At 39.2% G+C, this 113,882-nt stretch overlaps 1 protein-coding gene across 1 annotated transcript; it reads left to right on the top strand.

Moving 5' to 3' along the window:
• Nucleotides 1-21,149: 21,149 nt before the first annotated feature.
• Nucleotides 21,150-103,403, top strand: MIA2 (MIA SH3 domain ER export factor 2). The gene is given in 32 exon segments (XM_049766957.1): nucleotides 21,150-21,335; nucleotides 24,266-24,399; nucleotides 27,729-27,815; nucleotides 30,257-31,385; nucleotides 34,281-34,466; nucleotides 34,772-34,872; nucleotides 49,961-50,092; nucleotides 51,327-51,348; nucleotides 51,619-51,707; nucleotides 53,239-53,307; nucleotides 54,983-55,051; nucleotides 55,053-55,100; nucleotides 56,095-56,124; nucleotides 56,126-56,167; nucleotides 56,916-57,020; nucleotides 57,741-57,863; nucleotides 60,947-61,055; nucleotides 63,776-63,822; nucleotides 65,672-65,762; nucleotides 70,524-70,662; nucleotides 75,201-75,302; nucleotides 77,749-77,809; nucleotides 79,008-79,043; nucleotides 83,602-83,669; nucleotides 85,526-85,608; nucleotides 88,013-88,141; nucleotides 92,350-92,505; nucleotides 94,651-94,773; nucleotides 97,030-97,088; nucleotides 101,352-101,586; nucleotides 103,312-103,328; nucleotides 103,330-103,403. Coding segments are annotated over 32 exon segments (4,002 nt in total). The 5' UTR covers nucleotides 21,150-21,220; the 3' UTR covers nucleotides 103,396-103,403.
• Nucleotides 103,404-113,882: the final 10,479 nt, after the last annotated feature.

Genomic DNA, 113,882 nt, shown 5'->3' with positions numbered 1-113,882 from the left:
ATATGGGACGCTGGGATTTGAACCGATGACCTTCTGCATGAAAGGCAAACGCCTTACCTCCATGCTATCTCTCCGGCCCCAAGGATGATCACAAATTTAAGGTAGCCCATAAAACAAAATTTTGTAGCAGTATTCTACAGATAAATTTTATTCACTACTCATTGTATACCATAGGGTATGATTCATAGAAAGCTCTGAACTATGAGTATGTTAGCTAAATTGATCTAGTATGCATAAAAATTAACATTGTTCATACTTTAGATTCTTTTTTTTTTAATTGAGACCATTGTAAATTATAGTTGTATTTCAGGCATACAGTGCCAGTGAATTAGGGCCATTCCCACCACCATTGTTGACCTCCCTCCACCAGAGTTCCAAGCATGTACCTCATATCTCCACTTTTAGCCCTGTTTACCAGTGTAACAGGTCCATTTTGTGTTTAGATTATCAGTTTGTGTCTCTAGATTCTATTGTCCTTGACTTGGGCTTGGGTATTTAGTTCTGATCATTTTTCCTCACCCAATGCACCTGAAACCACTTGGCCCTGGGCCCCATCCACTTTATTTTTTCTCTTTTCAGTTTATAGAAAGATGTAGAAATAGGAGGTAAGCAAAATGATCATGTCCCAAGGGTCTATGCAAAAGGCAGGAGACCCTATATAGAAGATATAAAATAAAATGTTAAAAAAAGTGAAGGGCAAGTATGGTGGGTTTTGTTTGTTTGCATAGTTGCTATAAACGTTGGGGAAATTAGAAAGGAAATACTGTTGGCCTAAAAAAAAAAAAACCAGAGTGTTAACCCATGAAGCATACTGTCAAGACCAACTACAGGCTCCAGGCATACTAATTTTCCCAACCTCAAGGTCTTCCTTCATGGCCTGAGGAAAAGTTCCACAGTCTTGGTTGTCACAGTCTTCTGTAATTAGAGTAGAGATCTTTGTTTTTGCACAGAACTTTAGGTTCCATTTTAATTTTACTTGTGTACAAGGAGTCAAGACCAGAGTTCACATATTCAAGGTACTCAGTTGCTGAGGTATATCCTTGACCTTTTTAATTTTGGGAGGGGTGCTTTGGAGTCTTTTCTGGCTCTGCTCTCAGAAATTACTTTTGGCAGTCTCGGGACCCTATGAGATGCTAGGGATCAAACCCAGACCAGCCATATGCGAGGCAAACTTCCTATTTGGTGTCCTATCACTCCAGCCTCAGGAAAACATTTTTTTGAAGGTAGTACCATATGTATGGGGTGTTCCTAGGTGGGTGTTTGGAGTTTGTTCCTAGCCATTGCTGGAGGATCGTGGTTGCTGTGGATCAAAGTGTAGTTCATTAGTCTCAACATGAAGACCCTGGTTGCTGTGAGCTCATCAGTCACAAATGTGGTATTTCCTACAAAATTGATCATTAGGGGCAGGAGTACAGCAAATAAGTCATTTGCCTTGCATGTGGTTGACCTAGATTTGATCCTCAGTACCTCATCTGATCCCCTGAGCACTGGTAAAAGTAATCCCTGATTACTGCTGATATTTGACCTACACTGCTTCTCAGGCATACAAATTCAGTTTGAACTATACCATTGATTCCATTGGGTCTTAATTTCTCATGCAGCTATTCGGTCTTTTTTTTTTTTTTTTTTTTGGCCACACCCGTTTGATGCTCAGGGGTTACTCCTGGCTAAGCGCTTAGAAATGGCCCCTGGGTTGGGGGGGGGGGCATATGGGACGCCGGGGGATCGAACCGAGGTCTTTCCTTGGCTAGTGCTTGCAAGGCAGACACCTTACCTCTAGCGCCACCTCGCCGGCCCCTATTCGGTCTTTTTTTTTTTTTTTTTTCTTTTTCATTGAGAAGAGGGTGTTCACATTCAGAGATGCTCAGGGGTCACTGGAATTACTCCTTGAAGTTCTCTAGGACCATATCAGATGCTGGGGATCAAACCTGTGTTGGCTAGATGCAAGGCAAGTTCAGTACCCTTTTTTTTTCTTTTTTGGGGGAATGCCACACCCAGTGGTGCTCAGGGATGACTTCGCTCAGAAATCGCTCCTGGCAGGCTCTGGGGACCATATGGGATGCTGGGAATCAAACCCAGATCTGTCCCAGGTCCGCTACGTGCAAGACAAATGCCCTACCACTATGCTATTGCTCTGCCCCCCAAGTTCAGTATACCTTCTGTGCTATTACTGCAGTCCCGGACTTTTTAACCAACTTTTTTCTATCATTTCTGTCTGTGTCTGTCTTTATCTCTCTCTCCATTTAGTTGTTTTTCTCTGGAGAAGCCTTAATATTAACAATTTTCTTTGATATTCTTTGATTTGAATATTCTATATTCAAGATATAAGGTATGAGGGATAATATGTTGCTTCCTTATCCTGCCTAGTGTAGCCACTAGAAGGACATTGAGAAAGGGGTGGCCAATTTGTGTGTGTGTTTGTATGTTTTAGTTCACCCCTGAGATTGATAAAGCTTCCTGAGCATAAAAGAACTTACCTTCCTAGAGGCAAGTGCCCCTTTTGAGAACCTTGATGTTAGAGAAATATTACCTCTGTGTCAGAGACAATTTTATAAAATCTTCCTGGGCAGGAAAATTTCCCCATTTTCTCTCTCCTATTTGCAGATAGGAGGAGCCATGATTTATTTCTGACTATGCCTGTTCCATGCCTGTAGCATCAAGTGTACTAAGGCTCTCTTTACCTGTCACCATGGAAATCTTGTTCCAGGTAGTATAGCTACCAGACCATAGGTGCAACTGTTCTGGAGTGTGTAGGTATGGTTTAACTGCCTTAATATATTTAAAAGTAGACAGTGCTATGAGCAAGAAATAAACTTTTATTGGTAAATCATTGAAATCTGTTGGTTGTTTACTGCCCTAACTAATGAGTTACCCTGAAAAGCTGTGCAGATATTTTATTATTTTCTGCTTTGTGTAATCTCATACTTCAATGTTCTTTGGCATTACAGGTCTGCTTTATCCTAATAACTGCTTGCAGATTTCAGCGCATCATATTTCATTCATAGCTCCTTTCTGTTGTCAACAAAATACACAATATAACTTGCGTACCATTGCTAGTAGGACAGATTAATAGAAAAACAGCTTATCTAATTTACAAAGAATCAAACTCTTCAGAAATCCCACTGTATGAACAACTGTGAAGGGTTTGTTGGTTGGTTTTGGTTTTGGTTTTGGGGCCACACCCAGTGGTGCTCAAGAGTTACACTCAGAAATCACTCACTCCTGGCAGGCTTGGGGGACTATATGGGATGCTGGCGATCCAACCTGGGTCCATCCTGGATTGGGCGCAATCAAGGCAAATGCCCTACCACTGTACTATCTCTCCAGCCCCTGGAGGGCTTTTTTGTTGGTGGTTTTTTATTTTGTTTTTGTGTCATCCCCAGTGATGCTCAGGGGTTACTCCTGGCTCTACATTCAGGAATCACTCCTGATGATTCTTGGAGAACATATGAGCTGCCAGGGATGGAACCTGGATTGGCTGCATGCAAGTGCCTTACACATTATACTATTGCTTCAGCCTAAATTTGGAAACTTTTCAACTCATTACTTAACATTATATCAACATTAATAGTTCAATATTCATGTAATTTATCCTCCATTGTCCTAAATTCTCACTTTTATTTGAATGGTGTACTAACTCCACACAGCTCCCTGATAACACAAAGATATCTCTTCTCATCAAAAATGTATATCATTTTTCTGCATATACATTTGTTTTGGAGCCATATCCAGTTGTGTTCTAAGCTTAATTCTGGCTCTGTTTTTAGGGTTCATTGGTGGTGCTTCGGGAGCCATATGCATGCTGGGTATTGGACAGGTGGTTGGTCATATGCAATGCAAGTTCTTCACCCAATGTACCCAAAAATTCCAAATCATTGAACTAAATGGATGGTCAAAGAGAAGAGGAATCCTTTAAAATTGGGGCCGTGTAGTGAGGCTCAGCAGTAGAGGACTTTCTTTGCAGGTGGAAAACCTTGGTTCAAGGTCCCTGGCACCAAAAAAAGAAGAAAAGGCCGTGCCTTTTGACCAAAGGTGCAATGACCAAAGGTGGTTGTTTGAATCTCGGTGTCCCCGTGCCTGCCAGGAGCTATTTCTGAGCAGACAGCCAGGAGTAACCCCTGAGCACCACCGGGTGTAGCCCAAAAACCAAAAAAAAAAAAAAAAGAAGAAGAAAAGACCAAAGTTCCTAAAGTGGAAAGGAGGGCCTGAGAGATACCGTATTTTCTGGCATTAAAACAACTTTTGAAACAAAAAAAAGTCAACCGAAAATCGGGGATCGTCTTATACCCCGAGTATATCCCAAAAAATGTTTCAATATGCCACTAAATGAAAATTGTCTGAATATTGCCACACAACGAATTTTCCAACTCGATCCTGCACCAATCACTGCCAGGCTGCTCAGACCGCCTCTCTAACTCAGCCAATGCAAGCAGGCTTTTTTTGCATGCAAATTAGACAATGTTCTGGACCTGAATCTACACTGTAAAAAGCCTGCTCAGATTGGCCAGAGTCAGAGAGGACGTCTATTACAGTATAACTTTTGAACCTTTGCTTGTTGTGATTGGCTCACTATGGAAAATACAGTTGCAGCATAGGAACATTCTGTCTTATACAGCAAATATAGGCCTAAACCTGTGTTTTAACTGTAAAATTAGGGGGTCGTCTTATACGCCGGAAAATATGGTAGTATAATAGGTAACCCAGGGGCCGGAAAGATAGCATGGAGGTAGGGCATTTGCCTTGATGCAGAAGCATGGTGGCTCAAATCCTGGCATCCCATATGATCCCCGAGCCTGCCAGGAGCGATTTCTGAGCATAGAGCCAGGATTAATCCCTGAGCACTGCCTGTTGTGACCCAAAACCCAAAACCCAAATAAAACAAATATATATATATATATATATACTGAAAATAATTTTTTTTAGAAAAAAATAGGTAACCCAACTCAGGTTTGATCGTTAGCTCTACATAGGCTTTCCTAAGCACCTCCAGGAAGTGTCCCCTAAATACAGCCAGAAGTAAGTCTTTAGCAAAACTGACCACGGTCCAAACGAGGTAAGAAAAAAAAGTGGAAAGGAAGATGTGACTAGGAAAAAGTCATGAGGTGCAGATCCAGCAGCTTTAACGAAAAAGAAAGATTCCTTTAGGAAACTAGAAAATGAAACAGGTTCTCTGCTAGAGCTTCCAGAAAAAAATGAAGCTCTGTGATACTTTGATTTTTTTCCCAGTGAGATCTTATGTTGAACTGTTCTAAAAATAATTAATTAATTTTCATTACAATTTTATTTGTGATAATTTGTTCAATTATAGAAAATATAAATAAATGAAGACATTTTAGATATTGAATAAAATACACTCAAAGATAATTCCACCTGTTTATTTTGATCTTATTTTGGGAGAAGGGAAACTCACTAGTGCTTAGGTATCCTTGAGCCACTAGAGATTGATAAGACCTGGGAGCCAATAAAGCTCTATACTGGAGATGCTGGGAAAGTAAGCTATGTGATCAAACCATGGTCTCACACAGGCCTTTTGCTAACTTGACCACTAGAGCCCTCTTGTAATCTTTTTTAATGTGGCTATTAGTATATATCACTCCTTTTTATTTTATTTGGTTTGGTTTTGGTTTTTGATCCATTCTTGATGTTGCTTAGGGATTACTATTGGGTTTGCCTCAGAAATTATTCCTGGAAGGCTCAAGGGACCATATGGGATGCCAGGAATTGAACTTGGGTCAGTTGCATGCAAGGCAAACTGCCCTATTCATTGTCCAGCCCTACCTACTTTTTATGGACAATGCTGATTTAGACTATATGGCTTGATTATTCTGTGTTGGTGCAAATGCAAATGTGTGTGTGGGGGGGGGGTTAGGGGATAATTCTCAGGAGTTACTCCAGGTTGTGCACTCAAAAATTACTCCAGGGGGCTGAAGTGATAGCACAGTGGTAGGGCATTTGTTTTGCATACAGACGAACAGGACGGACCCAGGTTCAATTCCCAGTATCCCATATGGTCCCCCATGCCTGCCAGGAGTGATTTCTGAGTGCAGAGCCAGGAGTAGCCCCTGAGCACTGCTGGGTGTGACAAAAAAAATTACTCCTGGCAGTGCTTGGAGGACTATATGGGTGGACAGGGATCAAGCCTGGATTTCCTGCTAAGACAAGTGTCCTATCCTCTGTACTATTTCTCTGGCCTCTCATATTTATTTTGTAATAAACATGCATTTTAACTATAGATAAAAGTTAACTTTATTATTGAAGATGACTTTTTATTGTTAGTTTTCTGAGCACCCAATGGTGCTCAGGAGTTATATCTTACTCTGCACTCAGGAATCACTCCTACAAGCTCAAGGGACCATATGAGATGCCAAGGATTGAATCTAGGTCAGCAGTATGCAGAGCAAATACCCTATCTGCTTTATTATCACACAGGTCCCAGAAACTTATTTTAAAAATCTATAATATACTCTTTTTTTTTGGGGGGGGGTCACACCAGCAGTGCTCAGCGGTTACTACCTGGCTCTACACTCAGAAATCACTCCTGGCAGAGGTTCAGGGGACCTTATGGGATGCCGGAATTCGAACCACCATCCTTCTGCATGTAAGGCAAACAGTACAAAACAATGAGGCTATTCTTTTCTTCTTTTTTGAGGCTATTCTTTAAATATATATTTGAATAAAAACTTCTATATATTGAGTGGGAGACTTGGGCCCACATCTAACAGGTGTCAGGGCTTACTCCTGTGCTCAGAGATCACTCCTGGTAGATGCTCAGGGAACTATATAGTGTCTGAAGTCAAACCCATACCCACTGCATGCAAAGTGCCTTCATCCCTGTACTAACTTTTTAGACCATAGACAATGTTTTGTTTTGTTTTGCTTTGCAAGAGAGCAGCTGCAGAGCTCTGACCTCCATGGTATCCAGGTTTCCATGTAATGATAGCAGTAAACCAATCAGGGTAGGCAATATATCTTTTTGTTTGTTTGTTTTTTGGGCCACACCCAGCGTTCTCAGGGGTTACTCTCGGCTGTCTGCTCAGAAATAGCTCCTGGCAGGCACGGGGGGGACCATATAGAGACACCGGGATTCGAACCAACCACCTTTGGTCCTGGATCGGCTGCTTGCAAGGCAAACACCATTGTGCTATCTCTCAGGGCCCTGACAAATATCTTAACTCTTTAATACCCCTCTGCCCCCTCCTTTTTATAGTTTTATCATTCAGTTAAAGTGAGAAATGACAGTTTGTAATTCTAAATTTATGTCAAGGCTACATATGTCAAGGTTCACAAAGTTTAAGTTGTAGTTTCTTGAAGAGGGAAGCAGAATAAAGATAAAAGGAGAATAAAGACCATGAAAAACTGGAGTGATTCATTATTCTTCCCTGAGTTTAGATGAATATCTCTGTACTTTATCTTATTGAACTGAGTCACAGAATCATATAACTTATAGAGGGACTAATGACAATGACATCATCTTCCTTTGCATTGTTTCTTTTTGTTTTTGTTTTTGGGTCACATCCAGCAGCACTCAGGGGTTACTCCTGACTCTATGCTCAGAAATCACTCCTGATAGGCTCAGGGGACCATATGGGATGCCGGGATTTGAACCACTGACCTTCTGCATGCAAGTCAAATGCCTTACCTCCATCCTATCTCTCTGGCCCCTTTTGCATTATTTCTAATTATGCAATTACTCAAGGGCAAGGAGACTAAACACCAGGGATTTGGGGGGGGGGTGCACACCCAGTGGCGCTCAGGGGTTACTTTTGGCCTGTGCTCAGAAATAGATTCTGAAAGGTTCAGGAGACCATATGGGATGCCAGGAATCGAACCTGGGTCGGTCCCAGGTGTGCTGTGTGCAAGAAAAATGTCCTACTGCTGTGCTATCACTTAGGCCCTCACTCAAGGGATTTTAATACTGAAAAAAGCAAGATTTCTTTTTGTGGATGGAATATTTACAAGTCCTAATAATGAAATCTTGAGAAATATTAGAAGTTATTGTTGAGAATATAGCTCAGTGGTAGAATGAATTAGAGGCCTTGAATTTTGAGTTTAGTCGTAGTTTTTAATGACTGTAACTATTTACCTTTTTGATTATTTGTGAGACATACAATCCTAGAGAATTATGTGAAATAGTAAACACATTAGTGCTTGCCTTGCATGTAATTAACTCTAGTTTGATTTCTACACCTCATAATTTTCCCCAGACACCACTAGGAGTGATCCCTGAGCACAGAACTGCTCAATTGCCCTGAGAATTATTGGGTGTGGCCCCAAATTCTGCCCCCTAAAGGAATAAATTCAACTATTAATTAATGGAAATAGTATTTTTATTCAAAATATAAAAAGGAATTTTTATTCATGCAGTAAAAAGTTGAGTGGAGGCAGAGCAATAACAGAGTGGATAATGTAAGGTGACACTCAGCTATTATTCCAACAACGGCATTCTCCTATCTTTGTCTTTTCTTTAAACTTAATCTTTGATATATAAAAGCCCACAGGGATCACTTGATTCTCCCCTGCCAGGTGGATTCTGTACTGGGATAATAAAGAAAGGTCATTTTGGCTTGGAGCTCAAAAAGACCATGAGGGAGAAGCCACTGACTCCATTACTCTCTCCTGTGTGGCTTGGTTTATTAATTCACATCTTGCCTACATTCTTCTCAGACCCATCCACCTTGGATTAGAAGCATGGCATGTAGGGTGATTTCACAACATGGAGTTTTATTTTACAACAGGCACTCAAACAGTGACCAAGGACCTGAGAAGACCACAGTGATAGTGAGCTATTTGACCCTCTGGCTTCTTCAAGCTGGACTGAGTGTGCAGTGCTCTTTACAGGAACATCAGTGCACATGGCTCCTGTTCCGAATGTAGCAGAGGCCCCCTCAGGACAGAAGCAGGTAGTGAAGAGGAGAGAGCTGAAGACTCTAAGCAGTGTCAGAGGCCGAGGCCCAATGCCTTTCTTCAACCAAAGGTGCTTTGTATGAGGACTTTGTTCCCCTAATCTACAGCAGTTTATCAAAGTCACTGAGTGGGCAGAAGCCAAAACAAAAGCCCCATTGGAAGGGTACCAATAGTAGGGAGACGAGCGGGTTCCCTCACCCAGATTCCAGTCCAGGTACCAAAGGCCTTTCTGAACCAGGGGACCCCAGCAGTCTATTACAGAAAGCAGAAATAGAGAAGATGGAGAATCCGAGCCCAGCCAAAGCCCACTGAGGTGAAGCTGTATTTTGAATCATCTGCAACTTTCTTGTAAGTTAATCTCTCGATCATATTTGCATCGGTTACTATATTGCGGTTAAACTGTGTGTCCTACCTATATAGATCTTACTAGCTACTCGTTTTGTTCTATACCCCACTGCAAACAGATAATTATGTATTCAACTTTAATGGTTTAATAGTAGTTTGCACAGTTCTGGGGAAATACGTGATGTTGTTAGATTTCTTTTTTTGTTTGTTTGTTTTGTTTGTTTGTTTTGTTTTTGGGCCACACCCAGCGGTGCTCAGGGGTTACTCCTGGCTGTCTGCTCAGAAATAGCTCCTGGCAGGCACGGGGGACCATATGGGACACCGGGATTCGAACCAACCACCTTTGGTCCTGGATTGTCTGCTTGCAAGGCAAACACTGCTGCGCTATCTCTTCGGGCCCTTTGTTAGATTTCTAATGGTTCTCAGCTAGCCTAGTGAATGTTTCCCAGTTGAGTGATGCTTGATTGTATATATTATATTAAGTAGCAACTTATTCTCAAATTATGTCTACAAAAATACTCTAATGTCTTTATCCACAGAAGTCGATGGAGGGGCCAGAGCGGTGGCACAAGTTGTAGGATGTTTGCCTTGCATGGGGCTGAACCAGGACTGACTGCAGTTCGATCCCCCAGCATCCCATATGATCCCTCAAGCCAGGAGCGATTTCTAAGTGCATAGCCAGGAGTAACCCCTGAGCATCACTGGGTGTGGCCCAAAAAAACAAAACAAAAATAAAAACAAACAAAACCCCCCAAAATTTCAAATCAAGTATATCTGCAGAAATGTTCTAATGTTTAAGTTTCATAAAAGTCTATGAAAAAAACTTGTGATATGTATAAAACAAGCATATGGAAAATGCTGATTGTTTTGAGAATGACGTAATCTAACTTTTGACGCTTTTACAGCCAACTTTTACTGTGCCTATGCAAAATAAAGACCACTTTTATAAGTTCTGATCTGGGGTTCCTGCCTCTGGCAGAGAGCAGTAAAACAAAAACTTTTATAGCCTTTCTCAAATTTTTTGTTTTGAACAGAAAGGGTGAAATTTTAAAATGACACTTAGCTATTAACCCAAAACAAAGGCATCTGCTCATCTTCCTCTTTCTTTTAAACCTATCACTTTGATATGTAAAAGCCCACAGGGATCACTAGACCCTTCTCTGCTTGGTGGATTTTGTACTAGGATAATAAAGAAAGATCAGTTTGGCTCGAAGCTCAGAGAGACCACAAGGAGAAGCCACTGACTCCATGACTCTCTCCTGACTGGCTTAGTTTATTAATTCTTCATGGCTACTCTACCCATCTTCAGACCTGTCTGCCCGGGGTGATTTCAAAATGTAGGAATATATTTTGCAGGTAAGGCATTTGCCTTGCATGCAGCTGACCTGGGTTCAAAGCCAGCATCCCATATGGTCCCCTGAGCCTGCCAGGAGCGATTTCTGAGCATAGCACCAGAAATAACCCCTGAGCACTGCCAGGTGTGACCTAAAAACAAACATACAAAAACAAACAAAAACGAGAAATTATATGAAAAAGTACAAATAATGTCATTTAATTCCTTAAAATCTTCTCTCTCTCTCTCTCTCTCTCTCTTTTTTTTTTTTTTTTTTTTTGGTTTTTGGGCCACACTCGGCGTTGCTCAGGGGTTACTCCTGGCTGTCTGCTCAGAAATAGCTCCTGGCAGGCATGGGGGACCATATGGGACACCAGGATTCGAACCAACCACCTTTGGTCCTGGATCGGCTGTTTGCAAGGCAAACACCGCTGTGCTATCTCTCCGGGCCCTCCTTAAAATCTTTTAAGGCTTTCCACTGAGTTTAAAATAAAACTGATTCTTTTTTTAAAAATATTTTTATCTATTTAAACATCTTGATTACAAATATGATTGTGATTAGGTTTCAGTCATGTAAAGAACACCCCCATCTCCAGTGCAACATTCCCACTACCAATGTCCCAAATCTCCCTCCATCCCACCCCCCCTCACCTGTACTCTAGACAGGTTTTTCAGTTCCCTCATTCATTTTTTTAAATATATTTTTCAAGTAACATGATCTTATTTGGGTTAGTCATAACCAGAAGACCTCCCTTCACCAGTGTAACATTACCCCCCTTCCCCCCTTCCCATCCCGCCTGTATTCAAGACAGGCATTCTATTACAATTGTTTTTAAGTTCAGTAAGTTGTATTTTTTTTTCTTAAAGAATAAAAGTAAAAAAAAAGTAAAGGTGTGATAGTAGCAAGAGCCATTGTTTGCATAGGTCCAGAAAAATGGGGGAAAATCCTTGACCTGATTACTAAAAAGGCCTCACCTCAGTTTATTGGCATAAGATAGACTCTGGGTTCCAGGCAAACCAGTCCATCCAACTCCAGTCATTCTCAAGGTCCACACTTTAGCTGTTGTTGGTATCAGATTCTTATATTTAAAGACTCTGGATTCTGTGCATTTCTTTTATTGATGTCAGGCTGATGTGGAGCATCCTCTAGTTTCAGCAAACCATTAAATGCGGAGCAGACTGTTGCTGAGTCGTCTGGGTGTTGGGAGCACTCTGGAGTAAGTCACTGCCAAAGCAGTGATAGGTCTTCCCTGGTAGAGGCTTGAATCCTGGTAATGTTGAAGACAATTGTGGTTGATTCCATAGATGGTATCCATTGTTAAGGTGTATATGGGTGATGCCCATTCTTCTGAGGCCTGAGCCAAATCATTATGCCAATAAAACTGATTCTTTACTGTAGCTGAAAGTCCCTGTATGACTGGACTTCTGATTTCATCTCCTAACACTCTCCAACTGCCTTAATGATTCTTGTTTATTTCTGCCAAATTTATTTCTGTCTTCAAACCTGGTTTCTGACATACCAGAATTTATTAATGACTCCTTTGTTTCTTTTTAAATATTTGACAATAAAACTACTGATAATGGAGCATGACTTACTAATTATTTTTCCTTATGCACAGTTGTCTTATTTATTTAAATTCAAATGCCATTCTCCAGAAATGCCTTCTCTGACAATTTTCTAAAAGTAGACCATTTTCTCCATAATAACTTATCACTTCCTGCTATTATCTTGTTTGTTCATTTGTTTCCCTGCCTGTCTCCCTTCACTAGCATGCAAAGTCCATCAGAGCAAGGACTTTGTCATGATCATTCATAGATCTCCAGTTTCTGGGATAGTGTGAGAACACATCATGGACTTTCCATAAGTCATTTCTATCTTGGAAGATAAGACTTGTCTGCATAATATTAATCCCATGGTTACAAAGTTGGCATTCCTCAAACAAAAAGCATGGAAGGAAGGAAGAAAGACAGCAGAGAGAGAGAGAGAGAAAAAGAGAGAGAGAGAAAGAAGAAAGACAGAAAGAAGAAAGAAAGAAAGAAAGAAAAAAAGAAAGAAAGAAAGAAAGAAAGAAAAAGAAAGAAAAGGGAGAAAGGAATGAAGGAAGAAAGAAAAAGGAAAGAAGGAAAGAAAGAAGAAAGGAAAGAAGAAGAAAGGAAGGAAAAATAAAAGAAGACTAAAAGGAATAAAGAAGGAAAGAAAAAAGAAGGAAAGAAAGGAATGAAAGAAGAAAGTAAAAAGAAATAAAAAAGAAAGGAGGAAGAAAAAGAGAGGAAAGAAAAAAGAAAGGGAAAGAAAGGAATGAAAGAAGAAAGAAAGAAAGAAAGAAAGAAGAAAGTAAAAAAGAAAGAAAGGAGGAAGAAAAGAGGAAAGAAAGGAAGAAAGAAAAAGAAAAAAGAAAGGAGAAAGGAAGGAAGAAAAAGGAAGGAAAAATAAAGGAAGAAAGAAGGAAAGAAAAAAGGAAGGGAAAGAAAGGAATGAAAGAAGAAAGAAAGAAAGAAAGAAAGAAAGAAAGAAAGAAAGAAAGAAAGAAAGAAAGAAAGAAAGAAAGAAAAAGAAAGAAAGAAGAAAGAAAAAAGAAAGGAACGGAGAGATAGCACAGCGGCGTTTGCCTTGCAAGCAGCCAATCCAGAACCAAAGGTGGTTGTTTCAAATCCCGGTGTCCCATATGGTCCCCCTTGCCTGCCTGGAACTATTTCTGAGCAGACAGCCAGGAGTAACCCCTGAGCACCGCTGGGTGTGGCCCAAAAACAAAAACAAACAAAAAAAAACGGAGGAAGAAAAAGAAGAAAGAAAGAAAGAAAGAAAGAAAGAAAGAAAGAAAGAAAGAAAGAAAGAAAGAAAGAAAGAAAGAAAGAAAGAAAGAAAGAAAGAAAGAAAGAAAGAAAGAAAGAAAGAAAGAAAGAAAGAAAGAAGAAAGAAAGAAAGAAAGAAAAAGGAAGGAAGGAAGGAAGGAAGAGAAAGAAAGAAAGAGGAAGAGAGAGAAAGAAAGAGAAAGGAAGGAAGGAAGGAAGGAAGAAAGAGAGAAAGAAAGAGGAGAAAGAAATCAACCCTTGAGGAGTTGTCACCTTTCAAAACATTTCCTTCAAGAACTCCGACATAAAATAAGAAAACGTGATCAGAGTTTAAACAACCTCCAATAACTCAAAAACAAGAGGGTCTATGGAGTGGGAACACAAAGGACTGAAATGTGTATGCCCTGCCATCTCCTCTTCTGTATTTCTGAATCAGTCTTCTAAGGAGGGTCCTCTAGAAACAGATGCTGAGATAGAATTTGGGAACCAACTACAAGAGAAAGGAAAAATTATGATTGTTCAGAGAAGGTCAAGCAAATGCATTCTCCAAAAATCTTGGATTTACAGGCATCTCTGGAATGAGAATGATCTGTATTTGTGTGTGTGTGTGTGTGTGTGTTTGTGTGGTTTTGGGGTTACACCCGGCAGTGCTCAGGGGTTATTCCTGGCTCCATGCTCAGAAATTACTCCTGGCAGGCATGGGGGACCATATGGGACACTGGGATTCGAACCAATGACCTTCTGCATGAAAGGCAAATGCCTTACCTCCATGCTATCTCTTGGCTCCAACGATCTGTATTTTTTGTTTTTGTTTTTGTTTTTGGGCCACACCCGGTGACGCTCAGGGGTTACTCCTGTCTATGCGCTCAGAAGTCGCTCCTGGCTTGGGGGACCATATGGGACGCTGGGGGATCGAACCGCGGTCCGTCCAAGGATAGCGCAGGCAAGGCAGGCACCTTACCTCTAGCGCCACCGCCCGGCCCCAACGATCTGTATTTTTAACGTGTGTGTGTGTGAGTGTGAGTGTGTGTGTGTGTTGTGTTGTGTGTTTTTAAACTTTAATTGTATTTTTATGGAAAAAAATGAAGCCATACCTGGCAATGCTCAAGGTTTTTTTCTGGTTCTTTGATCACAGATCATTCCTGGTAGGATGGGGGACCATATATAAGTAATACTGGGGCTCAAAGCTGGGTCAGGGGGCCAGGGAGATAGTACAGTGGATGGAGTATTTGCCTTGTATATGGTTGACCTAGGTTGGACCACAAACATCCTATATAGTTCCCAAGCCTGTTAGAGTGACTCATGGACAAAGAGTCAGGAATTACCCTTGAGCACCACTTTGTCCTAAAAACAGAACGAAACAAAACAAAAAGTTGGGAGGCTGTGTCAAAGCAAATACCTTATCATCTGTACTAAAATTCCAGCCCCTTAATTTAGAAAAGCTGGGACCCGCGCTATTGCGCAGCTGTAGGGCGTTTTCTTTGCACGCGGCTGACCCAGTACAGACCTGGCTTTGATCTCCGGCGTCCCATATGGTCCACCGACCCAGGAGTGGTTTCTGAGCGCATAGTCAGGAGTAACCCGAGTATCACCGGGTGTGGCCCAAAAACAAAAAAAAAAAAAAAAAAAAAAAAGAAGAAGCTGGAGGAGGAGGAGGATGAGGTAGAGGAAGAAGAAGAAGAAGAAGAAGAAGAAGAAGAAGAAGAAGAAGAAGAAGAAGAAGAAGAAGAAGAAGAAGAAGAAGAAGAAGAAAAGGAAGGAAAGAAAGAAAGAAAGAAAGAAAGAAAGAAAGAAAGAAAGAAAGAAAGAAAGAAAGAAAGAAAGAAAGAAAGAAAGAAAGAAAGAAAGAAAGAAAGAAGAAAGAAAGAAAGAAAGAAAGAAATCTGGATTGGGCATGGGTTTGGGGTCACATCCATGATTCTCAGGGTTTACTCCTGGCTCAGCTCAGAATTCACTTCTAGTGGGGCTCCTGGGATCATATGGCATTTCAGGGCTGGAACCCTGGTTGACTGCATGCAAATCAAGAAGAGTCCTACCTACTTACTATCACTCAGGCCCCAATTAAATTAAAAAATGAATAAATTACATCATTAGTTAATGCCTTGATATATTATAAATCATGCAAGTAATCATGTGCCAACTTTTGAAGCTCTTAAAGAGCTTCTTTAATTTCTTTGACAATGTATTTACCAATTTTATTTATTTATTTATTTTGTGTTTTTTTTGGGGGGTCACACCTGGTGATGCTCAGGGGTTACTCCTGGCTATGTGCTCAGAAATCGCTCCTGGCTTGGGGGATCATATGGGAAGCTGGGGATTGAACCCAGGTCCATCCTGTGTCAACAGTGTGCAAGGCAAATGCACTACCACTGCACTATCATGCTGGCCCCAGTTTATCAACTTTTGAAACTGTTAAGGAAACAAAATCTGTGTTTTTTGTATGTATATGGAGAGAAGTATAGTATCTAATTGTACCAGTCAAATAATTTCCTACTACAGTTTTTTAAGAATACAAGATATTTGTTCCTAAAAGAGGCTTTCTAATAGTTATTATTTTGGAAAACAAACAAATCACATACATCCTTTGTTCAGGAGCAGGAAAGCTTGATATATGCTTTGCTTATATCCATCACTAGGGGGAGTGTTGGGCTCTAAAACACTACGTTCTGCAACATTAACAGACAGGCATGCCGGAATCTGAAAGAAGTTATGCAAAGAATAGATTTAGAAATATACTTTCTCCATATTCAAATAACAGTAGCTGCAGATAATACTTACTTCTAACAGTATTCTCTGCAACTAGACAGAAAAAAAATTTTCTTGAAGAGGAATGTTGGGAGACTAGCTCCATGCTTTCTATGTCGGGTTGAATCTGTCTTTCTTGCATACTCCTATCTATCATGGAAACAATTTCCAAAGACCTTTTTTTTGGGGGGGGGGCCACACCCATTTGATGCTCAGGGGTTACTCCTGGCTAAGCACTCAGAAATTGCCCCTGGCTTGGGGGGGACCATATGGGACGCCAGGGGATCGAACTGTGGTCCTTCCTTGGCTAGCGCTTGCAAGGCAGATACCTTACCTCTAGCGCCACCTTGCCGGCCCCCCAAAGACTTTTCTAGTGCTGTCCTCTTAGTGAAAAATATTCCATTATCCAAAGTCTTTTCCAATAAAGTATCTGGATTTAGGTAGCATCACCATTCTACTGAGACATAGTGTTTCACTCTAAAACTCCTTGTATAGTGTTTGGATAACTTTTAAGCAATGTTGACATTCAACAAACTTGATTTTCATAACCTCATTATCATTTAAAAATAATATACATGGGCCAGAGCAGGTAGGGTACTTGTCTTATACACAGCCAACCTGGATTTGATTCTCAGTATCTTTTTTTTTTTAAACTTTATTTATTGATTGGTTGTTGGGCCACACCCAGCAGTGTTCAGGGGTTACTCCTGGCTCTGCACTCAGAAATCATGCCTGGCAGGCTGGGGGATCATATGGGTGCTGGGAATCGAACCAGGTCCCTCCCGGTCAGCCATATGCAAGGTAAATGCCCCACGCTGTGCTATCTCTCAGCCCCAGATTTTCAGTATCTCATATGGTCCTTCTGAGCACTGCCAGGAGTGTTTCCTGAGTGTAGAGCCTGGAATAACCTCTGGGCATTAATAGATGTGGCCCCAAAACAGAAACAAATAATACAAAAAATTCTTAGTGATTTTAAAAAAGGAAAGCCAAGCAATATGGATAAATGCAAAGAAGAAAATGAATACAACCCCAAATCACATGTTGCATTCCCACTGATTAGAAGGTTCTTTCAGATATCTTGTATTTCTGGCCACTTATAAAAACATACACATAATTTAAATACATTTAAATAAATTAAAATATTTAAATAATTTTAAATACATTGAGTCAAGTACATCCTATATGATTCCCCGAGCCTGCCAGGAGTGATTCCTGAGTGCAGAGCCAGGAAAGTAACCCTTGAGCACCGCTGGATGTGGCCCCTAAACCAAACCCCACCCCCAACTTTTTAAAATACAAGGAATGGTTCTGAGCTTTTTTCCTGGCATGTATTGTTGCAGATAGAGAAGACACCTTTCTGTGAAATATGATTTGATTCTGTGTGAATAGTGGGAAATAAAGAGCTTAGGTTGCAATTTCTTTTTTTTTTTCTTTTTCTTTTTTTTGGTTTTTGGGCCACACCCGGTAACGCTCAGGGGTTACTCCTGGCTATGTGCTCAGAAGTTGCTCCTGGCTTGGGGGACCATATGGGACACCGGGGGATCGAACCGCGGTTCGTCCAAGGCTAGCGCAGGCAAGGCAGGCACCTTACCTTTAGCGCCACCGCCCAGCCCCTGGGTTGCAATTTCTTTTCCACATACAACATACATGTGAGTTAACCTACCTCAGTTTTTTCAAATGCAAAAATGGAGATAGGCAATATTGTCTAGCTTAGAATGTTGTTCTTTTTTTGAGGGGGGTCACACCTGCTAAGGGGTTACTCCTGGATCTGCACTCAGAAATCTCTCCTGGCAGGAGAATGTTGTTCTGAGGATTAAATTGAATCATATGGTTAATATGATCTAATACACAGAGGCCTCGGAGCTAATACAAAGGACAGAGAGTTCACTTTTCCTGTGAGAGATCTAGATTTTATCCCCAACATCACATAGTCTTTTGAACACTACTAGGAAAAATCTTGCGCAGTGAGTTGGCAGTAGCCTGTGAACACCAATTACAGTGGTCAAACAGACAAACAAAAATAGTACCCAGAACGTAACATGTATATTCTGCTTTAATTTTTTCCTTAACAGTTTTAGAGGTACCAGGGTTTACAATGCTGTTTTGTTGTTGTTGTTGTTGTTGGGTTTTGGGTCACACCCGGTAGTGCTCAGGGGTTACTCCTGGCTCTATGCTCAGAAATCGCTCCTGGCAGGCTCGGGGGACCATATGAGATGCTGGGATTCGAACTACCGACCTTCTGCATGAAAGGCAAACTCCATGCTATCTCTCTGGCCCTGATTTACAATACTGTAAATTACACTTTTTATGCACACATCATTTCAACACCACACCTATCACCAGAGTGCCTGCTCCTTTCACCATTGTCTCAAGGTCCCCTTCCCCTAGTCTTCTTTCCCTGCCTCCATATATATATATACTCCATTCTGTGGAAAAAATCTCTAGTTCTAATGACTCTGGCCACTTATTGTTTCCCTACTTTTTTTTTGAGCCATATTCAGCAGTGGTGCTCAGGGGTTACTCCTGGCTCTGTGCTCAGATATCACTCCTGGCAGGCTTGTGGGGCCATATGGGATGCTAGGGATTGAACCCAAGTCTGCTGTGTTCAAGGCAAACACCCTAACCACTGTACTATTGCTTCGGTTCCCTAGTATTTTTTTTTTATATCTGACATATGACAGATTTATCTCTAAAAAAATTAATTGCCCTGTGGTAGCCAGAGTGATAGTACAGTGGATAGGGCATTTCCCATGCACTTGGACAATCTGTATTTTCCAATCCCCTACCATAAAATATGGTTCCTCAAGCACCTCCAGGAGTAATTCTTTTTTTGTTTTTGTTTTTGGGCCACACCCATTGACACTCAGGGATTACTCCTGGTTATGAACTCAGAAATTTCTCCTGATTTGGGGGACCATATGGGACACCAGGGGATCGAAACGTGGTCCGTCCTAGGCTAGCATGGGCAAGGCAGACGCCTTACTGCTTGCACCACTGCTCCAGCCCCTCCAGGAGTAATTTTTGAGTGCAGAGTTAGGAGTTATTACTTAGCACTGCTGGCTATAGTCCCAAAACAAAACAAAACAAACAAAAAAGATGTTTTTAGACTAAAAAAAAAAGAATATTTGCTTTATGTTAACTATTCTTGGGGAACTTTAACTATTAACTTTAATTTTACTATTAACTAACTATTCTTGGGTAACATTTTTTTTTTTTTTGGTTTTTGGGTCACACCCGGCATTGCTCAGGGGTTACTCCTGGCTGTCTGCTCAGAAATAGCTCCTGGCAGGCACGGGGGACCGTATGGGACACCGGGATTCGAACCAACCACCTTTGGTTCTGGATTGGCTGCTTGCAAGGCAAACACCACTGTGCTTTCTCTCCGGGCCCCTTGGGGAACATTTATTTTTGTTTGTTTAGCTTTTGGTGTTTTGCTTATGTGTGTGTGTGTGTGTGTGTGTGTGTGTGTGTGTGTGTGTGTTTTACTATACCTGTCCAGGTTTACACTCTTGTCTGCACTCAATGTTCATTCCTGAAGGGCTGGGTGCACTGAAACCATATGTGATGCTGGGTATGGAACCCAAGTCAGTTATGTGCAAGTCAAACAACTGCCAAATGTGCTAACATTCTGGATCTCATATAATTCTTATGTTTGTTTTTGTATGTTTGTTTGTTTATGGACACATTCAGAATTGCTCAGGGTTTACTTCTGGCCTTGAGCTCTGGGGTCACTCCTAGAGGGGGGGCATAGGATGTCAGGGGATCAAACTCGAGTAGGCCCTTTATCTAGTTGTCCACATGTAAGTCAGCTCTACCTGCTGCACTATTATTTTTTCTGGCTGACCCCCATATTATTTTTTGGGGTGGGGCCACACCCAGTGGCACCCAGGGGTGTGCTCTTGGCTCTGTGCTTAGGCTTGGGGGACCATATTGGATGCTGGAGATCGAACCCAGTTTCGTCCCGGGTTGGCTGTGTACAAGGCAAATGCCCTACTGTTGTGCTGTCACTCCAATCTCCGTATTATTCTTCAATAAAAACAAGTGTTAATTTTATAGTGGTACTGAAGATTTTTAAAATATCAAAGTATTTTCAATAATTCTGATTAATAGTTAATATTTCAAAATCATATTGTTAACATGATTGTAATTGCTTCTACACATATTTATTTATTTTTGATTACTTTATTTAAACACTACAGTTACAAGATTGTTCATAATACAGTTGTTTCTTCAGCGACAAAGTTGTGCATAATTGAGTTTCAGATATTTATATTTTTATATACTTTAATAAACTGGTATTTATAAACAGGAAATTCTCAGTTTTTAATTACTGATGTATCCACAGAAGATATGCAGTGTCTTTCTGAGAAAGCCTGTTTAAGAGTTGTTCGATAGTACAAGGGTTAAAGCACTTGCCTTGCACATGGCTGACCCTGGTTTGATCAGGGAAACACATATAGTCCCACTGTCTGATCTGACTCATGAACACAAAGTCAGTAATTAACCCAGAGAACTTCTGGGTGTGATCCAAAAACAAAATCAGAAAGAATTGTCCTACCTGGCTAGAGAAATAGCTTAAAGGACTGGAGTGTGTGCCTTGCATGTGTTAGTCCCTGAGCTTGGTCCCAGCACTTCATGTTTCCAGTGTAGCCCTTGGTGGCTTCCAGCACTACTGGGTCTGAGCACTTCTGATCACCACCCAACCATTAAAACACAAGGCAATGGAGCCTTGCCAGGATCCACTGAGCACTTCTTTAGAAGCAAAATTTTAAAAGTGTTTTCTAGTTAAGCATAAGGCTCCTTTAAGCAAGACAGTTTTACAAAAGGCCACCTTTGTAAGACATGAGTTGGACTAAAAAATCCCTGTTAATTATTAAGCTCTTATGTATTATCTGTTACCTGACACTGCAGATTGAGAGCAGAGAGAGTTTGTCCCTCAAGCTAAGCCTACATGGCGCTAGAAAAATGTAGTTGTCAAGAAATGAAAAAACAAGCCTCTTTCTCTTATATTTACTGAAGGACTGGGGGTGACTTCTGTTTTGGGTGATAAATCTACAGCCTAAATAATTTTCCATCGTGAAATTTTTGCTTGTTTTTAACATGGCGGAGCTTGGACTTCATGGACTCCTCCTTTTGATGATTTCTCTGACCAAATATCTGGAGGGCACAAAGCTGTTGGCAGGCTTCAAAAAATGTGGTGACTTGGAATGTGAAAGTAAGTTTGCTTTTCTTTTGTATTTTTTTAATACAAAATTACTTAAAATGTTATTGTGGAGATGCTTAATACAATGAGCATTATATCATAGATAAATATTTGCAGTTGTATAGTTTATAAATAGGAAATACTGAAAGCAAAGAATGTTGTGATAGTATTTAATGTAAATATACAAAACAACAAATATCAACCTGATATGTAAGTCTAAATAAAACACAAAATTAATTATTCAAACCAAACTAATCAGTACTTTTACTAAGTTTAAAATAAATATAATTAATTTGATTTAAAAGATGACAAATAATGCAGCTGTTAATGTTGACTTACATTTAGTTTCTAATTCATATCAGTAAGTCTAATACTATTCTTCTAAAATTGTTTTTATTTTAAACCAATATAATTTACTCTGTCCAAATTTTATAAAGCTTTAATAATTCATGTGTCCACTTATTGTAAAAAACTATAGTTAATATTGAGGGTATATAATTTTGTTCATAGTCTGTATATTCAACTTCTTTATCTTATACAAAGAGAAATTTATTTTATTTTTTGATAGGTGCTTAATTTTTTTCTTTTATTAGTACTTTGGTGCAAAATAGGTTACATACAATGTAATTAAATTGTTATAAATAAATTTTTAACTCTCTGGCAATTGCAAATTATTTCCAATTTATAACATGTGAATAAAAATGCAGAACATTATTAGTCTAAACATAAATGAATTATATGTAAGCTTTTAATGAATAAACATTTATTCTAATCATTTGAACAAGTAACTCAATGTATTGAGATTTATTATAAGGGATTATATTATTAAAATAAATTTTTCATCTTTGCAAAATAATTTGATTTTTAGGGCCAGGTAAAGAGCAGGGATAGGGACCATTCAATTGTCTAGTAATTTATTTTGAATATAATGCATGCATTAAATTGCTGCATATATACTGTATAGTAATTATTCTGGTATATATACATATATATTACTTTCTGTGTTGGAGGGTTAAATCTAGCATATGTAGTTATGATCATTGTTGAAGTCTATTGTATTTGCTGGGCTTTAGGGGATGACTGAGTAAATATCTAAGAGGAACAAAAATGTAAATAAGTTTCTTGGTCTCTGGATTTTCATTCTAGTGAATGATGACAATATCTATCATTACAAAACAGTAAACTAGTGATTCCAAATATGAACATAGATAGTAGTAAAGTTCAGAAAAGAGGCAAGGTAGATTGGAGATGTCTTGTAGAGGGAAGCAAGACTTCTAGCTTTGGTAAAAAGCAAAAAGTGGGGTACAGAGAGATAGCACAGCGGCGTTTGCCTTGCAAGCAGCCGATCCAGGACCAAAGGTAGTTGGTTCGAATCCCGGTGTCCCATATGGTCCCCCGTGCCTGCCAGAAGCTATTTCTGAGCAGACAGCCAGGAGTCACCCCTGAGCACCGCTGGGTGTGGCCAAAAAAAAAAAAAAAGCAAAAAGTGGGGATCAGAGAGATAGCATGGAGGTATGGCATTTGCCTTGCATGCAGAAGGACGATGGTTTGAATCTTGGCTTCCTGAGCCTGCCAGGAGCAATTTCTGAGTGTAGAGCCAGGAGTTACTCCTGAGCGCTGCTGGGTGTGACCCAAAAACCAAAAAAAAAAAAAAAAAAGGCAAAAAGTGATGGCATAGTGTAAAGATCTAGCTTCAATGTTTATCATGTGGTCAATTCTAAGAAGCTTAAGATCTCTAAGACTAACTTAAAGGCCCCTTTGTTAAACTACAATCATTTACTCATAGTTTGTTTTAATAAACAAAGATATGAAAGAGCTTATAATATTTTGGAATACATACATATATATTCAGGAAGAAGACTATTTATTTTTCTAATCCCTACTGACTGGAAAATGATAATGATAATGTGTCTATAAAGAAATGAGAGGAAGTGATTTTTAGGAGCAGGGCTACTCCTGACAGTGATCAGGATATTCTCCTGGCTCTGCACTCAGAGATCACTCCTGGTAGTGCTCAGGATGTGGGGCTGGGGACAGAAAGTGGGTCAGTCTCCTGCAAGGCATGTGCCCTATCCACAATCTCTCTGGTCCTAAGGAAGTTATTTTATTTAATTAATTATTTAATACATTTTTGTATGTTTTGGGCCATACCAGTGATGCTCAGAGCTTACTCCTGCCTCTGCACTCAAGGATTACACCTGAAGGGCTCTGAGGACCAAATGAGAAGATGCCAGGAATTAAACCCAGGTTGGCCACATACAAGGCAGGTTTCCTCACCAATGTACTATGACTCCATTCCCAACAAAGTGATTGGGAAAGGGCAATCTTAGATCTTATCTTATATTTCAAACCTTATGATTGATTTTGTGAGAACCAAAGAGACATCACAAGGGGTTAAGCTCTTTGCCTTGTATGCAGACAATGCAGATTCAATTCTCAGCACCATACTGATTTTGTGGATATGTCTGTGTTGTTTTTTGAGGCTATAAACATTATAAGGAGCAGGAATGTGGCTTAAGTCATAAACCACATGCCTGGCATATATGAGGTCCTGGGTTTTATCCCTGGCACTACATGGCCCCTTAAGACACAACTAACAAAAAATTCAGTAAGTCATGAAGAAGTTAACATTTACAAATACAGACCCAGAGAGATAGCACAGTGGCATTTGCCTTGCAAGCAGCTGATCCAGGACCAAAGGTGGTTGGTTCGAATCCTGGTGTCCCATATGGTCCCCCGTGCCTGCCACGAGCTATTTCTGAGCAGACAGCCAGGAGTAACCCCTGAGCACCGCCGGGTGTGGCCCAAAAACAAAAAATCAAAACAAACAAACAAAAAAAAACATTTACAAATACATAGGATGGATTGGAAGAAGGCAGGATAGAAGGGGATAATAACATTTTAACTTAAATTTGTGGATTTTTCTTCATATGTTTTTGTAGCTTTAATAAGTAGAGCCTTCGCTGTGACAAATTACAGAGGTCCTGACTGCCGATTCCTGAACTTCACTGAGGGAGATGAAATATCTGTTTATGTGAAGCTTACAGGAGAAAGGGAAGACTTATGGGCAGGAAGTGTAAGTATCTAGTCTTAGTAATGTTACAGGATAAATGAAAAATGTATATGAAATGCATATTTCCATCTCTAAAGAAGCAGCATCTAAGAGTTTTGTTTTGTTTTTGTTTTATTTTTCTTTTGATTTTGGTTCACAGAGGATTGCTCTTGGTTCTGTGCTTAGGCATCCTGCAGGTGGTGCTTAATTGACCATATACATGCATAGTTTTAAACATTAAATTTATTTTATAATATTTTATATATTTTATAATATTTTACTGGGGGCACATAGTGCTCAGCTGCTCCACCTAACATTGTCAGGAGATGTATCATTTGGTGACACAGCTGCATGTAAGACAAGTGCTTTTGTGGTTGTTTTTTGGGGGCCACATCCAGTGGTTCTCAGAGGTTACTCCTGGCTCTATACTCAGGAATTACTCCTGGTGGGCTTGGGGGACCAAATGGGATGCCTAGGATTGAACCTGGGTTGGCTGTAAGCTAATCAAAGGCCCTTCCTGCTGTACTATCACCTAGGTCCATTCAAGTTCTTGCTTTTGTTTTTATTTCTGGGCCACACCCTGCAGAGCTAAGGGTTACTGCAACCAGGAATCACACCAGGTGTGGGGAACCATTTGGGTTGCATGGAATTGAACCCAGATTAGCCATGTGCAAGACAAATGCCCTAGCTGCTGTGTTATTGGTCTAGTCTAGTGCCAGAGTAGCAGAATCTATTAGGATTCATCATCTTTTATTTATTTATTTATTTATTTATTTATTTATTTATTTATTTATTTATTTATTTAATGGGCCACACCGGTGGTGCTCAGGTGTTACTCCTGGCTCTGTGCTCAGAAATCTCCCCTGTCAGGCTTGGGGGTCTAGATGGGATGCCAGGGATCAAACCCAGATCTGTCCCAGGTTGGCTGCGTGCAAAGACAAACTCCATGCCACTGTGCTGTCACTTCAGCCCTTCATCGGCCTTTTTACAGTTAATCACTGCGTGACCAAAACTCTGGATGTCACTGGCTAGAAACTTTTGACTGGCCCCAAGCTTGTTTCTAGACTTTTTTTTTCTTTTTTCTTGAGAAGGACAGAATTTGGAGCATACTTGCACACACCCGTGTTTTCAAGTTTTACTCTCAGTTCTGTGTTCAAGGAAAACTCCTAGTAGTGCTTGGGGGGACCATATCTGGGTCCAGGGAATGAATTGGGGATAAAACAAGTGACTTATGCCCTGGAATATCTCTCTAGCCTTGGGACCAGAGCAATAGTACAGCAGGTAGGGCATTTGACTTGGATGCTGCCTACCTGGCATCTCATATGGTCCCCTGAGTCAGCCATGACAGTCAGTGCCTAGAGCAGGGGTCTCAAACTCAAACTCCTGGGGGCCGCAGGAGGCAAAGTCGGGGTGAGGAAGGGCCGCACAAGGAATTTCGCTTACCGAATATTTGCAATAAAAAATCGCATTAGTAAGAAAAAAAATCGAAAAAAAACGACATTAAACATTTGCATACCCCGAACGGTATTTGATAAGCAAATAATCGCGAATACTGAGATATTTGAAGGCCAGTCACGGGCCACAAAATGTTGTACGCAGGGCCGCAAATGGCCCGCGGGCCGCGAGTTTGAGACCCCTGGCCTAGAGTATTAGTTGGTGTGGCCCAGAAATAAAAAATAACAACAACAACAGCAAACTTCTCTAATCCTTTCTTACTCTTGTTTTGGGGCCATATCCTGTATGGCTCTGTACTCAGGATCACTCCTGGTGGGTGATTCCTCAGGGAATCATATAGGCACCAAAGGTGGGTAACCTACATGCAATGCAGGTGCAATGTCCCCTATAACTATATCTCTAGTTTTTCCCTTACTCTTTTAAAATTAAAATTATTATTTATTTTAAATTTGAACCACAGCCAGCAGTGCTCAGAAGTTACTCTAGCCTCCTTTCAGGAGCTGTCTCCAGCAGTGCGTAGGTTTCATGTAGTGTCAAAGATTGAACCCAGGTCTCCTGCATGCAAAGCATGTGCTTTAGTCAATTGAACTTCTCTCCAGCCTTTTTTCTCTCTTATGCTGCCTTAAACATATCGTGTGCCTTGAATTTATTGAAGGCATATAATGAAGCTGTAAGAAAAACATTTCATTAGATATGTTATCATGCTACCAGTATATGTAAACTAGTTTTCCACAAAGCAGCAATAATTTATGATGCCAGAGGGAAGACTTGAGCACACTTGCTTTAGGACATTATTAGTTGTTTAGTTTATGCAGTTAGCAGCTAGCTATTTAGGGAACCACATTGTAAAGTTTGAAATATACTGTCAGTTTTTTTTTAAATATCTACTATATTGATGAATACAATATAGTATTTCAAAATCATCTTACTTGATTTTAATAAATTGAAATGCTGAATATATCATAGATCCATCTAGTATGGCTACTACACCATTCTCTATTAAACAATGGGTAGGGCATTTGCCTTGTATCCGGGTTTGATTCCTGACATTCCAAATGTTCCCTGAGTCCATCAGAAGTAATTCCTTAGTGCAGAGTCAGGAGTAACCTCTGAATACTGCAGGATGTGTCCCCAAAACAAAACCCAAATAAACAAACAAACAAACAAAACACACAAAAAGGGGAAGAAAATTAAGATGTAAGATAGTTTTCTCTCTACAGTTAGAAAAATGGACATTCTGGGGCCTGGAGAGATAGCACAGCGGTGTTTACCTTGCAAGCAGTCGATCCAGGACCAAAGGTGGTTGGTTCGAATCCCGGTGTCCCATATGGTCCCCCATGCCTGCCAGGAGCTATTTCTGAGCAGACAGCCAGGAGTAACCCCTGAGCAACGCCGAGTGTGGCCCAAAAACCAAAAAAAAAAAAAAAAAAAAAAAAAAAAAAAAAAAAAAAAAGGACATTCTGGGGCAGGAGCAATAGCACAATGGTAGGATGTTTACCTTGCATGGGGCCAACCTGGAACAGACCCGGGTTTGATTCCCAGCATCTCTTCTGGTCATCTCTCCTCCCCAACCCTCCCCACCTTGCCTGCCGGGAGCGATTTCTGAGCTAAGAGCCAGGAGTAACCCCTGAGCGCCACCTGGTGTGGCCCAAAAACCAACCCCCTCCAAAAAAAAAAAAAAAGGACATTTTTCAGCTTAGATCTGTTTCCTCAGAATAATATTGTTCTTTCGAATAAAAATTAAAAATGATTTACTTATTTTCTTTTAGGTGTCAAAGAGTCAATTATTGCTTATGGTTTGAAGCAGATAAAAATTGAGGAAAAGATGCAAAGATAGCTTTAATTTTGTTATTGCTTTGTTACTCTTCCTTGCTAATTTTTGTTCTTCATTTTGATAGAAAGGAAAGGACTTCGGATATTTTCCCAAAGATGCAGTCAGAGTTGAAGAGGTGTTCATACACAAGGAAGTTGAAATATCAACTAAAGTAAGTGAACTCATTCTTCGTTATTATTTGACTTTGAAACATCTTGTCCAAGTGGCACAATAATAAGGCAAATAAGGTGCTTGTGGTCAATTCTGATACAATTTGGTCCCTTGAGCCCAGACATGGGGCTAATTTCTTTCCTTCCCAGCACTGGGAGTGGTGAAATGTGTGTGGCTCAAACTGGATCCTCTTCCAAATATGTCTAAGAATGTGAAATCCATGAAAGTACCCATTAACAGGGGCCGGAGAGATAGCATGGAGGTAAGGAATTTGCCTTGCATGCAGAATGTTGGTGATTCGCATCCCGGCATCCCATATGGTCCTCTGAGACTGCCAGAAGCGATTTCTGAGCATAGAGCCAGAAGTAACCCCTGAGCGCTGCCGGGTGTGACCCAAAAACTAAAAACAACAACAACAAAAAACAAACAAAAACCAAAAAACCCATTACAGACAACTGGACAAAGAAATATTTAAATGCATTGGAGGTATCTAACACAGCTGTGATATTCAATGAAATACTACTCTATTAACTTAAAAAGATAAAATTGTGCATTTTGCACAAAATAATTGATTATTTATATGCCATACTTACTCATGCTTAGAACTTAATCGTTGCTCCAGGATTACAAATCTGTTCAGGCGGACTCAAGATCAAACCAGGGTCCACTGCCTTGCTTCTTAGTACATGGCTATCTCTCCAGTTCCTTAAAATGGATCTTGAGGTGATTATGTTAAATGGAACAAGTGAGGAAATGAAAGACAATTACCAGTAGGTTTCATCCATTTTTAGAATTTCAGTAACTAAAGCAAGTGATTGCCAGCAAATAATGAAAGTAACTCTGATGTGGTGAAAATCAAGTGATTATTGGAGAAGAAAGACAAGGGACTGGATGATTGGTCTTTTAGTAGTGAAAGAGCACTGGAGATTTGGTGGGGATTTTGTTGAATGTTATATATAAATAAAAGTGTGAACTTGACTCCCTGAATTTTCATATGAAAAATTAATAATTAAAATTTCTTGTTTGTCACGGACTAGCTCTTGCAAATGCATTAGAGGGCTTCTTTGAGTCCTTTTGAGGAGAGTGAATGCATGGGTGGCAAAATATGAAGAAATGAGAGCACACACAAGTGTGTGTGAGACAGCTTTCAAAGTTTATTATCCAGATTGAAGGTATTTTTATAAGGGTTACATTGCCAGTCACAAGGAAAAAAAAGAATGCTCACATTATTTTCTATGCAAAGTAAACAGAAACTTATCAGTGTACATTGTTTGATCTTTAAAACAACATACACGGCTCTAGTTGTTGGTACCCTTAGAATAGAACACAGTTCAGTTAGAAGCCCAGAGGATAAAAGGAAGGTGAATTTCAACATCTCAAAGTAGTTCCTCTTGGGCCAGGTTCTCGGTGTTATACAGATATAAATTAAGATATTAGCAAGAAATAAGATTTCCTATATCAAATTTCCTTTACTTAAGAGAACAGGTTTCTAACACTAGGGGCTAAGACTAACTTCCTAAGGTCTGGTTTTGAAAGAGATAAACTTATATGAAAGGGGTACAGAATCTATACATAGTAAAATTCAATAGCCCAATACTATTCTGGCCAAACCTTTTAGGAGTGTAGATTAGTTAGCAGGTATTCAAAGTATCTAGGTGAAGTTCCTGAAACAAAGCAATCCTTTCTGTTACAAACTGCTATGGCATTCAAAGACAAGGAGAAAAGAAATTGTTTTTTGATGCTGAATCTTCCAAGTAAAGAGAAATTTAATTGAGGCTATATTTTTGCCTCTAATTATGCACAGCAGAAGGGAGAATTAATTTTGGTGTATATATAATATTTATAGTATATATAAATAATATTTGATGTACCCCTATACCCCAAATAATAAAATGCTCTTTCCTAGCAAAAATTGTGGGATCAATAGGCAGAGAGATAGTACTGTGGATAAGACACTTGCCTTGCACCTGGTCAGCCGGGTCCTATTCCTGCAACCGCATATGGTCCATCAGATACTACTAGGAGTGATCCCTACATGTGCTATGAAATTTCTCTCTTTTAAATCATTATTTAGATGTAAATATTAAACTAACTGCACTCTTTGAAGGAACAAAGCATTGTATATATAAGATTTTGTACATGTCTTTTCTCATTAGAGTCTAGCTGAAAAATATACTTAGAATAATTGACTTTACTTTAAAATTCTTCAACTATTTTATGATAAAAAGATTAGTGAAAAGAATTTTCATTTATATAGATATATTGTTAACTCTAAGAAGTTAGTAGTAATACAAATATTTGAAATGATATTTTATTTTAGTTTTTGTTCTACTGTTTAATTAATTTTGTGGTCTTGGGAAATCAATCATACATTTAAAATGGCTAAAGGGGAAACAAAGCATTTTAATATATACATGTAATCACAATTTTTTTTTCTTTTAGGAATCTGACTTTTTTTGTCTTCTTGAAAAAAGCTATATATTTGGTAATGAAGAAAACGAACAAAATACTGATAGTGGTGAAAACATATTTCCATATAAAGAAGATGAAGACCAAAGCATGAGTATATATGAAAGTGATTTTCAGATAGAATCTGGATATGATCAAACTTCTAAAAGTACTTTGTTTGAAGATCAGTTTCCACCATCAGAAGCTCCTGAAGATATCAGAAGAACCAGTACATCAAAAGACTGGGAAGGAGTAGAAATTGAAAATGTGGAACAGAATTCTGTTCCAGAAAAGGATCATAAGACACAATTCTCATCTGTGCCTGAAGGAAAACAATGGTTTGAATTCAAAAGGGAACAAACTAAAGGACTGACTTTTGAAGCAGTTACTAAACTTCCACAAGAAATTTCATTTCAAAGTAGAAAAATGGCTGTAGGTAGTGAGAGTGATGCAGGGGAATTAAATATTGGTGATTCTCAAATGGAACATATCCAAGAACCAGAACCAGAATTTGATTTAATGACAAAGAAACAGTCTGAACTGGAGTCTGAGAAGATTTTAGAACCTCAAACTACTCATTGGTTTGATGGTGGATTTAAAACTTATTTAGGTTTTGGAAGTGAGGATACAGAATTTGAACTACCCTCTCAAGAAAGAAATCCACCTCTAGAAGATGTTCCTAATTCTGTACCATCTGATGAAGAAGCTACAGTTCCATGTACAGAAATCAAAACAGAGACAGAGAAAAAAGACTCACTCGCTAATGGTAGCTCAATTTTCAAGCCAAGTTGGCTTGATTTTGGTTTTGGTATGCTAGCTTTTGCATATGCTAATGAAGATAAGAGTATATCAGATGCTGGAAAAAATAAAGAAGGTGGTGAAGGAGATAAACATGAACATCTTCCAAATGAATTAGACCTTGATAAAGAACAAGAAGAAAAAATAATAAAAACCATAGAAACTGATGATCAAACAGTTAATGAAATAGACTTAAACAAAGCAGATGATTCTGATGCCATGGCATATTTTCAGAAGATTTTTAATAATTTTGACAATCCTTGGAACTTCCAGAACAATCCAAATGAAATTGAATTGCCTTTTCCTGAACTCATACAGGATGAAGGTAATGTAGCTGAAAATGATAAACAAAAATTTTTTTCAGTTGAAAATAATCTCAAAGAGGGGACTAGGGAGATAGTAAAGTCAGTGGGTAAGGCATTTGTCTTGCATGTAGCAAACTTGGGCTCGGCCTCCAGCATCCCATATAATTTCCCAAACAACTTCAGGACTGATTCTTGAATGCACAACGAGGAGTAACCTCTGAGCATGACTGGAAGATTAACAAATAAACAAACAAAAAATATCTCACAGATAATATATAAATGGTATGATGTTGAAAAGCAGATAGAGCAGTCACATGGTCATAAAACATCTATATTTTATGAGGCCAGAGCAATAGTATAGCAGTAGGGCGTTTGCCTTGCACTCAGCCGATCTGGAATGAACCGGGTTCAATCCTCATCATCCCATATAGTCCTCTGAGCAGGACTATTAACCCCTAAGCGCCACCAGGTGTGCATCCCACCCCAAAACAAAACCAACAATAAACAAACATCTATTTTAAAAATTTAAAAACATTATTCATTTTTCAAGTTAAAATACATTAAAATTCCCAGTAATCTATATGTCTTAAAATACTCAAATGAGGGGCCAGAGAGATAGCATGGAGGTAAGGCGTTTGCCTTTCATGCAGGAGGTCATCGGTTCAAATCCCTGCGCCCCATATGGTCCCCTGTGCTTGCCAGGAGCAATTTCTGAGCCTGGAGCCAGGAATAACCCCTGAGCACTGCCGGGTGTGACCCAAAAACCACACACACACACAAAAAACCCAAAAACCAAAACAAAAAAATACCCTCAAATGAAAACTAGCAGGCCAGTGAGAAAGCTCAATTAAGCTAAAGCACATGTTGTGCAAGTTAGCAATCACTCTACTTCATTGCTAGATCACTAGCACGACCTGGGTTGTGTTGAGATTGAAGGAGACAGGCAGTGCCCTGTGTGGTTCCAAAACAATAAAAAAATCAAACCCCACAAATCACCTATAACTTTATTAACTACTTTATTTTTTTTTACCAGTATCTGATTTATTCTGCAATTAAAATAAATCATTAAAGCAGAAAGAGTAATTTGAGATGTAAAAATATTCCCAAAAGATATTTAATTAGTTAATCAATTTTGCTTTGGAACCACAACCAGTGATGGCTCAGGAGTTTTTCCTCGCTCTGTGCTCAGAAGTGATCCCTGGCCATGCTTGATGGAACATATAGGGATTAAACTGAGATTAGCCACATTCAAGGAAAGGGCCTTATCATCTGTGTTACCTCTCTGGCTCTATGAAAATTTATTTATTTAGGTTTTTTTGGGCCACACCCAGCAGTTCTCAGGGGTTATTCCTGGCTCTGTACCCAGGAATCACTTGTGGCGGTCTCAGGGGACCATATGGGATGTCAGTGATCCTATCCTAGTAGGTTGCCTGCAAGGCAAATGCCCTATTCATTGTACTTTTATTCTAGACCTTATTTTATTAATTATTCATTTGTGTTTGGACCACACATGTTTAGAGGCTACTCCTGGCTCTGCACTCAGAAATTATTCATGGCCAGCTCAGGGAACATATGGGATGCTGGGGAGCCAATCTGGGTAGGCCATGTACAAGGCATATGCCCTACCTTCAGAGCTATCACTCCGGTTCTACTTTTTATCAATTTTTAAGGCTAAGTCTTTAAATTCTTTTTGTATTTATATTTATTTTCAAAATCAAGTCTTAAAACTGTTGTGTTTTGTTCATCTATTTTGCATAATTTCAATTAACTTTCTATTCTTGTGAATAATACTTTATTTTTAACATACACTCACTTTTTTGTTCCACTACACTTTCTGTATTTGCATCCTATGTATAAGAATGATTTTCTTAGAAATCTAAGCTAGTGATGAGTGCAGTTGGAGAGATGACTACACTGAAAACTATCATAACAATGTGAATGAATGAGGGAAGTAGAAAGCCTGTCTCGAGTACAGGTGTGGGGGTGGGGTGGGGAGGAGGGAGATCTGGGAAATTGGTGGTGGGAATGTTGCACTGGTGAAGGGAGTGTTCTTTACATGACTGTAATCATACAACTATAATCATATTTGTAATCACGGTGTTTAAATAAAGATAATTATAAAAAAATAAAAATGGAAAAGAAAAGAAATCTAAGCTAATGGGGCCGGAGAGATAGCATGGAGGTAGGGCGTTTGCCTTGCATGCAGAAGAATGGTGGTTTGAATCCTGGCATCCCATATGGTCCCCTGAGCCTGCCAGGAGCGATTTCTGAGCATAGAGCCAGGAATAACCCCTGAATGATGCTAGGTGTGACCCAAGCCCCCCCAAAAAATAAAAACAAACAAAAAAAACCAAAAAAGAAATCTAAGCTAGTGGAAGCTTCAGCAATTCAAAATAGTCTTAACGGGGGCTAATAGCAGGTAAGGTGCTTGCTTTTAACATAGCCAGTTAGGGTTCAATCCCCAGCATTCCATATGGTTCCCAGAGCCCACCAGGAATGATTTCTTAGTGCAATGCAAAGACAGGAGTATCTGCTGAGCACAACTGGGTGTGGCCCTCCAAATTAAATAAAAAAGATAATTAAAATAGTCTTATTACTAAATTATACTTTACTGTAGGTTTGTAACCTGGCCTTCCCAAGAATTACTGCATTTTGGGGAGGTGATTTGGGCCACAACCAGTGGTGCTCAGGTCTAACTCTGTGCTCAGGAATGGATCACTTCTAGGAGTGCTTAGGGGATCATACGTGGTGCAGGAATTGAACCCAGGTTGGTTGCATGCAATGTAAATGCCCTAACCACTATGTACTATGTAGCTCTTTGGCCTGTAGAGAAAAAAAATACACAAAAGAGCCAGAGGAGAAAAAGTAAAATAAATAACCAGGTACTACAAAAAGAAATAATACTTTATTTGCAGACCAAGTTTCTAAAAGAGAATTGCCTAAGAAAATTAATGAAGACATGCATTTCAAAAATTATGATGAAAAATCAAAAATATTAGATTATGAGGATATCTCTGAGTTGGAAACAGACATATTAGTGGAAAATGCCCTATTAAACAGTGAGTTGTTTTCGACTGGTAACTCCTTGTCTTCTCATAAAGGTAAGAAATAAGTCACTACAGTTTTTTTTATTTATTTTATTTTATTTTTTATTTTTTGGTTTTTGGGCCACACCCATTTGACGCTCAGGGGTTACTCCTGGCTATGCACTCAGAAGTCGCTCCTGGCTTGGGGGACCATATGGGACGCCGGGGGATCGAACCGCGGTCCGTCCTAGGCTAGCGCAGGCAAGGCAGGCACCTTACCTCCAGCGCCACCGCCCGGCCCCGTCACTACAGTTTTAAGGGTTAGATTTGAAAGTTACATAACAGCAAATATTAACATATTTTTATTTATAAACCAACAGAAGATACTTCTGAGTATCAGATTCTGAAATATTTATTTCAATTTGATGTTTATGGTATTGTGAGTTCTGCCTTTTCACCAATTGGAATGCTTATAGAAATGGTAAGTAAATCTTTAATTAATACTTATATAATAATTTGACTAAATATAGGAATAGCTCAGTGACTACTCCCTATGTAATCACTATATAATGTTTTTCTTTCTGTAGTATTTTACTTGAAAGTTATCTCCTTACATAAATGAAAGAATGTAATTCAAAATATTTTCCCTCATTTTTTTTAAGATGCCAGCAATCAAAACTAGGGCCTCACACATATAAGGCACATGCTCTACTGCTGAGCTACAACCCTAGGCCTATTAAGGAATTATCTAACAAAATTATCTAAGTAAGTTTTGATTTTGGGGCCACACCCATCAATGCTCAGGGTTACTACTGGATTTGCACCCAGGAATTTCTCAAAGTAATGCTTGGGAGACCATATGGAATGATCAGGCTGAGTGCAAGGCAAGCACTCTCTCTGCTTGCTGTATTATTGCTCCAGTTCTATAAGGAATTTTTAAAATTTGTTTTGGTTTTTGGGTCACACCCGGCAGTGCTCCTGGCTCTATGCTCAGAAGTCGCTCCCAGCAGGCACTGGGACCATATGGGATGCTGGGATTCAAACCGGGGTCCCTCCTGTGTTGGCCACGTGCAAGATAAACACCTTACTGCTGTGCTATCGCTCTGCCTCCCCTCCTTTTTTTTAAAGCAGGAAAAACTATACTAACTGCACTCATTTTGAAATAATAAGAATTAAAAGTGAGTTGTGAGCAGATGATTTGTATCTGAATTACAGCCATTATCTCACATGGAAAACTGCAAGAACTTTACAAAAGTCACTAATATCTGAAAACTTAACCAAAACATAATTAAATTTTAAAGTATGTTTCCTTTTTAAAATTATAAATCCTATCTATAAATTATATGAGATGTTTGTAAAGGACTTTGTTTGCAATACTTGGCACATAGGCAGTCTATTACAAATGTCAGTTCCTTTTGACATCTCTTGCAATAATTAAGAAAGGCCTCATTTTCTTTTAATTTATGCAAGATAATTTTTAAAAGCGGTGCCTTCAAAGACCTCAGTCTACTTTGAGAACACAGCTCAGAAAAGCAACTATTATCATAAAGTGTTGGGAAAATCACTGAATGCTGTTGAGAGATAAATTGGTCTTCCAGTAAACTAATTGGAAGCATTAAAGAGGAAACAGAAGGTTTCTCAGACTGAGATCATATTTCTGTTGTTCTTAAAGGAAGAGTCGAAATTAAAGAAAGAACGAGCATTGTAGCTTATGAGAGATTTTTTACAAGTATGGAGCCAAGAGAAAGAGTTGATGGAACATAGGGTGAGACTAAAATAATATACAATAATAATATATACAAGGAATAAGTCAACAATAGCAGAATAGAAGAAGTAGTACCTTTTTTTTTTTTTTTGGCCATACCCGGCGGTCCTCAGGAGTTACTTCAGGGCTCAGAAATTGCTCCTGGCAGGCTCGGGGGACCATTTGGGATGCCAGGGATCGAATCCTGGTCCATCCCAGGTCAGCTGCAAACGACCTACCGCTATACTATCGCTCTGGTCCCGCAAAGATTTTTGAATGTTATAAAAAGTTAAATTTGAAGAATAGAGAGTAGAGCTGGTAAGGCATTTGTACAGTTTAAAAGTCGGTGTCAGGGGCCGGAGAGATAGCATGGAGAAAAGGCATTTGCCTTGCACGCAGAAGGATGGTGGTTCGAATCCCAGCACCCTATATAGTCCCCCGAGCCTGCCAGGAGCGATTTCTGAGCATGGAGCCAGAAGTAACCCTTGAGCACTGCCGGGTGTGACCCAAAAACAAAACAAAACAAAACAAAAACAAAAACAAAACTCGGTGCCATATATACTCTCTGGAGCACAGATGGAAATGATCCCTGAGTGTTATAAGACCAAGACAGGAACCTAGTCAATAAATGGTTGCATTAGCTCAGGGGAAAAATGGTGACATTTTATTCCAAGGATTATCAACTTAAAGGCTGAGAAGCATGAGAAGGAGAGCTATTGTCAGCTGGAGAGTGCTGATGTAACTTTCACTGAGATCTTTTCATTTTATTGGTCACACCCGGCAGTGCTCAGGCAGGGGTCTCAAACTCAATTTACCTGGGGGCCGCAGGAGGCAAAGTCGGGGTGATCCTTGAGTGCAAAGTCAGTAGTAAGCCTTGAACATTGGGGATTGTGACCCAAACAACTAAAACAAAACAAAACAAAAAAAGATTCCTTTAGGGCAGGGCCACAAAATGTTGTACGGAGGGCCCATTGGGCCTGCGGGCTGCGAGTTTGAGACCCCTGCCGCGTACGCTCAGAAATCGCTCCTGGCAGGCTCGGGGGACCATATGGGACTCGAACCACCATCCTTCTGCATTCAAAGCAAACACCCTACCTCCATGCTATCTCTCCAGCCTCTCACTGAGGTCTTTTAATTAATTTATTTTTAAAATCAATTAGTGCCTCAAGCAAGAAAGAATTTGAGGCAAGATAAGTACAGAGATGAACAGTGTTTCAAAGTGTAAGTGCAAAGTGACTGAATTGGGCCTGTCTGGAGGAGAGCCACACCATAGTGGGCTGGGGGACTAGGCTTATTCGGTGTAATATACATGATTAAGCTAGTCTATACTAGGAATAGACATTCTAAGAATCTGGATGCCATCATTTTTTTCCCCCTTTTTATTTTTAGCTTATGTGGTAGTTTGAGAGGTTATGGTGATTTGGGGAGTCATCAGGAAGCAAAACCACAATGCTAATTGTATTTATAAGTCTTATATAATGAGCTAAAAAGCTTTATGCCATTAAGTTAGATTCTTAATGCTCAGGCACAAGTTCAGGGAAAGTCTGTTGACTGAAGAGAAGGAAGCAGTAGTCTGAATTTCTACATATGTAAAGGTGACAAAGTGGTGCTGGAGAGATATAAAGCAGATAGGGCACTGACCTCACAAGTGACCAACTGTGTTTGATTCCAGGCACTGTTTATGCTCCCCAAGCCTCCATTAGGAATGATTCCTGAGCGCAGAGCCAGGAATAAGCCCTGAGTACCTCTAGTTGTGATCTGACACCCCTCTTTCCTCAAAAAAAATGCTAATTTGGCACATGGGATTGGGGGGTTTTCTGTGTGTATGTGCTTCAGACAGGCTCCCTTATCCCACTTATGTATTAAGAGCTCCTACCAGATCTAGAGTTCTTATTTCGGTGGTGGGAGAGAAGAGTCCACATCTGGCATTGTTCAGGGCTTACTCCTGGCTCTCCACTCAGAAACTTCACCAATCTATGCTTGGGGAAACCTTATAGGATGCCCTATATATGCTTTCTTTGAATTATTTCAGAAATAGTATAGGAATAGTAATCAAGACCATGTTTGTATTGTTTTTGTCTTAGATTAATAGCCACCCATTTCTTTTCCAAGAAGGGGAATTACCAGGTATTACCTGGCAATGTCCGGGGGGTGGAACTCTAGGGAGCCATATAAAGCCAAGGACCACACTTGAGGTCTTGAACATGCAAGGCAAGCTCTAACACTTGGAACTATTTCCCTGGCCCAGAAGACTTTTTTTCTTTATTTGAATGTTCAGGACGGTCTTTACGTTCCAATATTTATATCTTTTTAACTAAAGTCTTCATTTATATGTGATACTATTATATGTAGAATAAGTAATCTTACCCAGCTCTTGTATAACAGGTAGCTCTTGATTATATTCTGAGAACAATTACATCACTAGTACCGAGAATGACAATGTCTAAACATGTTTGGTTTCCTTCTGATGGACTTCATTCTATTGCCAGTGACAATGTCTATTTAATTTGTGTGAGCAACTAGTACTTATAGTTTTGCAAAGGGCCCTTCCAAAGGGAAATCAATTTATAAATTGTGGGCTCCTTTAACATCTTTGCAGTGTTCTTGGTTGCTTTCAAGTATGTTACCAATAGTTGATAGCATTTGTTCTCTGGTTCTTCGGGTGGTGAACAAGCTTTGAAAATATTTTCATGTTAAGTCATGTATTCTATTTGAATAGACGGAATAAAACATTCCTTTTAATTTTTATCAGTTACCAAATCCAGGATTTCTTTTAGTTTTTTAAGGTACTGCAAATAGATACATTAAAATATCTATTATATAGAGACTGGAGAGATAGCACAGCGGTAAGGTGTTTGCCTTTCATGCAGGAGGACGGTGGTTTGAATCCCGGCATCCCATATGGTCCCCCAAGCCTGCCAGGAGCGATTTCTGAGCATAGAACCAGGAGGAACCCCTGAGCGCTGTTGCTGACCCAAAAACCAAATATATATATATATATATATATATATATATATATATATATATATATATATATATATATATACAAGGAGTGATGTCCATGAAATTATCTCTTGGGTCGGTAGTCACAGCACCACCTATCCTACCCCTTTACCCACATGAGTGTCAAAACAGGTTCAGAGTGTAGAAACTGAAGAGGGCCGGATATATTAGAATCTGAAATCTTTTCCAGGATATGAGGTGCTTGGTAGACTTTAATTTTCATGTTAGGGGAGTGGAACATGAACTTTTAAAAAAATGGAATTGAAAGAGGAAGAGGTAAGTTATTATGACTCGTGTACAGGAATTACATGTGAAATGGCTCTGGCTTTGTTTTACTGTTTTTGGTTAGGGGAAACAGATTTAAAAAAGTATTTTATTTGTTTTATTTCTTCTGTTTTAATATTTGGAATGGGAATTATTGAATTGGAAAGTAAATGATGTAAAAATAGGATATATTATTTATAATTTTAATATTTATAAACAAGTCCTAAAAGCAAAGTCTCTGCAATTCCATGAAAATATTCAGGCTTAATGAAGAATATTTATTGAGTAGAACAAAGGAAGGTAAGTCTCTTAAATTCTAGAGATATTTTATTATGATTTTAGTAAATATTCAATTTAATTTAATGTGAATGAAGGCTAACATGTATGAAGGCTGTATAATACCTAAGGTTTTGTTTGGGGGGGGGGGCAAATCCTGCTGTATCTGTTGGTGCTCAGGGGTTATTCCTGGTTCTGCATTTAGGAATCACTCCTGGGAAGTTCTGGGGACAATCTGGGGTACTGGGGATTGAACCAGAATCAAATTTTCCGCATGGAAGGCAAACAAACGCCTACCAGTGCTTTCACTCCAGCCCCTTGTAAAGTACCTACAAAGGGAGAAATATTAAGCAATTTATGCTCCTCTCTGAAAGTTAGTGAAACTTCTTAGGCAGATGTGGCAAATGGTGACAGTACTTTAGTCCTGAAAAACTAGGCCACATTTTGCCTGTGAAGATCACCTGCTGTGAACTCGGGTTATTTTTCTTTCTTTCTTTTTGGCATTGCTCCTAGAACTTGTCCACGTGGAGCAGTTGCTATAGATTTCAGAATTGATTCATAGATAATCAGCTTGGCAGAGGAGTCCAGTCCATTTCCAAGTAGGAAAGACCTAGACCGGGCTTCCCCCCCCCCCCTTTTTTTTTTAACACCTGTGTCAGCTGAAACCCGCTGCTTAGGGCCAGCTCAGCCGGGCTGGGCTCTCCTCCCCAGCGCTCCTAAATATAGGGTCCTGACTTTGGAGGACGAGACACCCCTTCTGGCTCTGGCTGGCAGAGGAGAACGCATGCGCCCAGGCCAGCAAGGTCCAGGTGGTGGCTCTCGGACACTTAAGTAAGTCAAATCTAACTGAATGAGTGGCCAGGCAGGTCCCCCGGGTCCGAGGAAGGCCCTCCGCTAGCCAGCAGACCCCAATCAACGACGCTCTTGCACAGGGCATGTTAAAGCTTGCCCAGCCCGCAGCTGACCCCAGACACCTAGTTAGGCCTTAGGTCCAAGTCCTAAGTTCAGACGCGCTGCTTGGACGCATGGGAGCGAGGACTCTCGATGGAAAGACGACAAGGGATTCCCAAATTTTTGTTGGGATGCCGATCGCAGGTTCGTGCTGGCCTTGGGCGGGTACCAGGCTGCCAGCGCGGCCTCTGAGCTGTCAGAGGGTGATGGCAGGGCGGTGCTGCAGGGTTTTCGCTCAAGCCCAGAGCCCAGGCCGGTGCGCAGAGCTGAGCCGGAGGCCGAAGCCCGCTCGTCTCGATCCCGGATCGTTTCCCCGGCGACGCCAAGGCGAGCGCCGGGCCCTTTAACAATCCGCGCCCCGGACACGTCGACGGACTGCGCGTCACGTCCCCGCCGGGTCCAGGCCGAAACCAAGCCCGGGGGTGGGGCGGGAGGCGCGGGTGGGCGCGCCCCGGCTCCCGGCGCCGGCGGGGTGCAGGTGCGCTGCGTCGGGACGGGAAGCAAGAGCGAGTCCGGAGCGAAGCGTGCCCGGCCGGCCGCGCGGACTTGCAGGCGCCATGGAGCCGCGCTCTGCGCCCACCCCTGCGGTCGGCTTGGCGAGTGGTTCGCTCCGATCGCGGCTGCGGGCCTGGGGTTCCGGGCGGAACGCTGCGTGGCCGCGGCGGCTTGTCGTTTCCCGGGGAGGCCGCGGCTGCTGCCGGGGCTGCGGCGGCCTGGGGCGGCCTGGGCGCCATGGAAGGGCCCGGGACGGCCCCTCTTTCGTACCTGGGGCCCGTCCTGGAAGAGCTGCGGAGGGTGCGTCCGCGCGATCGGGGTGACGGGGAGCGGGGGTCGCGGGAGAGGGGGAAGGATTGTGCCGGCTTGGGCTTTGGGGGGGGTCTGGGTGGCAGTTGTTGAGTGTGAGAGCCGGAGCCGGCGTGTGTGTGTGTGTGTGTGTGTGTGTGTGTGTGTTAGGGGTGCAGGAAGAGGTGTTTGTGTGTTAGAAGGCTGAGGTTAGGTTTGTAGGAAAGTGTGTGTGTGTGTGTGTGTGTGTGTGTGTGTGTGTGTGTATCTTTGTTCAACTGGACTTTTTTTTTTGCAGGGTATTAGTTGTTGCCCGTTTCCTTCACCTTTTAGTCTTGTTTTTTTTTTTTTTTTTTTTTGTGAACTGTGTCAGTGACACTTGGTTCCCACGCCTGTGAGAAGGTTGGTAACTCTCAAATGAGCTCCTTGGAGTGATGAGTCTTCTTGTCTAGAAAAGCATCGTTGGCATTCTGCCCCTATATTTGTAGTAGTAAGGAATTACCTTGAAATGCTTTGATAAGTGGTGTGCCCTTTCTTCCTTCCTTCCTTCCTTCCTTCCTTCCTTCCTTCCTTCCTTCCTTCCTTCCTTCCTTCCTTCTTCCTTCCTTTTCTTAGGTCGTGGTAATATGTAATCTGGACACATTTAACTCTTTGGGTCCAACATTTGTTTTTAGGTCCAGTTTATTATTAGGTTGCAGAGATATTTTTCTCTTAAGTTTATACGTGTTTAGTGTCATTCTTAGGAGCACTTATGTTACTGTGCTTATAAGCCGCAATAGTTAATCAGCTATTAGCATTAGAATTAAATACCTATTAGTTTCATGTTGCATATATTAAGAAATGTTGTAGGCCAGAGATCTGGGTAAAGTACTTAGTGCTGCCCTTAGCCAGTTGTAGTCCTCAAACCCCAGAAACAAAGAAACTAAAGTCTGTTGCAATGTCTTGTTTCATATATGCATGTGTGTATATGCATGTATGAATGAATGATAGTTCTATGTGGATCAGGTTTAGATTACTGATACTCTCTGTGGTGCCAGGGGTTTACTCCATGGCCTCATATAGGCAAGGCAAGTGTTCTGCTAAGTCACATCCCCATCCTGGTGTCATTTTATTAAGAGAGAAATGGAAGATTGTCCTCCTTATTCCCAGTATATGGACAATCCTTCCTTCTGTCTCTCTTTATTGGCAGTACTATAAACACTAAGTTTGGATTATTGCTGGTTTGGTGAAAATGGAAATATGTGAAATCACAAATAGTTTCTCTTACAGCATAAAACCTTCTTTGTTAATCTGTTGCTATAGTCAGAAACCTGTGTGTGATTCTAAAGTTCTGAACTGTTCTCATTCTTCATTCTGTTAATATAGTTCTTTTTATTTTCTACTAAGTATTTTCTCATTCAGTAGTAGCCTCTTTTCCTCCTTGACTAATGTTATCTCTCCATTACACCTTGTCTCTAGCTTTCTTTTTTTTTTTTTTTGTTTTTTTGGGCCACACCCGGTGACGTTCAGGAGTTACTCCTGCCTATGCGCTCAGAAATCGCTCCTGGCTTGAGGGACCATATGAGACGCTGGGGGATCGAACCATGGTCTGTCCTGGGCTAGCACTTACCACTTGCGCCACCACTCCGGCCCCTTCTCTAGTTTTTTTTTTCTTTTTCTTTTTCTTTCTTTCTTTCTTTTTTTTTTGTTGTTGTTGGTATTTGGGCCACAAGGCTTACTCCTAGTTCTATGTTCAGGGACTACTCCTTATATGGTGCCAAGGATTAAACCAGGGTCATCACATACAAGGCAAGTTCCTTAACCTCTGCACTTTTCTTTATATATAATCTATTTATTTATTTATTTATTTTTTTGAGGGGTCACACCCGGCAGCACTCAGGGGTTACTCCTGGCTCCATGCTCAGAAATTGCTCCTGGCAGGCTCAGGGGACCATATGGTACACCGGGATTCGAACCAATGGCCTTCTGCATGAAAGGCAAACGCCTTACCTCCATGCTATCTCTCTGGACCCTATAATCTATTTATTATTTGTTTGCTTATTATGTTTTGGATTGCAGGGATTACTCCTGGCTCTGCTCTCAAGGGTCACTCCTGGCAGGCCTCAGGGACCATATGTGGTGTCTGGGATCGAATCAGCAACAGCCACATGTAAGGGAAGCACCTTACCCTCTGGACTATTTCTCTGGGCTATAAGCTACATCCATTTAAATAAAAAGTCTATAGACACTGCAATTCTTAGATCTCTTGAGCACACAGCACTTAAAAGACCACTTTAGGGCCCGGAGAGATAGCACAGCTGCGATCCAGGATCAAAGGTGGTTGGTTCGAATCCCGAATCCTGGTGTCCCATATGGTCCCCCATGCCTGCCAGGAGCTATTTCTGAGTAGACAGCCAGGAGTAACCCCTGAGCACCACTGGGTGTGGCCCAAAAACCAAACAAACAAACAAACAAAAACAAAACAAACAAACAAAAAACCACTTTAGCCTCCAGCCAGCATTACTGCACAGCACTCCCACTTTACCCTCCAGCTCTACTGCTCCAAGTAGATTGCACATACCATGCTGTTTCAGCTTAAGCTATTCACTTTGTTGGAAAATGATATCCTAACACTCAAGAAAATGTAATTTTGTCCACTCTTCGATATTCTAGAACTGTAAACAGTATCTTCACTGGGATGATTTATGGTGCTGGCTGGGAGCTAGAGTGGTGCATCACTGTCTTATTATTTTTTTTGGGTGGGGGAGAAAGCCATACGTAGCAGCACACGGGTGTATTGAGACCATGCAAAGAAAAGAACATCCTACAAGGGCCAGTCCTGAGGCCGTCCAGGTATCCCTGGTACTGTAGGGACCCAACAGCTGGGTCTGCGCTCAGAAATCATTCTTGGCAGGCTTTCGAGACCATATGGGATGCTGGGGATCAAACCTGGGTTGACCACATACAAGGCAAATGCTCTACCCACTGTGCTATCTCTCTATCCTCCATTAATTTCTTAATTTTTTGACTTCTTCCAGTGATGCTATGGGCCTATGTAGTACTAGGGATTGAACCTAAGTAGGGCTCCTGAAAGCTAAGCATGTGCTTCAACCTGTTGAACCTCTAGCCCCCAGTTTTGTGATTATTTTTTTTTTTGGGGCCACACTCTACAGTGCTTGGGGGATACTCCTGGCAGTGCTTGAGGGCCCAAATGGGATGCTGAGGATCGAACACAGGTCTGCTGTGTGCAGGGCAAGCACCAATTTGCTGTACTATTGCTCTGGTCCTTTTAATGTTCACTATGTTGTTATATTGTCACCACAATTTGAAAACATCTATCCCCGAGAGCAGCTCTGCACTTCTAGTGGTTGTCATTTGTTCTTTTATTCCCTCATTCCTCAATAACCGTAATGTAGTTCCAAATGTATTGTCTACCCTCAACAGTTAATATAAATGGAATCATACAATATGTGACTCATTGTGATATATCTATATCTATATCTATATATCTATAGATATCTGTATATATATCTCATTGGTTCAGCACAGGCCTTGAGGATGCAATGCTGCTGGGTCCCTGTAGTGCCAGGGATACCTGAGCCACCTCAGTGACGCTGAGAATGGAGCCCATTGTCCTGGTCCCTTGTAGGATGCTCTTTTCTTTGCCTGGTCTCAGTTCCATCCACATAGGGCATAATTGTACTTCAAGAAGTCTTTCTTATCAAAAATATTCCATTATATGGATGTGTACCGCATTTTATAGTTTATAGTTCATGAATTTTTACTTTTTAGTTATTGTGAATAATGTTTTATTTATTGTGAATAATGTTGATCTGAATGTTTGCATACAGAATTTTTTTTCTCCTGATTTTTGGACTGCACTCAGCTGTGCGTAGTACTGGCTGTTCACTTAGGAATAACTTCTGGCCAGACTGGGGGTCTACATGGGGCACAGCAGGTCAAATTCAAATAGACTACATTTCAAGACCAGCACCTAACTGCTGTACTGTCACTCTGACTCCAATATATTCTTTATTGAATGTTTTTAGTTCTCTTGGGTATATTCCTGGCACAGAATTTGTGATTTATACTTTCTACATTTTAAATTTTTTGAGACACTGCCAAAAATTTTCCACAGAGGCGGTACCATTTTACACACCTACAAGCAATTTGAGCATTCTAATTTTTCATATCTTCAACAATTATAAAAACAAAAAAACAGCCTATTTGGTGAGAAGTGGTTTTTCTGTGAATTTGATTTGTTTTCTCCTAAAGATAACTTTTATGTGTTTATTCGCCATTTAAGTGTCTTTGTAGTTGGAGAAATATCTTTTGCCCAATCCAAAATTGTATTTTGACTATTAATCATTAGACTTCCCTCCTCTTTCACCATACCTTTAACAGACAGATTTGTGAATAATTTCTTCTATTATTCTAGTGGGCTGTCATTTTACTATCTTATAGTTTCCTTGAAGCACCAAGATTTAAAATTTTGATTGAACCAATTTTTTTTTTTTTGGTTTTTGGCCCATGGCTCTGTGCTCAAAAATCTCTCCTGGAGGCTCAGGGGACCATATGGGATGCTGGGGATCAAACCCAGCAAGCGTCCTACTGCTGTGCTATCACTCTGGCCCTGAATCTATTTATTATGAAGATTGTACCTTAATATACTTCATGTATTCTATTTAAGAGACATCTGTTTTAGATAAGGTCACAAAATCTATGCATAGGCCTATTTCTAAGAGTTTTAGCTTTATTTTATTTTTACTTATTTCTTTTTACCCCACCCCAAATTTTAGCTTTATTTTATTTATTTATTTATTTATTTATTTATTTATTTATTTATTTGGCCACACAAAGCAGTTCTCAGGGGTTATTCTGGCTCTACAGTCTGGAATCATTTCTGCCAGAGCAAGGGGAACCATTTGGGATGTCAGGAAAACTTGGGTCAGCCAAAACAAGGCAAGAGCCCTATCTGCTGTATTACTGCTCTGGCCGAGAGTTTTAGCTTTTAAAGGTGTATGATCCATTTTAAAATTTTACATATGATATAAAAAAATGGGTCAGGATTAATTTTCTTTGCAGGTAGATACTTACTAAGTCTAATCATATATTGAAAAGACGTCTTTTCTCTATTGATTTGTTTTGGTACTATTGTTGAAAATTAGTTGACCATAAATATTATAGTTTATTTTTAGGTATTCATTTATTTTCTCTTGGACCATATGTTTTCAGGCCATTGCCAAACTGTATTGATTATTGTAGTTTATAGTAAGCTTCAAAATAGGGCAGGTGTGAGTTCCTAACATTGCACTTCATTTTCAATATTACTTTGGTGATTTTGGTTCTGTAGCATTCAGTTTTTGCATGAGATAGTGGGAATTTTGATAGGCTTACACTGATTTGTAATTCATTTTGGAGAATTTTCATTTTGACAATATCAAGTTTCCACTCTAACCAAGGGATATCATTGATTTTGTGTGTGTTTTTTTTTTTTTTTTTTTTTTTTTTTTTGTGGTTTTTGGGTCACACCCGGCAGTGCTCAGGGGTTATTCCTGGCTCCAGGCTCAGAAATTGCTCCTGGCAGGCACAGGGGACCATATGGGACGCCGGGATTCGAACCAATGACCTCCTGCATGAAAGGCAAACGCCTTACCTCCATGCTATCTCTCCGGCCCCTGATTTTGTGTGTTTATGGGCCACATGTGGTGATGCTAGGGCTCTGCACTCAAAGCTCACTTCTGACAGGGTTTGGGGGACCCTAGGGGGTGCTGGGGATTGAATCCAAGTTGATTTTCTGCAAAAGGCGATCACTCTATCCATTGTCCTATCATTGCATTTTTCTTTATCATTATAGTTTAAAAAAGATCTCTAGCCAGAGTGGTGGCGCTAGAGGTAAGGTGTCTGCCTTGCCAGCGCTAGCCTAGGACGGACCGCGGTTCCATCTCACGGTGTCCCATGTGGTCCCCCAAGCCAGGAGCGACTTCTGAGCGCATAGCCAGGAGTAACCCCTGAGTGTCACTGGGTATGGCCCAAAAACTAAAAAAAAAAAAAAAAAGATCTCTAATTTCTTTCCACAATCTTTTGTAGTTGTCAGGTTAGAGAGTTTGGGGCCATTCCTGACAGTTCTAGAGGATACCCTGGCTTTGTAATTTTTTTTTTTTTTTTAGTGCTCAGGGGTTAATCCTGGCTGTCTGCTCAGAAATAAGCTCCTGGCAGGCACGGGGGACCATATGGGACACCGGGATTCGAACCAACCACCTTTGGTCCTGGATCGGCTGCTTGCAAGGCAAAAGCCACTGTGCTATCTCTCCGGGCCCCAATTTTTTTTTTCTTTAATTGTTCAATCAGGCTCTTAGGAGATAACTCAGAGGACTACCAGTGTATGCTTTGCATGTTGGGCCCTTGAATTCGATCCTCTATATTGCATAGTCCCCGGAGCAACACTGAATGTAGCTCAGAAACAAACAACAAAGAAAACTGTAAGTTGAGGGAAGAAAATGTGGCTCAGCTGTAGAGCTGTTGCTTGCCTTGCTTGCATGAGGCCCTAGGTTCAATCTTGGTTACTGAAATAATTGAAGATCTGAATAAAACTTGTATTCATGGAATAAATTCTGCATGGTCATTGCATGTAATTCTTTTTTGTTTTTTTTTTTGTTTTTGTTTTTGGGCCACACCCTGTGACGCTCAGGGGTTACTCCTGGCTATGCGCTCAGAAGTTGCTCCTGGCTTCTTGGGGAACCATATGGGACGCCGGGGGATCGAACCGCGGTCCGTCCTAGGCTAGCGCAGGCAAGGCAGGCACCTTACCTCCAGCGCCACCGCCCGGCCCCTGCATGTAATTCTTTTATCTGCTACTTGATCTGATATGTTATCGTGGAGAATTTATAACATATATGTGGTTTTCTTCTTTTGTTTGTTTTTGTTTTTGAGTCACACCCAGTGTCACTCGGATTTCTCTTGGGTCTGCACTCAAAAATCACTCCTAACAAATTCAGGGACCATATGGGATTGGATTCCAAGGATCAAAACTGGGTCAGCCAATGCAAGGCAAACGCCCCACCTGCTGTGCTATTGCTCCAGCCCTATATGTGTTTTTCAATGTGATTTATTTGTTTGGATGTCATAGCAGCTAATATTGACTCCAGTGTAAGTTATGATGAGCTCCCCTAGCTTTGTATTTTGGCAGAATTAAAAATGGTTAGTGAGAATTCTTCTATAGATTTCCCCACCACCACCTCATTTGGCAGTGCACGGGGCCTATTATGGCTCTGCTCAACGATCATACCTGGCAAGCTGGTAGAGTATAGAGTGCTAGGGATCAAACCTGGGTTGGAAGCATGTAAGGTAAGCATTTTAACTTTTGCATTATATCTCCCTGGTCCCACAGGAATACTTTCTTTTGAGAAATATAATGAGGTTTATTTAATACAAACTAATGAACTATCAATAGCGGTATGAAAGGAGTACATATCAGGTCCAAGTTATAAAAAACACTTTGGGCATAGTAGACCTAAATAATTTTTTCTATGTAAAATGGATCTAATAGGGGAAGATTTTCTATAGCAGTTTTGAGTTGAACTCTGGAAAGTGTCAAACCTGATCCTGCAGGTTGTTCTTTAAAGGGTGCCCCCTCCTCTTTTACCTTTTTTTTCTGTGTAATTGAGTAATATCTGGGACCTGGTAACAATGAGAATAACACTTGTAGGTGACAGTGTATAAGGAATGGAAGGAACTGCAGAAAGAGGAAATTAGAAGCAACTGTAAAAGACTTAGTTTTTGGTGTTAAGCCATTTTAGGGAGAATATGGAAAGCCACAGTTAAAGGTCATGCCTTTGGAGGATGAATAATAGAAATTGTTTTACTGAGTCCTGCATCTCAAAGAATATATTCCCTTTAGAGGCAGAGAGAAGAAAGTTGTAATACCAGGGTATAGGGATTCATAATTTAAGCGTGTGTGTGTGTGTGTGTGTGTGTGTGTGCATTCTTAGCAATGTTCAGGGTTCACTCCTGGCTCTACACTTAGGAATCATTCCTGGTGAAGTTGGGGGACCATTTGGGTTGCGAGGGATTGAACAAGTGTTGGCTATATGCAAAACAAGACCTTTTCCACTGTACTATCTCTCCAGCCTCTCAGAGATTTTTTTTAATCCGGTTTTCTATCCATTACCTCCAGTTCACCTCTTCTCACTCCCTCCCTTTTTTTCCTTCCCTAATCTTCTCATTTCTATAAAGTAGGATCAAGCATAATCTTGGTGTCTCCTGTTTAAATCCTTTTATTTGCTCATATACTACAGGTAATGAGATCATCTAGTATTTGTTCTCCTTTATCTGAATTACTTCACTTAACATGGTAACCTTCAGTTCCATCCAAGTTGCAGTGAATTTTATGATTTCATCATTCCTTTGGTGTTGCATAAGTTTGTAAAAAATATATATATTTTAAACTTAACCTCTTACCAAATGTATCTGCAGATATTTCCTCCCAGTTGCTTTTATAGTTTTTTGATTGATTCCATTGCTGTACCCAGAGTATTGTTTCAATAGGTTAATTTTCTTTGTTTTCAAGGTTGTGGCAACATTGCCTGAAGATATGAGACCGGGCCCTAATCTTTATGGTTTTCCATGGGACTTGGTGATATGTGTAGCTATTATTGGAATATTTGCTGTTCTCTTACTTTTGTGGAGAAGTTTTCGATCAGTAAGTAATCAATATTATATTCCAACAAAATGTTCATTCTATCCTTGACTTGAATCAGCAATATCTTTTATAGTTTTGGTAACATGACTGCAATAACATTAGAATTGATGGTATTGATGTATAAAGTCACCTCATCCACTGGCCCATCACGAGACCTTTTGTGGATTTGGGGACCAAATCAGGTAAAGTTAGCACTTTACCAGCTGTATTAACTCTCTGGCCCCTCTAGAATTGCAACACTCATGTGGTTTCCCAAGACCTGCCAAGAGTGACCCCTGACCATAGAATGAGGAATAGACCCTAAGCACTGCCAGGTGCTGCCTGGTGTCACCCCAAATTAAATTTTCTGTTATATTTTGTGATAATCCCTCAATCATATGCTTTATTTCTAACATTCTCCTACTAGCTTATATTAAATTAGTCCTAAACCTGATTTCCCCTCTATGTGGATTATTTTCTCCTTATTATAGAGCACGAGCACTTTACTATTTGTACTGGCTCCTTGGCCGGTTTCTGTGTGATTTTTTTTTTTTAAAGAATGTGTATTCTTCCCTCCCCTCCTTTTATGTCCCCTCCTTTATTTCTTTCCCATTTCTCTCTTTACCCTCCTCTTCCTTTCTTACTTCTTAGTCTCTACCTAGTGGTGCTCTGGGACTGCTGTTGGCTAGGTGCTAGTAGTGCTGGGTATCTTACCTGGGGTTCTCTTGCATGCAGAGCATGTACTCTAGCTCCTTGAGGTACCTCTTTGTTCCCCTTTTCTTTATAAAATGTTAAATATGTGTTTCCACTTATTTTGTGAGGTAATTTATATAATATGCTCTATGTTTTACAAGTAAGAGGTAGTAGATCTTCAAATGTATATTATTATGAATACCATGCCCTCTGATCCTTTCTCCTCTGGTCATATTGCTCACCCTGTTACTTTTAATATTAGTACTAGAAAAGATAATACTTGAGAAATCCTGAAATGTCTTGTTTAGGGGTCAGAAATTATTTATTCATAGTGGGTAAAATGAAATTAAAGAGGTATCTTATGGTGAAGTTATTTTAGAGTCATTTTAATATGCTTATAGTCATGTGAAATTTCAGCAGGGAGACTTTTATATATACAGTATATGTATATTTTTTCTTTTTTTCTCTATGGAAGTAAAACCCTTAAATTGACAGTAGAAGTTAAATAAATTAGATTTACTTAAATATATGTTTGTGACATAATTTTTGTTAAATATTTCAGGTTAGAAGCCGACTTTATTTGGGTAAGTTCTTTGTCTTATTTTTGCTTATTTCTGTTTTGGGATCATACCTGGCAGTGCTCAGGGCTTACTTCTGGCTTTGCACTCAGGGATTACTACTGGTGGACTCAGGGAACAGGTGGGGCCATGTGCTAAGTTGGTTATATGCTAGGCAAGCACTCTACCCTCTTTACTATGAATCCAGCCCCAAGTTCTTTATTTTAGTTCTCATCATTATTTGTAGTTTAAAAATTAAAAAATTTATGTTTGATAATATATACCTCCTTTTTTTAGCAAGAGAGAAAAAGCTTGCTGTAGAACTTTCTTCACAAATTGAAAAAAAATGTAACCTACTTGAAAAAGTGAGCCTTCTTCGAAAAGAGGTAAGTGTCAAAATGTTTTTTGTTGGTTGGTTTGTTTATGGGTCACACCTGGTGGCAGCGCTCAGGGGTTTCTCCTGGCTCTGTGCTCAGAAATCGCTCCTGATAGGCTCAGGGCTATATGGGATGCTGGGAATCGAACCCAGGTCTGTCCCAACCCAGGTCTGTCCCACATCGTCAAATGCCCTACCGTTGAACTATCGGACTCTATTTTGATAGCTTTTGGAGGCCCTCAGATGAATCCTGTTTTTGTCTTTTCAGAGGGGATTGCAGGGAGGAGGGTATGGTAGTGTTGAGGATTGAACTCAAGGCTCTTATATGTATATAATAGATGTATGTAATATAAAGCACGTACTCTAATTTTTTGAACCATTTCCCTAGCCTCTCCCCCCCCTTTTTTATTTTTTTGGTTTTTGGACCACACCCGGTGATGCTCAAGGGTTACTCCTGGCTATGTGTTCAGAAATCACTCCTGGCTTGGGGAACCATATGGAATGCTGGGGGATTGAACCGAGTCCATCCTAATCAGCTGTATGCAAGGCAAATGCCCTACCACTGCTCCAACGCTATTATTTTAATATTCTCTACCAACTCTTCTTGTTCTTAGCACGAAAGATAGATGATCTAAAACAAGCTAATCTCTAATGTAATTACTTTTCATTTTATTTTATTTTTAATTTTTGGTCCATACCTGGTGGCACTTGGATTACTCCTGACTCTGCACTCAGAAATCACTCTTGGCAGGCATGGGAGACCATATGGGATGCCAAGAATTAAACACGGGTTGGCTGCTTGCAAGGCAATAAGGCAAACACCCTACCCACCAGTGATGGCTAACCTTTTTGAGCATGAGTGCCCAAACTGCAGCACAATGCTTGGTCCTTCCAATGGCCTGTCCGGCCCTGTTGCCAAGTGAGCTGCAAAGCAGACACCGGCACACTTGCCTCCCACTGTGCCCTGCTGCATGTCTTAATTGCAGACTTTCCCATGTGCCAGCTGCAAGGCCTTAGTGTGCCATAGGTTCACAATTGAAGCACTATGCTATAGCTCTGGCTCCATAATCACTTTTTTTTTTAAAGCTTCAAAAAAGTGCTTTTGCTAATTTTTTTTGTAGCGTTATACATTTTATTATCTTGATTTTTGATCCTCTTTCCTCCCTCTGTAAGACCTACTGCTCTTGTTGGTTTTCCTTTTAAAGATTTATATATATTCCCCTCTTTTTGTTGCTATCAGTTGAATTTGATGGCCAGTTAGTACAAACTTAATAAATGCTCAAGTTTCAAGAGTAAGTTTCTTAGTCTTCAGGGTGAAGATTTGTTATTTGTTGTTAGGTGTTGCCTAACAAAGGTAGGTATTGCCTCTATGAACTGCCTTGGCTGGTTTGTTGTGCTAGTAGTGATTGTACTTGAAATACTTTATAAGGAAATTTAATGTACATGTGAAAGTGCTTTCTGCCTGCATCTTAGAAACTTAGATGGATAAAATTGGAAACCAAGTTTATAGAGTTTACTTAGATTATTGATGTATTTTCCAGTATGAAGGTTTAGAGCCATCATTAAAGGATGCCAGCCTTGAGGAGTCAGCAGAAGCACAGAGCTTGGAGGTAAAAACAATAATATAATCATAGAAGCTGGGGAGAGTCGTTTTAAATAAGAAACTTTAAAATATCTTCTCAAAACTTTTTTATTGTTGGGCTGAAGTGGTGGCACAAGTGGTAGGGCATCTACCTTGCTTGCGCTAACCCTAGGACGGACCTCGGTTCAATCCCCTGGCATCCCATATGGTCCCTCAGCCAGGAGCGATTCTGAATGCATAGCCAGGAGTAATCCCTGACCGTCACGGGTGTGGCCCCAAAAAACCAAACTGAACAAATGAAAACCTTCTTTGTGTGTCGTTGTTTGGCTTTTGGGACACGCCCGGCCACATTTAGGGGCTATTCCTGGCTTTGTGCCTCTGGGGACCACATTCTACCGGGGGTTGACCGGGATCATGGCAAGTGTCTTAATCAGGGTACTAGCTCCTCTAATCTTTCTCAAAAGACCTCTTTCTAAATGACAGGGTTAAAGAGTATATGGATTTTATAATTTGACATTTAAATTTAACTTAAATGTTTAAAAGTGTTCAAACTTAATGTTAACTTAAATGTTTAAAAATGGAAATAGAATGATAGTTGACAACATTTTAGAAAATTGACCTGTTATTGGGTCTGGAGTGATAGCTAGAATAGGTAGAGTATAAAGCCACACATTGGATCTCTGAACTTTATGGACTCACCCCTCACTCACCCTCCTCCCAGCACTGCTAGGTGTAGCCCAGGATCTCTGGGTAGTGCCTGGAGTCACTTTAGTGTATCTCAGCACCAGAAAACCCGGTAGTGTTGCGGCTTTGTCATTCTCAGCATTGAATTGCCAAGTCCACACATACTGCCTGGCAGAGTATTGCCAGGAGCAGCTTCTGAGGCATGTGAATTTCTGAACACAAAACCCTGATCATAGCCAGGTGTGGCCCAAAAACCCAAAGACCCCCCCCCCCAAAAAATACAAATATTATTCTATTAAAAAATCACAGGTATCAGAAGTATGTTACTACAATATTTAAAATCCAATTTGAATTACAAAATAATCAATTTTTAATTTAAAAGTCATAGAAATATTGTATGAAGTATCTTTTATTTTTCTTTTTGGGGCCACACCTGGTGATGCTCAGGGGTTATTCCTGTCTATGTGCTCAAAAATCGCTCCTGGCTTGGGGGGACCATATGGGATGCCAAGGATTGTCCTAGGTTAGAGCATGCAAGGCAAATGCCCTATCACTTGCGCCCTCCGCTCTGGGACCTATGAAGGTATCCTTATTTGATTTGTTTTTTCAATATGATTTTTTTTATATTACGTTGGAGTTTGCATGGTTTTCATTTATAATGATTGAAGGATTTGTCAAACACTTTAATCTATGTTTTCTATCTGTTTTTGTAAATAATTTTATTGGACCAGAGCTCTGCTCATTGATTTATGTCTTACGTGACTTTCACACCCCCACAGGACATATCTGAGTACTTAGGACAGAGACTAGTGGCTATAAGCCTAGAAAAACTCTCTTTGACTCTTTTATTAAAAAATGCAGGACAGACCTCTAGAACTGCTATTATTTTAATGCCATTAAATGTGAAAATATATACCAAATTTATGTAACACACAATTTATGTATTTGATTATACTTATATATTTACCCCATAGCCCAAAATTTCTGTCTCTTAATAACTTTGATGACTTCCTTTTTAGGAAATGTATGAAAAGTTGAACAGGACCTTAAATCTGAAACTTGAGGAGGAAATACTGTCTCTAGAAGAACCAGTTAAAAGAAAGAGAAATCCAAACATTTCTGAAACAAGATGAATTGGTAAGACTTTTCTAACTTAAGAGGACATAGGAAAAAGCAATATATTGGTTTTTAAAAATAGGATATTAGTTGAAGTATTACATGCACTGTAACAGATTTAAAGATTACAGTATAATACCACAAAACTGGCAAGTGCGAGAGTAAAAAAATCTCCATGTTTACTATTTTTCACTTTTAAGTGGTTACTTTTATTCATGTTAAGTTTCTTTTTTTTTTTTCTTTCTTTTTTTCTTTTATTTCTCTTCATGTTAAGTTTCTTATATGCATTATGGCATCTAGACTTTTCCTTTGCATTATGAAAGAGGCACTGTAATTTAAGTTGAATAATTATATGTACAGAGATATTTTCTATTTCCCAAGTATGCTAAGTATACAGTTTATGCCTTGCTTAATCCTGGCATTCTCCAAATAAATTAAAAGTTGTGTTCATCTTAATTTTAAAATTTGGCCTAAGAACAATCTTGTTTTAAGTGGGTAAAATTATTTAGCAAGATACAATATTAGTGAACTTACCTTGGGTGTATATAATTTAAATGTTGTGAAACATTGAAGAAAAAAATGCAGTTGCATAACTTTCTTTCATATAGAATTCCCTGAAAAGTAAATATTTTTGTCTTTTTTGGGGGAGTGTTTTTCAGGAGGGCCCAGAAGCTACTCCCAGGAATTCTCAGCTAATCCTGCTGGTGATTCATCTCAGGACCCAAGAATGCATATAGCTTGGACCCTGTAGTGACTGGGAATTAATTACTCACATCACTCCAGCTGTGATTGTAGGCCTCTTGAACTGCAGTCTAGGATTGAACCAATGTCTGCTGTATGCAAGGCACATGTATACCTTAACCCCTGAACTTTCTGTTTTAGGCATACAGTTCTAATTTGAACTGTCACTTTTGGATTAAAATATTGGATTAATAGTCTTAGCTAATAGATATAGTAGCATTTTGACACTCAGAAGGATTTAATAAATGTTCGATGATTGATGCTTGTCTTCTAGATGGTGGATATCTCTAATAAGATTCAGTCCTTTAGAAGATGAATCAAAACTCTCAAATCAACAAGTAGCTGAAGTAAGTTGAATTAGTCTGATTGATTTGTTGTTTTGAAATCTTTTTTAATTTTACTATTGACTTGTAGCTAAAGGATTAAGATACAATATTAGATTTTGAGGTAGATTGGTTAATTAAGTGGGTTTTTTTAATACAAAATGCCTTGAAGAATTGTTTAATGTTTGACACTTAAAATTATACTGGTAAAATAGAAAAGTTATCATGGAGCTTGCATTGGATTTGGAGACTGATTATCAATAAATATTAGCACTGTTTTCTTATGAGTACTACTAACAATTTTTTTGGTGGGGGGCCTCTTTGGGTCACACTCAGCAGCGCTCAGGGGTTACTCCTGACTCTATGCTCAGAAATCGACTCCCTGGCAGGCTCGGGGGACCATATGGGGATGCCGGGATTCTAACCAACGACCTTCTGCATGAAAGGCAAACACCTTACCTCCATGCTATCTCTCCCGGCCCTAGAGTACAATAACATTTTTAAGTGGTTTAGCCACTTGTCCAAGGCTACTTGGCATGTTAGTGTCAGAATCCTGGACTTAATCTTAATTCTTGGTCAGCCCATTTTTCTGCTATCCCTCCACTACTCTTCTGCTACTAAAGTCAAATGTTTGTTTTTTTTTAATTTGCTTAATTATTTTTCATTTGCTTATTTATTTGCTTTTAGGTTTTTTTATATATATATATATATATGTATAATGTAAGTACATTTAATTATTAGAAACTTGAAACATCATATTTTATTTACTTAGACCAAAACAACCTTCAAAATATTTCAAATGAATGAAGAAAGACTTAAGAATTCTATAAAAGATGCTGTGAGTGAAAATTCCCAACTTCTGGAAAGCCAAAAACAGGTTTGTATTGATGGAGACTTCGTTTGTGTTTAATTATAAATGACTGAAACACAGGAGGGGTAAGAGTAGGCTTTCCTGAAGAGCACAAGAACAGGATAATCTCTTCTGTTTATTTTGCTATCTTTTATAGAAGGTTGAAAAATGAATACTTAGAGCTGAAACAAGAGTACAGTGGGTAGGATGCTTTCCTTGCATGTGGCCTCATGCAAGGCAAATGCCCTACTGCTGTGTTATCACTCTGGCCCCGATTAAAAATTATTTAAAATGGTAAGGAGTGATAAAATATGAGTGTTTCAAAAACCTCTTATATACATTTTTTTATTAAAAAAGTTGAAGAGAGGGGTGGGGAAAATCAACTGAAGAATGCTTAAGTGTTTTAATTTTATGTTATACCTCTTTTTTCATTTGGGTGGTGTCTTTGGGTCCCCACCCTTTGTTCTCAGAATCACGTGGTACCAAGAGGCATCAAGTCCAGACTCCTGCTTGCAAAGTGCTTATTCTGTTCTTTGTGAACTCTTCTCTTGGGTGATTCCCTCTGCCCTCACATTACCATTTAAAAACTGGCACCTTTCCATCTTACCCTCTCACTTTCCTCCACCCCATCCTAATAATACATTGTGTTGTATATAGTAATATTATACCTAAGTATGTAAGTTCTCTGCATATAAGTATAATAAGATAATGAAGCTATTTTTTTTTTCGGTGGGGTTCGGATTCTAGCTTTTTCAAGAAGTTGAAACATGGAAGGAACAAGTAAATGAACTGGATAAACAGAAAAAAATATTTGAAGCCTCCAAAGTGGATACAGAAAAAGTTCATATAGACAAAGAAAATCAGATCAAGGTAAATGACCCTGTTAGTTTAGTAGTGAGTCAGTTAGAGTTTTTAACAATTCTGAGATTTGAAAGTTTTTGTTTTTAGCAGCATTTTTTTCACTTATATTGAAGTTGCCATCCTTAATGCAAAGTTCTCTTGAAAACATAGATTTATGTGTGTATATGTATTAATAATTTTTGTGTCCTTTTCCCCCTTTTGCTTCCCCACCTTTTTATATTTCAGCTTATATATACAATATAAATAAGTTTTCCTTATTGTCTTTAGACTATCATCTTTTTATTTTGATGAGCGGTTATAAGAATTTTAGGAATTAAGCAGATGAAGTTATATTGTTGACTGGATGTCTTTAGTGCCTAGAATTCCAGTGTATATATTTTCACAGATAATACTTTCGTTTTGCCTTTTTTTTTTGTGGTTTTTGGGTCACACCCAGCAGTGCTCAGGGGAAATTCCTGTCTCCATGCTCAGACATTGCTCCAGGCAGGCAAGGGGGACCATATGGGAAGCCGGATTCGAACTGATGACCTTCTGCATGAAAGGCAAATGCCTTACCTCCATACTATCTCTCTGGCCCTCGATAATACTTTTTAAAATATAAAAGGAATTGATATTTGATTTGACACAAATAAATAAAATGATTGATATTATTGTTAGGATTTATTGACTTTTTCCTACTCTTTTCCCCCTATCCTTAACTTCATGCCTGCTCTTTTACATTTATGCTTTCAAACTTCAGGCACTCCTATAGGAGTTGCAAATGAGATGTATAATTATTGTCTGTAATCTACACAGTGTCATGAATTTTGGGTTTATGGTTTCACCTTCAATTTTATATATTAAAGCTACTTATGTTGTTACCTAGAATGCTTGCAGAATTCCAGATTTAGTAGTTGTGTTCAGAAGTTTGCAAATTATTTTTTCCCCCAAACTTGTTTTATTAAAAGACTTTGTATTTTCCTGAAACAGAGCAGAATGAAATGCTAATCTCAAGCTCTACTTAAAGCTGTAGGTCATATTTGTGCCTGAACATCACAAGAGGGAGTTGAAAGGGTGGAAATCCTAGAGCAGAAAGGATTTTTAGGGCCCAGAGAGATAGCACAGCGGCGTTTGCCTTGCAAGCAGCTGATCCAGGACCAAAGGTGGTTGGTTCGAATCCCGGTGTCCCATATGGTCCCCCCGTGCCTGCCAGGATGATTTCTGAGCAGACAGCCAGGAGTAACCCCTGAGCACTGCCGGGTGTGGCCCAAAAACAAAAAAAAAAAAAAAAAAAAAAAAAAAAAAAGAAAGGATTTTTAGGTGGGCCTTTCCACAGAAATTCATGGCACAGCCATTTTATTAGACAGTTTTCCTTATTCAAGAAAATGTAATTATTTAAAAAAAATTAACTACCTCACGTTCAAATTGAGTTTTCTTATTTTCTTTTGTCATTTGAGTAATTGTTTTCTTGAATAAGTAAGATCTGTGATTTCTGTCTCTCTTTCTTTCTTTCTTTTCTTTCTTTCTTTCTTTCTTTCTTTCTTTCTTTCTTTCTTTCTTTCTTTCTTTCTTTCTTTCTTTCTTTCTTTCTTTCTTTCTTTTCTTTCTTTCTTTCTTTCTTTCTTCTTTCTTTCTTTCTTTCTTTCTTTTCTTTCTTTTTCTTTCTTTCTTTTCTTTCTTTCTTTTCTTTCTTTCTTTCTTTCTTTCTTTCTTTCTTCTTTCTTTCTTCTTTCTTTCTTTCTTTCTTTCTTTCTTTCTTCCTTCCTTCCTTCCTTCCTTCCTTCTCCTTCCTTCCTTCCTTCCTTCCTTCCTTCCTTCCTTTTTCTATCTTTCCTCCCTCCCTCTCTCCTTCCTTCCTTCTTCCTTCCTTCCTTCCCCTTCCCTCCTTCCCTTCCTTCCTTCCTTCCTTCCTTCCTTCCTTCCTTCCCCCTTCCTTCCTCTTCCTTCCTTCCTTCCTTCCTTCCTTCCTTCCTTCCTTCCTTCCTCTCCTCTCTTCTCTCCCTCCCTCCCTTCCTCCCTCCCTCCCTTCCTTCCTTCCTTTCTTTTTTTATTTTTGGTTTTTGGGCCACACCTAGTGACGCTCAGGGGTTACTCCTGGCTATTTGTTCAGAAATCGTTCCTGGCTTGGGGACCATATGGGATGCCGGGGATTGAACCCAGGTCTGCCCTGGGTCAGCTGCATGTAAGGCAAATGCCCTACTGCTGTGCTATTGCTCCGGTACTGAATTTTTCTTAGATCCTGGGCTTCATGATACTTGATATTTTTTAAACATCATGTAAAACATTTTTCATGGTAATAGCCATTGTTATTTGGAGTAGGAGGCATATAAGGAAAATATTGTTATGTCATAGTTATATGAAACGTTTAGTGAATATGGACAATTATAAGATACTTTTGATTTAGGAATAATGCATTTTGGCATTTGTTGTTGTTGTTTTTTGTTTTCTTTGTTTTGAGGCCATACCCAAATGCACTCTGGTATTATTCCTGGCTTGGGAGACCATATTGGATGCTGGGAATTGAATACAGGTTGGCCACATGCCAGGCAAATGCTGTATCCACTGTGCTATCACTGGCCCTGAGTTTTGGCTTTTAATTAGTATAATTTAAAAGCCCCCCCCCCCCCATTTTCCCAGAGTATTTACATGTCCTAATACTAGAATAGAGGATAGGCTTTATGAACTATTGGAATTGTTCGTTTATTTATTTATTTATTTATTTATTTATTTATTATTTATATTTTTTTTTTTGGGTCACATCTGGCAGCACTCAGGGGCTATTCCTGGCTCTACGCTCAGAAATCACTCCTGGCAGGCTCGGGGGACCATATGGGATGCCAGGACTTGAACCACCGACCTTCTGCATGCGAGGCAAATGCCTTAACTCCATACTATTTCTCTGGCCCCTGGAATTATTATTTTTGTTTTTGGTCCCCACCTTGTGCTCTTAGACTACTCCCAGCTTAGTGTTTGGGTAACTTTGTGCTTCAGATCAAACTCTGGCTTCTCCTACATGCTAAGCCAAGTCTGTTGAGCTTTATTTCTTATTCAGATGTTGCAGAGCAATTAGCATAAGACATTATTTTTTTCTTTCCTCATTGCTAAATGTGAAGTCTCTGACTGAACGCTTGATGAAGATGAAAGATTGGGCCACTGTGCTTGGAGAAGACATAAAAGATGATGATAACCTGGAATTGGAATTGAAGAGTGAATCGGAAAATGGTGTGTAGTTAGGCATTAAATGTTTTGCTTGTCCTTTTTTGATAAAAGTGATGACTGACTTTTGTATTTCCTTTTACTCTCTGTGTTGTGTACCTTGTGCTTTGACACATCTTGTCCATTTATCTCTAATACTGTGTCCCTCTCACACCAGTTCTTATAATTAAACTTTGGCTGAAATATTGCCTGTTATTTTTTTTGGCGGGGAGGTAGAAGGGGCAGGTTTGAGTTACATCTGGCAGTGCTCAGGACTTATTACTGGTGTTCTGCTCTGGGGTCATTCCTGGTAGTGCTTGAAAAACTATATTTGATGGGGATTGAACTGAGATTAACTGCCTGGAAGATAAGAACCATAACTACTATATTATCTCTTGGGCCTCTGAAACACTCTGTCAAGTAAATTATTTTCTAATTGCTGATTAAAAAAAAGTGTTTTGTTTAGTTGGAGTGATAATATAGGACATTTGCCTTGTACTGGCTGACCCCAGGTTCAATTCCCGGCACACGTAAAGCCCCAGACTCTGTCAGGAGTGATCTATGAGTGCAGAGCCAGGAGTAAGTCATGAAAGCCTTTGGGAGTAGCCCCCAAAACGTAAAGAAAAAAGTCTTTGTCATTTTTGTTTTATATATTATTGCAATTATTACATTTATTATAATAATTTTTATTTCTGCTTTTAATCAATGCAAGGGTGAGTAGTTTGAAAAATGAGTATTATGTTAGTAAATACCTGTGTTACGTGTTTTTGTTATGTGGTTTTTCAGTACTTTATTTATTTAGATTTTTGGACCAAAGCAGGCTGGGATTGGGAAGTTCTCGCAGTATAGGGCTAGGGATATTTCTAGTGGTCTTTGGAGACCATGCAGTGTTGGGAATCCAATTTGAGGCTCCTGCAAGCAGAAGCCCTTGTAACCATCTAGCTCTGTAAGTGATTTTTTTTTTTTTTTGTTTTTTTTTTTTTTTTTTTTTTGGGCCACACCCAGTGCTGCTCAGAGGTTACTACTGGCTTTCTGCTCAGAAATAGCTCCTGGCAGGCACGGGGGACCATATGGGACACCGGGATTCGAACCAACCACCTTTGGTCCTGGATTGGCTGCTTGCAAGGCAAACGCCGCTGTGCTATCTCTCCGGGCCCAAAGTGATTTCTTTTTTTTTTTTTTTTTTTTTTTTTTTTTTTTGGTTTTTGGGCCACACCCTGTGACGCTCAGGGGTTACTCCTGGCTATGTGCTCAGAAGTTGCTCCTGGCTTCTTGGGGGACCATATGGGACGCCGGGGGATCGAACCGCGGTCCGTCCTAGGCTAGCGCAGGCAAGGCAGGCACCTTACCTCCAGCGCCACCGCCCGGCCCCTCAAAGTGATTTCTAAGCCTACTTTGCAGTACTTTAATTCCAAATTGTTCATGCCACTGCAGAAACAGTCTGGATGCTCAGTTAAAATTTAGATTACAGCCATTATTACATTTATTTTCATATTATTACATGTATTTTCATGCTAGTTTCTTTAACTCCAAATCTTTTTATATTTGTTTGTTTGTTTGTTTATTTTTTGATTTTGGGTCACACCCGGCAGTGCTCAGGGGTTACTCCTGGCTCTATACTCAGAAATTGCTCCTGGCAGCCTCAGGGGACCATATGGGATGCTGGGATTTGAACCACCGATCTTTTGCATGCAAGGCAAACACCTTACCTCCATGCTATCTTGCTGGCCCCTTAACTTCAAATCTTTTTTTTTTTTTTTTTTTTTTTTTTGGTTTTGGGTCACACCTGGCAGTGCTCAGGGGTTATTCCTGGCTCCAGGCTCAGAAATTGCTCCTGTCAGGCACAGGGGACCATATGGGGCGCCGGGATTCGAACCGATGACCTCCTGCATGAAAGGCAAACGCCTTACCTCCATGCTATCTCTCCGGCCCCTTAACTTCAAATCTTATTTGACATAATTGTAGACTCATAGGAACTGACAAAAGAACATAGTGTCTGTCTGGTGGTAGTTTTTTTTTTTTTGTTTGTTTGTTTGTTTTTTGTTTTTGGGTCATACCTGGCTCAGAGGTTACTCCTGGGTCTACACTCAGAAATTGATCCTGGCAAGCTTGGGGGACCATATGGGGTGCCGGGATTCGAACCACCGTCCTTCTGCATGCAAGGCAAACACCTTACCGCCATGCTATCTCTCCGGCCCCATGGTGGTAGTTTTTTTGACTTTTCTATCTGAACCATTTTCTTTCCCTTTATCCCCGATGCATAATTACACATGTATTAAAGAGATAAGAGGAGTGATTTAAATAACATTTCTTGGATGCTAGCATTAATGTATGAGAAAATGGTCAAAGTAAGTATATAGTTATGTCTTTAGTTTTTTGTTACACCTTTTATATAATTGTTTTTCTTGTGCATAAACTTATGCTTATTTCATGTTATCTCAACATGGAAGACAATTTCTTTCTTATCTTGTATGCTGAAGAATTCTTAGTTGAGACTGTGGGTGAAATTTAAATATCAGATCTTTGGAGTTAGTGGTACAGAACTTCGTTAAGTTATACTATGTACTTCCAGTACTTTTTGGATTTCTTTTTTTGGAAATGTATCCAAGGTCATTTTTCTTATATTGCATTATAAATAACATCAAGGGAGTATGCTGTACCACCTTTTGTTGAGTGAAATGATCAAATTGCTTAGAGATGTATGCTAGAGTGGTAACCTATTATGATTCTTTTTGCTTTGTTTATAGAAAATTTACCAAAAGGAGCTTTGAAGAAATTGATTTATGCTGCTAAGGTTTGTATTTTTATATCAATAAAAGAAAACTATTACATGAATTAAATTGAAATATCCTTACACCTACTTTTTTTTTCTTTTTTCTTTTTGAGCCATACCTTGTGACACTCATGGGTTACTCCTGGCTTTGCACTCAGAAAATGCTCCTGGCTTGGGGGACCATATGGGACACTGAGGGTCGAACCAAGGTCCATCCAGGATTGGCCACGTGCAAGGCCAACGCCCTACTGCTCTGGCCCTGTACTTTTTTTTTTCTCTCCCACTCCCGGCCCTGTACTTTAATAGTTTCAATATAAAATCAGTTTTCATCATTTTTTCTTGTGTGTGTGTGTGTGTGTGTGTGTGTGTGTGTGTGATGCAAGGTAATTTTTAATTGAAAAAAATTATTTGTAAAGATGTGAGAGGATAGGGCTGTAACCACAGTACAGCGGTTAGGGCATTTGCTTGGCATGTGGCTTACCCACGTTTGATTCCTGCTCCTCATTTGTTCTTCTGAGCACTGCCATGAGTAATTTCTGAGCTGCATAGCCATGGGTAAGGCCTGAGCACTGCCAAGTCTTGACCCATATCAAACAAAACAAAGTAAAAAATGTGAGGGATGAGTGAGAGACAAAGTATTTGTTCAGGAGAGAACAGGGCTTCTCCAGAGTGGACAAAAGCAAGCAAAGATACTTGGAGCTAAGCATGTAAGAGAGAACACAGGTCTGAAAAAGCAAGTTTTTTCTTTTTAATAATTTTATAAGTTCTTATTGTTAATTTTAAAGATTTATTGATTATTATTTTTAAGGTATGTCTTAATTTTTTAGGTAAGGAATATAGAAATGCTTACTATATATGTATATATATACATGTAAATTTTTTGTTTGTTATTCTGGCCATACCTATGATGCTCAGTGAGTGGTTACTCCTGGCTCTGTGTTCAGAAATCACTCCTGGCAGGCATGGGGAATCATATGGGATGCTGGGGATCAAACCCATGTCAACCACGGGCAAGGCAAATACCTTACCCAGTATATTATATCTCTAATCCCAAATTTATTATATAATATATATATATATATATTTTTTTTTTTTTTGGTTTTTGGGCCACACCCAACCGCACTTAGGGGTTACTCCTGGCTCTGTACTCAGAAGTCACTCCTGGCAGGCTCTGGGGACCATATGGGATGCTGGGAATCGAACTCAGGTTCGTCCTGGATCGGCTGCATGCAAGGCAAACGCCATGCTGATGTGTTATCTCTCTGGTCCCGCAGCTTCATTATATTTAAGAAAATATTTTTAATATTGCACTGCTGAATGGGGAGTGTAGATTTTATGACTGAAACCCAATTAAAAACATGTTTGAAACCCAACTACAAATATGGTACTTATATAAATATATTATTAAAGTAAAATTTTATTTTTTCTTTGAGATTTTTTGGCTCTTCTCTCTGTAATTTTCTATTTTCTCATATTCTGTTTTAAGAAATAATATCAGATACATTTCTTTCCAGTCCTTTTACTTTTCTATCTTAATAGAGATTTTTTATACTTTATTGACCTATGACCTATGTAAAATTTTGGTGATAGAGGTTTAAGGTTGCTTCAGTCAAAATGTTGAAAGTAAATGGAAGGAAAATAGTCTTTGTTCAAGCATCTGTCACTGGCCTTTATTCCTATTCAGATATTAACAACTACGAATAACTGCAAAATTTATAAAATTGACAACTCAATTGCTGGTTGTTCTTTCTAGGTGGTAATTTATTCAGTGACAAAGAACCTCTTAAGTTTGGGATAGTATAGTGAGAGATTTTATGTAAATGTTCTTGTTTGTTTAACTAATAATTTTTCCTTTTTATATTTTTTGAAGTTAAATGCTTCTTTACAAACTCTAGAAGGAGAAAGGAACCAAATTTACACTCAATTATCTGAAATAGATAATAAAAAGGAAGAGCTTACAGGTTGGTAATCTATGTATTTTAAAGTTTTTCTAAATAAGTTTTTCTAAATCTTCTTAGAGAAAATGATGCTTTAAATTGAATCAACTGTGGGAAGATCCATTCTGATCTTTTTAAACTTTGATTTGTGAAAATTTTATCTCTAGTTTATGTGGTTGCTGAAAGCCTTATCCCTTCATGAAAAATATATAAATATTCCCTATGAATAAATATAAATATACATCCTCTTTTTTTTTTGGTTTTCGGGCCATACCTGGCTACGCTCAGGGGTTATTCCTGGCTCTGTGGTTAGAAATCGCTCCTGGGGCTGGCGCGGCGGTGCTAGAGGTAAGGTGTCTGCCTTGCCAGCATTAGTGTAGGAGAACCTAAGTTCCATCCCCCAGCGTCCCAGATGGCCCCCCAAGCCAGGAGCGATTTCTGAGCGCATAACCAGGAGTAACCCCTGAGCATCACTGGGTGTGGCCCAAAAACTACCAAAAAAAAAAAAAAAAGAAATCTCTCCTGGTTCAGGGGACCATGTGGGATGCAAGGATTCGAACCCAGGTTCATCCTGGGTTGACAGCATGCATGGCAAAGTGCCCTACCGCTGTGCTATCTCTCTGGTCCCTAAATATATGTACTTTTATGTGAAATTAAAAAGATAATTATTTTTATGAGCCACACCTGAGGATGCTCAGGGCTTCTGTCTCTGTACTCAGGGATCATACCTCTGGTAGTGCTTTTTGTAGTGCTGGGGTTCTAACCTCTGTTGGCTGCATGCAAGGCTGGCACCCTACTTGCTGTACTGTCTCTCTAGCCCAAATGATTACTTTTTTTTCAGGTTTTAATTAAAAAAATAGTAAACACCAAAAAAAAATAGTAAAGACCATATTTTTTTTTGAATTTTGGTAAATTTACCTTTGGATTCACTGATAAGGTTTTATATATTAAGAAAAAAAGTCCTTTTTTTTTTTTTGGGACCACACCCAGCGGTGCTCAGGGGTTACTCCTGGCTGTCTGCTCAGAAATAGCTCCTGGCAGGCACGGGGGACCACACGGGACACCGGGATTCGAACCAACCACCTTTGGTCCTGGATTGGCTACTTGCAAGGCAAACACCACCGTGCTATCTCTCCGGGCCCAAGAAGTCCTTATTGTATAACTAATATTCAGTAATGATCATATTTCTGTTGTTAGTTTCATCTTTTTTTTTTGGGGGGGGTCACACACAGCAGTGGTCAGGAGTTACTCTTGGCTCTGCGCTCAGAAATTACTTCTGACAGGCTTGGGGAACCATATGGGATGCTGGGGATCAAACCTGGGTGAGCTACATGCAAGGCAAATGTCCTACCCATTGTGCTATCACTCTAGCCCCCAAGTTTGTTTTGGGTTACACCTTTTAATGCTCAGGGCTTTTTCTACACTCTGGTCTCTTCTGGCAGTGCTTGGAATTTCCTGATGGGGTTCTGGGAAATGAACCTGGTTAAGCAAGGCCTTAATATCAGGCCTTACCTGGTGGGCCTTATCTGCTATACTATCTTTGTAGTGCCTGGATTTTGCATAACCTTTTGCAGTATGGTTTGCCTCACTAATAAATATACAGCATATGAGCACATTTGAGAACTCTGAAGATTTTTTTGTTTTCCACACCAAATGGTACTCAGGGTTAATCCTAGCTTTGCACTCAAGAATTACTTCTGGTGAGTTTGGGGGTACCACATGGGGTATAGGATATTGAACTTGTGCAAAGCAAGTGCCCTGCCCACTGTACTATCTCTTTGGCTCCTAAAGATCTTTAAATCGAAAACACTTTTGCTGATACTTAAAAAAGTAAAAAATTATTATTTGTTTTATTTGAAAGTTGACTTAATTAGAATCTCATTTCAGAAAAAGTAATTTTACCATACCATTTACTAAAAGGTTATAACCATAACTATTTACCATACCAATACTAATTTTACCATAAACATAATTGAAGATTGTATTAAAATATAAGTAATGATGATCTTTGAATATGGGATTATGAACAGATTTTTATTTACTTTTCACTTATGTGTTAATGGCAGTATTTATAGAATAAATTAATTGTGTAGAATTGTATAGAATAAATAAATCTGGGGGGGGATATACCTGGTGGTATTTGGGGCTTTCTCCTGGTTCTATGCTCAAGAATCACCTGTGATTCAGTACCATATAGGGTGCTGGGGACTGAGCCTGGGTTGGCCATATGCAAGGCAAATGCCCTACCCCAGTGTACTACTGTATCACTGTAGCCTTTTAATAAGATATTTTTTAAAAGATTGAACCACAAAAGTATAGATTAATAAAATTATACCTTGTTCACATTCTGTTGGTAGCTGGGTTGCTTTTGAAAAACATGAATATCAATTTAAAAATGAAGTTTTGCTTGATTCTAATCATAGTACTAAAAACCTTTTGAGTTTCATAGAAATAAAAAGGTAGACAGACAATAAGCTTTCTTGAGTTGTATTTTAGTATTTTGATAGAATTTTGTTGAGGAACTTTGTGTAATAAATGCCAGTATAGGAAAAACTATGCTCACTAGTGATTCCATCTCTTACTTGTTTCCTGCCAAAGTTTAGATCTAAGTATAGGACTAAATTGCATATCTGTGTCCTTACACATCAAATTTTGTTTATTTTGGGGCTACATTCAGCAGTATTTAGGGCTTACTCGTGGCTCTATGCTCAGGGATCACTTTTGGTGGAGTTGGGGTACCTTAGGATCTCCTGAGCACTTCCAGGATATTATTCCTGAGAGCAGAGCCAGGAGTAACCCTTAAGCATTGCCCGAGTATGACTATAAAACAAAAACAAAAGATAAAAGGTTGATGGGCCCGGAAAGATAGCACAGCGGCATTTGCCTTGCAAGCAGTCAATCCAGGACCTAAGGTGGTTGGTTCGAATCCCGGTGTCCCATGTGGTTCCCCGTGCCTGCCAGGAGCTATTTCTGAGCAGACAGCCAGGAGTAACCCCTGAGCACTGCCGGTGTGGCCCAGAAACCAAAAACCAAAAAAAAAAAAGGTTGATTTATAAAATTTTTTTTACAATAGAGATCCAGCTTTAATAAAGATAATATCTACACGTTAAATGCTTGGTGATGGTAAAGTGTAGCTCACTAGATTTTCTTTTGTCTTGATGTAGATTTAAAGTTTCTGCAGGATCTCAGTAGATTCCTCAAGGGTTTAGTCACTAAAAGTGCATGTGCTTTGCATGTGGGAGCCATAGGTATGATCCCCTACACTGCATAGTCTTCTGAGCACCACTGGGAGAGGCCCCTAAGCCCTGAGTTGGGAATAGATCCGATGCACCAGTGAGCATGGTCCAAAACAAAAAATTCTTTTGTGGAAAGACAGATATACACAATTTCCCTCACATTTAACTTTTTAATATATTTACTTAAAATATTGCACTTGATATTTACACTTAATTGGTAGGATTGAATGTCATTATGTGAAATTATTTAAAATGTTAATGCTTGTTAATAGGATTTTGAATTTTAAACTTAAAATATTTTTCTTCTCTTTTTGGGTTTTCTGAACTCTGGCCCCAAGACCTAAATTCCTTATTTGACTTATATTTCAAAATTTTGCTTATAAGAAGGACAAGATTTGGCTTACTTAAAAAAAATAAATGAGGGCCTGGAGTGATAGCACAGTGGGTAGGGTGTTTGCTTTGCACGCAGCTGATCTGGGTTTGAATGGTCCCTGAGCCCTCACAGAGCCATGAGTAACCCCTGAGCATTGCTGGGTGTGGCCCAGAAATCCCCCCCCCAAAAGTTTTAGAGAGTATTTGCCTTCAAGATGCTTCGTTTCGCTCCCAGAGAGATAGCACAGTGGCGTTTGCTTTGCAAGCAGCCGATCCAGGAGCAAAGGTGGTTGGTTCGAATCCCGGTGTCCCATATGGTCCCCCGTGCCTGCCAGGAGCTATTTCTGAGCAGACAGCCAGGAGTAACCCCTGAGCAACGTCAGGTATGGCCCAAAAACCAAAAAAAAAAAAAAAAAAAAAGAAAAAAAAAGAAAAGAAAAGATGCTTCGTTTCTTTTAATATATACTACACACAGCATTACACAGGGGTCTCTCCTTTAGTGCTCAGGGAACCATCTGTGGTACTGAGGATCGAACTAAGTTTGGCTGCATGCAAGCACCATAAATAAGCCTTGTACTGTTTCTTCTGGCCCCTCTTTTTTTTTTTTTTTTTTTTTAGGTTTTTGGGCCACACCCGGTAAGGCTCAGGGGTTACTCCTGGCTATGTGCTCAGAAGTCAGCTCCTGGCTTTTTCTTGAGAGTTTTAATAGACTTTTGGTTTTCAGACTGAAAATTACCTGACAGAATTAGAACATTAAAGATGTTGGGAAGTCTCTCTTTTTTAAAAATTTAATAGTTTTGTTTTTGGAGGTTTTGGCCACACCCAGCAATACTCAGAGGTTACTCCTGGCTCTGAGCCAGGGGTCATTCCTGGTGATACTTGGGGGACCATATGGGAGGGTGGGGATAGAATCTGAGTCAGCTGCTTTCAAGGCAAATGCCCTGCTTGCTGTGCTCTATCTAGCCAGCCCAAGGGAAGTTTCTTAATAAAATAATAAAACTTTATGGCTTTTTAATTAAAATAATAAAACGTTTGGTGACCAAACACATGAGCAATTGTTTTTGTTATTGTTAGCATTTATTGGTAATGCATTTTAAAGTGACTTAAATATTTTTATTAAATACTACTATGCAATTCATAATACTAAGTTTTGTGATTTAAAAAATTTTTTCTATAGAGTATATTAAAAATCTTCAGGCTGAACAAGCATCTTTGCAATTAGAAAATACACAGTTTGAAAGTGAGAATCAAAAGCTCCAGCAAAAACTTAAAGTAATGACAGAACTGTATCAAGAAAATGAAATGACACTTCACAGGTAATAATTTTGTTGAAACTTCACTGGGTAGCATTTAAATGTTACATATTTAGATGATAATATTCATTATTATTCAAAAGTTTCAGTTTATGTTTTTTGGTTTTTGTTTTGTTTTCTTTTGGAGGCACACCCTATGATGCTCGGGTTATTTCTGGCTCTGCGCTCAGGAATTATTTCTTTGGTGCTCGGGGGACTATATTAAATGCTGAGCATTTAATCTGGTTGGCCGTTTGCAAGGCAAATGTCCTTCCCACTGTGCTATTACTCCAGTCCCTAGCTTTATGTTTATGGTTTAGCTTATGTTTAAGAAAGTTTTATTATTTAAAGTTGTTGTTGTTGTTGTTATTATTATTATTATTATTATTATTGGTTTTTGGGTCACACCTGGTGGTGCTCAGGGATTACTCTGCACTCAAAAAATGACCTGGCAGGCTTGGGGGACCATATGGGATGCTGGAAAGCGAACCACCATTGGTCCTGGATTGGCTGCTTGCAAGGCTAACACTCTATCTCTGTGCTATCACCCCGGCCGCTATTATTTCTTTAATAGGGGCCATGACCAGTGGTACTGGTGGCATTGTGTAGGGTGATGCATGTTTCTAGGCATCAAACTGCTTAGCCACTTGAGCTATCTCTCAATCCTAAAAGATACTTGCTTTGAAATGCCTTTTCTTTAAGAAAGAGGATATAGTTGATACTGAAATTTTTAAGGTAATTAAAAAAACCCTCTTACAACTTAAAATAAATAGCAACTTATTTTAATTAAATTTTCTAATATTGTAAGCTATGGAATCTGGGTATACAGCCTGGTTTTATTGCAAATATATTTAATAAAATTGATTCTTCTGTGTCAGTTGCTTCTACCATTTTTTTTTTTTTGTTTCTGTTAATAGCAGTCATTTGCTGAATTGCTAAGGTCAAGCCATCCTTGATTTCTATTTTTCTTTTTTTTCTTTTTGGTTTTTGGGCCACACCAGGCAGTGCTCAGGGTTTACTCCTGGCTGTCTGCTCAGAAATAGCTCCTGGCAGGCACAGGGGACCATATGGGACACCGGGATTTGAACCAACCACTTTAGGTCCTGGATCGGCTGCTTGCAAGGCAAACACCACTGTACTATGTCTCCGGGCCCTCTACTTTTCTTTTGTAACACATATTATTCACATAAAAATTTGATTTGCTGCTTTAGATATGTAAAATAAGATGTATTTTTTTTTCTATTAGTTGTTTCATTGGGTTTTATTTTAGGGTGTAATTTCCATCATTATGAAGATGCTCAAGTTTAGAGGAAGACTCAAAAAACTATCCTTAGGGGACAGGCTGCTAAAGAAGTTCTTAATGGTTTTTGTCATGTACCTTCTCAAATTCATGAAGATGAATTTGTTAGGACTCCAAATTTGTTTTCCTGAGGTAGTTGGGTTTTTGTTTTTAAATTGATTTAAAAAAAATGCATGACATAGTTGATATAGTTGATTTATAATACATTTGTTTCCAGATAAACAAAAGCAAAGTTATTAAGACAATAGAAAGAAAAAATAAAATGAAAGACAAGGAAAACAAGAAAGAAAAATAAAAGTACAATACCAAGCACATTTGTGAAAATTAGATCTCCAGTGAAGTTAGTGGCAGAGGGTTTAGGAAGCTCTTGTTAGCTGTCCATTTTATTAAGTTGAGGTGTTCCTTTAAGGATGACAGCATCAAGTAAATGAAGTTGTCCAGAAATTCAAAGCACTATTACTGTGACCTTTAGGGGCATGTACTCAAATGCCAGGCAGCTGTAGGCATGGTTACAGCTGCTGGGCTTCCTGGAAGAAGAAAGATGGTGGTGGTGCTGCCTTCACTTGTTCCAAAAAAAGCCCTGGTTGTTTCAGCCCAACAACTGGCATACCTGAAAGGTGGTCAGATTGGTGTCCCTGAAGGGGTTAGTAGAGAATTACAGATGAGGCAGGGCCATCTTAGAAACAGTGATTAAGGTGATGGAGGCAGCAGGCAGCAGGCGTAGCTTCGACAGGATGAGGTTTGACTCACCCTCTCCTCCTGATATGGCCAGCTTTCTGCTGCATGGACCGATGTAGTCATATCTTTTACAGTTGAGTTTACATCTTATTCCAGAAAATAGTAAGACCCAGTTTTTCTTTTTCTTTTTGTTTTGATTTGGGGACCATACCTGACTTTGCTCATGGCTTACTCCTGGCTCTGACCTCAGTGATCACTCCTAGCAGACTGTGGGGAACCAATCACCTGTAAGATTGTTATTTTATCCATTGAACCTCTCATTCCACTGTATATATATTTTTAGAGATAGTGTTATTAATGATACCATGTGGAATAACATTGGGGCTATAGTGTAATGGTCTGACTATAAGCTAACTCTATGCCTTGTCTAGTTCTCTATGATTTGTTTTCCCTTTTCTGTAGATTGCCCTTTGTTCTTTGGTTTTAGGGTCATAATTGGCAATACTAAGGAGCTACTCCTGATTTTGTGCTCAGGGATAGTTTCTGGAGGATCTTCAGGGCCCACCTGATGCTTTATATTGAACTGGGATCAGTAACATGCAAGGCATGTATCTTAACCCTGTTTTATTTTTCTGGCCCAGTAGTATCCTTCTTATAGAATTATTGCTATTATTTATATTATTCATGTGGAGGTCTACTTGATAGTACATACCATTAAGCTAACTTTATAGCATATATAGTAAGTTAGATATTAAAATGAAAGTCAGCTATTAAGGGATGGAAATGATAATACAGCGAGGAGGGTGAATTCCTTTTACATGGTTGACCCAGGTGTGATCCTTGGCATCCCATATGGTCCCCCAATCTGGGAGTGATTCCTGAGTGCAGACCCAGGAATAAACCCTAAGCATTGCTGGTTGTGACCCAAAAGCAAAAGAAAAAAGTCAGATATTAAATAGTAATTTATACTAATAGTAGTTAGCTGTTAAAATAATTAGAAGTAAACTATTGCTGATTTCACTTTAGGATTATTTCAAGTTTATGTATATATGAAATAATTTGGAAACCTATGTATTTTTAACAACTTAATCAAACTGAACATTATTGTGGAGCTGGAGAGATAGTATAGTAGGTAGGGCTCTTTTCTCGCATGCAACTCACTTGGGTTTGATCTCCTAGCACCCAGTGGTTTCCCCCTAGCGCCCAGTGGTTTTCCGCCTCGTTGTTTCCCCACTGCCCTGAGCCTTTCAGGAGTAAGCCTTGAGCACTGCTGAGTGTGTCCTCCAAACAGACAAACAAAATTATTGAAACTGTGAGATAGAAACAATAGGTAGGGTTCTTGCCTTGCACACTGCTAATTTGGATTCCATTCTTGGCACCCCATATGGTTCCTATACTCCACTGGTAGTAATCGCTTAGCCCAGATCCAGAAGTAAATCCTGAGCACCGTGGCCTCTAAATTCTCCTTAGATATTATTGAAACTAGTTCATTATTTGATAATTTCTCTACATATAATACTTTTCTTTTTAAAGAAGGCTGGATGGAAATTCCTTAACAGTAACAGTATAAGATAAGAAAGCTTGCTATGGGGCCAGAGCAATAGCATAGTGGATAGGGCATTTGCTGGTCCAGGTTAAATCCCTAGCATCCCATATGGTCTCTGAACACTGCCAGGAATGACACCTGAATGCAGAGCCAGGAGTAATCCCTGAGCACTGCCAGGTGTGCTTCCCCCCAAAAAAAGAAATCTTGTTAGATATATATCTGTCCCTCTTCCCCTTTCTTCTTTCTCTGACTTGGTCTTTCTCTTTTTCCTTTCATATTTAAATAAAACTACTTTAGGGGGCTGGAGAGAGAGCACTGTGGAAGGCACTTGTCTTGTATGTGGCTAATCTGAGTTCTATCCCCAGCACCCCATATGGTCCTTAGAACACGGCCATGAGTGCAAATGTAGAGCCAGGAGTAACCCTTGAGCATTGCCAAGTGTGGATAAATACCAAAATAAATAAGTAAATTAAGTTTTGCTTTAAAAAATATTAAAAGAAGCTTGATCTATCTCAAAATGCTATGTACTTCATACCACATGCTGCTGCTTCTCTATAGCAAACTTGGCCTTGGCCCAAGCATTGTCTTCCGGTCTAAGTTAACTACCATTTTGCGTGGTTCTGGGACTTCTGAGAATTGTGTGGAAGCTGAACAAAAAAAATGAAGAAAGCTTGATAAATAATACCTAGTTGTAGATTTTATTAATGATTATCCAATAATTTGATTTTTACACACTATTTGTGCCAGGCCTATATTATAAAGCTTATGTTCTTCTCAGCCTCCTTTAAGAGCAATACTTCTATATAATTCTTCAAACTCCTATCTTAGTAATATGGTACTAGACAAGGTACTTTACAGTTTGAATTACAGTAAGAGTTCATACCTGGATGATTTGCACAAGCACTTTTCCCCACATGTGTGTGTGTGTGATAATTTTAGTAGTATTGTACAGATTGCTTTGTAGTTTGGGGGAATAGTTTGATTTAAATGACTATTTTATGACATACAATAAAAGAATCAAATACTTTGTGTTTTAAGGAAATTGACAGTAGAGGAAAATTACCGGTTAGAGAAAGAAGAGAAGTTGTCTAAAGCAGATGAAAAGATCAGCTATGCTGCTGAAGAGCTGGAGATGTATAGGTATTAAATTTATTTCCCACCTTTATTTTTTTCATTTTGTTGTTATTGGAATATTGGGATTTGCACGTTGGTTGTGGTTCTTGCGTGTATTTATTTGGGTTACACTTGGTTTTGGGTTACACTTGGTTTGGGGGCTCATGGAACTTGTAAGCATCATTAATGTAAGGCAGGTGTCGCCACTCACAATGCCACATCTTTCATCTTGAGCTGGGATGGGCACTCTACCAGAAAAAAAGTAACACCACCCCAAATAAAACACTTTATTTTTTATCAATTTTATTTGGATACCTACCAATGAAGCAGTTGTACAGAAAACATCAAATGCAAAAAAATCTTTCTTACATTATGTTATTTTAAAATTCCAAACTAGTTATTTTTGAATATAGGCAATCCTGGTTGTTTTGCTATCAAGAAATTTATAAATATTAGTTCCAGTCACTCTCCTTTGATAATAAGTGGGGAATTTTTTTTTTTTTTTTTTGGTTTTTGGGCCACACCCAGTGGTGCTCAGGGATTACTCCTGGCTGTCTGCTCAGAAATAGCTCCTGGCAGGCACGGGGGACCATATGGCACACCAGGATTCGAACCAACCACCTTAAGTCCTGGATCGGCTGCTTGCAAGGCAAACACCGCTGTGCTATCTCTTCGGGCCCAAATGGGGAATAATGTATAATATACCAATGAATTATGAAATACGTCATGGATAGAGGCAGAAGGTACATCTGAAGTTTTGAGCAAACTTTTTAAAAGTTTACCAAACTACAAATGTAGGTTTTACCTTGGGCTCACTCCTCTTTAGTTATATGGAAATAATAAAAATTATAAACTAAATCAGGGGCAGTAATTGGTAGTATTGTAAATTGTTAGACTATTTCATCTTATGTTAAGAAGGGTTAGTTTGGGTTGGAGTGATAGCACAGTGTTGAGGGCATTTATCTTGCATGTAGTTGACCTGGGTTTGATTCCCAGCATTCCATATGGTCCTCATCTGAATGCAGAGGAAGGAGTAATCCCTAGGCTCTGCTGGGTATAGCCCAAAAAATTAAAAAAAAAAAAAAAAGGTTTGTGTTTTATCGATAAAGGAATGATAAGTTTTGAATAAATTTTAGAATAAATAAATAATGCTTTTAGAAAATGAGTATTTGGGGCTGGAACCTTGTACAGCAGGTAGGACATTTGCTTTGAATGAGTTTGACCTGTCCTCATATGGTCCCCAAAGCACCTCTAGAAGTGATCCCAGTATGCAGAGCTGGGGAGTAAGCCCCAAGCATTGCCATATATGACTCAAAAACAAAAACAAAACAACAAAATCAGTATATATATATTTTTTTTTACAAATTTTTGCATGGTCTAGTATAATACTCTTAAGGTTTAGTTAATGTAAAAATTGTATTAGATAAAATTGACCTTGCATTTTCTTAAAGGTGATTAACATGCATGATGGGATTTTTTGAGGGGTTTGGGGTACCTGGCTCTGTGCTCAGAAATCACTTCTGGTAGGCTTGAGGACCATATGGGATGCTGAGGATCAAACTGAGGTCTGCCACATCAAGTAAAGGCACTATCCACTTGGCTCTGGCTCCAGATCAGGATTTTTTTTTTATAAACATGAAATTAAGAATTCTAGATATCAGGGGCCGGAGAGATAGCATGGAGGTAGGGTGTTTGCCTTGCATGCAGAAGGATGGTGGTTAGAATCCAGCATTCCATATGGTCCCTTGAGCCTGCCAGGAGCGATTTCTGAGCATAGAGCCAGAAGTAACCCCTGAGTTCTGCCAGGTTGATCCCAAAAAACCAAATATATATATATATATATTTTTTTTTATTTTTTATTTTTTTTTTGGTTTTTGGGTCACACCCGGCTATGCACTCAGAAATCACACCTGGCTTGGGAGATCATATAGGACTCTGGGGGATCGAACCACAGTCTGTCTTAGGCTAGCATGGGCAAGGCAGACACTTTATCGCTTGCACTACTGCTCTGGCCCCAATTTTAGATATCTTTTTTTTTTTTTTTTTTTTTTTTTAGTTTTTGGGTCACACCCAGCGGTGCTCAGGGGTTACTCCTGGCTGTCTGCTCAGAAATAGCTCCTGGCAGGCATGGGGACCATATGGGACACCGGGATTCGAACCAACCACCTTTGGTCCTGGATCGGCTGCTTGCAAGGCAAACGCCGCTGTGCTATCTCTCTGGGCCCCAATTTTAGATATCTTAATATTTTCATTTTTGTTTGTATTTGGGCCATAGCCAGCAATGCTCAGCTTACTCCTGACCCCGAGCTCAGGAATTAACTTTGGTGGTGTTCAGGGGACTGACCATTTGTGATGCTAGGGATGAAAAACAGTTCAGCCTCATGCAAGGCAAACGCTCACCTGTTGTACCATCACGCTGGCCCCTTTTAATATTTTCAATAACAGTAGGAATATGATTATTTGTTTATTATAGGAAGAGAGCCAAAGATCTTGAAGAAGAATTGGAAAGAACCATTCATTCTTATCAAGGGCAGGTATATGTGTATGTGTGTGTCTGTATGTGTGTGTATGTAAACAATTTCTGTATTGACGTGTTGAACATCACTCTTTAGGTTACATGCAATGTGGAATATTTTTACTGAATCAAAGATTCCACCAGGATAAGCAAGTTTCTATATTATATTTGAGAATGTAGTTGCATAAGTAAAATAATATTTTTCTAGTTGGACTTTTATAATCAGTAGTGGTAATTATCTCTATTAAAAGTTCCCATTGTTGTTGATTATTGAACAAAGAAGACTTACTAGACAAAATTTTTAATGATTTAGTTTTTTTTTTTTTTGGGTCACACCCGGCAGTTCTCAGGGGTTATTCCTGGCTCCAGGCTCAGAAATTGCTCCTGGCAGGCACGGGGGACCATATGGGGTGCCGGGATTTGAACCGATGACCTCCTGCATGAAAGGCAAATGCCTTACCTCCATGCTATCTCTCCGGCCCCTAATGATTTAGTTTTAAACGTATAATAGAAGGATAAATACAGAATGATGTAACTTACATGTGGTATTAAGAAAAACTGCATGAAGAAATGCAAATGGGAATTTTTTTGAACACCCTTGGCCCCAGAGTATAGCGAGGAGAAGGAAAGAAACTGAGTAGAAAAGGAGGAACACAAATATGAAAGGATAGGAGCCAGGGGCCAGTCAGTCTTAGGTGCATTGGCAGTGCTAAAATAAGGACAGAACTAAATATCCAAGCCAAAAGCAACAACAGTGGAATCAAGAGACCCAATCTTTAACAATCTAAACTTAAAATGGGCCTGTTATACTGGCAGACTATGGGGCGGGATGGTGATGATAAGGGATGTAGTTGGGGAACATTGGGGAGGGAGGTGGACTCTGGTGGTGGGATTTACCCTGTTTCATTGTATGTCTTAAACCCAACTATGAAGGACATTGTAAATTATAATTGTTTTTAAAAAACAAAATTAAAATAAAAAAATAAAGTAAAATACGCCTGCCATGCTTGCAGCCTGGGGTTAGGGAGTGGTGGCATGGAAAAAATAATATGATAGAATAGATTATATGCATATGAAAATGTGCTTTAAAAGTGTTATTTATGCTTCACAGTTGTTTGAGTAAGTTTTGAGTATTGAACTAAATAATAGTGGTAAATGTGAATAATTGTATTTGAAAAAAAAATTATCAGTAGTATTTTAATGACTTTTCTTTCCAGGTTATTTCCCATGAAAAAAAAGCACATGATAATTGGGTAAGTATTTAATTATCTTAGATATTTTGTCATATTACTCTTTTTTCCTAATTTAAATGAGCATTCTATAATGATACATTTTGTATTTTTTGGTATGTTTGTGCTCCACTCCCAGTGGTGCTCAGGGGTTATTTCTGTCTCTGCACACAGGTATTACTCCTGATGGTACTCAGGGGACCATATGGAATGCCAGGGATTGAACCCTGTATGCAAGGCCCTACTTTCTGTACAATTGATCAAGCTTCTAAAGATATATCTATATCTATATCTATATCTATCTATCTATCTATCTATCTATCTATCTATCTATCTATCTATCTATCTATCTATCTATCTATCTATCATCTATCTATCTATCTATCTATCTATCTATCTATCTATCTATCTATCTATCTATCTATCTTGTTTGTTTGTTTTGGGCCACACCCATTTGACGCTCAGGGGTTATTCCTGGCTCTGCGCTCAGAAATCGTCCCTGGCTTGGGGGGACCATATGGGACGCCGGGGGATGGAACCTCAGTCTTTCCTACGCTAGCGCTTGCAAGGTAGACCTCTAGCGCTACTTCTCTGGCTCCTAAAGATATATTTTTTAATGGAAAATAAGATGGAATTTTTAAAGAGTTAAAAATTATTTAATTTAAAAATTAATCCAGCACTTTATTCACAGTAAGTTTATATTCTCTGTGGAAAGTATTATTTATGGAGTTTTATTTCAGGGCATTGTATTGCCACTAATTAATTGTGAACAAATTACTTAAAATGATCTGGGTTTATTTTCTTTTATATAAATTAGTGACATTGGAACTATTGAGTGGTTTTCAACCACTAGTCCTTGGACCAGTGCTAGTCTGCAGGTGTAAAAAAGTTGAAAATTACATTGATGGGTATCTCACACATATTAATTTGGGGGGTGGGGGGGCTTGGGCCAACATAGCAGTGCTCAGAACTTATTTCTGGCTCTATACTCAGTAATTAATCTTGTAGTGCTTGGATGACCATATGGTATACTGGGAATTGAACATGGGTTGCCATAGGCAAGACAAGGGTCCTACCTGCTATATACTATTGCTTTGGCTTCTCATTCTTATATTTTTAAAATTTACACATTTGTAGTAAATGATTCTTAGTGTTAAATTACTTGATATACATTAAGGAAGAGAATGTCATCTATAAAATGGCATGTCAGTGTTTCAGAGTAACTGAGAAAATAAGGTTATAGATTTTTGACTTGTGTATAAGAATGGTCTTATGTATTGAACTCTTATAATAACTGAGCCTTTAAGGGGAGGCATTTTGCACAGTGGGTCAATAATATACATTGGATTTTGAGTCAGGCTATTTGGATAGGTATCTTGGCTTAGTCACCTGTCATCATTTTTCTTTACATATAAAATGGAGATAGTAGTAGTACCTATTTATAGGTATTGCAATGATTAAATTAAATAACTTACCTAAGACTACTTTTAGCATCATGTCTGAACACCTAACATTTACTGGTATTCAGTAATTGTTATACCGAACTTGGAAGATATTCTTAGGGATGATGTGACTTGACTTGGAGATTATAAATTATAAGAAAGGGTGAAAAATTAAGTATATTGAAGTCTCACAATTCTAAGAATTTGTGTGTTTCTATATTAAAGGTTAAAGTGAAAAATTTTAATGTGTTAAGCTGGATTTTGATTTTTTTGTTTTTATTTTTGGACCCTACTTGGTGATCAGGGATTACTCCTGACACTGTGCTCAGGGGTCACTTCTGGCAGGGTTCAAGGAAGCCTCTGTGATGCCAGGGATCGAACTCAAGCCATACCATATGAACAGCAAGCACTTTAGCTGCTCTGTTTTTTCTTTGGCTTTAAACCAGGTGATGAATTTAGTTGATATTTCTCACCACTTTCTAACAGATGCTTGACCTCATCATTTTCTGACAGATGCAGATGATTGTGAAAAATGGAAAGGAAGGTGCAAGAGCCTAGTAGGACATTGGGTAAATGGCGTGTTTGAGCATTGAAACCAGGTGTAAGCCCTGAGCAACACCAGGTGTGGCCAAACCTGCCTTCCCACCAAAAAAAAAAAAAAAGTGAGAGAGAGGGGGGGAGGGAGAGGAAGAGAGGGGGGAGGGAGAGGAGGGGGAGGGGGAGAAGGAGAGGGGGAGAGGGGGAGGGGGAGAGGGAGGAGAGAGGGAAGAGGGAGGGAGGAGGAAGGAGGGAGGAGAGAGGGGGGGAGGGATGAGAGAGGGAGGAAGGAGAGGAGAGAGGGGGAGGAGGGAGGTGAGAGAGGGAGGAAGGAGGGAGGAGAGAGAGGGAGGAGAAGGAGAGAGAGGAGAAGGGGAGAGAGAAGAGAGAGAGGGAGAGAGAGAAGAGAGGAGAGAGGGAGAGAGAGGGAGAGAGAGGGGAGAGGAGAGAGGGAGAGAGAGGGGAGAGGAGAGAGGGAGAGAGAGAGAGAGGGAAGAGAGGAGGGAGAGAGAGAGGAGGGAGAGGGAGGGAGAGAGAGGGAGGGAGAGGGAGGGGGAGAGGGGAGAAGGGAGAGGGAGGGGGGAGAGGGGAGAAGGGAGAGGGAGGGGGGAGAGGGGAGAAGGGAGAGGGAGAAGGAGGAGGGAGAGGGAGATGGAGGGGGAGGGGGAGAGAGAAGAGAGAGGGGGAGAGAGGGGAGATGGAGGGGGAGGGGGAGAGAGGAGGGGGGAGAGAGAGGGGAGATGGAGGGGGGGGAGAGAGAGGAGAGAGGGGAAGAGAGAGGAGAGAGAAGAGGGGGGAGAGAGGGGAGAGAGAGGAGAGGGGAGAGAGGGGAGAGAGGAGAGAGGGAGAGAGAGGGAGGAGAGGAGGAGAGAGAGAGAGAGGAGAGAGAGGAGAGAAGGAGAGAGAGGGAGGAGGGAGAGAGGAGAGAGGAGAGAGAGGAGAGAGAAGAGGAGAGGAGAGAGTAATTGGTGTTTATTAATAATCGTAAGATATTTCAAGTTGTCTTTTTGGGGGGTACATCTGGTGTTGCTCAGGTAGCACTCCTGGTGAAATTTGGGGTACCATATGTAGTGTCAAGGATTGAACCTGGGTCTGCTCTGTGCAAGGCAAGCACCTTACCACTGTACTCTCTCTGGCTTGAATTTTTTTTTTTTTTTTTGATATTTGGGCCACACCTGGTGATGCTCAGGGGTTACTCCTGGCTATGCACTCAGGAATCGCTTCTGGCTAGGGGGACCATATGGAATGCCAGGGGATAGAACTGAGGTCTGTCCTGGGTCAGCCACGTGCAAGGCAAATGCCCTACCGCTGTGCCATCACTCCAGCCCCTTGAATTTTTTCTTTAATAAATAAAAAAATTTAAAATATGCAGAAAATATGTATATGTCATAAAGAAGATAATTTTCCAATATTATAAAACAACTGGAGTGCTCAGATCAATAGTACATTGTTTACCTTATGTGCTGCCAATCTGGGTTCAGTCTCTGATATCACATAGGTCCCCTGAGCACTGCCAGGAGTGATTCCTGAGAGCAGAGCCAGGAATAATAATAATCAGGAGTAATACCTGACTATGCTGGGTGTGGTCCAAAAACTCTGCCCCCCCCATAAAAGCAATAAACAAGGTTGATTTTTTGTTTTTGTTTTTTGTTTGGGGGCCACACCTGTCGGTGCTCAGAAGTTAACCCTGGTTCTGCATTCAGGAATTACTCCTAGCAGGGTCAGGGCCATGAGGGATGGCAGGGATTGAACTCAGTTTGGTTGCATGTAAGACAAATACCGTACCTGCTGCTGAACTATCACCCTTGCCCCTGAATAAACAAATTTTGATCATGTAGAAAATACAAAGAGGTAATAAATAATACTACTTTATTTAATACTTAATCTTGTTTGCATGTACATTTGTTTTGGCTTATACCTGTCACTACCCCAGGATTCTTTTTTTCTGTTTTTGGTTTTTGGGTCACATTTGATGGTGCTCAGGGTTACTCCTGGCTCTGCACTCAGAAATCACTCCTTGCAGGCTCAGAGGACCATATGGGATGCCGGAGATTGAATCTGGGTTGGCCACATGCAAGACAAATGCTCTACCGCTGTACTATTGGTCCAGTCTCTCCAGGATTGTTCTTGGCTATACACTCAGGCATCACTCCTGGCAGTGTTCTGGGGTTCTATATTGGATTGAACTCTTTCCTGTCCCATGCAGAGTTTGTTCCCCAGTCTATTTATCTCTCTGGCCATAATTTCCTTTAATTAATGACAATGTTCAACTTTTTTTCTCTCATTTGGGTCTCACCCAGTGGTGCACAGGGGTTACTCTGGCTCTGCACTCAGAAATTGCCCCTGGCAGGTTCAGGGAACCATATAGGATGCTGGGAATAGAACCACCGTCAGTCCTGGGTTGGCCACATGCAAGGCAAATGCCCTACTGCTGTGCTATCTCTCTGACTCCGACTTTTATGTTCAATTTTTATAGTGAGTTTATTTAATAGTTATCAGGTGGTTTAGATGTTTATATACCATGACCATAATAATATTATCAATATATGCTTATCCTTTAAGATTCTATAAATGTATTTTAAAAATTAATTGTTTTCTTTAAGTTGGCAGCTCGGACTGCTGAAAGAAATCTCAGCGACTTAAAGAAAGAAAATGCTCATAACAGACAAAAGTAAGTAACTTAGTGGGAACACTTGAAAAACGTTTTTTCATCTCTTTTATTCTTTAATTCTTTATAATCAGTTATGACAAATAAGAAAGTTTATAGTAAAAGTATTAATAGTAAAATATGTAGTAAAATAATATAAAATATATAATTATACATATTATATATTATATAATATATTTTATTATACACTATATACTATAATATAAAATATAATATATTATTATACAATAGCATAAGGTGATAGTACTGCCTTACATCATTTTAATAGAAGGAAATTTACATTATTTTTATAAAAAAGGTAACAAAAATAATAGTATAGAAGGGGAGGAATAAGATCCAAGGGTAAGAGAAAGGGTAATTTTAATGGTTAAATGGATACAATATTTTTAATTTCTCATCCTCTGCTTTTATTATATTGTGTGAAATTGCTTTGCAGTAATGAAGTAAAGAGAATAAAAGTGGGGTGTAATGATAGCAAAGTGAGTAGGTTGTTTACCTTGCATGTACGTGACCCGGGTTTGATCTCTGGTATCACCCATATGGTCCCCCCAACCCTTCCAGGACTGATTTCTGAGTACAGAGCCAGGATTAACCCTTGTGTGCCGCTGAGTGTGGCCCCCAAAAAACAACAAAAAAAAGAGAATAAAGGTTTGTCATGTATAATAGAATAGAATAGTAAATGCTTTTCTTTAAGATAATAAATCTATGATTATACTATCCAATATTAGTTTATCTTTTTATTTGCCTTTTCTACTCAGATTAAAATGATTAATATTTCAATTTTCATCTAGTCATTAAGTATTAGAAATAAGATTCTTTCAGATGTCACTTTTTTTGTTTTGTTTTGGGGCCACACCTGGTATCGTTTAGGGGTTACTCCTTGCTCTGAGCTCAGTAATCGCTTTTGGCAGGCTCGGGGGACCCTCTGGGATGCTGGGGATTGAGCCAGGGTCCATCTTGGGTAAACACACTAGCACTGTGCTATCACTCCGGCCCATATGTCACATTTTTTAAGATTAAACAGTTTAGGCTGAATTTAGACATCGGATTCTAAATGTTATGATTGAAGTCATATGAGTTGTTACAGTAGAAAACATAGGTGACTCAGAACCAGTTCATTATTTTACTCATGGCATTTTTATTTTGGGTACATCATTTAAAATCCTCAGTTTCTTTAACTGTGAGATGCTAAATTTTCTTTTGGGGGGGCCACACCCGTTTGACGCTCAGGAGTTATTTTGGCTATGCACTCAGAAATCACTCCTGGCTTGGGGGGACCATATGCGACACCGGGGGATCGAACCGTGGTTCGTCCTACGCTAGCGCTTCCAAGGCAGATGCCTTACCTCTAGCGCCACCTCTCTGGCCCCGTGAGATGATAAAATTAAAGTGATTGGCTTTGACATCTTTATTTAAAAAATTTGAATTAAAGCACAGCAGAGAGGGCATTTGCCTTGCATGCAGTCGACCTGGCATCTCATATGGTTCGCCGAGCCTGCCAGAGTAATTTCTGAGTGCGTAGTAACTCCTGAGTGCCACTGAGTGTGTCCCAAAAACAAAAAAAATGAATTGATTTCTATAATGTACTACTCCTAATAATCTAGTTTTAAATAAAATACAAAAATAATTTCAAACTTTAGCAAAATGTCATTGTCCTTAGTCAAAAAGAAGCCTCTTCAAAACAAGTATTGGGGTTTATTAAAGTATTTTGGTGAAATCATTTTAAAGGTTCTCTTTCTTCTATGCATATTTGAAAACCTGAGTAACTATTAATAATGGCTTTTTCTTTTCTTAAAATATGACTGCTGTTTTTGGATAAGTAATTTAGAGATTATTATTTTTTTTTTTTTTACTTGCAGGTTAACTGAAACAGAGCTTAAATTTGAACTTTTAGAAAAAGATCCTTATGCATTTGATGTTCCAAATACAGCCTTTGGCAGAGGTAGTCTTTTTTTTCTTAATCTTTTATGTAAAGTATATCTATGTATTTCTTGCACAAACATTTTAATTAGTGTAAATTGACACTATTTTAAGTTCTAGATTTTGGAACTAGGGTTCTGTTCTTTCATAGTCTCAGGTATTTGAATTTTATTCCCCTATCAGTAAATTGCTGCCACCTTTCTCAGTGGGATTCTGTAAGATGATGTATATTTATTACCTGGGCTAAAAAAATACAAAGTGCTTGGTATATACTAAGATACTCATAAATTATTTATTTTGGAGAACAAATAAGTGATTAGAGGAATAGCCTTGTGGCTATCTACATATTGACTATTTGGAATTTACTCAGTTTATAAAAATGAAACACAAATGATATATTTTTAGTTATTTAAAAGAATTGATTAAAAACATAGGAGCCAGGGATCTAGCTCATCAGTAGGGCATTTATCTTTCATATGTGATACCCTCAGTTTGATCCTTTGCACAGCAAAAATAATAATAATTAAAAGTTGGGAACATATTAATAATTTAATCTTTTGTTGCTTTATTTGCCCCCAAGAGAGGACTAATTTTTACAAAGTTATATTCACTATTTCTGCCTTTTCAGAAATTAGCAACTTTAATCACCTCATACTGTTCATTATAAGTACTTAAATTTATCCAAATAATTTTAATGTGCCGGATGACATTTTTTAAATTTATTTTATTTATTTTTAATTTTTTTTTGTTTTTGGGCCACACCCGGCGGTGCTCAGGGTTACTCCTGGCTGTCTGCTCAGAAATAGCTCCTGGCAGGCACAGGGGACCATATGGGACACCGGGATTCGAACCAACCACCTTTGGTCCTGGATCGGCTGCTTGCAAGGCAAACGCCGCTGTGCTATCTCTCCGGGCCGCAGGATGTCATTTCTGAGGCAGTGAATAGAAACCTAACTTTATTTTGGTAAAATTTCACTTTAATAGATGTTAAATTTGTAACATTAGGATTGATTTTCGGGGCCGGGCGGTGGCGCTGGAGGTAAGGTGCCTGCCTTGCCTGCTCTAGCCTAGGACGGACCGCGGTTCGATCCCCCGGTGTCCCATATGGTCCCCCAAGAAGCCAGGAGCAACTTCTGAGCGCATAGCCAGGAGTAACCCCTGAGCGTCACAGGGTGTGGCCCAAAAACCAAAAAAAAAAAAAAAAGATTGATTTTCATTATTTCATTTATTTCATTAAGATGAAAGTGTTTTTTTTTTTTTTTTTTTTTTGGTTTTTGGGCCACACCTGGCAGTGCTCAGGGGTTACTCCTGGCTGTCTGCTCAGAAATAGCTTCTGGCAGGCACAGGGGACCATATGGGACACCGGGATTTGAACCAACCACCTTTGGTCCTGGATCGGCTGCTTGCAAGGCAAACACCACTGTGCTATCTCTCCGGGCCCAAGATGAAAGTGTTTTTTAGGGGCCCGAGCAATAGCACAGCATGTAAGGCATTAGCTTTGCATGTGGCTGACCTGGGTTTGATCCTCAGTATTCCATATGGTCCCCCAAGCCAGCCAGTAGCAATTTCTGAGCACAGAGCCAGGAGTAACCTCTTGAGTGCCACTAATGTGGCCCTCCCCAGAAATAAATCACAAAATAGATGAAGCTATTTTTACATTTTAGAAATACCAAATATTATATTATATTATATTATATTGTAAGTTTCAGAGAGCAAATGATACAGAAGGAATTTTTGTCTAATGCAAGAATTTTAGAGCAGACAATGCTCTGATCTTTTGTTATAACTTTAAATATCATATAAACATGTAATAAAATTAACATTTGAAAAAATTATTTTGGTTATTTTCAGGTTTATTTTTTGATGCCCAATTTTAACTTTGGAAGAGTAATCATTATTTAGAAGTAGTGAAGCATATAAAATGATAGGATTCCTGATTTATTTGAGGAATTAGTTTGTCTAAATTGACTTTTTATTAGTAATAAAAAGTGTTATCTGCTGCTTCCAAATAATTGTTTTGTTTTGTTTTTTAGGTTTAAAAATCAGTTCAAATAATTCCTGACCCATTACAGTCTGTAACTGAGCTCTTCCAAGTTACATCCTTTAGTTGAAGTACTAGAAAAAAAAAACTATTTTTGAAAATAAAATAAGCTTCATGCTTCTTAAATTCTCTTAAACATTCTGTGACTTTTTTGAGTGTATTAGTTTTGAGAGAATAATGCTTCTGTTAACTAAAATGTCCATTTGAGACTTTAAAGCACTTTAAATTTTAAAATTAAAATTCAGGGTAGAATTAGTGTACAGGGCATGGATTAAACTTACATTGTCAGTAGGATGACTTGATAGTAATTGTTAAAGTGGAATTCTAATCTGTAGTGTAGCTAATTGAAATTATGAATTTAAATATGCTGTTTTAATTATTCCAGAGCATTCCCCATATGGTCCCTCACCATTGGGTCGACCTTCATCTGAAACGAGAGCTTTTCTCTCCCCTCCAACTTTGTTGGAGGGTCCACTCAGACTCTCACCTTTGCTTCCAGGGGGAGGAGGAAGAGGTATATTGTTTAAACATCTTATTATTCTAGATTTCTTCCCTTATATTCTCATCTCAACTTATCTTTTGGAAATGATCCTTAAAACAGACCTTTGGAAAATACAGGCATTCCTTGTACTTATTTATGATTTACTTTCATTTGAAAAATAATTTCAATGGTATTTAATTTTATATTCATTTCTTAGCTTAAGTAATATACACAAAAATCATTGTAGTTTGATCGATGACAATCTTTCACAATTATTATTTCTCAAAAACCTATACATTATACTTTATAATATAAAATTTAATAAAGAAAACACATGAAAAGGTAGTCAGACTAATAGTACAGTGGGTAAGGTTTCTTGCCTTGCATATATCGTACCTGGGTTCAATTTGGCATCCTATACGGTTCTTCTGAGCATCGCCTGAGTGCATTCCTGAGTATAGTAACCCCTGAGCATTTCTGGATGTAACCCAAATATCAAAAGCTGAAAAAAACAAAAGTCGTCCTCTTCCCCCACAAAACACATTAAAATACAAATACATAGAACAGCAGTAGGGTGTTCGCCTTGCATGTGGCTGACCTGGGTTTGATTCTACCAGGAGTGATTTTGAGTATAAAAACCCCTGAGTGCCACTGGGTATAACCCAAAAACCTAAAATAAAATAAAATAGTAGGGGCTGGAATGAACAGCAGTAGGACGTTTGCCTTGCATGCCAATGACCCAGGACAGACCGTAGTTCGATCCCCCAGCGTCCCATATGGTCCTGAGCCAGGAGTAATTTCCCAGTGCAGAACCAGGAGTAACCCCTGAGCTTCACCAGTATGGCCCAAAAGCAAACATACAAACAAAACAAAAAATAAATAAAATAGTAATAGAACCTAACAAATTATATTTTATTAAACAATATAGAATTTTAGTTTTAGAATATAATAGTTTTAGAGGAATTATAAGTAACAATATTTGTAGGAATAGTTAGTTTTAAAGTTTATAACTAACTTTATTATTAATTATTAAAATCAAAAGGGCTAGAGAGATAGTACAGTGGGTAGGATGCTTGCCTTGCACATGGCCAACCCTGGTTCACTCCCTAACGTCCCTTGTGGTTCTCAGCTCATAAATAAAAACAAACAAAACAAAACAAAATCAGAAAGTCCAAGAAAATTTTTACAGTTAAATTCTTTAAGTGCTGTTTTGTAGGAAAGTTTTTTTTTTTTTTTTTTTTTTGTGGTTTTTGGGTCACACCCGGCACTGCTCAGGGGTTATTCCTGGCTCCGTGCTCAGAAATTGCTCCTGGCAGGCACGGGGGACCATATGGGACGCCGGGATTCGAACTGATGACCTTCTGCATGAAAGGCAAACGCCTTACCTCCATGCTATCTCTCCAGCCCCTGTAGGAAAGTTTTTGATGGGAATCTTAAAAAGGAGATCAAGATCTTTTGTTAATTTATTTGAGAAACAGATGCAGAACATTTGCTTTGATCTTCTTAGCCATTTTTGAGCATTTCTGGAGCTTCCTGAAAGCTTAAGTGTTAGCTGCCATCTTTCTACAGTTACATCATCAGGTCTCACTCTGTTGTGACTTGTGTACCTGGAGTTTTCTCTTTGATCTCGTACCCATATATTGTTTACCTTATCAAGTTACTTTAAAAGACTCTTGAATATGTTAATTCAAAGTCTCTTAATTATGATAGTTTCAAGATAAAGAACTCTTGTTTATTCTGGAATTGAAAGTTTTAGGTTTTTAGCCATAAATTCTTGTCTCCTAGAAGCTGATAGCTTCTTTATTGTAATGACCCTAGTCCCAATTTTGTTTTGGGGAAAGTGGATTGCTGGAACCTTCTGATGTAGAGCTCTGGAGTCCCTGAGCCACTTCTTAATGAAAATTTGGCCAACTGGGCTGATGGTTCAGTGCTTGGGCCTAGGGATGTAGATTGCACTGTTTTTGATTGCTCTATTTTCTCTATTCAGTTGTAATTCATTTCACTTAAAAATTAAGATTATTTAGGGCCAGAGTAATAGTACAATGGGTAGGGCACATCCTATATAGTTCTCTGAGTAAAACTGAAGTATTTCATGAGTACAGTCAAGAGTAAGCCCTTAGCATAGCCAGGTGTAGCCCCAAACCAAATCAGAACAAAACTCGTTTACTAATAATAGATTAATCCCATGTATCATAACAAATTGCAGTTAACAACATGAAACACAAAAGCTAGAAAGAAGTTTAATTGACTAAACTACACGTTTGAGTCATAAGTTGAAAGATATAAGTCAAGGATTGCTTGTAGCCAATTGGATATTTAAAATAAAATCAAAGAATACCTTTCATTTTCTCCTCTCCTATTCATATTCTTTACTCTTTTAAAATTATTTTTAAGAATGATGTGTTTATTTGCAACTATGTTTTACTACTTGTTAGAAAAGCCTTAGACATTTTAAGTATGTTGTCAATAGGTTGAAAAAATTGTTTCGGGCTGAAAGTATTTTTAACCCACCAAAGAAAGATAATCAGTCTTCTGTATTTTCTTTTTTTCTTCCATTTTCACCTTTTTAAATTAGAAAATTTGGTTGAAATAATTTTGAATAAGATTAAAATAAAGAATAAGTAATTTTTTTTAGCAAACTGCGTATAAATGTTTACCTAAATAGTAATTTTCAATTTTAACATTTTCAAGCTTATGATCTTTTATTTGGTAATAAGGGAGTTGGCCTATATAATGATTTAGATTTGGGGAGATAGTACCAGGTTTTAGAGACTTGTTTTGCACACAGTCAACTCTGGTTCAATCTCAGGCATCATGCATGGTCCTTTGAATACTGTTTGAATTTTAGTCATACAATGAACACCACCCTTCACCAGTGCATGTTTCCTTCCACCAATGTACCCAGTTTCCTTCCTACCCTCCCCACTGCCTGCCTCTTGGCAGACATTTTACCTCCTCCCCCTTCTCTCACTCACTCTATTGCCTTCCTCCCGACTTTTTTGACACTGTGGTTTGCACTACTCTTAATGAAGAGGTATGTATCATGTATATCATTTTATCCCTTTTTAGCACCCCTTTCTTGCCCAGTTGATTGATCAGTTCCAGCTTTCCTTGTCAGAGTGGTCCCTTCTCTACCTTAATTGCACTGACCCACTATTTGTGGCAAGCTTCTTACCATGGACTGTTCCTCCTTTCTTCATCTCTATTGTCTCTAGATATTATTACATGCTATCTTTTATCTTCCTTATATCCTACAAATGAGTGAAATTCTTATATGAGAGACTATGTTTTGGTCCTTGGTATCTCATGGTTCTTTCAGCACTTCAGTGAGCAACTGAGAGCACAGAGCCTAGAGTAACTTGCAGGCATCATCAGGTGTAACTTGGAAACCAAATGAATATAAAATATTCATTATTTTATATTCTCTTTTATAAATATAAACGTCGGTTTTTCTTATTAAAAGTTGTTTTATTCAATGTATTTTCAGTAACGCTGCTGTTTTTGAAATACTGCTTTATTTAAATTTGCCTTCAGAGCTACTGGGCTTTTTGAGGATGAATTTTATATTTTGTAATTAATAAAAGCTACCAAGATCCTAATTTTATGGTGGGTATAACATTTGTAATCAGATTTCTCCAAATCAGCTTGGGGCAGTAAAAAAATCATTATGAAAAACTGGAGATGTTATTTTTAGAGTGAGTTAGTTTAGTACATTTTTTGAAATACCAATCTGAAAAATACTTTTGAGTAATTACAGAATATTTGAGTGAGTATATTATATAACCCAAAGGTGACTTTGAAATAATTGTATATATATTTTTTTGTCAAATAGCATATTTTAAGCAACAATAATTTTACTTTATTTCTTGTTTAATAATGTGGCAAAAGTACCTTTTCTTTTCTTTCTTTCTTTTTTTTTTTTGGTTTTTGGTTTTTGCTCAGGGGTTACTCCTGGCTGTCTGCTCAGAAATAGCTCCTGGCAGGCACGGGGGACCATATGGGACACTGGGATTTGAACCAACCACCTTTGGTCCTGGATCGGCTGCTTGCTATCTTGCTAACACCGCTGTGCTATCTCTCCGGGCCAAAAATACCTTTTCTTATTTGGTAGGACAGAGTAATCGTTCAGGAAAAATTTTTTGGAATCTGATTTTCACTTTTTAAAAAATGATTTTACTTAATTTAAATATAGATTTTATATAATGCTGCATTAGTAAATCTCCTTCCCCCTCTTTAATTAGGCTCAAGAGGCCCAGGGAATCTGCTGGATCATCACATGACCAATGAAAGAGGAGATTTAAGTGATCGCTTAACTGATCCTCAGAGAGCATCTTCTGACACTGGTTCCCTCTCACCTCCATGGGACCAGGATCGTAGGATGATGGTCCCACCTTCAGGTATGGAAAGAGCATAACCCTTTTTCATTTTGAAAGGCAATAATTTGCCCTTGTACAGGAATGGACGGATTAAAGGAGTAAATGTGTGCCTTGTCTTAAATGCACATTAGGAAATAATTTTTTGCCACCAATTTCCAAATAATAATTATACAAGTATTATTATAGAATGTTTTTCCTTGCCATCTTCAATATGGATGTCTTTATTGTTTTTAATTCCTTTTATGTCCTGTGACTTTCACACTGAATATTTGGAGATAGAAGATTATATTTTGTTTTTTGTTTGTGCACTATACCTGGAAGTGTTCAGGTGTCAGTATCCTAGTGATACTTGGGGTCTATGCTTTGCTGGAGATTGAACCTCGGTCTTCTACATGCAAATCTTGCAATCAATCCATTGTGACATTTCTCTAGTCCTGAAACATCATCTTTCCTAGTAAGTTTTGAAATCAAATTGATTTTTTAAATTATTATAGTTTAGGTTACATGCTTATAAGAGTGCTAAGGTTTATTAACATAAATATATACAATTACTATATCTCATTATCATCCAAGTGTCCAAGAGCTTCCAACAGTGTCCTCATGTTACTTCCCTTTCAAACATTCTGATTTTTTTTTTTTTTTTTGGTGGTTTTTGGGTCACACCCGGCAGTGCTCAGGGGTTACTCCTGGCTCCATGCTCAGAAATTGCTCCTGGCAGGCACGGGGGACCATATGGGACGCTGGGATTCGAACCGATGACCTCTTGCATGAAAGGCAAACGCCTTACCTCCATGCTATCTCTCCAGACCCCGACATTCTGATTTTTGTTGAGGCTATTTGAGAGCTGAACCTAGCAATGCTCAGGGTTTACTCCAGCTCAGTACTCAAGAATCACTCCTAGTGAGCCGGGGACCATAAGGGATCAAACTTGAGTTGGCTGTGTACAAAGAATTGCCTTACCCTTTATGTCACTCCAGCTCCTCTTTTGTTTTTGCTTTTTGTTTTTGTTTTGTATTTGGGCCACCCCCATGCTTGCTAGGAGTAATTCTCTGAGTGCAGAGCTAGGAATAACCCCTGAACACCACTTGGTGTGTCCCCAATGCACAAAATTAATTAAAAAAAAAAAAAAAGGGCCCAGAGAGATAGCACAGCGGCGTTTGCCTTGCAAGCAGCCGATCCAGGACCAAAGGTGGTTGGTTCAAATCCCGGTGTCCCATATGGTCCCCCGTGCCTGCCAGGAGCTATTTCTGAGCAGACAGCCAGGAGTAACCCCTGAGCACCGCCGGGTGTGACCCAAAAACCAAAAAAAAAAAAAAAAAAAGATGAGAGACCGGAGAGATATAGCATGGAGGTAAAGCGTTTGCTTTGCATGCAGAAAATCGGTGGTTGGAATCCTGGCATCCCATATGTTTCCCTGAACCTGCCAGGAGCGATTTCTGAGCATAGAGCCAGGAGTAACCCCTGAGCGCTGCCGAGTGTGACTTAAAAAAAAAAAGAGAGCAACTAACTTAGATAAAATAAAAATCTGTTAAAGGGACTAGAATGTGCAGCCAAATCTTTAGAAAAACAAAAATAAAATAAATGTTTGCTCTAAATATCTTGTTATACTTGCTTCATTTTTTTCTGTTATGAGCCATCTCTCCAGTCTTTGATATATTGATATAGCCATTTGTTTCTGCTATTAAAATTGAAAATTAAATGAATATATAATAATTAAGTTTATCTATCATCATCATCTTTTTGTTTTGTTTTTGGGTCACACTCAGTGGTTCTCCTAGCTCTGTGGTCAGGGATTATTCCTAGTAGTGCTTGGGGGCCATGTGGTACTAGGGATTGAGTCTTATTTGGCTTCATGCAAAGTGAGTGCTCTACCTTCTATACTATCTTTGCCCCTAGTTTATATAGTTTATATAGTCCAGTATTTATGGAGTAAGGCAACTTTCAAAAATGAGAATGGCATTTTATGCCTTTATATTATAAAATAATATAATAAATTGAATAAACTATAAACACTTGCATAAACTATATTTTTTCTAAAATTATTCACTGTTGTCTATCAAGAGTATTGAGTAAAATCTTGAAGCAAATAGCTATATTCAGTAGATTAAACTTGAAGTAAATGGTCTATTTTTATGCTTATGAAATCATTTGAAACTCATTTTCTAGGCCATCCATGTCCGGATCCAGCTTTTCCTCCACAAAGACAAGATAGATTTTATTCTAATTCTGGTAGACTATCTGGGCCAGCAGAACTCAGAAGTTTTAATATGCCATCTTTGGATAAAACAGGTAAGGAGTAGTTTGTGTATGTGTTAAAAATTTATTTTGCTTTATTGGTGAGGAAAAGATGTTTGGACAACACTTAGCCATACTCAGAACTTATTGTTCCATGCTCAGGGAGCTCTTCTGACAGTGTTTTGGGGGTTCATATGTCATGCTGAATATTAAACCAGGGTTAACTGTGTGCAAGATATATGAGTATCTCTCGGGTATGTGTTTTCTAATAATGGTGACATACCAACTGAAAAATTGAAAGCTAAATAAATGACTAAAATCAGTGCTATCTTTGGGAGCTTTTAAGTACAAAACATTTTTTTCTGAAAGCTTCCTGGTTTTAGCTTTCTTGTTAGAGTACATATATCTATGGCATTGATGTGTGTGCTGGTGGCTATTTTAGGCATCATGGTAAAAGATTTTCACTATGTACCTGTGATGTTAAGTTTTTTCTGTTACATGATCTCTCTTATTTTTCCAGTTCACTAAAATACTCAACACACAGAGTATTTTAGATTAAAAAATTACTAGGTTTCATCTTGGGAAAAGTAGTATCAGTAGAGCAGAGGATGTTGCAAACTGGGATAAAATGGCAAGGATTTCAAACTTTATAGAGAACAATTTGTGAAGGAAAGGGGTAGCTGTGAGGGGGATTATCTTTTTTGGGTTATCATTTAAAAATTATTTTGGGGGCTTGGGGCCACACCAGCTATGTCAAGGCTTTTTTTTTTTTTTTTTTTTTTGGCTTTGGGTCACACCCGGCAGCGCTCAGGGGTTATTCCTGGCTCCAGGCTCAGAAATCGCTCCTGGCAGGCTCGGGGACCATATGGGAGGCTGGGATTCGAACGAATGACCTGCATGAAAGGCAAACGCCTTACCTCCGTGCTCTCTTTCCGGCTCGCTGCTATGTCAAGGCTTACTCCTGTTTCTGTGCTCAGTGACTACTCCTCACAGAACACTTACGGAGTGTGCTTGGGATCAAACTGGGGTTAGCCACGATCAAGTCACACACTTTAATTCTGTACAATCTCTTCAGCCTAGATAGTCTATTTTTAAATAGAAGTGAGGAGAGATTAGCTGATGGGATGATCTACCGGAAAGGGAAGAGGGAGGTGAGAGAGACAGAAAGAGCATTGAGGAAGCTAGAAGGACTGGATTTTGAGCAAAGGATTGGGCCATAGATTGTCTGGAAAGATCATTTTCCTGATTAGAGGAGGGAAGATTATGGGATTTTATTTGCTGATATTTATGTTTGATTACAATAAGTTAAGGGAGTTACAGGTTTGGGGAAAATAGATTTTGAATTTTCTGTAGAGCAGCTCATTTAGAAGAACAGAGAAAGTCTGGGCTGTTGGACAAATGATTGAGAACCTCAGACTGGAGTTGGTGCCAGGAGGCACTTGTAAATTTGATACCCAGGATTGAGCACTACTTGGCTTAGGTTTAATCAAGAGTGGGGCCAGAGGGTTGCATTTATCTAGGGCTGGAATGTTGCGAAGCACATGTGAAAAATAGGGCAGGATGGGCTGAAGTAAACTTTGAAGTTACTTAAAGAAGAATGGAAGAATAGTTAGATTAGAAGACTGGGAGCTTCAGTGATATGAAAAGATGGATCATGAGGGTAGGTAATGAGAAAGAAGACAGTTGAATCACCTAAATGTTGTTTCAATTTATTTTCTTAGAGATTCTGAATGCACATAAAATTAAGGATTTTTGTCTTGAAAACGTTTAAAATATGAATGCTAAGACTAGCATGTTGAGGAAGAGAGTAGACAGGAGGGGCCAGACACTGCAAGAGGCCAATGAGGGGCTGAGTGATAGTACAAAGAATAGGGCGCTTGCCTGGCATGCAGCAGACCCATATTTCATTTCTGCATCTTGTGGTCTCTCTGCACCACCAGTAGTGATTCCTAAATGCAGAGCTAGGAGTAATTCCTGAGCACTGGCAGTCTTGGCCTAAAAATTAAAAAAAAAAAATTTGCACGTGGAGGCTGGCTTGATCCCCAGCACATATTATTCTGAGCTCCCCCGCAGATTATTTTCTCCAAATGCCCACTACTTCTCTCCCCCACTCAAACAGGATAGAAGGAAGGAAGGAAGGAGGGAGTGAGGCAGAATGGCAGATCCTGCCACAAGCTATGGCAGAAATTTGAACTGTGTACCAATAATAGAAGTGCGAAGTTACTTACATGCCTGTGATCTGGCTGGAGATGAATGAGATAAATTCTGGAAGTGATAAATCATGTATTTTATATGTTTTAACTTGTCTAGATGGACCAATCTCTTCAGAAATGGAATGCAGTAGAAATGATAGCAAAGATGATATTGGTGTAAGTATTAAAAGAGGTTTTATCCATCTTCAGGAATCTTCTAATATTTTGCTTTGACTAAAATAGTAATATAACCCTCTTTTTTTAAAAAAAAAATATAAAAGGCTTTTCTTATTTTTCACAAATGCATGCTTCCAGCTTTACAGCTCTTTTCTAAATAGTAGCAGAGTGATAAAGTTTAATTTGTGTCTGGCTCGGTTTCAGTCTCCGGCATCCTGTTTGGTCCCCGCATGCCACCAGTATTAATTCCTGAAAGTAGACCCAAAAGTAACCTCTGAATACTGCAGGGTATGGTCTTAAAACCAAATATAAGAAAAAGCTTTTGATCAACCATTGGGTTTTTTTTTTTTTAATTTGAAGATTGAAAGTATACTCGTTTATAATCTTTGTTTTTGTCACCTTGAGTATATAAATGTAATATGTTTTATATTCCTGGTATGTTTGATTAAGTAATGTCTATTTTGGTGGTGCTGTTGAATTATTCTTTTGACTTTATTGCTGTAAGCTGTTTTTTGTCCAGTGAATAAAATACTTCTGAATAACAAAAATCCATTTCATGTGGATAACAGAATCTCTGGAACCTTTAACACTGCCATCGACTGATTTCTGCCTAAGTGTTTAGGTGCTTCCAATTTTTATTCTTTATTTTTTTAATACCTTTATTTAAGCAGCATGATTACGAACATGTTTGTAGTTGGGTTTCAGTCCTAAAAAGGAACCATCCAGCACCCTCCTGCCCCCTTCACAAGTGCAACATTCTCACCACAATACAGGCAGGGGAAGTGGGGAGGAGGGAGACAAGTACCGGAAATTTCGCTGTTGTTTTAGTGACTGCTGTATGCTCTCTCTCTCTCTCTCTCTCTCTCTCTCTCTCTCTCTCCTCTCCTCTCTCTCTCTCTCTCTCTCTCTCTCTCTCTCTCTCTCTCTCTCTCTCTTTCTTTCTCTCTTTCTTTCTTTCTCTCTTTCTTTCTTTCTCTCTCTCTTTCTTTCTTTTCTTTCTTTCTTCTTTTTTCTTTTCTTTCTTTCTCTTTCTTTTCTTTCTTTCTTCTTTTTTCTTTCTTTCTTTCTTTCTTTCTTTTTCTTTCTTTCTTTCTTCTTTTTTCTTTCTTTCTTTCTTTCTTTCTTTCTTTCTTCTCTTCTTTCTTTCTTTCTATCTTTCTTTCTTTCTTCTTTCTTCTTTCTTTCTTTCTTTCTTTCTCTTTTCTTTCTCTTCATCTCCTCTCTCTCCCTCCTCCCTCCCTCCCTCCCTCCCTTCCTTTTTTTCTTATTTTTTTCTTTTCCTTTTCCTTTTTTTTTTTTTTTTGGCCACACCTGTTTTATGCTCAGGAGTTACTCCTGGCTAAGCACTCAGAAATTGCCCCTGGCTTGAGGGGACCATATGGGAAGCCAGGGGATCGAACCAAGGTCTGTCCTTGGCTAGAGCTTGCAAGGCAGACACCTTACCTCTAGTGCCACACCTGGCCCAAAATGAATTTTGTATAGATGTATAGATGTACTACAGTTTCTTTACTCATCTGTTCTCAGGCACTTAGGTTGTTTCCAGATTTTGACTATTGTGAATTGAATAGTGCTACAGTGAAAATAGGAGTGCAGATGCCTTTACTGCTTTGTTTTGGGGTCCCTAAGGTATATTCTCAGGAGCAGTATTGGTAGGTTGAATAAGAGCTGATTTCTAGTATTTTGAAGAAAGTCCATATTGTCTTCCAAAAAAGATGAACCAGTTGACATTCCCATCAGCAGTGAATAAGAGTTCTTTTCTTTCTGCATCTGCGACAGCACTGATTATGCTTGTTCTTGATGTGTGCCAGTCTCTCTGGTTTGAAGTGATAGCATGTTGTTTTGATTTGCAGCTCCTAATGATTAATGATATGGAGGGTTTTTCCATGTGCTTTTTGGTCATCTGTTTTTCTTTTTGAGGAAATACTGTTTAACTCTACCCCCCCCCCTGCTTTTATGGAGTTGGATTTTTTCCTTACAATTTCTTTTTGTTGTTGTTTTTGGGTCACACCCGGCAGTGCTCAGGGGTTACTCCTAGATCTACACTCAGAAATTGTTCCAGGCAGGCTCAGGGGACCATATGGGATGCCGGGATTTGAACCACCGTCCTTCTGCATGCAAGGCAAATGCCTTACCTCTATGCTATCTCTCTGCCCTCTCTTTTATATTTTTATTTTCTTTTAAGGCTCTGCATTATATGCATTAGATGTTAAATTAGGTGAATCATTTCCTCCATTTCTTTTCTTTTTTTTAAAATAATATCTTTATTTAAACACCTGATTACAAACATGATTGTGATTAAGTTTCAGTCATATAAAGAACACCCCCCTTCACCAGTGCAACATTCCCACCACCAATGTCCCAAATCTCCCTCCACTCTACTCCACCCCAACCTGTAACTCTAGACAGGTTTCCAGTTCCCTTATTCATTCACATGGTTATGGTAGTTCTCAGTGTAGTTATGTCTATCACTGTACTCACCACTCTTTGTGTGAGCTTCATGAAGTGAGCTGGAAATTCCAGACCTCCTCTCTTTGTCTCTAAGGATTTTTTTTTTTTTTGGGCCACACCCGGTAATGCTCAGGGGTTACTCCTGGCTATGTGCTCAGAAGTTGCTCCTGGCTTGGGGGACCATATGGGACACCGGGGGATCGAACCGCGGTCCGGTCCGTCCAAGGCTAGCGCAGGCAAGGCAGGCACCTTACCTTTAGCGCCACCGCCCGGCCCCGTCTCTAAGGATTTTTTCAAAAATGCCTTTCATTTTTCTTAAAACCCATAGATGAGTGAGACTATTCTACGTCTCTCTCTCTCTCTCTCTCCCTCTGACTTATTTCACTCAGCATGATAGATTCCATGTACATCCATGTATAGGAAAATTTCATGACTTCATCTCTCTTGATGGCTGCATAACACTCCATTGTGTATATGTACCCCCAGTTTCTTGAGCCATTCATCTGTTGAAGAGCATCTTGGTTGTTTCCAGAGTCTGGCTATTGTGAATAGTGCTGCAATAAATATAGGTGTGAGGAAGGGATTTTTGGATTGTATTTTTTTGTTCCTAGGGTATATCCCTAGGAGTGGTATAGCTGGATCGTATGGGAGCTCAATTTCCAGATTTTGGAGGAATCTCCATATCGCTTTCCATAAACGTTGGACTAGGAGTCATTCCCACCAGCAGTGGGTAAGAGTTCCTTTCTCCACATCCCAGCCAGTTTCCTCCATTTTTTTAATCCTTTATACAGACATTGCCAAGATCCATCAGAGGAATCCTTATCTAAGGTGTCTACAACCTTAGAAAATGTATTTTTTTATTTAATATCTTTATTTATTTAAACACCTTTATTACAAATATGATTGTAGTTGTGTTTCAGTCATGTAAAGAACATCCCACTTCACCAGTAGTTTCTTCCATTTTATGGGCAGACCTTGCATCCTACTCTCTTTTTCCTTTGAGATGCAGAAACTTGTTAATGTATTCCCATTAATTTGTCCTTGCTTCCACTTACTTAGTATGTTTCATCCTTGAAGATGCCGTTAGCTCCATGACATGTACCTTAAGGTTTCAGGTCTGATGTCAAGATCTTTAATCTGCTTTGATATGACTTTTATGCCTGGCATTAAAAATAGGTCCAATTTTATTTTCTTGAATGTAGTGACCAGTTTTCTCAGCATCACTTGTTCAAGATACTTTCTTTGTTCCACTTCATATTTTTTTCTTTATTTTTTGAGAACATGTAAAATGTTTTATTCTTTATTTTTTTCTTTATTAAAAATTAACTTATCAGATGCTAGAGTGATAGCACAGTGAGTAGGGCATTTGCCTACCATGTTTGATTCCTGGGTTTTATCCCTGGTATATCATCTGGTCCTTGAGCCAGGAGTGATTGCTGAGCACAGAGCCAGGAGCAACTCCTGAATGGTGTGCCCCAAAACAAACCAAACAAAATTAACTTATCAAATAACTGGAGATCTGTCTCAGTATATTCAATTCTATTCCACTGATCTGAGAGTCTGTCTTTATTCAATATCATGCCAGTTAAATTATTATCACTTTGTAATGCAGGGTAAAGTTGGGGAAAGTGATGCTCCCATCACTTTACTGGGAAAGATCCCAAGATTGCTTTAGATATTGTGGAGGTTTTATTGTTCCATACAAATTTCAGCAGTGTTTGATCTATTTGATAAAACATCATGGGTAGGAACCTTTGAATCTGTACATTGCTTTGGGGAATATTGCTTTTTTAATCATATGTTAATTTCTTACAGAATTTAAATGTGCCTGAACCACCTCTTTCTTCTGAAAACGAAGCAGCTGGCCCTGGCTTTTTTCCCCCACCGCCTCATTCAATCAGAGGTCCAATGTTTCCAATGGATGCCAGGGGCCCGTTCATGAGAAGAGGGCCTCCCTTTCTTCCACCTGCTCCAGGAAGCATGTATGGTGCTCCTCGAGATTATTTTCCACCGAGGGATTTCCGTGGCCCACTACCTCCTCCATTCCCAAGTATGCTATTGTGTTTTTAAAACTTGGTATATATTCTAGTATAATTGAAACATTAGTTTTACATGCTATTTTTTGCTTTATTTTATTTGAGAAAAAATTTTAAATGTACTGTGAATTTTCTATTGCTTTTCTAAACTGGAAAATCAATTATTAGTTTCTATTGAGGCTTCAGTTCTTATTCATCTTTTTTTTATTTTGGTTTTTGGGCCACATCTGGTGACACTCAGAGGTTACTCTGGCTAGGCGCTCAGAAATCGCTCCTGGCTTGGGGGACCATATGGGACGCCAGGGGATCAAAACGCGGTCTGTCCTAAGCTAGCACGTGCAAGATAGAAGCCTTACTGCTTGTTCCACTACTCTGGCCCCTTATTCATCTTTTTTATGCCAAAAAAATTCTTTTTTATGCCACGCCTGGTGGTGTTCAGGACTTATTCCTGGGTCTGTGCTCAAGGGTCAATCCTGGAGAGCTCAGGAAACTATATGTAGTACCAAGGATTGAACCCAGATCAATTTCACAACTGCATACAAAGCAAAGCACCTTAGCTGCTATTTTATTGATTTGGCCCCTTAGCTCTATTCATGTTAATAATATGGAACTATTTGTATATTTTAGATCAAGAAATCCATTGGCTTTTTGTACTAGTTATTATAGCATTGAATTAATTTCTTTGATAGAAACTGATGACTATAAATGAGTAAAAGTAATTGTAATCTATATTTTGGCTTGAAATTATGCAGTACAATCTTTAATTTTTTTCATAGGTTAGCTATAGTTCCCGTACAGTCCAATTTAAACTCTAAAATTTATTCCTAAAGTTTGGACTTACAGTAGAATGTATTTAAGTTACTTCATGGTCTTGAATGAAAAGGAGATTTTGTTTTGATTTGTACTCATATGTATTTGCAGAATAAATACATGGTGACCAAATACCATGCAAGAGCTTATTGGCTTTCATTCTTTACCTTTTTGTTTCATTTGGGGACCATACCCAGCAGCTCCTAGGTGTTATTTCTGACTGTGTACTCAGAAATTGCTCCTGGTAGGCTCAGGGGACCATATGGGATGGTGCAGATTGAAGCTGGGTCGGCCAGTTTTCTTTTTTAAAATTTAAGTAAAATTAATTTTGTTAGTAGAATTTTAAAGTGTTCTTTTTTATAACTGCTGCTGTTTTAAGGTTACTGTCAAATTTAATTGGGAATCGTGTACCTAAAATTTAAGTCTGGTAGAAACTACATAAAATTTTTTAAAAGGCTGGAGACAATGGCGCAGCAGTAGGGCTTTTGCCTTGCATGCGGCTGATCCAAGATGGACCACAGTTCATTCCCCGAGTGTCCCATATGATCCCCCAAGGCAGGAGCGATTTCTGAGTGCATAGCCAGGTGTAACCACCTGAAGCATCACAGAAGTTGTGGCCCAAAAATCCACAAAAACAAATAAAATTTAAGTTATTTTTTGAATATTTTGAAACATATAGTAAAGGTTTCTACTACTGTTAGGTTTTCTTAGGATAAAAACTGCTAAAATTTATTTCCTTATAATCAGACATAGTGAAAGAGAATATATTTTTATGAAATATTTAAAAAATTCAATTAAATCAAATAATTCTTTTGTTGTCAGCTTTGGACCGATATCAGAAAATTGATAATAAGCTATATGATATACTACAACATCTAGGTAGCATGGGTACTTAAAGTTAACATATCTTTTACCAATCTCTTTAACAGTGAGAAATGTCTATGCACCGAAGAGGTTTTCCTCAATACTTTCCTCCAAGAGCTGGATTTTTCTCCCCACCACCACATCCCTGAGAGTAGAAGTGATTTCAATCAGGTCGATTCCACTATCAAATGAGCCAACTAGCTGAACATCCGCACCCACAACAAGAAAACTTGAAATATTTTTAGTCCTCTGTTAAAAGTGAGTTTTGACTTATCTCTCCTTTTCTGTCTTAAGTAACTTACTGTTACTTAAGTGATGATACATTTGCTCAAATTGAAGCTTTATTGAAATTATAACTCTCAGGATAGTATTTTTGTAAATAAAAATGATTTAAATATAAATCTTATGAGTAATTTATTATTCATTTTATTTTTTTTCAAATAGTATAATTTGCATTAATGGATATATTATACACATAAACAACAATGGAGTGTATTATATATGTAATCCTTGCAGTTGGGTATGTTTTAAACTCCAAAGACTGTCCTTTATGCCAAGAATTGTATTTACTATGGTTATAGACAAATGTGAAAGTAACTCTCTGCTTAACTGAATAAATTTTTAATTGATTTAAGGACTTGTTTGACCATTGATAATAATGAGAAAATAAGCTATTTTTTCATAAGTATGGCTCTATTAAGTTAGTATTATTCTTTTTCCCAGAATCTTTATGGTTTCCAAATTAATGCTTTATGTGGGGGCCTCTTCTCTTTCAAAATTAATTTTCTTTATTAGCAAAGGTGGGGCCCTCTTTCATGCAAACATACAAGAATGATTCCAACAAAACCATTAATATTCTATTTTTAAAATACCTTTCTCTCTGCTTTTGATGCTCTTATCTGTTAGGCCTGTTGCTTAGATACCCCTACTAGTTCATGATCTCAGATAATTAATGGAGGGTGGCTGTCTCTGATCTGAATTTAAAAGTCGATAGAGATAGCATGGAGGCTAAGGCATTTGCCTTGCAAGACGAAAGGATGGTGGCTTCAAACCTGGCATCCCATATGGTCCCCCCAAGCCTGTCGAACGATTTTCTGAGCGTAGAGCCAGGAGTAACCCCTGAGCCACTGCTGGGTGTGACCCAAAAACCAAAATAAAATAAATAAAATAAAATGTAGACTAAGTACTTGACATGTTCAGAAGGTTGTTGTCAAATGTTGTCAAATATTCTGTTGTCAAATATCTCACAGTTTCCACATCTTACTAAAGACAGATGTGTGGGTGTGGATACACACAAACACATACCCATTTATACACATACCCATGCACACATACACCTTTGTGCTTATTCTCTTGGTTTCCTTTAAACCTGCATAGCAGTCAGTTGTTTCCTACAATGGGTAAAGTACATAAACAAGATCAGTCATAATGGTAGATTAACTAATGGCAACAGGGAAATGACCCTAGTTGACTGGCTATTAAAGCAAATGACACTGGGGGCCAGGAGAGAGAACTAAAAAGTAAAAGCTATTTTCAAATCCAAAAACCATTCTTGAACAAGATTCTCCTTTTTTTAACAATTTAAATATCCTGGTTATTAGGGTTGTTCATAATATTTTTTCACAAATAAAGTTGTCATTGATTGAGTTACAGTCATACCATGTACAACAATTCATTAGTGTGCATTCCCTCCACTAATGTCCAACAGTTTCCCTTTTCACCCTCCCTGATGCCTTCCCTCCCACCCTACCCTCTCCCACCTGCCTCTGGGGATAGACATTATTTCACTCTCCCCCCCTTTTCTTTTGTGTGACAATGTGGGTTAGTTCTGCAAACTGAGGGGTGCCAATGAGTGTCCTTTTTATATAAGACCTCACTCTAACTGCACTCCTCTGCTCCTTTGTGGCAAGTTTATCTACCATGGATGATCCTCCTGATTTTCATCTCTAGTTGTCCTCTGGATATCATCGCACTACTGTCTTTCACATGGTCTGCCAGCTGGAAGCCTGGACACCTCTTGGTCCCCCATCCAAATTAATCGTCTTAAAACTCATATTTGAGGGGCCAGAGAAATAGCATGAATGTAAAGCCTTTTATGCAGAAGGTCGGTGGTTCGAATCCCAGCATCCCATATGGTCCCCTGAGCCTGCCAGGAGTGACTTCTGGGCATAGAGCCAGGAGTAACCCCTGAGCTAGGCTGGGTGTGCCCCAAAAACCAAAAAAAAAGAAAAAAAGAAAGTCAAATTTTGATTCCTCTCTAAAATCAGGGATATTATCTAATTTTAGAATTGGGATCATTTTATTTCAGTTTTTTATGTACTTTTCTTGTGTTTGTCTTCATTTGCTTATTTTTACTTTTCTTAGTAGGAAATGTTGAGATTTGCCTCTAGGATGACTGGATAGAGGCAGTATGGACATTATTTTGAGGTTTTGACTTGGTATCTTAAAATTGGTTCTCTAATTCAGGTCATTGGAACACTTTGTCCCAAAAAATTTCCCTGATATTCTTTGGAACTCTTCTAATGAGTTACTTCATAATACTTTCATCCAATTCAGTGTCATCATTGCATCAAGAATAATAGGCCAAGAAAGCCCAGCAGATTCAGGTAACTACATGTGATGTCGGAGGTCAAAACATGGGTTAGCTACATGTAAGCAAACACCATACCCCAACCTGCTCTACTATCAACATGTCCTTGCCTGTTCTGTGTTTCTGTGCAGTGTTTTTTATTTAAGGAAACAATTTATATTCTTTGCTTTCACTGTAGCAATTTAAACCTGTTTTCTTGTCATTTTTTACATTCAGAATTCTGTAACCTTAAATGACATCCCTCTCAATAATTTGCCCATTTTTATTGCTATGGACACCACCTCTCAGCAGCTAGAGCCTAGGTGTACCCCCCAAGGTATAGGAAGTTTAAACCTAGGACCTTGCACACTAGCTTGAGCTCTTATAATTGAACTATATCCCCCAACCCTTAATGGGTTCCCTCTTTAATAAGAGAGAAAGAATGAAGAGAGTGACCTCTATTTAGGACGTGGTTAGGAGGAGGAAAACAAATACAGATGATCTTACTTGCTTCACTGAGAAACAATTTAAGGGAATACACAGTGGCCAATGAAAGCAAATCTTTGAAATTCCTGCCTATAGAAACCGAGTCTCCAAAAAATGGGATACTTAGGGTAGATATTGCAGACTAGAAGAGACATGGGGACAGTGGGGAGGGATATTGCACTCTAGTGACCAGTGAGGTGTGGTAACATTGTATGCTTACAACATTTATTAGAATAAATGTACCTCATTTTAAAACAATTGGTATGGGGTCCGGAATAGATAATGCAGCAGGGTAGGGCACTTGCTTTGTATGCAAGCTGACTTGGGTTCCATCCTCGGTGCCCTCGATGTTCCCCCAAATCTCACAGAAATAATTACTGAGTGATGAGCCAGGAGCAACCCCCTGAGCATCACTGGTGTGGTCCAGGCAACATATCCTAAAGTCATTCATAGGACTTTACTCCTGTTTCTTGTGCTCAGGGTGCTCAATATGGTGCTGGGGTCTTGAACCAAATCAGCTGCAGTGCAAGACAAGTTAGTTTCCTGAAACTGGCCCATTGGATGTTTCCAGCCTTCACCTTGGAGAACATTCTTTTCATGAAAAAGCCTGAAAAGGATTGGTAGTAGTTCCTCTTGAAAGGTTTTGAAAGAATTCGTTGTTAATCCATCAGGGCTGGGCTTGTTTTTGGGGAAGACTTTTGATTACCATTTTATTTCCTCAGTTGTGATGGGTCTGTTTAGCTATGCTTGATCATCCTGATTTAACATGGAAGATTATAACAATCCAAGAATTTATCCATTTCTTCCAGGTTCTCATGTTTGTGGTAGAGTTTCCTCAAAGTAGTCTCTGATTACCCTTTGAATCTCTGCAGTATTTGTAGGGATCTCCCCCATTTTCATTTCTAATCTGGATTAAGTTTCTCTTGTTTCTTTGTGAGTTTTGCTAGTGGTTTATCAATCTCCAGAGAAAATTAAGATTTTTGTTTTTTTTTTTTTTGTTTTTTTTTTGGGTCACACCTGGCAACGCTCAGGGGTTATCTGTCGTGCTCTATGTTTAAAAGTCGCTCCTGGCAGGCTCGGGAGACCCATAATTGGGATGCTGGGATTTGAACCACCGGTCTTCTGCATGAAAGCAAACGCCTCAGCCACCATGCTATCTCTCCAGCCCCGGAGAAAATTCTTAAAAATAATATTTTCATAGGTGTTTTAAAAACCTATTCCTTCACAAGTGTATATCCTCCTGCCTGCCATTATGGCTCTCTCTCTCTCTCTCTCTCTCTCTCTCTCTCTCTCTCTCTCTGTCCCTCCTCTCCCCTTTTCCCCCTTTAGGCACTGTGGTTTGCAGTACTGTTATTGAAAGAGTATCATGGGTATCACTTTTCTTCAGTCACACCTGGTGGCACTCAGGGGTTCTGTGCTCAGAAATCATTCCTGGCAGAATTTGGTGACCATATGGGATGTCAGGGATTGAACCCGGGTTGACAGCATGGAAGGTAAATGCCCTACCTCCTGTGCTATTGCTCCAGCCCATGTGTATCTCTTTATCTTCTTTCAACATCCAGTTCTTGTCAGAGCGATCCTTTCCAACTATCATTGCCATTATGGTCCCCTCTCTGCCCTATCTGCATTCCTGCCACCCACTCCTTTTTAGAGGGAAAAAACTTCGAGTGAAAAACAAATGTTTTTGTGAAGCAAGAATGTTTATTGAAACTTATTTAGAAAGATTTGAGGGGAGAGAAAGGGCGACATACATATTCAAGAGAGAACACAGGTTTCTCCAGAGTGAAATAAGCAAGGAAAGAAACTTCAAGACAAAAAAGGTGATATTCTTCTTCTTCTTCTCTTTATTTTTGTTGTTTTGCAGATACATATTTAAGAGAAGAACACAGGCTTAAGAGCAAAGCCTGGCGAAAATTCTTAAACTTTCTGTGCCACAGTATTCTCAAATGATATTGGGAGGTATCGCTCACATGAAATGTTCTGCAGGGTGACCAGATAATCAAAGTACTGTCTTTTTAAAGTGCTGATAAATGGTAATGTAGTATTAAGTCCTATGCCAGTAACTACCATCATGTAATATTATTAGCTAATTTATCCTGGTTTTTCAGAAATTTCCACTTATAAGAACATTTATTGCTAAAATAAAAATAAAAGTCTATTCCTGGACCTGAATGATAGCACAGCACTTTGCATTGCGCCCTGCTGACCTTGGTTCAATCTTCTGACCATCATATTTGGTCCGCTGAGGTATACCAAGGGTGATTCTGATGGCATAGCCAGGAGCATTTCGAGTGCTGCTGGGGTGTGGCCCAACTCCCTCCAACCCTAAAGTTTTATTCTTTTAAATTTTTTTATTTTGTTTGTTTTTTTTGTTTTTGGGTCATATCCGCCAGGGCTCAGGGGGCCACTCCGGGTTCTACACTCAGAAATCGCTCTTGGCAGGTTTGGGAGGGACTATATGGGATGCCAGGATTCGAACTACTGATAAAATGCTCCTTACCCTTTTTTTTTTTTTGGTTTTTGGGGTCACACCCGGGCAGCACTCAGGGGTTCCTCCTGGCTCTTATGCTCAGCATCACCACCTGGCAGGCAACCGGGGGGACCATATGGGATGCCAGGATTCGAACCACTGTCCTTCTGCCTGGAAAGCAGATGCCTTACCTCCAGACGATCTCTTCCGGCCCCAAAACGCCTTACCTTTATGCTATCTCTCCTGGCCCAAGTTTATTTCTTTTAAACAGATACTTCTAAAACAAAAAAGTTTCCTATTGATTCAGGATTTAATACAAATACTTATCCTTAGGGGTGTTTATTTTAGTCTTGTTACAGGGTTATTATCTTTTTCAAGTAGTCATACTAAAAGTATTAGAATTAGTTAGGTTGCACTTACATTGTAAATCTCTGTGCCTTTCACTGGGACGTCCCTTCCCCCCATTTCTCCTGTAAGACAGAAACCGGATGAACAGGCTTATTCATTCAGAAAGTAATAATGATTAGGTGAGCTAAAAGGAAGATGTGACTTCTGCTGTGACTCCTTTAGCATAGACTACACTCGCAATAGACTTTTTATTTTTTGGTCCTGAAGGTGCTGAGAGCTTTACTAGCTCAGTGCTCAGGGATCACTCCTGGCAGTCTCAGAGGTGGTAACCCTATGTGGTGCTGGGGACTTCAACTGGAGATCACTAGTTTTTTTTTTTTTTTTTTATACTTTTGGATCTCCTTAATGACACTACAATTAGCTGAGGATTATTTATATAATGCTTCTGTAAAAGAGGATTTCTTTAATGTCAGACTGTTTTACATAAGAAAAATTTATTTCAACCTACCTATAAGTGGGCTAATTTTTAAAACTCAGATTGTTTTTCTTTCTAATTTTTATTGTAACACTGTGATTTACCAACCTGTTCATAATACAGTGTCTTCAGGTATAAATGTTCAAACACCAATCAGATCACAGTGTGAACCTTCCTGTTCACCAGTAGCTGTAATCTTCCACCCACAACCCCTAGCCTGCCCAAAGCATGCACAAACATACTTCATATTACTTGTTACAACATGAAGGAAAAATAGAATTATCCCAGTCTTAGATCAACAAGGGTCAGTTTAAAATGATTGTTATATATCTCCATGGTTGTTACTAAAGTGAGGTTCCTAAGGATTTACTGGCTGTGACTGATGGCTAGTTGCGCCTTCTGTTGTTTCTGTTACTGTTTAGGTAGTTTGGTTATTACTTAGTTACTGAGGTCGCTAATTGCTATGTATGTGTAGCTTTTCCATCAGAATTTCCTGGATGCTAGTGGGCTGACACTACTATACCAAATATTTAGTTGTCGTTGTAGTTACATGGTCCAGAATTTATAGATCTGTAACAAAATTGTTGGCTTTGAAGTTTGATAAGGTTAAGTCACAGAGCTGGGTCGTTTCTGTAGGAGAGTGTAGTGGGTAGTGTTTGGCTGCGGAAGTTCAATCAGAAAGGAGAATCTGTCCCCTATCCTCCCTTCTGAGAATGCCACAGAAGAATCAGCGAGGACTGGACTACATAGAATTATCAGTGGCCATTAATTTCTTTTGGAGCTTGGTGGAAGAACTGGGCCCTTTTTCTGAGAATTTTTGGCTACTTGAATTTTTTCCCCTCCCCACTTGATTTGACTTCAGTTGTGTAACTGGGCTATTTCTGTTGGAAGGTGAAAGGGCTGGTATTGGGCTGTTGTAGCTCATGCAGGAAGGTGGATTAGTCTCTCCCCCAACTTTCTGAGAATATCAGAGATATTAGCTATGACCAAGCTACCAGTGAAAACTCAGATCTTTGAGCCTTTTTTGGCTTGTTGCACTGTGTTCACGATAAAATGGAGGCGATAATTCTTTCATACTTCCTTGGCACGATTTTGGCTTGACCAGCGTCATGAGCCAAGACAATCCATAATATAAATGCACAGCATACCCTTGGATTATACTGCCATTTTAAAATACAAATTCCTAATATTTTGTAGTTGTTGTTGTTTGGGGTCATACCCAGTGATGATCAGGGGTTACTCCTGGCTCTGCACTCAGGAATGGTTCCTACTCGGAGCCTTGAGGAGACCATATAGAAGTTGTGGATCAAACCTGGCTTGCTGCATTCAAGACAGATGCCTGTGCTAGCGGGGCCAGAGAGGTGGCGCTAGAGGTAAGGTGGTCTGCCTTGCAAGCGTTAGCGTAGGAGGACGGCGGTTCAATCCCATCGCGTCCCATATGTCCCCCCCCTCCCCCCAGCCAGGAGCGATTTCTGATGCGCATAGCCAGGAGTAAACCCGCTGAGCGTCAAACGGGTATGCCCCCCCCAACAAAAAAAATGCTGTGCTAGCTAGCTATACTATCAATCTGGCTTCTACATAGTTTATTAAAAAAAATTCAAATGATAGAAATTAAAAGTCTGGAAGGTACGAATCAGAACCGCACCCCTTTCATCCCAAGGTCAGGCTCCATTATCCCCAATGTACAGCTGGGTGGCACACATTTCTTCATTCACAAATCTCACTGACTAATTCTACTCACCTACACACACAAAGCCATAACTATTTGCATCTATCAGCCACAATCACCACTGCTTTGCCAATGGTCCTTGTAAGCACGAGGCACAGTAACTCTATATGTGGAAATTGCAAATTAGTTTTACTTTTCATAAAAAGTTTATTTTTCTTAAAATACCATTTTAAAAATACACAATTAGGAAATTAATGAATATTACAAAAATTTTTGACATTGTACTCACCGAGGAAAAAGGAGTAATTTTAGGTTTCAGCCAAGTAGTTTGTTGGGGGTCACATCCACCAGTGCCAATAAAATTACTTCTGGAAAGTTGCTGGGTGGGGTGTGAGGTTGGGGTTCCTGGTAGTGTTTGGGAGACTATATGGTTGTAGAAATTAACCCAAGTCTCCCCAAGTAAAGCTCGCATTCCAGCCCTTTAGATGTCTCTGGGGCCCTGGATTACATTTTTTGAAAGTTTATGAAATGTAAATTATTACCTATTTGTGGGCGTGGCAACAAAAGCCATTTTTAAGGAGGTTATCAATGAAAACCATTTTACTTGAAGTGCTAGGCAAATCAGTATTGTCGCAATCTTCTACATTTTATTCTTCTTACATCATATACATACACAAATACATAGCAAGAATAGTTATATGGTTGTAAGGAACGATGAAATCCGTATACTTTGCTGATACTTGAATGGAAAATGTTATGTGAAATAAGGGGGGAGGAGGAGAATTAAAGGATGGTCTATACTGAAGAAAAAGGTAAGTAATGAATGATGACACACGCTTCGGCTCTGGATTTCAAAACTGAAATCACCCAGTAAGTAGTGGGTGGGGGGTGGGGGAGGGAATAGGGAAAGGAATAAAGAAGTGTACTAGAAATAAGGTAAAGCCAGGAGAGATTTCTGAACGCGATAGCCGAGGAGGTAACCCCTGAGCGTTCAAATGGTCCCCCCCAAACAAAAAACAAACAAAGAAAAGAAATAACATAAGGACATTGGGGTAGAATATAGAGCATTTTGGTGATGGTGAGATGCATTAACTACATCTAGACACGTAACTGTAATAATTACCTTAGCTGCAACAATAACGATAAGGGACAAAAGATACTACAAAGAGAAATTAGAACATGAATATTTCAACCTAAATGTATTACATTTTTTAAATATTTTTAAATATTAAAAACACTGAAATTGTGTTTTAAATATCAAAAATTACCAAATTTAAAAAACACTGTCCCTCCCCCATTTTAAATTTTGTTGTCTGTGCTCAGCACTCCCTGGCTCAGGGATCACTTTTATTATATATATATATTATCTATATATATTATATATATAATATATATATATATATACTAAATTAATATATAAAAAAAATATATATATATATATATTGTTTGTTTGTTTGATTTTGGTTTTTGGGTCACACCTGGCAGCGCTCAGGGGTTGCTCCTGGCAGGCTCAGGAGGACAATATGGGGATACCGGGATTTGAAGACACCAACTTCTGCATGCACAGGCAAATGCCTTACCTCCATGTTATCTCTCCGGCCCCCAATTTATTTATATTTTATTTTTGACTGGTTTTTTGGGCCCACACTCAGCGGTACTCAATGGTCATTCCTCAGAATCATACCTGACAGGTTGTGGGAACCATATGGGGATGCAAGGGGAGTAGTACCAGGTCCCTCCTGGGTCAGCTGCATGCAAGGCAAATGCCCTAACAATGTGCTATCTCTCTGGCCATCACTCCTTTTTTTTTCTTGGCTTTTTTTTTTTGGGGTGGGGGAGCCCACAACCAGGTGGCGACTCAGGGGCCACTCCTGGCTATGCACTCAGAAATTGCTCCTGGCTTGGGGGACCATATGGACCCCGGGGGAATCAAACCACGAGTTGATCATGTCCTAGGCTAGCGCCTGCAATGCAGACACCTTACCCGCTTCGCGCCACTGCTCTGGCCCTGATCAAGTTTTTTAACTGAATCACTTCCGATAGTTAAAAAGCTGTTAGTGGTTGGATTCCGATCTGTGTCCCAATACTTGTCTCTTCATTAGTATTCATTTTCCTCTACCAATTTCTCATTTTCCTTTGCTCCCTTCCAAATTCTGCCTTTAGCATTTTTCTTCTCCTCCCCCTTTTGGCACATGCTTTGCAATACTGTTTGTTACTAAAAGGGTATTAAAGTATAGCATCATCTTATTTCCTTTCAGTTCCTAGTTATTGTTCAGAGTGATCATTTACAATTATTATCATCATAATGGCCTTCTCTGTCCTGATGTGTACTTGCCTTTCATTTTTACTGGTGGTAGAAATTTCTTGGGGGTATTAGTCTCATACTTTTTTTAATCGCCTGAAATGAGTATAATCATTCTTTGTTCTTTTCCCCACTACCTCATTTTATTTAGAACATGATACTCTATCTATCCAACGTATAAGTAAAATTTCATGATTTCTCAGGCATTTTATTTATTTGTGCTGCAATAAATATAGCGTAGATGTCTTTTCTGTGTTGTTTTGGGTCCATAGGGTATATTCCCCTGAGCAATACTGTTAGTTTACATGGGAAGCTCA

This window comes from Suncus etruscus, chromosome 2, assembly GCF_024139225.1.
Source record: "Suncus etruscus isolate mSunEtr1 chromosome 2, mSunEtr1.pri.cur, whole genome shotgun sequence".
Lineage (NCBI taxonomy): Eukaryota > Metazoa > Chordata > Mammalia > Eulipotyphla > Soricidae > Suncus > Suncus etruscus.
The sequence above is the reverse complement of the archived record's forward strand: the minus strand, read 5'-3'. Positions and strand labels throughout refer to the sequence as shown.